At 43.7% G+C, this 116,934-nt stretch overlaps 3 protein-coding genes across 12 annotated transcripts; 2 read left to right on the plus strand and 1 right to left on the minus strand.

Moving 5' to 3' along the window:
* The first annotated feature begins 3,109 nt into the window (after window positions 1-3,109).
* lrch1 (leucine-rich repeats and calponin homology (CH) domain containing 1) lies at window positions 3,110-60,208 on the plus strand. 7 transcript variants are annotated; one of them, XR_008572536.1, is made up of 20 exons: window positions 3,110-3,469; window positions 19,005-19,149; window positions 19,235-19,361; window positions 27,986-28,091; window positions 28,795-28,931; window positions 28,996-29,126; window positions 34,649-34,736; window positions 35,202-35,307; window positions 36,229-36,341; window positions 39,133-39,200; window positions 40,861-40,953; window positions 41,086-41,163; window positions 43,177-43,213; window positions 45,088-45,157; window positions 45,629-45,742; window positions 47,041-47,150; window positions 47,213-47,350; window positions 47,452-47,529; window positions 50,078-54,687; window positions 54,963-55,046. XR_008572536.1 is itself a non-coding variant. In XM_054788335.1 (20 exons), the coding sequence occupies exons 1-20, from the start codon at window positions 3,241-3,243 to the stop codon at window positions 55,009-55,011; spliced, it is 2,091 nt and encodes a 696-aa protein (XP_054644310.1). In that variant the 5' UTR covers window positions 3,110-3,240; the 3' UTR covers window positions 55,012-60,208. The 7 variants fall into 7 exon arrangements, 3 of the variants coding, with proteins under 3 accessions (XP_054644310.1, XP_054644311.1, XP_054644312.1); XR_008572537.1 differs by having other exon boundaries at window positions 40,867-40,953; XM_054788335.1 differs by having other exon boundaries at window positions 54,614-54,687; window positions 54,963-60,208.
* Window positions 60,015-63,847, minus strand: esd (esterase D/formylglutathione hydrolase). Of its 4 annotated transcripts, none has more exons than XM_054788339.1 (9): window positions 63,743-63,847; window positions 63,220-63,287; window positions 63,063-63,151; window positions 62,888-62,986; window positions 61,172-61,296; window positions 60,990-61,109; window positions 60,781-60,879; window positions 60,529-60,696; window positions 60,015-60,459 (listed from the first exon to the last, which is right to left on the minus strand). In XM_054788339.1, exons 2-9 carry the CDS (start codon window positions 63,285-63,287, stop codon window positions 60,379-60,381), a joined length of 849 nt encoding a protein of 282 aa, XP_054644314.1. In that variant the 5' UTR covers window positions 63,743-63,847; the 3' UTR covers window positions 60,015-60,378. The 4 variants fall into 4 exon arrangements, with proteins under 4 accessions (XP_054644314.1, XP_054644316.1, XP_054644313.1 ...); XM_054788341.1 differs by having other exon boundaries at window positions 63,220-63,298; window positions 63,743-63,803; XM_054788338.1 differs by having other exon boundaries at window positions 63,612-63,744.
* A 7,186-nt stretch (window positions 63,848-71,033) lies between these two features.
* Window positions 71,034-97,266, plus strand: LOC129187243 (uncharacterized). Its single transcript, XM_054786211.1, has 16 exons — window positions 71,034-71,042; window positions 71,123-71,251; window positions 71,326-71,397; window positions 71,548-71,650; window positions 75,431-75,555; window positions 75,761-75,935; window positions 76,014-76,095; window positions 76,167-76,229; window positions 76,318-76,517; window positions 76,690-76,818; window positions 76,965-77,149; window positions 77,330-77,484; window positions 77,585-77,756; window positions 79,474-79,632; window positions 95,878-95,938; window positions 96,551-97,266. Exons 1-16 carry the CDS (start codon window positions 71,034-71,036, stop codon window positions 97,264-97,266), a joined length of 2,535 nt encoding a protein of 844 aa, XP_054642186.1.
* Window positions 97,267-116,934: the final 19,668 nt, after the last annotated feature.

Raw genomic sequence — 116,934 nt, forward strand, 5'->3', positions numbered from 1 at the left:
GTGGTGGACATGCCAAATTTCCTCAGTCTTCTCAGGAAGTACAGTCTCCTTTGGGACTTCTTCAGAATTTGTTGGGTGTTGTGAGACCAGGTGAGGTCCTCGCTGATGTGTGTGCCAAGGAACTTGAAGGTTTTCACCCTCTCCACCTCAGTCTCATCAATAAACAGGGGTCTATGCGGCTCCTTTTCCCTTGTTCTTGGGTCGATGATCATCTCTTTAGTCTTATCTGTATTGAGAAGGAGATTGTTAGCACGACACCAAGCTATGAGGTCCGCCACCTCTCTTCTGTATGATGTTTCAACACCACCAGTGATCAGGCCGATGACTGTAGTGTCATCCACAAATTTAATGATGCTGGTGTTGTTCTGGGAGGCCACGCAATCGTAGGTGAAGAGCGTGTAGAGGAGTGGACTCAGCACACACCCCTGTGGGGTCCCAGTGCTCACAATTCTTGAGCTGGATGTGCGGTTGTGGACTCTGACTGACTGGGGTCTGCCTATGAGAAAGTTAAACACCCAGTTACAGAGGGAGGGAGACAGGCCAAGTGTGAGGAGCTTATCTGTGAGTTTGTGGGGGCTGACTGTATTAAAAGCAGAGCTATAGTCTATAAATAGCATTCTGACATATGTGTCCTGGCCCTGTTGGTGAGAAAGAGCTGTGTGGATGGCAGTGTTGACTGCATCATCCGTGGACCGGTTCTGGCGATATGCAAACTGTAGAGGGTCCACAGTTGCCGCCGGGATGCTCTTTTTGATGTGGGTCATGACTATTCTTTCAAAAGAATGCACTTACCACGCTCAATGTAGTGGAAGGGGGGGACCAACCTGAAATAATGGCGGCTGAGGAGCAACTTGTGAAGGGCTGTGCTTCTCGTGTTGCATTTCTCCACTTCTCCAATGAGCGATTTATGTTAATTTCACTTCTCTTTTCACTTTTGTTGTCCTTTTCTGCCTCAGAGTCTGCCTCATGCTTGGCAGACATAACGCAGGTTGAACTTTAATATTTTTATTTATATTTATTTATTTATTCTATTTTTTTTTTTCTTAATCTCTGCTATCTTGCCTTGTTTGTTTTCTTTTTAAGTAATTAAGTTTATTATGACACTTTTGCAGAGCTGCTGGAAATGTGAATTTCTCTTGGAGATAAATAAAGCATTTATCTTTTAGCCATGTCCGACTCCGTATTACACTGCAGTTCGAAACATCGTTCCCTCACTCTATTGCGTTTAAAAAAAATATATATTAATAAGTGGCCGCTGTTTTGTGGGTGACTGTGGCCTATTATTAGTCCAAAAATATAAGTTATATGCATGCCCTGCCATTGGCTGGTGACCAGTCCAAGGTGTACCCCGCCTGTCACCCGAAGTCAGCTGGGATAGGCTCCAGCATACCCCCGCGACCCTAATGAGGAGAAGCGGCATAGAAAATGGTTGGATGGATGGAAGTTATATACAGTATTCTGGTCACTAGGTGTCAGTGATGTCACATTGATGAGACATGACATTCAATTATATTACCTTCCACTGCATGGAGTGACAGCAGGACCAACATGAAAAGAAGTTCTCCTCACATTTTGTGTGGAAGCGGTAATACATACATCCATGCATGCATGCATACATACATACATACGTACGTACGTACATACATACGTACGTACGTACGTATGTATGTCCCAAAAATGTTACACACACTTTAAATAATTGTAAACTAGATGTTCAATTAATCATTAGCATTTGTTCAATTTTCAATATCATTTCAATACAATAGAAGTTCTAAACATTATTTTATTGTTTTGTCACCCCCTGCTCTCGATTGACATCTGTTCTGGTCCAGACACTGCTGACAAGGCAGACCAATGGAATCGCACATATCACAAATTAATTCCCTTGGTATTTGTGTGCATTGACACTTTTTTTAAAGAATGAATTTACATTCTTTAAAGTTTAGTCTGGCTGCCATCATTCATTTCAATAAGTTTAATAATAATTCAATAATCTGGAGAGAGAAAAGAATTGAGTTATCAGCTGCTAAAGAGTATATCCATATACAGTATATACTGTAAATATGTAGCTCACATCATCTGTTTAACTGGTGTAGGCGGTTTGACCGAAAGTGGGCAGCATCATAAGGTGCTGACTTAGGCATTTTTTAAATGACTTTAGCAAGTCTAGAAAAAGGTGGCGACATGCGAATGACGTTTCATTTCATTTTAAGTAATGAATGAGTGTTGTGTAGTAGTTTGTGCAGCTACCTGTGTGAATGCAAACGTGCAACCAACAGCCAAACTGGAAGCAAGCATCCCATAAAGTGCAAGCACCCGCAGACTCCACAACGAGGCCTTCTCCATGCAAGTGTCCCACTGAAAGGAACAGAGTACTCGCTTGAGCTCACCCCCTGAAGTCATGATAGTTTGCAGCCCCAGTAGTCATGTCTCTGCAGGACAGAGATAAAGGTCATATACACACGATACCATGGATAACTTCTATTTCCACTTGCCTGTACTGTTGATACAGCTTTTATAGTGGCCTCGGTTAACCCTGGACAGATTAATTCACAACGTTGCACGAACATTCTAAAAACAACTCACAGTGGGTGGATCTTTGAACATTAAAAACTAATGCAGGATTTCTGCTGCATCAGCACAGATTCTCGGTGGTCCGGTCATGACGAGTTAGTAGTTCAAACCTTCTGTGCAGCTGAGTGACGTGCTTTGTTTTGACTGCAGAGCAAAGTGGACTGACTGGAAATGTATCAGGTGGAAATCTGCTGATGAAGCTACCGCACGCACGCGGACAACATGTGGTGCTAATTACATCCGCTAGATGTCGTCGTTGGCCAGATTTTCTGAGCTCTGCTGTTCCGTGCGCAGCCGCAATGGGAACAAACCGGACCTTCAAAATAAAAAAGGCATCATTTCAATCATTTCATGTTTATGATAATACATGTTTTTCCAACTTTAAAAACATTCAAACCTATAATCTTTGTGATAAATTTTCCTATCATCTGCCCCGATATGTCATAATCACAACTAAATATAAGGCCTCCAACAACTAAAGTCGATGCAGTTCCTGTCATTTTACTTACAAAAAGCGATGGCCGGAAGTGTCGCTGTCGTTGCACGTTATGCATGTTTTTGATGCCGCTAAGCAGCGAGCTTGGAGCAGAAAGCTGACGGCGCGGACGACGTGGTCTGGCGGACTAAACACACCCACCTACACCGGAGCACCGAGGGCAAAGCACCATGGCGACGCAAGCACCGGAGCCGGCCCGCTCGTCGCCCCTCGCTTCCCAACTCGGATCTCCTCCGTCCGGCCAGAGCCTCAGCAACGGCCCCGCTCCGCCCAACCGGGGCTTGGAGCGGGCACTGGAGGAGGCGGCGGTCAGCGGCGCGCTCAACCTCAGCGCCCGAAAACTGAAGGAGTTCCCCCGGACAGCAGCCAACCACGACCTGAGCGACACGGTGGGGGCAGGTAGGAAGACTGGGACAGAATGGAGGTGCCGGGCAATAAAGAGTGTTTGGAGTGGGCTTCGAACCTGTGGTGGTCCGTCGTTACGATCGCTGATAATGTAAAGTCAACTTGTGTCGGTGTGGGTGTCATGGAATGTTGGAATTCCCCATCGCTTCCTGGACTCCAAACAGCAATACCCGGGGAGTCAGTTGGACTCAAAACACAAAAGAGGAGTCAGTTAGACTTAAAAAAAAAAAACAATAACAACAACAACAACAACAAAGGAGTCAGTCAGACGTGCTGTCAACCCGAGTGCTATGTGATGTATTAAAGGGTGCGGCGACTGTTGGAATGTTTTCGTGCGATTTGTACTAAACACCTTTGACACTTGAACCCACGCACGAATGGTTGTTAGTGTGAGCGCGATCATCATATATGGTACAACACACTCACTGTTGGGTACTATATTGGTTTTTAAGGTCACATTGGGTACACTAAAGGAACTAAATGCAAAACATGAAACTGCAATCTGCAGGTAGGTAATTCTTTAATGAGTAAAAATCTCAAAATAAAAAGTAAACCTATAGTTTACACAAAAACTGAAGAATGTGGGATGACACTGATACATTTTGTGCATTAAAGATGGTAAAACCAGTCCAATGTAGGTCAGTGTACTCTAGTATCAGCTATATAAAGTTTGCGTATAGTTCAGGGGTCCACAACCACCTGGCTGGAGTCTTATGCAGGTCTGTGGACGTGGCCTAACTGGGCTGGCGAAAACTTTTTGGAGTAATGTGTTTTATCATTACTCTGAAAAGTTTTCACCTCCAAAAATGATTTTGTAAAAACAACATTAAATTGTATGTTTGGTAGCACTGATGTCGGATGTGTGTCTTGGGTGCTAATTAGCATATTTGCTTGGCACACAACCTCAAGATAATTAGTTCTAGCACTCTTCTGGTGCACACACACACACACACACCAAACAATGATATTTCAAATCTCTCTGAAAAAACTCCAGGCTCTTACAAATGCTGACTCTGTATTCATTTTGTGCATTTACCTTGATGTTGTGAACCTGCTAGTTGGCAGAACGGTGTTTGAGAGCCGGCCCAAAAAGGTTGGTGACCACTGCGCTAGCATGTAGTCGCTAACATCCCATCTACTTTGTAGCCCAGTCCAACCTGAAGCTTCTAGTCTATAGCCTCTACCATCTGGATGTTGCCTCTTACTTCTAGTCCACTGGTGGAGCATCACAAGTCCCTGGCCTCTAGTCTCTGGTTTCTAGTCTCCAGCATGCACTGCTTTTAGGGTGCATTGTCATTTTTGGCCCGGTTAAACCTGACTCTTGTCCGTTTGCTCTGCTTGTACGGTTCATTTTGTCAAGTGTGAACGCAGTCCAGCACTGACAGGACCGGATCAACCATGGGACCTAGACCGCCTGAGAGATGGGTCTCGGTCCGCCTTCAATGGGCTCTAGTCCTGAGTGAGGCAAGGGTGAACAATGACCGCAACAACGGACCATAAGATGTCGCAAAATATTACTAATGTCCTCTTTGTTACATCTCATCTGGTAAAAAATCTGCCATAGAAAAGAAGTTCATACGAGTTTATGTGAGCCAGAAAACGTCATGTTGTTTTGGGTGCACAAGGTTGTCGGACACGTCGTCCAATGGAGGTGCGTCTCTATGCATATGCTCAACTAAGAACATTACTTGATCTACTGGCAAAACTACTAGCCAAACCACTAGTGGTGTCACGATTCATCCACTACATCGATGCATCAACTACATTGGTCTGTGTTCAGAAAGTTTCCATTCTTTAAAAGGTTTAAATGGTAATCAATCGATTGAATTGATACTAGGAAATAAAGCATTGGATTTAATCACGGCAGGCTTTATATGGATGTGTTTTGTTAGCACTTTAATGATAAAGACATTAAACATTCCTCGATTCAGCCTGCCTGTCTGTGACGTCAATGTCTTGCAGGTATGTGGCGGTCATGGGAGTTGTGGTGGATGTGTGAAATAGTTAATTTGCTTCGTCTTTTTTGGTCAGTTGATTCACTTCATTTACTACTGGATCATATTTAACTCATCTCTCCTTATTTTAAACTTCTTTTAAGTGACATTTATGGGGACAATATGCAAAGTAAGGACATTGCGTACGGCTCTAGACAGTAGCTTCAAAACACATATGTGCGCTGGAAAGCGTCTGTCATTTATGTACTCTTACTAGTTGCTGCACATTCTTTCAAATCGCTGCTCTGATCAGGAGGATTATCAGCACAATAAAAGCCCCTGCTGCCGTCGCCGTGTACAGGTGAGAAGGTTTCAGCACCTAATTGAAGAAACCATACAACATTCATTTGTTGAGGAAATTGCACAATGTCCCTCACCTTTGGGTGCAAAGTGCAGGTTTGGATTGCACGATTTAAAGTCAATGATTAAACATGGCAAGCTATACCACCCTCTGTTCATCCTGATTTTGTATTGCATTTTTAATTTTTGAACGCACTGATAATTTATTCTTAATTATGTCAGCATTATTAATCATTTATACCTGATTTCCTTACAAAAAAACAACGGGAATCTAGAAAACGTCACCTGCACTCTCCAGTATTTATTACGCAGTCACACTAGTTGAATTTTTGGCTAAAAAGTTACCGAATAGATTTAAAGTTACTGAATCATTTTGAATCGTATCGTTCTAAATGAACCAATATCATCCTTGAATCGTATTGGCAACCACGAGTCGTGATGTGAATCAAATGGTTATTAAAAGGAATGGTTACACCCCCACAGACCACAGTAAAGTGACAAATATGGGCTAAGCTCACACTGCAGGGTATGATGCCCAATTCTTTTTTTTGTTGTGACTCTGATCTTGTAAATGTGAACATGATGCGTAAAACTTGACGTCATACACATTGCCGTGTATTTATGGATGCAAACATACAGTGACATAGCCCTAGTTTGTACAGTTTTTGATGTGTTTGCGGCAGTTTGAAAGATTTTGTACGACGGGAGTCAACATTTTCTAAACCAAATGATTCCAAGTCAGAGAAGAAAAGAAGGAAGGGGGCAAGACTTTTGGCTACGGCTGTTCATGGACAACTGGCTGCGATGTCTGTTTGGAGGAGGGGGGTGTGGGAGTGGTGGGTGATGTGAGACTTTTTAAAATCATTTTCGGATGACAAGACGAATGTTTGCCTACATCGGTGGGTACTTCTATTGTGGTCTCGCACGGCAAAACACGGCTTTGGATGACGCGTAGGTCGGATATAGGTGACCTGATCTTTGAGACTGCAGTAGGTGTTATATTTACATACCAGTGAGGCCTGAGTCGCATTGGAACGAATCTGAATTGTACTGTTCACACTGATGAGGAAAAAAATCAGATACAGGTTGCATATGAGCAAAAAATTGGAATTGACCTGCAGTGTGAAAGTAGCCTAGATCCTTGTCTGTAACTTCTTGTTCCAGTCTGTAGGCTTTAATCCTTAGCTTCTCCTCCATTCTCTGTTGTCTTGAACCTCAAGCTGCTATTCTTTGGTCCCAAGCTGTCAACAACACAACCCTGATCAGATGTTTTCAGGTCATGCTGTATGTGTGTTGGAATACACTAAATGACAGCACAGTAACACGATACTGTATGTTGTCTGCTTTCACCAGCACTCGTAGAACTTTTTAGAATGTCTGTTGTGTTGTTTTCTGTGCTGTGAAACAGAAAGCAATGTAGTGCATGTGTGTGTTCCGAGCTCAACAATACACGTCATTTCTGCAGTGTTTGGCAGCTTGTACTACATGTCTATGCAGTGTTCCCTCGTTTATCGCGGGGGATAGGTTCCCAAAATAGTAGTAGTCTACTTCATTTTTGTACAATGATTCTATATGTTTTAAGGCTGTAAAACCCCCCACCATTCACTTTATACACTTTTCTCAGACAGGTGTTAACATTTTGTCACATTTCTCACTTAAAAAAAGTTCATACCTTCATTTGAATTTGAATGCTGAACCTACAAGGTTGGACGCAAGAAATGATGAAGTGACTCATGCGTATTTCACTCTTCTCACCGGGCCTCTTTGTCGTCCTGGCGCCGTTCTGCTGTACTGTAGCGTTTTTGTATCCTTGTTAAAACATGTTGTATTTTCCTCCTTTCGTAATGGCTCCCTGCAGCCACAACTACTTCTTCCTCTGCTGCCACTTGGATGCGACCGCAGGTGCCTTTGACGGTGCAGAAAGTTTGGTCGACATTGTGGGTGTTGTCGGGGGTAAAACTTGCAAACACAAACGCAAATACAGCACTTCAGGGTCACACTGCTAGCGACGGAACATTTATGGTAATTTGGAAGCTGAACACATTTTGTACTGAGGCACTGAGGAGATTGATTGACAATGCTCTACAGTCCCTTAGCCAATCAGGACGCAGAACACAATGCGTGGGTTCTCTCTTAGCCAGTCAGGATGCAGACACAACACGTGGGTTCTCCCTTAACCAATCAAGACACAGAACACAATACACATTCATACACTGCGCTATTAAAAAAAAACATTTAAAAAGCCCTAAAAAATTCCGCAAACAACGAGTCCGCAAAAGGTGAACGGCGATGTGGTGAGGGAACACTGCATACTAGAAAGTAGGAAATGAGTGTTGCTTACCTTGTTGCAACATCTGGGCATACAACACACACTTTGTTTGGCTGGCAGTCAAAAGAAACATTCCCAAACAGATCAAATCTCTTTCACCGTCCGGGAATGATTTTTATTTTTTTTTTGTATGCTTCAAACGTTGTCACACAGAACCATTAGCTACAGTTTGGACTGCTTCATCCAAACATTCAAACTAAGTCGTAAGCATCTGACTTTCTCTTAAACGCGTCAGGAAGCAAACAGACTAGCAGTGACGCTGCAGGCAGGACCAGACCTGCTAACAAACTACAACAGTCCACTCCAATAAGCATACTGTGTACACTATGTACTTACAGTACTTCCTTAGTGTGCAGATTTTGGCAGTGTAGTGCTGATTCAAATTGATTATTCAAGTTGTTGCTTCTTCTCGCTCTCCTTTTTATGGGGAAATTGCAACCACTTGACAGAGCATCATTGTCAACATTTAGCTCGCCCAATAAAATATACGCCAGCATTTTTTCCCCCAACTTCTTGATTGCACAATATTTGAAAATGTATTTGATATTCCTTGTTTTTGGCATTGCATGTACCCCCTGCTTCAAATGAGGTGGCGACGATGCCATCACTTTTTGTTTGGTAGTCCCTCCCCTTCTGCTACATAGCCAAGATGGGGACTATTGAGGGCAGTATACTGACAGTGTGCTGCAATTTGTCATACTTTTCAGGCTGAATGCACTCGTGCACTCAAAAGTGGAAGTACAGAAATGCTCGATTTGAGATGCTGTACAGTGTGCAGAGCCAGTAAAACAGGGTAAGCTAATGTTAGCATGGGTGTTTGTTTTTGCCGTATACTTTCCAAAGCCACACCATCAGGAAATGGGAAGACCTGGGTTCGAATCTGTGTGGAGTTTGCATGTTCTCCCCGTGTGTGTGGGGGGGTTTTCTGAGTACTCCGGTTTCCTCCCACATTCCAAAAACATGCATGTTAGCTTCATTGGAGACTCTAAATCAGGGGGCACCAACGTTTTTTCTTGCAAGAGCTACTTTTAGAAAATGAAAATTGCCACGAGCTACTCATTTTTGTAGAAATGATTTTCATACCTTCTTTCAACCCAAACAGATCAAATATGCTTGTTTTACCAGAACATTCACCAAATGCTGGTATCCACAACTCACATTTTATGTTTCACAATACTTTTCTTTCTAGTGTTCTCACATTATTAACTGAAAACCTGAATGAAAAGCAGGCCTGCGGGCACCTCATGTGGTCGTGGGGGCAACCTGGTGCCCGCGGGCACTGTGTTGGTCACCCCTGCTCTAAATTGTCCATAGGTATGAATGTTAGCATGAATGATTGTTTGTCTATACTCTATGTGCCCTGCCATTGGCTGGCGACCAGTGCAGGGTGAACCCTGCCTCTCACCTGAAGTCAGCTGGGATGGGCTCCAGCATACCTACGGCCCTGGCGAGGATAAGCAGCAAAACATAGACTCTCAAAAGCTACATCACCAAGGTTGTATCAGCGTAGCCAGTGTAGGCATCATGGAGAATGGAGCCCTGTCAAGCCAAGCATGCAGTGGAAATGGGGTGAGTGTGCAAACGTGTGTAGATGTTGACGTTCTCATTGAAACGCGCCCTATGAGGACTTGCCATGTTTCCTTCCCTTGTTTCCTTATCTCCCCTCTAACACACACAGCTCCCAACACACCTGAAGGTAATGATACAGTAGCCGCAGCAGAATTGCTGAACTCCTCATTCCTTGTTTCCTGTTTGGGATTGTTCTGGCTCCAATCCCGATGACACGGTTGGATGCTTGTGGGTTGTAAAGTGAGTTAATTCCATTCAGAAGTTATCATGTTGTTTCTGCTTGGCGGCGCCGTGCAGCGCAAGCGTCTTTTCATGGGGAGGGGAGACCAGGCTAGCTAGCTGTGAAGCTAACTTGAAGAGACAGGAAGTGACCACACCCAAGCTCATTGTTTCCAAGAGACTGCGGCTAGAATCATTTTCTCTCATGGAGCCCAAGAACATGTACACCCTCCAACCACTGATCCAGCAGCGAAGTACAGCACAACACTGAAGGCAATAAGGCAAACTTGTAATGAGAGTCAACACTGTCCTCCACAGTGTTCTCAGTTCATGGGTTCATGAGGAGAGTGACACACCGTCTGATTAGAGAGGATCTCATCTGTCCAGTGGTTAAGGATGGTTTAGGTGCGGGGTACAGTCTGACAGACTCTATTGTCAAACTATGACGACGTCAGTCTTCGGAAAAAGGTTTTTGGTAGACACCTAGCAAGTCTTTTGTTTGTGACCATCTTGAGGACATATTCAAATTTAGCAACTTGAGTCATTTGCTATTATTTTTCCATCATTAGTTTTCCATCATTATTTTCTATGGGAAAACTTGACAAAGGCTGACAAAGGCTGACAAAGGCACCACTGTATTTGTTAGGGAGTAAATGCATGACTAGGCCTGTCACGATAATCGATAGATGGATTAATCTAACGATTAAAAAAAAACAACAAAAAAACAGGTCGCTAATTATGACGCCCTCGATAAATTGACATGTGCTTGTACGCTCGTCTGTCTGACACACTGGCTGGATGACAAGTGGGTTCACTCTGCATACGTATGTGCGCATTGGTTTCACAGTGGAATGAACGGAGAGAGTGAGGTGGGGTTACTAGCAACTAGCTACTGTATGCTCGCTACTATCTATTACTTTTGGTTTTAATCCAAGTGGGAAATCAGTACGCCTTTGTACCGTACTGAAAAATCCGAGTACGAACACTCATACCATGCACCCCGAGTACAGACGTCATTTTTCAGCTCTCGTATTGGATGCCATCAGATTGCGTGTGGAAGAAAACATGGACATGGAGCTTTCCAAAGATGAATAAAATGTGTCGAGTTTAGATTGAAAGACAACCTCCATGTGTGAAGAAGACGTCTTCTGAGACGGCGGCCGTTCCAATTCTGACAGACGCCAAATCCCTTTCAATAAATAAACAGGAGCAGTCTCTCATCTCACACCCCCCCCCCCCACCCCCATTCCTCCAAATGTAGGCCACAATCAGCCCGACGCACATGCACACACAGTCGTCCCTCTCCACAGCGCACCAGTTCAGGCTTATCCTAATACACCACGAAGCTCACAGCAGCATGCGTAAATAAGCGTGATCATTTGTTCACACGCATGATACTGGCTTTAAGTCCAACTAGACCAAACATGCTTTTAAGTCATCATTAAACGTTTGACACAATTACGTCTTTGAAAGTTGCTCGTTTTTTTTCTGTTTAAAATGGACACATGCACGCGCAGCTGCCTCTCAGCGTAACCTTAAGTGTGCGTGTTTTGGACAAATGTCAACGTGTCATGTTGGCAATTTTAGATTGGAGAAAGCCGTAAAGAGGCCAGCTGAGGTTTAGTGCCACCTAGTGGACAGTCGCTGCTGCAGTCTGTATTTCTATGTTGTCCACGCTTATTTAGTGGAACGGCTGTTACAATGAGCGCCATTAGCAACACACCTCTGTGCACGGTGGATTGCCAGGATGGGGGATCTATTTGTTGAGCCATCGCCTACAGCACCCCCACCCCCACTGACCCACATTTTGCTCAGCCGTCAGCATCATCAGCGTGTTTGTGTATGTGCTTTATGCACGTGTCTTTAGACAACGCCTGGTGGGTTCCCAGGCTAAGCCGTCTTGATCCTGTTCATTCCCCCCTCACTCCTTTCAAGTACGTCGTCCCTCAGATCCTCACCATCACCTTTTTGTGCTTCCTTCCAATGCCTTGGAGTCTAGCGTATCTGCGTCAGGTGACCTTGAGAAGTCAAGCTGTCAGTTTTGTTTACTCGCGGCTCGTTTGTACAAAATGAAAACGAAAGCCAAGCGGCGGTGCAAGTGGACTGATCTCTCTGGGTGTTCTCTTCACGCCCCACTTTCTCTTCTGGGTCGAGGGAAAGCGGGACGAGTGAGGAGGAGAGATGACTCCAAAGGGTCCTGCTCTGTATGCCGTATAAATATCAAAGGCGGAAAAAAACCACACAGATTGCTTGTCCAAAAAGGGACCTTAACCACCCGCGCAGGAGGCTGCTGATCACTGGATGTGGGTGGACGAGCACTGGAAGTGCTCAGCTCGCTGTTACGTAACAGCCTTCACGACTCTCCTTGTGGAACACAGTGAGGAAGCACGACACGCCAAGCAAGAATCATTTATTCATGATTGACTTTGCTGGCTGTAAATGCTGATGTCGCATTGTGTGTGTGTGTGTGTTTGTGTGTGTGTGTGTGTGTGTGTGTGCGCTCCCTGAAGAGAGATCAACTTGTCATCACTCAACTGTCGTGTAACTGCACACGCCGTCCTCCACTGCCTGCCTGCCTGCAGCAACGGGAGGACGTTTGGAGGCAAATAAATCTACTGGAGGATGAGGAGGGTTACTTTTAGACCGCGTGCTTGTGCACTTTATTTGCTCAAGTGTGAACACTGTCATGTGTGCGGATTGAGACCGCTTGAATGGTCTTGGACCCCTTAGGCTGTTCACATTTGTCACTTTTGTTTTGGTTAAACCCTATTGTGGTATGATTGCTGTGCTGCTGCCATTCCAATTAGGGTACACCAAACAAGTAAATGAAGCCTGCTAGCAGAGGAGGGGGTGTCCTGATAACACATTGATATTGGCAAAACATATTTAAAAAAAACAAAAACAAGTACAGTAATCCCTTGCATAGAAAACCTGTTTACAACCTTCTTAATATGGTTTTAACATTATTAGAGCCCTCTAGACATGAAATAACACCCCTGTAGTCACCTTTACACTTGTATCACCAATGATACAGTCATGGAATAAATGATTAGTCCACCCTTGTTTCTTCAGTGTCTTGTTCATGTGAATGCCTGATACAACTAAAGGTACCTGTGTTTGGACAAATATAACAATAACAACAAAAATAGCTGATTAGAGTTCCATTGTTTGGCAGTACAATGCTTTAGCTATTCATGTAAGAACTTAAGCGATGTTGGTTATCATCAAGAAAAGCATGGAAGTTGCTAGATATCAGCTCTTATTATGAGCTATATTTGTTATCATCATATTTGTCCAAACAAATGTACCTTTAGTTGTAGCAGGCGTTGAAACGGATCAGTAAACTGAAGAAACAAGGCTGCTTTCATCATTTTATCCGTGGAAAGTCGCGAAAGTGACATGATGGGAATGAAATGCTGTCATTGTGAGGAAAGGATCGTTTGTGTGGGAGAGTACCGCTCAAACGTGGCAGACTCTCATTGCAAACATCAATCCGCCTCTTCCCGAACTAAACATGTCGAAATGGTGACCTGAAACACTGGCCAAAGTTGGAAAATCCTCTTCTATGGAGCGTGAATGGAAGCTGAGTTATCGTAGTTTAAGCAGAGCATGCCAGTGCAGTTTGTGTGTGCGTGACTCAGGCTGTGTTGTGTTTTAACGCTTTAATGCAAGCGAGTGTTTTACAATGCCTGCTGACGTGCAGGTTCTGAGTGAAAAAAGACGTGAGGCACCTTTATTCTTGCACCCAGCTCATCTTGACCGTCAAGAGGCCAAGCTCGACCCGTGTCTGAATTACTGGACAAAATTGGCCAATTATGTATTGCATCATTCAAGGATTTAATGAATAGACATTTTATTCACTAACCCCAAAAGCACACACTCTATCCTGGTAAAATAAGTGGAAAAAGTAAAAAGAAACTGAATTCTAAAAACATAAAGCAGAAAAACAGAATTTGGAAAAAAAATAACGGAATTCAGGAAAAAATCAAATGGATTTCATAGGGCCTTACGCACGTCACATACGCATACAATGCAGAGACTCTCATGTCTGATTGGACCTACTCTTAATGTAACACACTGAACAAGCAGCAGTTGGCAGGCAGGTCAGGTGACCCCAGGATTGGATAAGTATGTCAGGGTGAAAGCGTGTGTAGACAGACATCCCTTTTCCTCTGCAGTTTAGTTCAGAGCTGGAGTTGAACCGGTGTTGGCTGTGAACACCAGAATCGTCCTGGAGAAACTCTGAAGATATTTGCTGGCTGCATCACATCCTCTCATCAGTGATGTGAGTTGTTCTGCTCCTGTGGCCTTCAAACGTTACCGCACGTTCTAAAAATACAGCCAGAGATGTCTCATGCCAGCGTGTGCGACCACAGATGCAGCGCAGTGTTGTGACACTATCTTACTCAACCCCTGAGTCTCCTGAGTCCCTATTTTCTATCACACTTTTCTCCCCTCGACTTCCTCGCCTGTTTCAGTATCTTTTTTGTTTCCACTACTAGATGCTGCAATGTTGTCATAATGGTGGCAACAATCGACAATCAAAACATGGTTCTTCAGTGCCGGCCAGCCTCTTGAAGTGTTTTCTGATTTTGTGCTGCTCTCAGTAAAGTCTGTTATTACAGGGAGGAGTCTGGCCTCTTCCTGCACAAGCGGAGGATGCAGCTGCAACACACATACATGCATAGAAGTACAGGGATTGTACCCACCCTGTCCTGGACAAACATAATAGTTTAAACGTGGCCCTCCCAGACAACATGTGCAGTTGTATGTCGCTGTTGTTTACCGGCCTTCTTGAAAAACTAACCTGCTAACATGTACGCATTTTTTCCAACTCAGCATGCATTTTGATCCTTGAATACAGTTTTGAGTTGTGTCTCTGAAGCCTGGGTTACACTCATCTGTCGAGGTGGCAACATACATTGGCCCGCTCCTCCTGCTGAAAACCGTAACATTTCTTCAAGGTTGGCAGATGGGAATACGTTTCACTTAAAGCCAAGGAAAAAGCAAAAACCATGATGATGCTGTGTGCCCTGACATCATGCCTGATGGCGGTTCAAACTCTGAAGCTTTGTTTGACCATAGAGGTGTATTTTTTCAGCTGAAACATAAAATGTTTGAAAAGTTTTAAATGTAAAATGTTTTTTCTGCTGGCTTGACTTCCACTAAGGTTTAGGGGGTGAAGAATGATCTGCTGACCGCGTCTGTGAGGTCCAAGGCCATGTATCCACAGTGACCCAGCTCATAACAGTTGTGACATCATTTCTTGTTTGTTGTCCTGCATACAGGACGTCCTGTCGAACATTTGTTTGTGTGCGAGATGCGTGATGACTCGTCATTCAAGGGAAAATGATGACAGTGTCTGTATTTGTGTCATCACATCTCTATCCAGCCATCCTTGTTCTACTGTTCAGGGAAGCTGGAGCCTATCCCAGCTGACTTTGGACGAAAGGTGAACTACACCCCGGACTAGTCACTAGTCAAGCACAGGACACATATTGAAACAGACAACCATTTGCACTCACATTCATGCCGGTACTGAGTGGGGACTGAACCCACACTGCCTGCAACTGAATTCAGGCTAGTCTAGACCACTAGACCACAGTTACATCTGGCCTGGCCTTCTTTTCGTCCAGCACAAAAACAAAAGCACTATCAGTCGATGGCTAATGTTGTATTAGTAGCCTTTTGTCCCTACAAGAAAGTGATTATTTATAACTCAGAGATGATATGCAGTTTGGATGTTACCTTCACTGGCAACGTGGAACCACACACGCCTGTCATCTTGCAAGTTTAAGCACACACACGGTCTGCCAGTAATAGCAGCATATTGAGCTGTTTGCTTGGAGGATAAAATGGGGCCTGACTGACTCTTTGTTCCTCATGCGCACTGTTTAAAATATCACTTCCTGTGACCTTGCGACCCGTGATGCAGTGCTGCTGATATGGCTGTGATTGCTGCCAAGACTGTGTTGAAACTTTGAGTCTTCACGTTCAATTTGGTCTGCACAGAACAGCCTTTCTGGAACCGAGCCTGGCCCAAAACCAGAGCACCAGAACTGTTGGTTAGGTTCCAAAGTGACTCAGTTGTTGGGGGTTCATGCCATGGTTACTGCTTGACACTTACCTGATTCAATGTCAGTGCACTCAGTCTTATGCGTCTCACTTCACGCATGAAGCCTTTTGAGTGCATAAATGCTTTCACACGTGTGGCAGAATGCCGTGCATTGTCAGTACTCAGATGTTGCACTCAATACGGCCAAAATGATAAGTGCACAGTGATGGACGCGTACCACCCTCAATAGTCGGCATTTTGGCCACGTAGTGAAGGACTAACTGGAGTAGATCAATATTTCAATCATCATTTCTGGCAAGAGTGCAGTATAGACCCGCCACAATAATCACAAAAAAAAATAAATTAACCGCATGATAAATAAAAACAAACTCCCATTTTGCCAGCCTCAATATATTGACATGTGCATGTGTGTTTGCGTTCCTTCTTTCTCTCAACTAAACAAGCTGGATATATGTGCACGTGCGTGTGTATATACAGTATGTCACAAAAGTGAGTACACCCCTCACATTTCTGCAAATATTTTATTATATCTTTTCATGGGACACTACTGAAGAAATGAAACTTTGCTGCAATGTAAAGTAGTCAGTGTACAGCTTGTATAACAGTGTAAATTTACTGTTCCCTTCAAAATAACTCAATACACAGACCTTAATGTCTAAACTGCAGGCAACAAAAGTGAATACACCCCTAAGTGAAAATGTCCAAATTGGGCCCAATTAGCCATTTTCTTTCCCCAGTGTCATGTGACCCATTAGTATTACAAGGTCTCAGGTGTGAATGGGGAGCAGGTGTGTTAAATTTGGTTTTATCACTCTCACACTCTCTCATACTGGTCACTGGAAGTTTAACATGGCACCTCATGGCAAAGAACTCTCTGAGGATCTGAAAAAAAGAATTGTTGCGCTACACGAAGATGGCTTAGGCTATAAGAAGATTGCCAACACTCTGAAACTGAGCAGCAGCACGGTGGCCAAGACCATACAGCGGTTTAACATCACAGGTTCCACTCAGAACAGGCCTCGCCATGGTCGACCAAAGAAGTTGAGTGCACGTGCCCAGCGTCATATCCAGAGGTTGTCTTTGGAAAATAGACGCCTGAGTGCTGCCAGCATTGCTGCAGAGGTTGAAGGGATGGGTGGTCAACCTGTCAGTGCTCAGACCATACGTCGCACTCTGCATCAAATTGGTCTGCATGGCTGTCATCCCAGAAAGAAGCCTCTTCTAAAGATGATGCATAAGAAAGCCCGCAAACAGTTTGCTGAAGATAAGCAGACTAAAGACATGGATTACTGGAACCATGTCCTGTGGTCTGATGAGACCAAGATAAACTTATTTGGTTCAGATGGTGTCAAGCGTGTGTGGCGGAAACCAGGTGAGGAGTACAAAGACGAGTGTGTTTTACCTACAGTCAAACATGGTGGTGGGAGTGTCATGGTCTGGGGCTGCATGAGTGCTGCCGGCACTGGGGAGCTACAGTTCATTGAGGGAACCATGAATGCCAACATGTACTGTGACATCCTGAAGCAGAGCATGATCCCCTCCCTTCGGAAACTGGGCCGCAGGGCAGTATTCCAACATGACAACGACCCCAAACACACCTCCAAGACAACCACTGCTTTGCTAAAGAAGTTAAGGGTGAATGTGATGGACTGGCCAAGCATGTCTCCGGACCTAAATCCTATTGAGCATCTGTGGGGCATCCTCAAACTGAAGGTGAAGGAGCACAAGGTCTCTAACATCCACCAGCTCCGTGATGTCGTCATGGAGGAGTGGAAGAGGATTCCAATGGCAACCTGTGAAGCTCTGGTGAACTCCATGCCCAAGAGGGTTAAGGCAGTGCTGGAAAATAATGGCCACACAAAATATTGACACTTTTGGCCCAATTTGGACATTTTCACTTGGGGTGTATTCACTTTTGTTGCCTGCAGTTTAGACATTAAGGTCTGTGTATTGAGTTATTTTGAGGGGACAGTAAATTTACACTGTTATACAAGCTGTACACTGACTACTTTACATTGTAGCAAAGTTTCATTTCTTCAGTGTTGTCCCATGAAAAGATATAATAAAATATTTGCAGAAATGTGAAGGGTGTACTCACTTTTGTGACATACTGTATAATATATATCTCCATCTTCTATGCCGCTTATCCTCACTATCCAGCGTATGCTGGAGCCTATCCCAGCTGACTTTGGCCAGGGTACACCCTGGACTGGCACATATAGACAAACAAGCATTCACACTCACATTCATACCTATGGACAATTTAGAGTCGCCAATTAACCTAACCTGCATGTTTTTGTACCTTTTATTGGATTAGGGAGCTGACTAATCTGGGAGCTGACTCCCAGAGGTTTGTTCCAAAAGCCAAACAATATTGTTGGTCATGCTGTGGAATAAAAAAGAACATTCAGCAATACTTTGCTTGCATTATTTTTAAAGGTGAAAAAAAAAGGGTTGGTTCGGGATCGGATCGGCTTGGCTCGGCAAGATTAAAGAAAAATCGGATCGGGACATCCCTAATTTACATGAATGAAAAGATGATCTCAAAATTATGTTGTCATCTATCATTCCTCGACAATAATTTGTAGGACCGTTATCATCCAGCAACATACTGTATGTTATCGTGAGGCCGAGCGCAGACACAGTACGCTGTCACATGTCTCACACTAGTGCACAGTGTACAAAGTATACTCATTTAAGTGACACGGCCGTAGTCATGCTAATGTGGAGGATAAATCATCAACAGCGAGTGAGAGTCACGTGTGACAGAGCTTTTATTTTGGAGGCGGTGTTGTACCGAAAGGAAAAGGATGTTTTTGTAGCCTGCAGAGGAAATGAACTCCTGCTCTGTGAGCGAAACATGTGATGTGAGCTCTGCAAACACACACACACACACACACACACACACACACACACTCACACACCACACTTTATGTGAGAATTTTGTTGTGCTTCATCAGTGGAAGACTGCTCCTTCTTTATTCTTCCTCGTCTTTAAACATTAAACCTCTGTTTGTTAATGGCTGGTTGTTGTGTGTGCAGACTTGTCTAAGAACCGTCTGTCTGACGTCCCCTCGGAGGTCTGCCATCTGGTCGCCTTGGAGATGCTAAACCTGTATCACAACTGCATCAGGACCATCCCCGACAGCATTATCGGCCTGCAGTCCCTCACCTACTTAAACCTCAGGTACGCACAATTCCAGTGTTACAGAGTCACGACCACCTTTGTATAATTGTACGCTACAAAGACAGACGCTTCTTTTTGTCATCAGTCGGAACCAGCTGGGCTCTCTGCCGGCCTGCCTGTGCACGTTGCCACTGAGGGTCCTCAACGCCAGCAACAACAAGCTAGTGAGCCTCCCTGAGAGCGTGGGACAACTGCGCCGCCTCATGGAGCTGGTGAGCACGAGCACACGCTACTCATGGATATGATAGGACATAGACCTGATTTCAGGGTCCATAGTAACTGATTGGGGTGTAACGGTACATGTATTTGTAATCACAGTTTTTGTGGTTTGGCACAGAGGTGTACCAGTTTCCCACTCTACACATTAAATGAGGGACAGGAGGTGTGCCCTGCGTCAAGCGTCTACTCGGTAGACAAATAGAGCGCAGCCCAGCCTTTTGTTAATGGGAGTCATGGCTAGAGATAGTGCCAAGGAAAAGCCAGAACTTGAAAATCCTCTTCTGTTGTTAAAGTCTCCTGTTTCCACTGAAATACGTGAACGGACAAAGACAAGTGGATAAGGTTAAAGCAGTATGTTGAGTGGGGCTACAAATTGGAACTATTAAATCCTGCACTTGTACCAATAAAAAATTTAAAATTTTGCTAAAAAATAAAATAATTCACACTGTTCAAACTGTTGCTGTTTTACTGAAAAGGAACCTTGTAAATAGGGATGGGGCAAAGCCGATCCAGCATCCAGCGTTGTTCACGTATCAAAAATGTTCGATACCACTCTGAGATTGTCAATCCGGCCATGTCTGTGCATTAATCAATCAATCAATCAATCAATCAAAGTTTATTTATATAGCGCTTTACAATAGCCCACGAGCTCCCAAAGTGCTTTACAATAAGGCAAAACATAAGAACACAGCATAAAACATAAACACAAAGTAAACACAGAATAAAAACTCTATAAGAAAATGCTTCAGTGCTGCAGAGTGCTAAAAGCCTTTAAAAGTACATCAAATGGGAGTCAACAAGAACTAAAAATGCATAAAATACAAGACCGCCCTAGTCGGTGTTGAACGCCTGTCTAAAAAAATGAGTTTTCAATTTCGATTTAAAAAGGCCGACTTCAGTAGTGGTGCGAATATCAGTGGGCAGTTTGTTCCACAGTCTGGGAGCAGCGACAGAGAAACAGCGTTCGCCCCACTGTTTGTATTTTGCCCGTGGGACTTCTAGCAGAAGCTGTCCCGAGGAACGCAGGGCCCTGCCGTGATTGCGGATAGTTAAAAGCTCCGACAAGTACGACGGAGCAAGGCCGTTAATGGCATTAAAAACAAATACTAAAATTTTAAAATCGATTCTAAAACGAACTGGAAGCCAGTGGAGTGATGACAGCACCGGGGTGATGTGCTCACGTCTGGGCGTGTTTGTTAAAAACCGGGCAGCAGCGTTCTGGACCAACTGCAGACGCGAAATTGAGGTCTGACAGAGGCCAACGTAAAGTGCGTTGCAGTAGTCCAGTCTTGTGCTCATGAAAGCATGGATCGCTTTCTCAAGATCCTGCTGACCTAAAAAAGGCTTCACTTTAGCCAGAAGACGCAGCTGAAATAAGCTGGTCCTAATGACAGAGCTAATCTGTTTGTCGAATTTGAGTCCACTATCGAATATGACCCCAAGATTTTTGACATCAGGTTTAAAAAAGGGGGCCAGAGAGACGAAATTCGCTGCAACAGTGTGCAATGTTGGTGACATACCAAATAAAATACACTCTGTTTTGCTGTCATTTAAATGTAAAAAGTTCTGATCCAGCCACTGCTTTACGTCAGTAATACAATTGAGCAGCCGAGTGGGAGCAGTATTGTGAGTGGGTCTAATAGGCAGATATATCTGCAGGTCATCAGCATAGAGATGAAAAGACAAATTGTGTCTTTCCAAAATTGAACCCAGGGGTAATAAATACAAAGAAAACAGAACAGGGCCAAGGATGGATCCCTGTGGCACCCCGCACTAGAGGGACGCATGGGAGGAGCAGAGGTCACCGATCATAACGGAGAAGCTCCTATTAGCCAGGTATGACCTAAACCACTGGAGAGCAATGCCTTGGATACCGACACAGCGCTCCAGGCGGGATACAAGGACTGCATGGTCAACTGTATCAAAGGCCGCTGTGAGGTCCAGCAGCACCAACACAGCGGGATTCCCAGCATCAACAGACAGGGCAATGTCATTGTGCACCTTTAATAGCGCCGACTCAGTGCTATGTCGGGATCTAAAACCGGACTGGAATTTATCAAGAACAGAGTTCATCTCTAGGAAAGTTTGTAACTGAGTAAAAACAACTTTTTCTAAAACCTTGGAAAGAAAGGGCAAGTGTGAGACAGGCCTAAAATTGGACAGCACAGAGGGGTCGAGATGAGGTTTTTTTAGGAGGGGTCTAACCACAGCATGTTTGAAGGCAGCTGGGACAGATCCTAAGTTAAGACAGGTGTTTATAAAAACAAGCAAACTTGACCCAACAGAATGAAAAACCTCTTTTAAAAACTTGGCTGGGATGACATCTAGGGGACAGTTAGTGGGTTTCATGCCACTAACCACCTTGGTAAGAGACACCAGAGAAATGGTCTCAAACCGCTCAAAGACGGCAGTCTGTGCAGGAGGACCATGTACATCCTCAGAAGACATCCCTGAGCTGCTGATGTTCTTCCTGATAGATGCCACTTTGTCAGAGAACAATGAGACAAACTCTTCACATGTTGTAGTGGTGGCATCAGACAGAATAGTGGGGCGTGGGTTAATAGTCAATGGTTTTAAATAAGAGTCTTGGTTGGTGAGAGCTGTTGGTTATAATGGAGGACAGATATTTGGACTTGGCCTCCTTCAGGGCTCTCTGATAGGTGGCCAATCTGTCCCTCAACCAACCCAGGGAAACATGCAATCTGTCTTTTTTCCACCGCCGTTCAGCCTGTCTACATTGTTGTCTGAGCAGCCGGGTGTGGTCATTCAACCAGGGATCAGACTTGGTTTTAGTGCTTTTTTGCCGAAAAGGGGCAACAGAGTCCAGAATCTCAGTACATGTAGAATGGAAGGTGGAGAGTAGGCTGTCTGGCCGTCTGATTAATGTTGTGTGCTGATATGACTCCTCAGGCGCCTGCTGGCTACTCGGCTAGCTGGCTGCAAAACTGTATGGTTTTAATGGTTCATGGTTTTAATTCATCCTGAACATGCATATGAGTCAAACAGTAGCACATCACATAGTACAATTCACAATTTTGCATGTCCAAAAAGGAGTAGGAAGAAGCAAAGCTTATTTAATCCTACCCCTATACATTTATTCAATTTAGTTCATCTTCTCGTCTCTTATAACCCTGAGAAATGTATTTTCTTTCACCCTATTCTGTTGCAATCGGTTGATGCTTTGAATTTATGAACAATATCAATGATTACCTTTTGTGTAACGTTAGTGAGGAACATGGAGTTGGGATTCCTGCCTATAATCTCATTCCTTTCCTCTACTGGGGGTCATTTGGGATGCTTGTTTCCAGTTCCGCTCCAATATTTACAAAGTAGTTGTTGAACTTTTCAACTACCTGATTCATGTTGTCATATTTGTCATTTCCGTCTATGAAATAAAGAGGGTAGTCTGCTTCCTTAACACCGTTCTGTATAATACTGTTTAGAATGCCCCATGTTTGTTAACTTATTTTTGTATGTTTTATATATTTTTTCTGCTTCTTTAGTGTTTTGAATGATAAATCTGCTATATAGTGTATTTTTCTTCTTCCGGGCATTTAGTAGTCCCTTGGTCATCCACAGCTGATTTCTCTTCCTTTGCTGATTAGATGCTTCTCTCAGTGGACAATGTCTGTTATAGCACTTCATATAAACATTAAGAAAGTTTTTATACGCCTCGTTCACATCATTCTCACTATATACGCACTCCCATCTTTGTTTTTCCAAATCTTTCCTAAAAGCGCTGATACTTTCCTCTGGATGTGATCTTCTGAATGTCCTGATATCGTCCTTCTTTCTCTTTTAATAGTTTTCATTATAAATAGTAAACACCGGAAGATGGTCAGTAATGTCATTAATTAGCAGTCCACTCGTCATGTTGTTATGGAAACCATTGGTGAATATGTTATCAATTATCAAGTGTTTCCTCAACGGAGGCATGTCTCAATGACAAGAGCAGTAGGGATGGGCATTATGGCCTAAAACCCGTATTGCCATATATATTGCAGCCTCTTGCGATGACGATGAATGTCACAATATGTTCTTTGGCATATCATGATAGAATCATTTCCAAACAGGATACAGATCACAAAGGCTCCTCATTTTGCTGCCGATGTAGGCTCTAATGTATTACGTAATTTCCTGTTTGTTTGCATGTGATTGAAGCAACTTCGCTGGAGGACTTCATCCACACAGCCGCGCCGTCAGAGAAGCGGAAAAAATGGAACGTTTGATGAATACACAGTTCAGACTTTCATCCTGGGAGTTTGCCCAACCAGTCTACATGTGCTTTGTGGACTTGGAGGTTGCATTTGATCGTGTTCCTCAAGTAGTCCTGTGGGGAATACTCTGGGAGTATGGGGTACCGGACCACCTTGCTGGGACTGGGAATGATAAAAAATATGTTTGCTGTATAGCAAAATCAAAAACAGATTTATTGCAAAATGGCGACTACTGTACCAGCAGCTGTCATACAAGACTTCAGTATATTAAGAATAACCCCAAAAAATAGGCCGCCCTTATTCACAAATAATACAAAAATACAAGTAAATAGGCCACAAGAAATCAACATGCCTCTGCAACATTTTTGACATATGCTCGGACATATTGGCACCCGGATGGCTCCCATTCACTCCTCTGCTTTGTAGCACATGACACGCTAGCTTCCAGTCACCAGTAATGAGGTGCGCTGGTATGCTGACGTAACAGCGCCTTTTCCGTGTTGGTTGGAAAATGAGTTATCACCTGTTGGATGGTTCTCTGGTCAGCAGCAACTTCAGCTGGCTTGGCTGCTTTTCCTCCTCGTTGGACTGAAAACGTGCTGTGTGGTCTTTCATGTTTGTTGTGTTCCCAAACACTGTGACAACGCTTGCATATTGTCTGGCTCGTGTCCAGCTCATTCTTACCTTCAACGACGTGAAAGCCAAAGTGCTTCCAGACGCTCGCTTTAAATCCAGCAAGTTGGGTCGGCGTTTACTCTCAGCCGTTCTGTTAGCGTCTTAGGTGCTCCACCATAAACTGTCCTGGTGGCACTTCCTCTTTCCGTCTTTTTGTTCTGTTTTTTTTGTTCCATCAGCATCAATTATTGACATTTATGAATCGTTAATCATCGTTAATGTCCGCATCACGATGCATCCCACCCCTATTAGTCATGCAGTTTGCTCCCTATATAACCAGCGTCAAAGCTTGGTCGGCCCGCCAGGGCTGACCTTTGCCACTGCTTCTGTTGATCACTTTGTAGGCACAGCCAGGACATTGAGGGGATCCGGTATGGTGGCTGCAGGACTGGGTCTGCTTTTTGCAGATGATGTGGTCCTGCTGGCTTCATCGGGCTGTGATCTTCAGCTCTCACTTCGCAGCCGAGTGTGAAGCGGTCAAGTCTGAGTTTCCCCAGAAAGGGTGGAGTTCTGTCTCCAGGTCAGGTTTGAGATCCTACCCCAAGTGGGGGAGTTTAAGTACCTCAGGGTCTTGTTCACGTGTGAGGGAAGGATGGAACGCAGATTGGTGCGACGTCTGCAGTGATGCAAACACTGCGTTGGTTTGTTTTGGTGAAATGGGAACTTCTAAGCTCTCAATTTATTAGTCAATCTACGTTCCTACCCTCACCTATGGTCATGAGCTTTGGGAAGTTACCTAAAGGACAAAATTGCGTTTACGAGCGGCCGAAATGAGTTTCCTCCGTAGTGTTGCTGGTGAGAACATGAGAAGCACTGTCATCCAGCAGAAACCTGGAGTGGAACTGCTGTTCCTCCATACTGACAGGACGCCCCCACTGGGGAGGTGCTCAGAGAACATCTGACCAGTAGGCGGCCTTGGGGAAAACCCAAGTTTGGCACTTCCTCATCCTCATGAGGCGAGGATCAGTAACTTTGAGGAGCGGGCACGCTCATTCTTCACCTGCGTTGGCTGCAGCGCTACATTGACAACTTGCTCTCAGTTTTGCAGGACATGGCTGGGTTGCATCATCAGCATGCAGTACCGCGATAGGGCGATCTCTATCATACAGTCATACAGAAACATACAGTTTCTCTTGTACAGTGTTCCCTCGTTTATCACGGGGGGATGGCTTCCCAAAAATAGCCCACAATAAGTGAAATCCGCAAAGTAGCCAATTTAATTGTTTTAAGGCTGTAAAACCCCTCACCATACACTTTTCTCAGACAGGCATTGACATTTTCTCACCTTTCTCTTTTTTTTAAACACTCTCAAATTTTGTTTGAAATGTAATTATAAACCTACTAGGTTGGACACAAATTATTAAGTGACTCTGACTGTGCCTCTTCGTCCTGGTGCCGTTTTGCTGTAGCATTTTTGTATCCTTGTTAAAACATATTTCTCCCGTCGTCGTATTTTCCTCCTCCTCATCCTCCTCCTTGAACTCAAGATTCATTTATTTCGTAATGGCGCCCTACAGCCGGTTAGCTGCTGCTGCTTGTTCTTCTTCTATTCTTCTTCTATTGTTTATCGGCAGTTAGCAAGCAGCTCACACAGTTAGCTAGTTTGCTAGCCATGACAACCACAACGGGAAACGGCACAAAGGAGATTGCTTGACAATGGTTTACTACCAATCAGGACGGAGAAGACAATGTGCAGTGCTGACAGACGAGAGAGAGAGACACAGCAACCTCATGCTAAAGCATAGAACTACAACACTCAATCTCCCACAATGCAGTTCTTCTTAAAGAGCCAGGCTCGGCCTGTCACAGTGTTCATACGCTGTTAAAAAAAAACAAAAAACACTAAAATTGAACGAAAAGAAATTTGCGAAACAGCGAGCCCGCGAAAGGTGAACTTTGTATATTGCGATGTATATTGTTTATATCACTCACTCCTAAGGCGGAGTACTGAGACGCCGTTGTGCGTTCATTCAGGCAATGCATTCCACAGTTTGCAGCCCGTTCGCAGGCAAGCATTGTGCTGCTCAATGCTTGCCTGCTAACTGGCTTTTCATCTTTTCATCACAACATGTCCACTGTGTGGGAACATTTTAACAGGAGAAAGACTGCAAAGCAAGATGGCAACGTACAATGTTTGCAAAACCTTTGTACCAAGAGGCGGAAGCTCTGACGTGATCTACAATACAAACAAATTTAATCAAGCTTTTGAAACAAAAATGCCTCCTCAAAAAAAATTAGACCTCACAAAACGCTGGGCATTATATTTGTCTCCTGCACATACATTCACGTGTAGGCGATGAAACACTCGCGGTAATGCCGCGATGAGGCACCGCGGCTATCTTGTTTCCATGTGTGTTCCACAGTGGAAGACGATGCGAGCGTCTTCATCGCATGCACGTGGATGCAAAGGCAACAGTGTGCAGGGATCCAGCGGGAGACAAATGTAACACAGAGCATTTTGTGAGGATTTTTTTTCAGGAGGCATTTTTGTGACGCAATTGTATTACTATTTTGAACGCATATTGTTTTGAGAAGCCAAACTCTTCGCTTAAACGTCCTCAGCAACTAAATGGAACTACGTTCTTCATCACCGAATTCTGGGGTTTGGCACCGTACGCCTGCGCAGTGTGAAGGGAAGTGGGAAGCAACATTACACTTGCACACACCCTGAATGCCATGGGCGATTTTTTTGTTTTATTTGTTCTTTTTTGTTTTTGTTTTTTTGATTGGTGTTGATGGGCCTGTCATGATAACAAATTTTGCTGGTCGATAATTGTGCTATAAATTATCGACAATAATGGATCATTTCGACCTTTTTTTTTTTTTTAGACCGTATTATCATGAAGTTTATCATTTAATGATTGCTGTGTCATGTTGCGTTTGAGCCGCTAGATGGCATTCGGCTTGGAAAATCTCTTTTGTGCTTTCATTCTTATTAGTGTTTGCTTGATAACTGCTAGCTAGCCCCCTCCTGCATGTACTGTGAAAAAGACTCTGAATAGCTGACAAGAGGCTCACTCTTTCCCTTAGTTTGACCATACAACCAATGCTCTCAGCCTGTGTGCTACAGCAAGACCGGTAAATGGAACAGGCACACGTACATGTCGTGCATGTCAATTTATCGTGGCGTCAAAATGATCTACCCCGTTTTTTTCCATCGTTCAATTAATCGTTTTATCGTTTATGGTGACAGGCCTAAGTGTTGAAAGGCATCGATCACATCCCTAGTTTCAGCAACATTCAAATTCAAGATCCAGGTAAAAAAAAAATCTGGTTAACTGGATCAGTGCGTCCCTACTTGTAAGACAGCCGTGTCCAAAGTGTGGCATAGGGCTCATTTTTGTCCCTCAACATTTTCTAAAAATGAAACGAATTAGTAATGAGATAGATGATTAGATGTTACCCTAATTAGCTTTGCATATGGTGACGTACGTACATCGGGTTGGTTTTAGCATTTTTAATGTACAAAACGTATTATGAAATGTATTATTTTTGTTTGACTATTGTATTTATTGGAGAATCACCTGCTAGCAGTTAGCCATTTGTTTATGTTCCTACACAAAAACGAAGCACTTTTATTCTTTTCCCGTGCCGTCACACCCCAGGGTTGGCAATGAGGCGCACGCTCTTGTACTGCTTGTCACAGCAGCACGCGGATATCAAACGTGTAAACAAAGCCAACAAGTCAAGCACGAAGCATTAAAAAGTCGTGTCTTCCCCCGCAGGACATCAGCTGTAACGAAATCACTACTCTTCCTCGACACTTCGGCCGTCTGCGAACGCTACGAGAGCTCAACGTACGGCGGAATCTCCTCTGTGTCCTTCCAGAAGGTGGGTATGATGCAGGACTCAGCGTTGTTGTTGTCTTTTCTGGAAGTGACCTCAGCTTAAACATGAGCAGAGCCGGGCTAGCTGGGCCAAGAGACTAAACTCCAGCTCAGACTGATTACACGTGAAAGGGATCTTCTCCAACTCCTTCGTCACCGTCCAGGATGAACTTTGTCCTAGGGCTACATCTGCTTCTGGTTGTTCTGTTTGAAGCTAATTTTCCACATCATGCCGAGAAGGAAAGAGTCAGCGACAGTCAAGAACACTTGAAAAACAGCGAGTTCTTCCGTGGCCCGGTTATCAACTAATCATGCGTGTGTTCCGGATGCTTCATCCAACTTCAAGGCTTGTTTGGATTTATGCTTTTATTTTTCCTAACTTGGAGCATGCTGGTCGCTTCCCATGAGGACCACCGCTGGCTGATGAGCGCCGTCTGGGCTTGTCGTGGCGAGGTCGACCAGCAGACTGGACGGCAGCCTGGTGAAGGGAGGGATGTTTTTTTTTAATGGCAGTCTGTCTCTGAGATAAGACCACCATGACCACCGTAGCGTATTATTTGACTTGGAAATGCTGGCCATTGTAAAAGTAAAACCAGCATAAACAGGAAATCTGCTCCCTTGCATCCAGAAGAAATCCTGGATCCTTGATTCAATTCAATACTTCCTGGCAAAAAGGCTAACAGCCCATCTTGTGTTCCTCCGTGCAGACCTGGCTGACCTTCCTCTGGTCAAGTTTGACTTTTCCTGCAACAAGGTGTCTACTATCCCCGTGTGCTACAGGAAGATGAGGCAACTGCAGGCCCTCCGGCTGGAGAACAACCCGTTGCAGAGCCCGCCGGCGCAGGTACCGCCACGCACATTCTCACCGCGTCCTCAGCTGCCTCCATGTGCACGTGTGTTCTCCTCAGATCTGTTTAAAGGGCAAAGTGCACATCTTCAAGTATCTTAGCATGGAGGCGTGTCGCAGTGAAAAGATGGCCGACGCTCTCTACCTGCCCGTCATGGAGCGCCTCAGCCTGTCACGTCCCGTCGTCGGAAGGTTAGTTACGCAAGCAGATGTTTTTCAAAATAAAATACTGGTAAAGTAAATACAGACAAGACCGTCTCCCATAGAGAGGTAGAAGAGGAGGAAGGGAGGAGAGAGTGCTCCATGCGCTCTCTGGGCTCAGAGTGAGCCAAGCTCGCTGAGGATGTAGCGCTCTGGAATGTACGCCCACAACATGTGGGCAGGGAAAAGGTTGTGAGAGCTCACACGCCAAGTCTGTCTCTCACTGTCGGTGCCCGGATGTTGCAATCAAAACGCCGAAACTGGTGAAATGTGCAACAGTGTACATTTACCACGCTTGTTACTGAAACAGCCGTCTAGGGTACGTAGCGGAAAGGGAGGGACTAACTGGAGTGGTTGCAATTCACAATTTAAAAGGAGAGAAGAAGAACAAAGGAAGGTGATAAATATTGCAATCGTCATTTCATGGATTTGGGACAGCGCTACACTGTTTAGCGTCATGCACTCAGGAACTAAGTATATGGCGCACACGGAACAGTCGTCCATCATCACATTGCCATTCCAATTTCACGGATTCATTTTGTCACGTTTTAAAAAACAAAAACACTACTACTTGGTTGAATACAGCCTTTTATTAGTCACAATACGCCTATTTAAGCAAATGTTACGTATGTTTTGCCTTTTCAAGCATAAAAATGGCAAAATGAAATAAAATATAAATATAAGGCAATCAGAAGATGCATGCAAAAATGTGATGCCATGTAGTGTTCAACACTGGTCACTAGGTGTCAGTAATGTGACTTTAATCTTCGGTGGGACACACAAGAACCAGACTTGATGGTGGGAACAACAGGTCTTTATTGCAGTTTTGAATGATCTCACAACAGAGCACAATAATAATAACAGAAACAACAATCTAAAACTCAACTCTGAACCTCCGACGTCACTTCCTATCCTCCACACCTCCGAAACCCATGTATTGCAACACACACGGACAGTTACTGGCGCCTGGTGAGCAGTATGGAATACTACATATCATGTCTTTGAACATGTCTTCTGATATTTGTATTTTTCTTCATTTAGCCATTGTTAGGCTTGGTAATGCATCATTTATGCAAAGAATATGTCAGATTTCCTTAAATGTGCATATTTTTTGATTTTGCAGTCCAACAGGGAACAGCAATAATTGAATTAATTTATTTTGAGTTTCTGAGTTTATTTTGAAGAACTATGATAGAGTGAAGCCATGAAATGTAAGCCGCAGTGGTGAGGGACAACAATATACAGTCAAACTTGTCTATAGCGGCCACTAGAGGGAGTCCGCAAAAGTGGACTATAGACAGGTTGGCGTCCAGTTTGAATGTTGACCAGGAGAGGAAATAAAATTTAAAAAAAAGTAAAAAATAATAATAATGTTGACCAGTAGAGGGCACTGCGGATAAATGTTGTACAGCACTACTAGGTTTGTTATTATCATGGTTCATGGTTCATGGTTTTAATTCATCCTGATCATGCATATGAGTCAAACAGTAGCACATCACATAGTACAATTCACAATTTTGCATGTCCAAAAAGGAGTAGGAAGAAGCAGAGCTTATTTAAGTAGTAGTAGTACTTTATTAATCCCACAGCAGGGAAATTCATCTGTTACAGCAGCAAGCAAGATACACAAGTATGTACACAAGTAAAGAATGCATAGTCATAGACAATGCATGCAATGAATAGACATAGTGAATACAAAATGGTTCAGGTGTTGTAAAGCCTGATAGCGGTCGATATGAAGGACCTGCGGAACCTCTCCTTCTTACACCGTGGGTGGAACAGTCTGCTGCTGAAGCTGCTGCCCAGGGAAACAACAGTGTCATGTAGCGGGTGAGAGGTGTTGTCCATGATGGATGTCAGCTTAGCCAACATCCTTCTCTCCCCCACTTCCTCCACGGAGTCCAAAGGACCGTCCAGGACAGAGCTCGCTCTCCTGATCAGCCTATTGATCCTGCTCCTGTCCCTGTCTGTGCTGCCCCCTCTCCAGCAGCCCACAGCGTAGAAGATGACTGAGGACACCACAGAGTCATAGAAGGTTCGTAAAAGAGTCCTGCACACACCAAAGGACCTCAGTCTCCTCAGCAGGTGGAGGCGACTCTGGCCCTTCTTGTAGAGGGCGTGGGTGTTGACGGACCAGTCCAGCTTGTTGTTAAGGTGAACACCCAGGAATTTGTAGCTGTCTACCAACTCTATGTCCGCTCCCTGGATGTTCACCGGTGTGAAGTGGGATGTTTTCCTCTGGAAGTTAATGATCATCTCCTTTGTCTTGCTGGTGTTGAGTTGCAGCTGGTTAAGCTCACTCCAGCTGACAAAGTCCCTGATGACCGTCCTGGAAAGGGGAGAGCACCGTACCCTGAGGGGCACCTGTGCTGCAGAGTACCATGTCAGACACACAGTGACGGAGCCTCACATACTGTGGTCTGTTGGTGAGGTAGTCTATAATCCATGTAGTCAGTTGTTGGTCTACTCCCACACTCTCCATCTTCACTCTGAGTAGTGACGGCTGGATGGTGTTAAAGGCACTGGAGAAGTCAAAAAACATGACCCTCACAGCGCTCCCGCTGTCCTCCAGGTGTAGCAGTGATCTGTGCAGCAGGTAGATCACTGCGTCGTCTACTCCGATCCTAGGCCGGTAAGCAAACTGCAGGGGGTCCAGCTGAGTGCCCACCAGGGGTCGCAGGTGCTGCAGGATAATCCTCTCCATGGTCTTCATCAGGTGAGAGGTCAAGGCAACAGGCCTGAAGTGGTTAGGCTCCTTGGGACGTGGTGTCTTTGGTATCGGGACCACACAGGAGGTCTTCCACAGGGCCGGGACTTTCTCCAGGCTCAGGTTAAGATTGAACAAGTGCCTTAACACTCCACAGAGCTGGTCAGCACAGTCCTTGATGATTCTTGAGCTGATGCCGTCCGGTCCCGGGGCCTTCCTTGCCTTGATCTTCTTTAGTTGACTTCTCACCTGATCATCAGTTATGGAGAGAGGGGTAGAGGATGGCTGGGATGTGGATGTAAGGGTGAAGAGTGGTGAGTGGGTAGGGGATGGAGGGGGGGCAGACTCAAATCTGTTGAAAAACAGATTGAGCTCATCTGCCCAGATTTTGTCCCCACTGGCTTGGTCTCTCCCCACTCCTTTGCCATGGCCTGTGATGGTCTGCAGGCCTCTCCAGACTTCCCTGGCATTATTCTCCTCCAGCCGCTTCTCCAGTTTCCTCCTGTAGCAGTCCTTCCCCTTCCTGATCTTATGCCGGAGTTCCCTCTGGACTCTGCGCAGCTCCTCCTTGTCCCCCGAGTTGAAGACCCTCTTCTTCTTGTTCAGCAGGGCCTTGATCTCAGAGGTCATCCAGGGTTTGTTGTTGGGAAAACACTGCACCACCTTGGAGGGCACAGTGTTCTCCACACAGAAGTTGATATAGTCTGTGATGCAGTGCGTCATGCTGTCAATGTCACTGCCATGGGGACTACAGAGCGCTTCCCAGTCTGTTGTCTGGAAGCAGTCGCTGAGCCTAGCACTGCTCTCCTCAGACCACTGCTTCACAGGCCTCTTCACAGGGGGTTGTCTATTCACTACTGGAGTGTAGTCTGTGACGAGATGGACGAGGTTGTGATCAGAACGACCCAGCGGGGGGAGGGGGGATGAGGTGTATGCATCCTTGATGTTTGCATACAAGAGGTCCAACGTTTTATTGTCTCTAGTGTGGCATTTGACATACTGGGTGAAGGTGGGAAGAGCAGAGGACAGGGAAGCATGATTGAAGTCACCGGTTTTTACTTAATCCTACCCCTCATCAGTTTCACATCAGTTGCAATACATTTATTCACCTCTTGTTCTTCCAAGTGTACTTTGTAGGTCTACATGACAATGTAGTGCAATCATAGCCAAGGTTTTTACTTACTAAAAGGAAGCTAGAGGCTTAATAATAACTGATAGAATATATCCACCACCCACAGAACAAAGCTGTGCTAGTAATGTCTTACGCTTGTTTTTAATATTTTACTTTTTATACGGCAGAGTGTCATTACAGCTTTAGTTCATCAGGAAGTGACGGGAAGTGGCGGTGGGCGTCCCGAGCAGGAGAGCTAGGCTCAGTGCTAGCTGTGAGTTTGGAGAGAGTTGGGAAGTGTGTTTATGTTGGCGTGGATGTAAAGTCCTGCAGTGTTCTCCGCTGTTAATAAAGCCATTAAAGTGCATCGGCGACGTGAGTCTCTCCTTCCCCACAACAAGCGGCATTACAGTATTGACCAGTGCACACCAGGAAATAAACGGTGTCATTTCTTACAGGCATTGGCTGGACAGCTATGTAGTGGGGCTTGTTTAACCTTTGCCTTGTGGGCAAGCAGGAAGGAGAGACGATGCTGAGAGATGTGTGTGTGTTCTGAGCTGCTGTCTGGTTTCCGCGTTCAATAAATAAAGTTGGCAGAAGCAACAGGAGAAGTTTCCTTCTTTGCTTCGGAGCTGAATAACACTGACAAGTTAACAGACTAGTAGCGAACGGAAAAGAAGACGGCTTTGTTTGTGTCGAATACAGAAGATGAGGACTTTGATGGATTTGTGGATGAGGATTGATGAAAAATAACGTGAGTACATTCTAAAATACTTCAATTAAGTACAACCCAACTCAGTTTTGCTCCCGCTGCCGCATGCATGCTAGCGTATGTTTTTTTTATTGTAGCGTCGCTGGGAGCACGTCCTGTTCCCAGCCTACTTTGCGGTAATGTTTTGGTGCAAATGCTCTTAAAGTTACATGTTTGACCAGGAAATAGCAAGCTCAAAAGAAGACGGCTTTTTTATGTGGAACAACTGACAGTTTGTGTGGATCTTGTGAATGATTGTGACTGAGCTAGGACTCAGTAATTAAAGTCTACACACGACGGCTTCATTGATTGAAAAAAAAAAAACTTTTTCGTGCATGAAGCTTCTACTTGAGTTGGTAATTTGGCCGCTATATGCGGTCAGATATTGACCAAGGGAGACAAAATGGGTGGCCGCTGGCCGCGTTGGACAGATGACTGCTATACACAGGGTCTATAACATGTACATTTGCTGCGGGGGATTTTTTTCAGTGGCCGCTATAGGCAGGTGGCCGTTCTATAAAGGTGGCCGCTAAGACAGGTTTGACTGTATTTCAGTCACTTTATTTTTAATCTGAAGAAATGAATTTGAAAAACTGGATTCAACTCCCCTGCTGAAAACCTTTACAGACACTTTTTCTTCATGTCGGTTTTGAGTTTGTGGATAAAAACCTGTTCTTCAAATGAACATTCAACTTGTTGCTGTTTAGTGTTATTTTGCACTATGTCAGATGTCATGTTTTTTCATGAAATGACTTGAAAAACGTTCGCCATTCAGGTCGGCGCTTGTCATTAAGGGGTGATGGGGGTGATGTAATATCTCTGAAAGTGTCAATCAACAAATAGGATTGTCTTGTAAATGATCAGTTTACAGATTAGAGCGAGTGTGAGAAAGATAGATGTGTGTGTGTGTGTGTGTGTGTGTGTGTATGTGTGTGCGCGCGCAGTGTCGAGGACATGGACCAGCAGAGGAAGCAGGACAGCGACTCGGGAGTCGGCAGTGACATCGGAGACAAGAGGCTGTCGGCGACGGAGGTGATGCTTTGTCTCACTTGTTTTTATTTCTTTGTTTACTTGTGGTTGATGTTTGTGAGCTAGCATGCAACTGTCACAACTCCATCTTTGTCATTGCTAAATGGGCTTAACCGTCTGTGGAGTTCTGCATGCCCCTTGGTCATTTAACGGAGCGCGCCCCGTGATCAACCCTGGCAATAATAAGCAGCATGTGTTTTGCCTGCATGACACGTTTATCAAACTAAACTGGGTCGTGTTGTTCCTCATGTTTTGACCCTTTGGTGTTGCTAAGTAAGGCATTCAAATATTACAAAGTGCTCTCAGTGTGGTACAGTGAAGTCATGGCTATGATAATGTTGCTGTTGCATGCGTGATGTAGTGAGAGGCTCACAAATGATGTCCCGAGGGTTCTTGATGCTACATTGAAAAGGCCCACAGGTCAAACTGGGGTCATAGCGTCTCTGTTTTATTGTTTGTCTGTTGCAGCCATCAGACGAAGACAGCTTGAGTCTCAACGTCCCCATGAGTCACATCACGGAGGAGGACGGGCTCAATAAAGACGACTCCAGCGAACACATCAGCTCTTTGACAGGTACACACACACACACACATATAGCCTCAGTGTGTGTATCATAGACAACGCAGCCCCCCCAGACGCACCACTTAAATAGACTTCAATCAGCATTAACCAGGTCAGAGCAGTTGGGAGAGGTGCGTGCACTAAAACAAAGGTTGCCTCTGAGATGCCGCTGCACGCGGCGGCCAGTTGGCAACTGTAAGCCCTGCTTCGTGAACATTCAGGCATAAATAAAATCACATTATTAGTCACCAAAGTTCACCCTGCGTGCCCCATGGAAAACAAACCAAAGATTAAAAAGCATGAGGTCAATATGTGGTTCTGTGTTTAGTGTTTCCCACAGGACTGCAGTCTATTTTTGGTGGCGGGCTGCGTCTGATCGTCTTAATTTGCATAATTGGCTATGATGCATATGCATGTGTTTGTATTGGACGTAGGAAGAGAGCGGAACATTGGGAGAGAGACAAAAAGAGCCTCCAACAGTCTGCCAATAATACCAGAAAACCTCACTAGATTTGTCGCTAGTTGCTTTTTTTGAAAGCGTGTCTTGAGGAGACTGAAGACAAGTGACTAAATTGGCCACACTCATCCTTCCTGCTACATCTTCTTGTTCTCTGGCAGACCAAATGCGCATGAGATGTGTCACAACACAGTGCATAGCTCCGCCTACTTTAAGAAGGTACTGTAAACAACACGTAACATCCCAGGGAGGCCCAACATGTAGCGCCAGATGTAATGAAATGAATAAATGGGAAACCATCGCTCTTCCTTTCCTCACTGCCACCACTCACCGATAGCCAAAGAAAAGGAAAACACGCTTTCTGTGTTAATCCTGTATCTTTTCTGAAAGTATCATGTGACATCGAATGTGAGCCTCAGTGTCAAGATGTCTTTCTGTACCCGACTGATGCCTCCCGCTTGTTCCTGTCATTGCAGATCCAAACTCTGAGCCGATCCGCCTGATTGAGGAGAACCCCACGGAGGTGTTGAAGGAGCAGCTGGCCTACAGAGACTCGTCGCTCGGCGCTCGCTTCATCAGCTACATCAAGGCGAGTCTCCTCTTCCGATAATGTTGCTCTGAGGTCTTGTTACATAAAGATGTCAAGCACTCCTGTAATGCATAAATGCCAGTTAATGGTTTTTGCGGCACTCAGCGCTGCATGCTTAAATCACCGTGGAAACTCTTCCTTTACCAAATAAGGACAAGAGCACAACAGCCTGTCGTGCTTGTAAAGTTCTTCTGGCTGCTGGAAGTAGTTCTTCTCTGCTTATGAGAGGAAGACAGCGGATTAGACTCGATGGTTAAAAATATTGGGACACGGCTCTCAGTCGATCAGATGCTGGACTCAAGTCCTCGGCAGACCTGCCAACGTGTACTCATTTTTCATTGTCCGCAAGTATTTTGACACGTAATTATGCGTGCAGGCTTTGCTGCTCTCCTGGTACGTATTCTGTTGCACTTTCAGTTTGGGGTGCCACAGCAATCTGTGTTCTGTTTTGGTCAATGTCTCAAAACATGTTGCAACCCATCACTGGATCTGCTGCCTGTGCTGTCATTCATCCATTAGTTCCAGCTGCAATAACACTCTTGTTAATCACCATTGTTCGCTCTCAGTGGGAAGCTAACAAGCTAAATAGGGGACAAGATCTGCGGCTGCTCACAGAGTTGATGTCATGGTGTCCAAAGTGCGACTTTTTTTTTGGGGGGGGGAGTACATTGTTGAAACACACACAAAAAAAAAGGAAAAATGGGAAAATAGAGAAAAAAGCACAATGTAACTAAGTAAATAAGATATGCACACTGGAAGGGGCGTTGCAAAGGAGTACTGTAAGTCTCAATAGTGAGACCTCTACACTATTGAGATATTATCACTGTCCCTTTCGTAGGAGCAGATCCTTTCACATGCTCAAAGATACCATCTTTATCCTTGATGAAGGTTGCGGCGTTCGAGCGGCTTGAACCGGGCGTGCAGCCAGTGTTGATTCCTCTCCACGGAGCGTTTTACGATGTCTTTTCTTTGACAAACGCCATCGCCATCAGAAGAGTCTGCCTCGGGCTTGGGCGACATGATGAAGGTTCAAAGAACTGAAGCTGACATATTCTTGTCACTGCACTTCTTGTAAATGGCCCAGTACTTTTGTCCATACAATGCTGAGGGCAGCAGGCTAGGTAGAGACACAAAGGAGCTGAACATGGAAACTAAATGGTCCTGTTGTGGTCGCAAGTACCAAAATGCATCGCACGTGTTCCAGTCATCACATGAGAGCCACAAGCAGAAGAAGCATAAATATTTTTACACACAGTCATGTCAAGAAGGAAGCACACGTTGAGACACTCTTTGCACGGGTGAAATGTAGCCTGCCAGACACAGATTAGGGCAGGTTTTGTGTGCGAAAGACTTCCATTTCCAGACAATACCATTTGATGCTTGTGGGGGGGAAACTGGGACACGCCGTCTCAGTGACAAATAATGCGTCCAACTGGGAGACACCAATGTTTGCACCACCGTAGAATGTGTAACAGGCATCATCACTGTTCACAGGCGGCCATTTATGATGTATGTGTTAGTAAATCACTAAACAGTGTGAGTGCATTGCCATGGTGATGGATCGCACCACCTGCTGGTACAGCGATACAGTGAAGTCCTCACTTGGGACAGTGTTTTCCTTAAAGGTCCAGTCTGGACCTGTAATATATACTTATATGGCTCTATATTTAATAATGAACTGTTTTAAAAAAATAAATTTAATCAAATCAGTAAAAAAAAAAAAAAATAAATAAGTAAAATAATAATAATATAAATAAAAACATATGACATTAATAAATTAATTAAATTAAGAACATTTTTAAAACAAAGAAGTATTTATACAATGCATTGCTTTTATATACTGTACATTATATGAATAATTGTGCATGTTGTATGAATATTTTCATGACTATTATAGTAATATTATAGTTCGTGTCTAGTCCAGGGGTCACCAAGGTTTGTCCTTGTGAGAGCTACTTTTACAAAATGAAAATGGCCAAGAGCTACTCATTTTTGTAACATTTCTTTTCAGAGCTTATTTTAAAGCCAAACAAAGTGAATATTCTTGTTTTACCAGAACATGAACAAAATGCTGGTGTCCACAACTCACATGTTGTATTTCACAATGCATTTCTTTCTACTCTTCTTTCATTATTAACTGGACACCTGAATGAAAAGCAGGCTTGCGGGCACCTCATGTGGTCGTGGGGGCTACCTGGTGCCCGTGGGCACCACGTTGGTGACCCCTGGTCTAGACGTTAGAGCTACCCTGTGCCACATCTGACTTTCCACCAATGCAGGATAAAAACACAATTGCAATATACACAACCAGTCAAACGTTTAAGGAAAAACCTACATTTTTAAGTGTTAAGATGGTCTGTTGGTCTGTCTCTGTTCCGTTGTTAATTCCTTTTTTTCTTGCCATTACTGTAGCAACATGTCCAGTCCAGTGCGGCTCAACTAATGTTCAGGAGGGTACAGTACCACAGTGTGTTCCCAACACTGTTTTTAGGCCTACAATATTTAGTCTATATTGTGATTTTTTTCATTAACATACCTGCATTAGTCACCGAAAATTAAAGAAGTTCAAAATGCTTTGTTCCTTAGCATTAGTAATAAAGTCATATTTTACATTTTGTATCCTCAGGGATGCGTTGCTGTGTCCCAGTTTTCGTGGCACAGAGGGACAAGCTCAGAAAGGCAGACGCCTCTTTGTTAACACCAGTGAAGTCATACAGGCCTCAAACACACGACCAATGGCGTAGCGAGTAGCGAGTCAGTAGCTGGCTCTGAGGCGTATTTTTGTTTTCAGGGGAGGACGGCGGTGGACTTTGACGAGCCGCTCAGGATAGTCGAGGACTCGCACTGGACAGAGCAGCGGTGAGAAAACGATTTATCCTCCCATGTCAATGAAAGTGGGATGTGTTGTATTTATCATTTAATTTTTTAATGCTGTCCATTCAGCGTCCCAGGGTCTTAAATACAACTTTATTTTCCAAGGCCTTAAAAATCCTTAAATTATCTGGCGGAGGCCGCGGCTCTCACGAAGTCTGCCATGATTAGTAGTGGATTAGTACACAGACATGCGCTTTCGATCCTGCTGTTGTTGACAGAAGTAGCATTCATTGCTATGGACGCTGTGATATCAGTGTGCCCGAGAAAGAAGTTCAGGTAATGCTTAAAATGACCTCAATGGAGCAAAATATTGCATTACATCTTGTCATGAATGTGTCTGTTACTGCATGGTCACAGCAGGTATATAAAATGTTGCTGGAGTTTTTTAGAGGGCTTTATGGTTGAAATACTGTAGGCGTGTCCCTTTTTACACTACAGACCACAGAAAGACCCCAATATTTATGGATCTCACAAAAACCTTCGATACAATTAATCACGACATCTTAATAACAAAATTAGAAAGGTACGGAATTAGAGGATTAGTTTTGAATTGGGTTAAAAGCTACCTAGCAAACAGGAAGCAATTTGTAAAGCTAGGAGAATACACATCTGAGAGTTTAAATACTATATGTGTGGAGTACCCCAGGTGTCCATATTGGGACCAAAACTGTTCAATTTTTATATCAATGACATAAAGTGACAAAGTGACAAAACACTTAAGGTTGGTATTATTTGTGGATGATACCACTGCCTTTTGTTCGGGGGTAGGCACACAAGAACTAATTAGAAAAGGCACGGATGAAACGGCCATATTAAAAAGATGGTTTGATAAAAACAGATTATCTTTGAACATAAGTAAAACTAAAATGATGCTATTTGGTAATAGCAGAAAGGACACGTACAACCAAATACAAATAGATGGAGTGGACATTGAAAGGGTGAACAAAAATACATTTCCGGGGATTATATAATCTGTAAAAGTCACATCAAAAACATACAACAAAAGGCGGCGAGAAATGCTTCAATATTGAATAAAGCAAAATTTGTTCTTAATCAAAAATCCCTCCACACTCTTTACTGTTGTCTGGTATCACTATATCTAACTTATTGTGTGGAGATAAATTCAAAAAACAATACAAGCAGTTGAACTTGTTTTGTTATGTGTGTCTCTATTTATTATTATTTATTTATTATTATACCAATTATTCTATTAATTTTGAAAAAATCTTGATATTGACATCATGTTGTTCCATCACCTTATCATTATTCTATGTAGTAAAACAATCACATACGGAATACAGGAAGGTAATATGTACTGTACAAGATGTGTAAGGGATACTTTGCTCCTTCCTGCTCCTTTTGGACATGTGGGACTGTGAACTGAATGATGTGATGTATTCCATTGTAACTTCCATGCATGTTCAAATCCAATTAAGCCATAACCATTGTTAGCTACCTCGTGCTAGCTGTTTTCTCTCCTTAGAGTGTACAGAAAAGGGAAGAACGTGTGTTAATGTTTCACAGAAGGATTGTACCTGTATGTGATGGGCAACATTCTAAAAAAGTGCAGTTTTCCTTTAAATATGTACTTAAGGATTGTGCAGATACCCTGACATCCTACCCCACATGACTTGTGGCTTTGTAGTTACAGGCCAAAGGTCGCAAGCGACGGTGAGCTCCACATTGACATGATCAACCAGCTGAAAGAGGCTGTGGAGCTGCTGCAGGATCCCAGCAGGTCACAACGCAACTGTGGCTTAGACTTAGCGTGTGGTTGCTGCTTCAAACTGCTTTCTTGTTAATGTTTGCCTGCTTATTTTATTCACGAATAATCCAAATCACAATGTGTTCCTGCTCGTGCGTGTTTTAGAATGAGCTCGGAGCAAGAGGACCTGTGTGGGGTCCAACTGTACCCCGTGGAGATGGTCACGGTGGAAGAGTCGGTCAAGTAAGTCTGACAATCCTGCTCAAGAAGTGTAACACAAGTACCGTAAAGCACCGTGTATAAACCACACTTTTTTTCCACTGGTAGGAAGCAAAAAATGGGGTTCTGTTTATACACGATGACAGGTCTGTGACCAGACGCAGAAATTGACCAGAAGTCCATTTTAGAATAGGCGTCTGTGGGTCAGACAGTTGCTTTGACTTTAGCGCCCTCTGCTTTACAGTTGCTGAAAATGCTTGTGTATGCAACTAACTTATCTGACGGCTGTCTGTATTTCCACAGTGAAACCATCTCGATATACACTGAAGCTAACCTAAGCTTCCAATGTCAAATACAAGTTTATTCAAATTCACACTGAAGCAATGCAATAAAATAATAATAGAGAAAAGGAGAAGCAGTGAAAGATAAGATATCAAAACATCTCTGAAAATTGCAAATTTCTTTATTTTGATTTATTATTATTATTATTATTATTGTTATTATTATTATTATTATTATTAATCTGTGCTTAGCCATAATATTAAAGATCTAGATGCCGAAGTTCAGATTACTCCTTTCTTCTTCTTTGTGAAATTGCTTAGTACCTTTACGCATGTTGATTTGAGATGAAAGAGTTGGCAAGCATTTATCAACTAAACATTTTTTTTTCCCCGCCGTGAGCCTGAAAATGGGGGTGCGGTTAATACACGGGTGCGGTTTATACACGGTGCTTTACGGTATGCACAAAGGCTTCTAGTCGTGTTTCCACTCTTTTGTTTGGATATTTTGTGTGTTTACAAAAGTAATTGAGGTCATTATTGAACCTGTAATTAACCCAATCAGTGCTTTGTAGTGCATCCATACAGTAGATCCCCGCTATTCGTGACAATGGCAAAGTACCACAAATAATGGGCTCACCCATGCCTATTTTACATACCTTCAACCAGTCATTCTCAACGGTGGGTCGCAGATGTTAAAAAATCACAAAATACATTCAAATCTGTAATACACAACTGATGTCTGAGTTACTTTTGCACAGTTCTAAGTGAAATATCTTGACTTTGTGGTCTTATTTAGTCCAATTGGATATTTAATTTGATGCATTATTCCATTCATTTAGTTTCATTTAATGTTCGAGTTCTGAACGACGTGTATTAAGAGCATCGTTATTGTCACAACAGTCCTTCTAAACTCTGAGGACTAATTACATCTTGGCTGACATGTCATGTGGAAGTCGGGAACAGTACCTTTTCAAAAAGGGTGTGTTCCAACTATGGGGGACTCACACTCCTCAGCCTGCATGGGAAAGTCTATTGTATGTGCTGGAGAGAAGAGTACCACCGTGGTTTTTGTCTTGGTGGTGGAACACTGGACCAGCTCTACACCTTCGCGAGGGTACTGGAGGGTACATGGGGGTTTTCCCAACCAGTCCACATGTGCTTCGTGTTGGCGCACTACTGAATGCGAAGGTGTGCTTGTACAACGGTGCTTCCCATTTCTCATGAGCGTTGGTCTCCACCAAGGCTGCCCTTTGTCACCGATTCTGTTCATCATTTTTATTGACAGAATTTGCCAGGGTAGCCAGTTTGGGAGTGAAGCTTTGTCTCGGGTGGGGGAGTTAGGGGAAGGCTGGAGTGTGAGATAAACAGGTGAATCGGCGCAGCGTCAGCAGTTGCACTACAACCGTACCGGACCGTCGTGGTGAAGAGAGAGCTGAGACGGAATGCAAAGCTCTCCATTTTCCGAGAGAGAACTGGTGTTTTTTTTTTTTTTTCTCACAAATAAAAAAAATAAAAAATGTAAATGTACAGTATATTTTTACCACGAAATCTGGAGAGTCAATGCTGTACCACGAACAGGTGGGGATCTACTCTACTATTAGTTGGCCTTTTCACTGTGCATGAGAAAATCCAGAAGATGCCCAGTGGGATATTTTGTTATATTCTTGTCCACCCCCATGTGTATTTTTTAGTACATTATAGTGAGTTGATGGTAAGCTTCTTGGGCATGTCTTAACTGGACTGTCTTTCCCCTCAGTGGACAAGACAGTGACGACGGCGCCTCAACACCAAAGGTACGTACACGGTGGATGCAGAGCAGCAAAGGTGATGGCAAACCGGCAGAGACTAAATGACTTTTCTGGAAGACGAACTACTGCAAATGGGAAACTGACTTGCTGGAGGTTCACGCGTAACACATTTTCCCAAATAGTCGGGGTTATTTGTTCAAGTGGACGGAGCCCCCAATGCTGTATTGAAATCTAGTTATCTTTCAAGTCTTAAGAGTGTGTGACTGTGAGCCCATGAAGTTCCACCTCAATGGTTTGCTGCCTTCTGCAGCAGCAGCACACGGAGGGAGGTGGCTATGAGTTCCAGAAGAAGAGACAGATGATTCTAGAGAAGGCCCGCTTTGAGACCCAGCTTGCATGCCGGGAGTATGAATTGCACATGCAGGTAAACCTGGCGGCAAGGAGGTGCGTCCTTTCAGGCTCGGCCTCCATCACGTCTGCCAGTAAACCTGACGCCGGTTTACTCGTGTGTCCGTGTGCTGTGCTTTGTCTGTGAACACAGAACTGCCTTTTTTTTTTTTTTAGTACTAGAATGCTTAGAGCTCTGTTGTTGTCATGGCAACATGGATGGCCTACTAAGGAGGACCAGTCTGGACATGCAGTGTGTGGTGTTGTGTTAGCAGCAGTGCTAACATTGCTCTTTGATCAGACAATGTTGATCTGAAGACGTGATTATCACAGGCAGGTCAGCGCATACATCGGCTTTTTTATCCTCATTTTCAAGGTGTTGGTGTTTACCTCATGGTTTCATAACGCTTGCTAAGGTCATCCCTTCATTGTCTGAGCTCATGGAGGTTCATTTGTTTCTTTACTACCAGAGCTCGCTACCAGAGCACCCAATTTATGTACTGTTTTTTGTTTTTTTCATTTGAATTTTGTGAACTGCATCTTTTGTTACATCAAATTATGCTGGGGGGGGGGGGGGGGGCAGAATGTGTGTGTTTTAAAAATAAAATAAAAACAAACTTAAAATATTGTGTTTTAGGATTCAGTTTATAAAAAAAATGTTTTATAAAAATTCAGTTCAGAAAAATTTAACTTCTAAAACATTTCGTCAATAAGAATTCACTTCATAAAACTTCAGAAAAAAAAACTTTTGATAAAAATCCAGTTATAAAAATTAATGATGGAATTCATTTCATAAAAATTGAGTTTATAGAAATTTACCTTCATAAAAAATTGTTTATAGAAATGCTAAGAAATGAGTTCATTAAAAATGTACTACAAAAAAATTTGCTTCAAAAAAAATTCTGTTTATAAAATATTTAAGTTCATAAGTTCATAAGTTTATAAAAATTCATTTCGTTCGTTTCAAAAAATTGGGTTAATAAAAAAAATCAGTTTAGAATTAATAATTTTATTTAGAAATTTATTTTATAAATTTATAAAAAATGAATTCAAGAAAAATATTTTAATGAAAAAATTACTTTATAAAAATTGTGTGTAAAACAATTCAGTTCATAATTAATTCAGTTCATAAAAATTGACTTCACAAAAATGCAGTGCATGAAAAATTCTGTTACTAAAAAATCTATGAAAATTCACTGAATTTCAAAACACACACACACACACACATTACAAATTTTTATGCAATGAAATTGTCAGCATAATTTGATGTCAACAAAAAAATCAGTTCACAATTCAAGTGCCAAACATTCAGATACATAAATTCAGTTGAACTGAACTGAATTTGGTTGCAAAGAAGCGAATGAACCTTTGTATAGCTTCTGTTGTCCACTATTGATTGTCCTGAGACAGATAGGAGCATAGCACAGCTGTGCCTTAAGAGAGTGTGTATTGTCTGTGTAGTGTGTGTGTGTGTGTGTGTGTGTGTGTTGTCAGCTTGCATGATAGCTCCTCTTTCATTTGTGTTGCCGCAGCGATGTGACCGCTCTCCTGGTGGAATATCTGCTGTTTCCAGCCCGCCGTTTGGACTGAAACCTCGTTCAGGTGAGTTGAGATGATTGCCGTGTGGTTGGACACACCCCCATCAGTAAACAACTAGACATCAGGACCCAGAGAGTGACACCCCCCATCCCTGCCGTGCAAGCTAACGTGCTAACTGCTAACATCAGAATGTTAAAAGTAGCTTTGCTTGTCTGCTGAGTCTGTGGCGCCATGGCAACCATCTGGCCTTTTGTTTGCTTAGCATGTGAAGTGGCGCTAATGAAGCTAACATGACGCAGACATGAAGGTGATTGTGAACTAATCATTTTTATTGTGTGTGTGTGCTGTCTTGTCACGTGCCATATCCCATTTTGACATTTTTTTTGTTTATTACGGTTCTTGCAATGATCCGCCGCATGACCTTTACCCCCGATGCACGCCAACCACAACCCCTCTCCTCTTGACCTCCCTGTCTGTAACAACCATCCTCTTGTGATGTTTCTTGGACGACCTTCCTCCACCTCCTGGATGTAGCCCCGCCCTCGCTGCCTTGCTCGCCCCCTCCCTCTCCCTTCCTTCTCTCACAGGCCCCGTCCCTCCTCAGAGCTTTATGCCGTAGCCGTGATGACGGAGGCGTACTGGACCGCGGTAGGTCCCGGACCAACAGAGCACCAGAGGGCTCTATTTGAATTTTGGGTTTGGAGTTTCAGCTTGTGTTGTTTTGTGTTTTTGTTGGTCTTTCCAGGACGTCGGGAAACATTTGAGCTCATTTCTAGCGTAGAAAAGGTTCATGCACAAATACACATCATCTTCTCTTTTCACCTCCACTTTTTTCAAAGCGCGTTGGAGCGTGATAAGACATTGACTAATGGGTTGTAATGGGTCCTGGCCCCCCGGAGGCGCGACACCACTGGGAAGAGACACTCTAGTATCGTCATCATCTCTGCTCCTGACCTCATTATCCACCAATCGTCTGCGTGCGTCTGCGTGTATTTTGTGGACCAGTGACTCTACTCATCTTGTTTGGTGATGATGATGATGATGCTTGTGTCATTTGTAAAGCAGGTTGACAGTCAGCAGTTCCAAAAACGTTGAGATAATTGCTTAGCGTCCCTTCAGGGTCATCTCACACGCAAGCGTTCTTGGTCCGTGGAAGGAAAATAAGGCCACGTCACTGAAAACTAGCTGCAGGTTCATGTTAGCACCCTGGCTCCTTGGCTTGTAAAGGGTGAGCTCAAAGCAAGCATGGTCAGGGAGACTAAATGTAGTTTTCACTGTGATGCTGATGAGTTCATCAAGTCATTGATATCAGGTGTCCTTGTTGTAGCATCCGATGCTCTCTCATCTCACCCCTCCATCCCGCTGGGCTCCCTCTTGCCCTTTCCTGCCTGGAAAAGATGTGAAACAAGAACGCACTTGATGCTGTGTTTTATTGTGCACTCTAAGCAGTCCAAATGGTGCGCGGTGACGGACGCTTACCAAACTCAAAAGTTGCCCATATCGACTATGTAGTGAACGGGGAGGGACTGCCATACAGAATCAACGGCGGAATCACTGCTTCATTGGAAGCAGAGCGTACACTCAAGTGAAAAAAATCAATTCTTAATTGCAAAATTGTGAAGAGGAGAACAAATCTGTCAGATGTTTTGTTGGGCGATCCGAATGTCGGTGCGCCGTCGATTAAAAACCAGAGAAGAAGAAGAAGAAGAAACATCTTGACCTTCATTTCTGGTAATGGATTTGGGACAGCACTGCACTGTCAAAGTGTGCGCACTCAGGAGCGAAGAAAGCTGTGGACACCGTATAGTTCCTGATGTGCACTGGTGGACGTATTCCATTTGAGACACACCATGAGTCCCCCCCCACGCATCAAGTCACAATCAGAGCTGCCAATCTCATCACTTTCTCTCCTAACTCCTCCCGTTCTTCTCCTCGTCCCCCTGCAGTGTTCCTGCGGAGCCACAAAAGTCTGGAGTCCGTGGACCCTCAGTTCACCATGAGGAGAAAGATGGAGCAGCTCCGAGAGGAACTGGAGCTGATGGAGCAGCTGAGAGACGTGAGACATCAGCAATCTCCCGGTGCAAGACTGTTCTTGACCTCTTCGTGCTCCCCCAACAGAGCATCGAGAGTCGTCTGAAGGTCGTCCTTCCCGATGACTTGGGCTCCTCGCTGATGGACGGCGTCGTGCTCTGCCACCTGGCCAATCACATCCGCCCGCGTTCTGTGGCCAGCATCCACGTTCCCTCACCTGCGGTGGTACGCCTCACACTGCTCCGACCTCTGATCCCTGAGAGGATTGCTTGCTGTGTCAGAACACAACGTGTCCTTCGAACCCTTCAGTGATGTTTCTCTTGCAGCCGAAACTCAGCATGGCCAAGTGTCGGAGGAACGTGGAGAACTTCCTGGACGCCTGCAGGAAGATCGGCGTCCCTGAGGTAAGACGCTGCCTCATCATGACCGCCGCCTCTCTGAACTGGGCGCGTTCTCAAGTTTGGATTCAATGAGGACGGCTCACTCGTTGAGTCCAACTGACACGTTACTTTTGGACCATAAGCCTGGGTTATGCTTTGTCTGTCGCCAAAACGCAAGGAGCAATGTTGACCAATCAGTGAGCAGCCATAGCTTAGTTTTTCACAAGCAAACAGTAGTACTTAAAGAGAGTTATTGTATTATTGGAGCTAATTGATGTCACTTGTATTTATCATTCATGATTCAGTTGGCCTCTACAGTGGCCCACTTTGACCTTTGAACCTGAAAAGTGCCCAGTTCAGCCTTGTAAACTGTGTGAGCTCCTCAGCTGCCCTGCAAAACCACACCGGACTAAAAACACCGGACGAGCACAGTTTTTAGCAGGACAGCTGACGGCAGCGTCAAAAGCACGACGCAGGCCAGGAGGAAGGCTGACGGCTTTATGCCACGCGGACCGCCAAGACGCTTTAAGAACGAAGCCGCTCACTCAGCCTTCCTCGCCATGAGGCCTCGCTGTTGTGTCGTGGCTGCTTCCTCCATCTGAGCGGCGGCTTCCTGTTCTGTGTTTGTGCTGATGTTTTGTTGTTGTAGTCAGTCTTCTGCAGAAAAAAGTTGGACTTCATTTGAGTAGAAAAAGTATGGAAGGAGGATTTAAAAAAAAAAATAACATGAATATTTCTGATGGTTGGTATGTAATGAGCGAAACCTACAAATGTAGTCATAATTAAACAATGAACTGATATTTTTATAACAGTGAACGTAACTCCATGACATTCTAAGGCATAGGAAGGCCCATAGGAAGTCATTTGAATTAATCAGTTCCAGGGTCAAACTGTGTCCATCATTAAACCTTTACTAAAAGAAAACTGCACTTTTTGGGGGGATTTTGCCCATCGTCCACATGAACACATATTTCTTTCCCTTTTCTGTTCGTTCTAACAAGAGAAAATGAGTTAGTATTAGCCATCTAACATTGTACATCATGGGGGGTACCTATTTCGACTATGAAACCCTCTAAAAAACCCTTTTATCGTTTTCTATTCATGCAATGATCGTGCATTAACAATTACACTGATGATAACATGGAACACTTCCAGTATGGTGGCGTATTGTGATCATTTCAAACATTACCCAAAGGTCTTTCCTTGGCGTGTTGATTTCACATAGCCCATGAAGCTAACGCCACTTCTGTCACACAAACAAGAATGCACAGGCGACAGTGGACACAAATGTAACGCCAAGAGATGTGTGAGGTCTGATGTTTTTTTGAGGAGGCATTTTTGTGATGTGAATTTTTCACTCTTTACAACGCATATTGTCTTGAGAAGCCAAACTCTTCACTTAAATGGCTCCAGCAACTAAACAGAACTACATTCCTAGTCAAGGATCTCTGACCAGAACCAGACCAAATGGGGGGGGGTGAGTCACTGTTGATGGACTACACTGCTGATGGGGGTGTCTTACAACTTCATGTCAAAACATCCCAACTATCCCTTTAAGAAACAAATAGGAAAGACATGTCGTTTAATTATTGCAGTCGCTCCTCTCTTTCAATGGCACTGGCTGCCTTGCACAGTAGAATTACTCAGAACGACTCCTAATAAAACTGGAACTGGAACTGGAGTCCAGGAAATTGCAGTAAAACAGCAGATTAGCGGTGATGGGACAGGCAAACGGGTCGGAGCACGAATGACCAGTGTGAGCGCAGCCTTGCTGCTTTGAACGTGAGTCCACTTCTGTCACGTAAGTTCCCATCTGCGTTCTTCAGCATCTCCTCATCTTGATGTGCCTTGTTGACACCCGCACTTACTTTGGAGGGACGCGTTGCAAACAAGCCAAAGATGCTCTTGCGAGCTACGCTGTGCTCTGATGATAGTTTGAACCCCTGGAGTTTTGTACGACTTTCAAGGTGTATGTTTTCCTAAACGGATGTTAGAATTCAGAATCGTGTGACCTCTGGAGCGTTGGACAAAAACACGCAGGCTACCTTAGCGTGGCTAGAGATGTCTTCAAACGTCTGTCCTTGTTCTGTGCTGGCCGGCCTGTTGATGACCTTTGACCGCTTCCTGACCCCCCCACACACACACACACACACACGCACCCCCACACTGTAGTCTGTCTTGCTAACTGCTCCCGCTGCTGCCTGCTATCTGGCTGCAAGCTGCCCCATGCTAACACGCTGCTAGCTTGCCGCGCCGCTTCTCCCACCAGCCACCTCGCTCTTCGCCGGCTGCCTACTGGGAGGCCAGATGAGAGGCCGCCTCTCCGTCCTCCCCGTAAGCATCCCTGCTCGTCGCCATGGTTACCCCGCCTGCCCCACTGATCCTTCACCCCGTGGCCATTTCTAACTTCCTGCCTCTTCTTTCTCTTTTCACTGTTCGGCTGGATCCTCGTCCATCTTATCACTCCATCATCCCTCCTTCCTTTTCATTCATGGCCTCTCCTTCCTTCATTTATTCCTTCCTTCCTTCCTTCCTTCCTTCATCACCGCCGTCCTCCTCATGGGGGCGCCAGTCTTCACTCTGCTCCCCCTATGACATCACCCAGCGCCGCCTGACTCCGATGTGTACCACCGTTGCGACCCTGGTGGGCTTGGACGCCATCGCGGCAGACGGAAAACAGGAGGAGGGGATCGTGACTCGGGGTCCCGCCCTGCCACCAGAGGCCCGCTCATTGGTCTCTGTGACCACTCAGACCCCGCCCCCGACCTGGCAGCCGTGGGACCTGATTGGCTCCAGCCTGGTTCACGTCCTGTGTCTATTGCTGCTGTTGGCCGTCTACGTTTGGAGTGAGCTGACATAACCGTGACCACAGCTGCCCAACGGCCCCTCCCTTTTTCTACACAGGCTCCTCCTCCTTGTTTTGGCTCATGTGATTGGTTGAAAAGGAACTAGACCAGCTACACGGTTACTTCCTTATTTTTGGGGATCAAACGTGCTTTAAAAACACGCAAGGTCCTTGCTTGCAAACTTTCCACATATTTCTCAGCATATTTTGCTTGGAAAACGTTAAGAGGAGAGTTTTTGCACAAGCTGCCTCGGTCACTCTTTGAGGAGGTGGAGACTTGAAAGCGCCTCGACGTGTGCACCGTTACAACGATCATCCTGTTCCACGTTCCTCCTTACAACGAAATAGGAACCATCATGCACAAAGTGTCATTTTTTTTAAGGTTCCAAGCTAGCCTTGAGCTTCTTTCTAGGATTTTTGTTATGTTTGAGGATGTAATTATTTTAGTACTTTAAGTAACTAGCTCCAGTAACATTGTAACAAATGACATTTATTTTTGTTCCGTGTTAGCATCAGATGTTAGCTCGGATGTAATCGTCACATTTCTGCCGCTGTGCTGTGACTTAAACAGCAGGTTGGGAATTCAATGTTTTGGTCTTTTTACAAATCATTTCCTTTTCAACTTTTGGCCCGCAAAATGAAGACTCTTACCACCATGTCTTAACAACACAACAGTTGGTGTGCTGGCTAACTCGCTAGCATCAAGAAGAAATCCAACCCAATATGGCCGCCAGGCGAGCATGCTGATGGGTCAAAAGCCTTATTTAAAGCGTATTCCCTCATCTTTTACCCTTTCTCTTGTCCTTGAAAATTTAGCTTTTAATTGAAGAAGTAAGAATCTGGTCTTAAGTGCTTTAAGCTGATTTACAATACGACTCTTCGCTTCACGAATGTATTAAGTTTGATGTCAAAGTAGAATGTGAGTAGTTAGCGTTTTAAGCTGTTTTAGTTCAAGTATTTTCTGGAGACGGCGCTATTAAAGACTAAAGACGTTCAGGGACATTCTGCTGTGTAGAGTTTTAAAAGCTATGAAGACCAGCATTAACACACAATAAGAGTGAGGCTGTGTCTCAGTGCATTTTCTGGTCTTACACTTAGGCTACGTTCCCACTGAAGGCTATGATGCCCAATTCAGACTTTTGTTCAGATGCGACTTTTTCATGCGGTCGTTCACATTACCAAAAAAAGCGACTTGTTAACGTGAAAGCAAAGCGTCCAGGAAGTGATGTGCATGCGCAAAAGCAAGACGTCACACGCATTTCTGTGCGTTTATGCAGGTAATGAACGCGTTTATGGAAATTTCAAGGATTTTGTGCAACGGGAGAAAATATTTTCTTAACCAAATGATTCCACGTAGGAGATTAAGAAGAAAGAGGGCAAGAATAAGGATCTCGCGTTCAATCCTTCCCTCACTCGTGAACAGGACCCCGAGGTACTTGATCTGCTCTACCTGGGGCAAGAGATGGCACTCCACCCTCTTCCGGGCAAGAACCATGGACTCGGACTTGGAGGTGCTGAATCTCATCCCGGCTGCTTCACACTCGGTTGCGAACCGATTCAGTGAGAGTTGAAGGTCACGGTGGGTTGGGCATCTGGTCAGGATACCTCCCGGACGCCCCCCAGGGGAGCTGTTCAGGGCATGTCCGACCGGCAAAAGGCATCGGGGAAGACCCAGGCCACCATGGAGAGACTACATCTCCCAACTGGCCTGGGAACACTTCAGGATACGCTGGCAGGAGCTGGACGAAGTGGCCGGGGAGAGGGAGGTCTGGGCTTCCCTGCTTAGGGTGCTGCGACCTGACCTTGGATAAGCGGTAGAAGATGGATGGATGGAGGGCAAGAATTTTGGCGATGGCAGTTTGTGTCGAACTTGCTGCGACGTCTGTTCAGAGGAGCGTGTGGCTGGCAGGAGCCGCTTCACTGACACAAAAAAATCATTTTCGACTGACAAGAAGAACTTTTGCCTACATCGGTGAATACCTTTATCCAAGTCTCGCACGGTAAACCACGCCTTTGGATAACATACAGTATAGGTCGGATATACGCAAATTGACTGCATTATCTGCATACGAGCTACATACTGAGCCGCATTTGAAAAAATCAGTACATCAACAATCATGTACAGGTCACATATGCACAAAAAAAGTGAAATTGACCTGCAGTGTGGACATAGTGCTCAGTCTTTTAATGCAGTCATCATTTCCGGTGAGTGTGCAAAGACAATAACAAGTCTATGTTAACTTGTGGAGGAACATTTTCTTCTCTCTGGAGTTTGATCATAAAAACGTGTTTCCACGCTAGGGCCGTTTTCTGGAAAACTGGGAATATTTGTGACCCGCCACTCGGAAAAGATTGTTTGAAAGCCACTTACTTGTTGGAGTTGATTCTCAAATCAATGTATTGCATTTTAGACTTTTGGAACCAGGGAACACCCAACAGACGTTTGCACTTCAACTCGTCAGAGGTCAGAAATGTCCAACTTCCCATTTGTCTTGAACACCTTGTCACCAATATGTCTTGTTTTTTATCTTCTTGGAATACGAAGTGTGCCAGTGAGTTCCAGGATGGTTGTCACAAATCCAAACTGCATGTTTTCCCCCTTTTAAGTCATCTAATGCAGCCATTCCCAAGCAAATTGCAGGGCGTATGTGGAAACATTACATTTCCAAGATGACAAGTAAATATTCTCAGTCATGTCATATTAGGCCAGACTATAAAATAGAAGAACTAGTTTCCCCTAGGAGACAATAACCTGTGGCACAGCTATGCCAAAATCATAGCAGTTGTGTTACATTCTACTTTTGGAGATGAATGAGGGAGTACTCATGGTATGCCAAAAAGGCTCTGGGGGTACACAAGACAAAACGTTCGGAGACACTAGTTGAATGCACTTGCCCCGCCTTGTCATCCACGCACTCCTGGAAGGATTCTTCAGGTTGTCCCTTTGACCCCTTGAGCTTGATTAAGGGGAAAAACACAGAGCCAGGTCGGCTGAGTAGGGAGGTTGCACCAGCATGCCGATGTTCTTCAGCTCTTCTCATGCACTGAACAAAGCGAACACAGGATCTCCTTGTAGTTATGCTGGTTGACCGTGTGGCCTTGTGGCAAGAACTCGTTGACTCAAGACTCAACAGTGCTGGAACTTTTCCGACAGGCATCGTATATAATTGCTTAGTCAATTTTGATCTGCGTTGCATTGAGCTTTAGCATGTTGAATAAACAGAAGGTGAAGGCTAAAGGCTAAAATGGCCCCCATACACTCCTCATCAAAATGTTAAGACCAGTTGAAAACAATTGCAGTTGGATTTTAGGGAGGTTCTAAGTAGAGCTTCACAAGCAAAAAGAAGAAATGGGAGTGAGGCAAAAAATGTTTTGAGTAAGCAATTTATTGCAAACAGCCATTAAACTAAAACAGCCTGTTCGTAAGCTGATAAAAAGTTTAGGATCACAGCTAAAAAAAAAAAACATTCTTGCGCCATTCTTGTTAATCATCTAAAAATTGGTTTGTGGATGATGCTTGTTTTCAGGAGGCTAGTGCTCCAGGTGGTAAAGAGGGCATCCACTGTCTGGAACTGATGTCCATTTTTATAAACTTCCCTTGCCATCCATCCCCAAATGCTCTCAATTGGATTTAGATCAGGGGAACACACAGGATGGTCCAAAAGACTGAGGTTATTCCTCTGGAAGATGTCCTTTGTCAGGCGGGCATTGTGAACTGCAGCGTTTGAGGGCCATGAGTTGTGAGGGATGCACCCTGCAACATCTCCACATAGCCAGCTGCTGTTTGACGCCCCTGCACAACCTGAAGTTCGATTGTTCCGTTGAAGGAAAAGGCATCCCAGTTCATGATGTGCCATGTGGGAAAACATCTCAGGTGGGATCTCCTTGTCATGCCAGTAACGTTGGAAGCCATCAGGACCATCATCAAACCTCATCAAAGACTAAAAGTTTCTTCTCCCTTTCAATGTCCCATGCTCTTGTGCAAAATCCAAGCAGGAAATTTTGTGGTGTTGAAAGAGAGGAGGCCTTTGAAGACATCCTACCCTGGTAGATACCGTATGATGGTTATTAGACTGCACTCTGCACCAGTAACGACCTTCATTAGGGCCGAGGATGGTCCCATGTCTTCACGGACAGACAATTGGATCCTCCTGCTCAGGGCCGGTGACATTGTTTTGGGGGTCTGCCACTTGATTTTTTTATTCCATAACCCTGAGGGTTTTTAAATATGTTTCTTAAGCAGTTTCTGTCTTCCAACGTCAGCAGCCGTGCTCATGCAGCTCCACAATCCCACCGGCAAGATGTTGGCGTTTAAAGGCTGTGGTCTTCAACTTTTGGTGAGCTGATGAACGGCCTGTTTCACATTCATGCTTGTTTGCAATAAATTGCTTACTCAAAAAATGTTTTGGCTCCCATTTGTTTCTTTTTGTATTTTGAACCTCTGCTTAGAACCTCCTTAAGATCCAACGATTTCAATTTGTCAATTCTTGCAATTTTTCAACAGGAGTGTGTAATGAAAGTTGTGAGTGGACACCAGACAACAATGATACATGACAAGAAGGAAAGTAATGAATATCAACCTCTGCTTTGTCTCCCCTCCTGTGTGGGGCAGGACAAGCTATGTCTTCCTCACCACATCCTGGAGGAGAAAGGCCTGGTGAAGGTGAGCGTCATGGTCCAAGCGCTGGTGGACGAGGTGCCCCCCAAGCAAGGCCTGCAGACGTGAGCTGGGCGAAGCCGCTTTTGACGGACACGTACACGCCACACGCTCGCATACACCCGCCGAGACTTGGAAATGTGTGGAAATGGCACGCAAATTTTGTGTTTTTTTATTTTTATTTTTATCCCCCTCTTTCGGAAACGGAGACTCTAACTTTCTCTCATTGGAGGAAGGGGGTGGAGCATAACAAACCAAGCTCCTCGCCCCCTCACTTGTCCAGGTAACAAGAAGAAATGTTGAATCGTAAATCGCATTTCTTTCGCCGGCTCGGTGTCAAAAGTGGTAACAACCGCTCCGTGTCGTTGGCATTTTCATTTTGCACATTTTACGGATTTGCTGAATTGAACGCAGATCAGATCTAAAGGACGTAACTGCTGTTGTTGGCATAAAAACTTCAATCTAGAAACACTGTGAGAAGTCTTTTGCATTATGGGACTGAATTATAATTGATCACCCAAGTAGTGTTTTAGCTAGTGGGCGTCGCCCGGCCAGTGTCTAGCGCTTTTTACAAAAGAAACATTTTTGTATGCTGTTGGGCCAACGTGCTACCACTTTAGCTGCATTTGTATTTCAAGGCAGATCTATTTATTACCACAGGTCGGCGCTGAAGAGGCTTTCCGGTTCTGTGCATTCAAGATGAAATATCCCAAAAGTATTTTTCTCTGGTAATATATTTTTGTGATCATGGTGTGTTTTATAAAATTGTCGTTTCTGTGGAGTCCCAAAAGTGTGTGTTCCCAAAAGTAAAGTCGTTTTTTTCGGATGCTTAATTGGCTTCTTGCGCCACCAGTGAACTTGTAACACCAGACCGAAGGACGTACAGTAAACGCTTATAATGTCCGCTCTTGTCTTCATACGTCCGCGTTTTTTATGATGTGCCAAATCACAGCGTGACCCCATTCGGATGGTTTGTGGAGAAAATACGCAGTGGATCCTGTGGCAACAACACAAAGTGGATCCTCTGGCACACATTCCTTCCAGCAGTCATCTGGGGCTGTGCACTTTTAAGTATGTAAAGCAGGGGTGTCCAATGTGCAGCCCAGGGGCCATGTGTGGTCTGCGGCACATTCTACAAATGCAATTCAACAAGAAAACTTTGGGGGGAAAAAAAGAGCAAAAATTTAAAAATGGCCAGGTCAAAATATTAACAGAAAAAAATTGTCATCTAACAAGAAAAAATCGTATTATGAGAATAATCATTATTATGAGGAAAAGTAGGATCACATTAGGAGCATAAAGCTGAAATAATAAAGAAAAAGTTGTAATATTATGAGAAACAAAACAAAAATAAAGTTTTAATTTTTGGAAAATTAAGTTTGGGGAAAAGTTACAATATTACCAGAATAAAGTCATAATGACAAAAAGAACATTTGTAAGAGGGAAGTTGAAATAGTTGGAGAAAAAAAAAAAAAAACAGCCGAAATGCAAAAAAAAACATTTGTCGTTTTACAAGAATAAAGTCCAAATATTAAGAGAAGGAGTCGTAATTTAATGAGAAAAAAGCACTAACTTGTAATATTACAGAGGAAAATAATCATTTTAGGAGCATTTCACATGTCCCAAAGCATTTTTCTTGAAGTAAATGCAACTTTTTAACATGTCTGCGTAGGATGGTTTACAAAATATTAAAGAGGCCCTTGCATCTTTTTCTTTTTTTTTTTTTTTTTAGTATATGGCCCTCAGTGGAAGAGGTTTGGACACCCCCGAGCTAAAGGAACATCATTATGGCGGCCTCTGCTGGTCAGGAAGACAAATCGCAGCATTAGCAAATTTGAACTGTTTGCTCTTTGCTCAAGCAGCCAGCCTGAAAGTTGAGGGTTTTTTTTTTCATTGTTGATTTTTACTGTATGATACCAAAAATACAATTAGTGTGAGAGCAAACGGTGTGTAGCAGTGTTACCCTATTTTACCTTCTAGCTCTTTGTACCCATATGGAGCCATAACACTTGAAATAAGCCCAATATAGCTTTGAGTTTGAGCAAACGACATATTGGACGCATTTTGGAGCGGTTGTCATGTGACGGTCACGTGACTACTGGGTTATAGCTCGTTTTCCAAAAGCTATTTAAAAATATTTACTTGTAATACTTTAATGAAGTGTTAAGCGTAACAATTCAACTGTTCCGGAAAATGTCAGACATTTGCTATGAAAAGACTGATGTGGCATATTTGTCAGAATAGCAACGAAGCACAAAATAGCGTCGAGTTGGTTTCAAATAAGGAATGCATTTTCACCCAATGTAAGATATGTAACACTACACACGTTTGACATAATGAGTATTTTTTTTTCAAACAAAACATCGGAAATGTCCTTTGTGTGTGTCGTTGTCTTTTAAGCACAAACAAGTATTGTAAGAGACATCCAGTAAATTATGGCGGCCTCTGCTGGTCAAGACGACAAATCGCAGCATTAGATTTGTTTTTGCTCTTCACTTAAAGTAAAACTATTTCTTAGGAAATTTAGCCCATCATCCACAATCCTTGTGTTACATAATCCTATAAAAACAGCTAAAAAGAGGCAGGTGAGCACGCCTGTAAGGGGAAGCACCTATTCCGCCAAAGCCTCCTGAAAAACCGTCAACACTCCATTTACATATAATGTGACGTGCATGTTAACCAAGCTACAGCAACATTGTTATTAACATTATTATGCCGAAGAACGACTTTACTAGTGTAGTGACACTTAGCCACACCACACCGGCTAGCTACTAGCCAGCTAGCGACAGCTGCACCACACACTGGCTAAGAGCACCGCGCTCACAACGCCTCAGGCCATGACCGAAAGGTAACGCTACATATTGGAGCTACCGCCACTGCTGCTGTGTTTTTGGGTTTGAATTTTGGAAAAGGTAACGCTGGGTGTAGAAACAAACAAAAGAAACATTAGACCCTTGTATTAAATTAAAAAAAAAAGTTTGTTTCTACCTTTTTGCGTTCTTTAGTAATCATTATTAGAACATAGGTACGTTTCAGGAAAATCCCAACTAAAAAGGGAGAAAAGCAGCTTTTTGTGAAAAGATACATTTCAAGCATAACTTTCACTCTGACACTAATATTTTTTGCTTTTGTGACAGCTGAAATATGTAAACAACTATACCACAACATAAACAACACAGGGTTTTACATCAAAATTATTTACAAATGAAACACGATGAACTATTTGCAATTTTTACATTTGGACCAAAGCTGTGTGTGCACAGGTGCGTGCGCGCGTGTTCCTTCGTTAAACTTCCCCTACAATGCGTAACCTTCTGCACGCTACACTCCTCCATGTTCTTCCACTTCCTCTTTGCTGTCGAGTGTTTTTACAGGCAAATGATCCACGCCGAGCTCTCATCAAATGCACTTCTGCCACCTTGTGGCAGTTTTCATGGCTTCAAACGTCTCTAAAAGTGGCATCAGCTCTGTAGCCTGCATAGGTGTGTCCCATTACGTGCATTAATTACTTATCTCTTTTTAGTTGCTTTTATATCTTTACAACACACAGACAAGAGAATGATGTGTGTTCATGTCTTACATAAGGCATGTGGATAACGGCCAAAAAGCCCCAAAAACGTGTGATTTTCCTTTAACGTGGTTGTTTAGTGAGAGCAAACAGTGCGGTGTGCTGCTACATTTTCCTGCCTGCCTTTTGAAAAAGATAAAATATGTGCGATGAACAATAAGCAGTTTGGTATCCAAAGCTAAGTAAGTCAAGAGACGGCTATTTAAAAAAAAAGTGTGCTCATGTTGCTCGTGTGCTCATATGGCTCCTTGTTTTCAATTCTTCTTATTCCTAGAAAAAAATAACATCACAAAATTTGGAGTTGAATATTTTTTGTTGGACAGCAACGTGGTGATTTTCTCTTTTTATATGCGTTGTCACATGGCGCCTGTTGACGTCTGCTTGTATGTAGAAAGGCGTTTCCCCAACACTTGCGTCCTGTAATGCCACTTTTCAGCTGCATGGGCGACGTTGAGGAAACAGACGTGAGGTAGTTGCGTGTTGTGTGTCTGCACTTACACTTTGGTTGCGTCTCAAATGGAGTACTGTCGTCAGTACACTTGAGTAACTCAGTACACAGTCTTCCCTCACTACATCGCCGTTCACCTTTCACGGATTTGCTGTTTTGTATACTTGTGAGAGTTGAAGACAGTGCAGCTCCACATCTCAGTATGTGTTTACGTGCCCGCATGAGCGTATTAGGAACCCACAAGTAGACAATAGCTGGTTAAATATAGAGCCACAACAGTCCTTGTTGGCTAAGGGACAAAACCCCGCCCATTGTGTTCTGTTCCCCGATTGGCTGTAGACCATTGTCAATCAATCTCCTTCGTGCCGTTACCTGTTGTGGTGAGCTGCTTGCTAACCTGCAATAAACAGTAGAAGAAGCAGCTAAGCGGCTAAATGAATCTTGGGTTCCAAGAGTAGGACGAGGAGGAGGACGACGGCAGCATCAATGTTTTAACAAGGATACAAAAAAAGTGCCAGGAGAAGGCACAGTCAGAGCAGTGAAATATAATATAATAATCCTCTTATAGCGGGCTAGTTTGGGAACCAACCCCGCAACAAGGGAACACTACTTAGTTGATGAATTTAAAAAGTATGGAAGTGTGTCAACTAAGACACAGCCATACTGTGTACCGTGTGTTCTGAGAGCATAGCGGCAGCCACACCAAGACGTCAACGTGTGTGCCCGGATGTTCCACGGGCAAAACGGTGCGTGCGCAGCGATGGACACTCGCACCCTCATCGTCACCATCTTATGGGTTACATTTTATGATCATTTCTGGCACGTGCGTAAAGACTTGATTTGTGCACCCAGGAGCACCGTTGGTACTTACTGGGGCATACTGACGGAAATACACCATTGGAGTCGCAGCCCCCCTTTTATCTCCAGCAATAAACACTAACACAATCTGCACTTTAAATGAGCATTCATTTCTTTGATGCTACTCAACTCATGTGGTGTACATGGTGGATTTATTTGGATTTGTGTAAATATGATGGCCACAAGTGTTTTGTTTTTTTTGTACTTGGGAGCAAATGTATTTGAATGAAGGATGTTGTGTGTTGAAGCATGAAAAGACCCTTTAAGGTCGCCTTAACTGCTGTGGCGCTTGTCCAAAAGAAATGCAAGTAAAAGAATGCTTTAGCACGTCTGCTTCTTGTCACTTTTGTCCACACAAAAATTAACCGGCGAAGCATCAACTTTTATTCTGGAAAAAGAAAAAATCAAGGTCACAGGATTGTGTGCAGCGGTGTCGTTTACACATGCTCCGCCCTAAATGGGCAGCTGAATGAGAGTGGGCGGTGCCAGCTGGCGGCTCAAGCATTGAGGAACTTGGCGTGATGCTTGATGTGGTCGCTGATGAAGGAGTAGATGAAGAAGTAGCTGTGGTCGTAGCCCTGCGGGGGCAAACAAACTGCTGGGGGCCATTCAGTGGCATAGGGGACGTCATCTGTATTTGGACTGACCTTCTGCAGCCTGAAGACGACGGGGATCTTCTTCTCGGAGCAGGCGGCAATCAGGTTATCGGGCAGCAGTTGGCCCGCTGATCCGAACTGGTCGTCGCGGCCCTGATCAATAAGGATGTCCAGCTGAGGGCCCGAGTACGCCGCTGCCAGGACGGTGGCGTCATATGCCTGAAGGAGGCCACGGGATGGAGCTTGTTGTACAAGGGCGTCACTTTTTAAGTTGGACACCGCTAACGAGGACAGGCCTCTTACCTCCCATGTGGCGCGGTCAGGACCTAGGTACCTGGCAAAGGCTTTCTGCCCCCAGGGGCACTGCATGGGGTTGCAGATGGGGGCAAAGGCCGACACCGCCTGCAGAAGACAGAAGACAGAAGACTGTTTCCACCAAGTGCTCCAGTTCAGACGATTCACTGTGGGCCCAACGAAGAGCTGTGGTGATTTCGGCACTCTACAGTACTTACCTTGTATTTCCCAGGGTTCTTCAGGGCACAGATGAGTGCCCCGTGGCCGCCCATGGAGTGACCGCTGATGGACATCCTGTCCGGGTCGGTTGGGAAGTTTGCATTGATCAGCTTGGGCAGCTGAGAGCAGAATCAAAAAGATTAAAAAAAAAGTTTCCACAGCCAAAACAGGTCCTGGGTACCTCCTGGGTGACGTAGGAGTACATGCGGTAGTTGCTCTTCCAGGGTTCCTGGGTGGCATCCACGTAGAAACCGGCTCCGGTGCCGAAATCCCAGCTCTCGTCCTCGCCTTCAATGTTGCAGCCGCCTGCAGCAGGAGACCAAGACGTCATATCAGCTTTTTCTGCTTGCATTGCACGCTGCCTCGTGGATACTTTGTAAAGCAACACAAGCACAGATATGCTAAGGCATGATGTACATACTGTATATACGAAGAAAAAACTGCATCTCATCTTTGTGGTACTGGTGAAAAAGTGTATTAGTATCAACTTTTCCTATGTTTGCTGTTTTCTTTTTTTGTTTTCCAAATATTTCAACTCCTAAAATAATCCTCATACATTTACTTTCCATAATGTTATGACTTCATTTCCATATAACTTTTTACCCCCCCAACCTAATTTTCCAAAAATTGCAATTTTATTTTGTTTTTGTTTCTCATCATTTTGACCAACGTTTCCTGGAACATTTCAACTGTAAGCTACAAAAATGACATTTGTTCCCTCATATTACAAGTTTATTCTCCTAACAATGTGACTTTCTCTGATTAGAATATGACTTTTTTTCTCTTTTGACTTTATTCTCGGAAAATTACAATTTCAATTCTGACTTTCCTCCCATATTTGGACTGTTCTTGTAACATTTTTTCTGCAACCTAATTTACCCAAAATGACAGTTCTGACTTAAAAAAATTATTTTTCTTTAAAATTTCTACTAAATGATATTTCCTCATAACATTACGCCGTTATTTTCATGAAATTGACTTTTTTTCCCTCTTAATATTTTGACATTCTTGTAAAATTACTGCAGTTTTCCCCATTTGAGCAGTTTTTTTATGTTTGCTTCGTAAATTATATTTTTAGAACATGCCGCAAGCCACAATTGGCTCCCCTGGCCACACTTGAGCCTCTCAGTGGGCGTTCACAGTGAGGTGACCAACTTGGTCATGGAAGGTGAGCGATTTGGGATGGCCTGTTAGACATGGCCTGTTAGACATCTTGTCTAACAGGCCATCCCAAATTGAACGTTTCTTCCTTTTTTTTGCAGGATGTTTCAATACGGTCCTTCACAGCCTCCTGGAATATTTTTTTGCAGTGAAATGCAAGCATTTCCTTCCATTTCCTCAACGTGTTAACGTCACATGTCTTTTCAAGTGTGCCTGAAGTTACAGGCATTGTTTAACATGTTAACATTCTTACAAGTGTAAAAAGAAGTTCAAACACTGTTCCCTAAAGTCTGGACACATAAAATACATACATTATACAATAAAAAAAAATTTCATTCATAACAAATAAATACAAGGAAAAAAAAATCTGGAAAAAAATTAAAATGTTCATGTTCTGCGGCAGTCATCACACTTGCTATTAAAAAAAAAAAATTTAAATGAAAAAGCCGAAGAAGCCAAGTAAATCCTTTACGTGCACACTGGGCTGAAGTCACAACTTTACGCTAGGGAAGATTTCTTTTCCAGAAAATTCCGGTTGAACTCCAAATTGCAGCATTTTTGGGGTGTTTGACTTTCAAGGTCATGCTAACATGTAGCCACCTGGCATTGAAATTCAGTCAGTCCTACTCAGCAAGGACCTACGTGACTTTGGGAAGTGCGTGGTCTGTGTAGGCTGTCCCTGAATTGGGACACGGCTTTTGTGTGCTCGTGTGTGTGTGTGTGTGTGTGTTCGTACGTGGGCTGGTGTCTGGAGCAACGATGATGATGCCGTTCTCCGCCGCCGCCAGCTGACTTCCTGCCTTGGTGATGAAGTTCTGCTCGGTGCAGGTCAAGCCTGCAGGGACGCAACAAACAGTCAATCAAGACACCTGTGGGTATAATTCAATCGTGACTGAGGGAAGCACTGCCACCTGAGAGCCAGTACATGACAGGACATTTGTGCGTGTCAGCTTTGGGGGGCAGGAAGACAGCAAACTTCATCTTGCACTTGAGCTCGGCGCTGGGGGGGGGGAGAAGCATCCCATCAGCATGCGAGATCCACCCTCATATCAGAGACACTGGCATCACCTGTCATGTTCAAAGACCTTCTGGAAGCCTCCTGCACACTTGTTGTAGGACACCTGGGTGACAGCCATCTGAAGAGCAACTACACGTCATCAGTTACATGTAACAGATTACTTCACACTTAATTACTCCAGTGTAACTCCATGCACCTGCAGACTACACCAAACCAAACCAAGAAAAGCTATTTTTAATTACGCAAAATCGCGGACCACTTAAATAAGATCAAATAAAGTAACTTCCTAGCTCAAATATCAAAGTTGTGTGCGTGCCGAATGACGGAGGTACGTGATTCACGGAGGTTGTTACCGCTAAGTATCTTCAGGCCACATCAGCTATTACTTTATAACAACAAAAACATTTACAATGACCACATTTCAGGCCAGAGTGTCGCTTACTTGGGTGAACGTGCCAGTTAGCACGTCTCGACCTAAAAGGACTAGCACGGCTTCCTGCTGGGAATTTACGTCACTCGGTGATTTGTGGTCAAGCACATCAACACATTCTGCTTTAGCTCCACGGAACATACCTCCACAAAGCGTAGTGTTTTTCTTATTTGCGTGTTTTAACCACAGAGCGCTAACGTCCGCGCCGCGGGTGGGAGAGTCCACAGTTCATTTGCGTCTGCCTAACGTAATGACGTCAGGACAGCCTCCTCTTACGTCGCTACGTCCGCCGCGTATATGCAGAGCACTGTCGCCAGATGGCAGTAGACTGATGCAGAACACGTTCAACACAACTGAAAGGAAAACTGCACTTTTTTTGCCCATCATCCGCTTTCTCTTTCGCGTCCTAAAGACAAAACACAGACAAAAAGCTGATTCATGCACGTCATGGAACAAACCTATTCCGCATAGAAAGCCCACTTAAAACACCTCCAAAAATCTCCAACATGTAGTAACAGTCACATTCATGGTAACATTTAATACAGTATTTTGCCTTATTTAGGTCATTTTAAGTATTGTAACGTGTTTCCTGGGTGCATTGGTCTCACAAAGCAACATAGAAACGAAAGCTACACCTAGCGCTAACTTTTCTAAACTCAACAAAACAAAAACGCAGCAGCTGTGACGGCAGCTCCAATATGTAGCGTTACCTTTCGGTAGTGGCCTGAAGCACTGTGAGCGAGCGTACAGTGAATCTGCAGCTGCTAGCCGGTGTGTGACAAAGTGTCACTACGCCAGTAACGTAGTTCTTTGGTATAGCAAGGCATAACAACATGCTAATAACAATAATAAAAACAATGTTGCTGTAGCTTGGCTACAGCGACATTATCCAAATGTGCTGGGAGCCATTGCTCGACATGCTAACACCATGAACATGAGTGAAGCAGAGCGTGGGTGCTGGGCATACAGCGTCCAACACAGCTTTCAGATCTCACTTTGAAACCTCATAATCTGACTCGTTGGCATCATTGAACACGAGAACACAGCATTGTGACAACATTGATAGGTCAGAAAAGAGGAAACGCATAATAGGTTCCCTTTAAATGATTTCAGAGTTAGCCTACACACGCACGCAGCACTTCTGTTTTGAATTTTGTTGTAACAGGTAACATTTAAAAAAAAGATTAAAATGTTTAAAGTTTACGTATAATCTCTGTAATGTTTTACGGCTCCAGGCTTTTTGACATGCTCCTCCTGCTGGTCTTTGCAGCTGCAGTCGCTTTGCTTGCAGGCAAGAACACCCACTTCATGACGTGTCTCACGTACAGTGGAACCTTGGTTAGCGTCGTTAATCGGTTCCAGGAGGTGCGACTCAAACTGAAACGTATGCTAACCGAATCAATTGCTCCCTTAAGAAATAATGTAAACCCAATTAATCCGATTCAGAAAGCCGAAAAAGTTAATACGAAACACGTTTTTCTTGTTTTATATGCAGAAACCAATTTCAAATACAGTCAAACCTGTCTTAGCAGCCACCTTTATAGAACGGCCACCTGCCTATAGCAGCCACTGAAAAATCCCCCCACAGCAAATGTACATGTTATAGACCCTGTGTATAGCAGTCACCTGTCCAACGCGACCAGCGGCCACCCATTTTGTCTCCCTTGGTCAATATCTGACCGCATATAGCGGCCAAATTACCAACTCAAGTAGAAGCTTCATGCACGAAAAAGTTTAGTTTTTCAATCAATGAAGCCGTCGTGTGTAGACTTGAATTACTGAGTCCTAGCTCAGTCACAATCATTCACAAGATCCACACAAACTGTCAGTTGTTCCACATGAAAAAGCCGTCTTCTTTTGAGCTTGCTATTTCCTGGTCAAACATGTAACTTTAAGAGCATTTGCACCAAAACATTACCGCAAAGTATGCTGGGAACAGGACGTGCTCCCAGCGACGCTACAATAAAAAAAACATACGCTAGCATGCATGCGGCAGCGGGAGCAAAACTGAGTTGGGTTGTACTTAATTGAAGTATTTTAGAATGTACTCACGTTATTTTTGATGAATCCTCATCCACAAATCCATCAAAGTCCTCATCTTCTGTATTCGACACAAACAAAGCCGTCTTCTTTTCCGTTCGCTACTAGTCTGTTAACTTGTCAGTGTTATTCAGCTCCGAAGCAAAGAAGGAAACTTCTCCTGTTGCTTCTGCCAACTTTATTTATTGAACGCGGCCACCAGACAGCAGCTCAGAACACACACACATCTCTCAGCATCGTCTCTCCTTCCTGCTTGCCCACAAGGCAAAGGTTAAACAAGCCCCACTACATAGCTGTCCAGCCAATGCCTGTAACAAGTGACACCCGTTTATTTCCTGGTGTGAGACAATGTGCACAATGTGTGTCAATACTGTAATGCCGCTTGTTGTGGGGAAGGAGAGACTCACGTCGCCGATGCACTTTAATGGCTTTATTAACAGCGGAGAACACTGCAGGACTTTACATCCACGCCAACATAAACACACTTCCCAACTCTCTCCAAACTCACAGCTAGCACTGAGCCTAGCTCTCCTGCTCGGGACGCCCACCGTCACTTCCCGTCACTTCCTGATGAACTAAAGCTGTAATGACACTCTGCCGTATAAAAAGTAAAATATTAAAAACAAGCGTAAGACATTACTAGCACAGCTTTGTTCTGTGGGTGGTGGATATATTCTATCAGTTATTATTAAGCCTCTAGCTTCCTTTTAGTAAGTAAAAACCTTGGCTATGATTGCACTACATTGTCATGTAGACCTACAAAGTACACTTGGAAGAACAAGAGGTGAATAAATGTATTGCAACTGATGTGAAACTGATGAGGGGTAGGATTAAATAAGCTTTGCTTCTTCCTACTCCTTTTTGGACATGCAAAATTGTGAATTGTACTATGTGATGTGCTACTGTTTGACTCATATGCATGTTCAGGATTAAAACCATGAACCATGATAATAACAAGCCTAGTAGTGCTGTACAACTTTCATCCGCAGTCCGCAGTGCCCTCTACTGGTCAACATTATTATTATTATTATTATTCCCTTTTTTTTCTTTTTTTTCCTCTACTGGTCAACATTCAAACTGGACGCTAACCTGTCTATAGAGGCCACCTGTCTATAGTGGCCACTTTTGCAGACTCCCTCTAGTGGCTGCTATAGACAAGTTTGACTGTACATATGAAGGATGAATGAACATTTGAGGTTACTTTTACCTTCATTGAAGACGCGTCTCTTGACGTGATTGTTCCCAAAAACACGTTGTGGCAGCAAGATTAACATGGACACCACCTTCCTGTTTTGCCATGAGTTATTTCTTGAATTCAGTCGTGGTTCTACCCTCAAGTCTCTGCTTTTTTAAATTTTATTTTATCACGGCTGCAAAATAATCCAAAATGGCCAGCATATTGAAACTGAAAAAAGAAAGTGAGAAACACGACTGAATTCAAGTGGCAAAACAAGAAGGTGGTGTCTGTGTTAATCTCGCTGCCACACTTGTGATTTTGGGAACACAAACGTCAACTTTCTTTGGCTCAATTTCGGGTTACATTGCAGCAGTGATCAAAAGGAAAGCGGAAACTTGAGGGGAGAAACGGTATCAAATTCACGAAATGACTCAAAACACAAAACACAAAGGTGGTGTCCATATTGATCTCGCTGCCACATCTTTATTTCTATTTCAATTTGTGTCAAAGTAACCTTAAAAGTCAATTTATCCCTTTTGTCCATCTTCCTTGGCATAAAACTATAACAATGTGTTTTATGTTAACATTGGGAGATTAAAAAGTGACGAGATTTCTCATTTGGAAAAAAGCTGTATCGTGAGACCAGGGCAGCCAAAAGCTGAAATCAGACTTTGAACGATGTCATCACTACTATGAATGATAATGCAGTAACATGGAAGTGGCAGGGTGCGAGGCATTATTGCAAGCGCACAATCTGGCAATTTAACCTACCGTGGAGTTAATAGGCTGTTTGCTACTTGTTGATGTCCAAGCAGAAGCTGCAGTAATTCTACCTTTGATCAACTTTACTGAAAGATTTGTCAGATCAACCCACGTAGATGTTCGGACATGTCCGCACCCTTAGAGTGCTTTTATTGATGTCTCAAGCACCGGTTCCATTTCGCAACACACCTCATACATACATCGAGATTCGTGTTGACAATTGAGCAACACGGTGACTATATCTACAGAGTAAGCGGGCACATTGAAGTGTTTCTTGCGTCATGCATTCATCCAATAATTAAATACAAGCCATCAACAAAGGCGAAGCATCCACCGAGCAGGTACGCCCCACCTCCGTGATGCCGTGCAATATGCGTCTGAAAGCTGTAAAAAAAAAAAAAAACCTCCATAATGCAACCCAGCCCATGACCAACATCGCCGAGGAGGCACAGCTCGGACACACTCGCCTTCCTGGCAAAGCATGCATGGGTGTCCAAAGTGTGGCGCAGGGGCCATCTGTGGAACGTGGCTTGTTAAGAAATAAAATAAATAAAAATCCAGTAAAAGTGATAAAATAGAGCAAAAAGTTATAATGTAACTAGAAAATGCTAAAATGTTGGCAGTGCTCACTAATAAAAGCACAAAGATTTGGCTTTAAATATATATAGTATATATATTGTGTTGTTATGTTATGTGTAACAATCAAAGGACAGTTGGACAGACAAAAACAAGTAGACAAGAGAACAACAGTGAGCTGTATTATTATTGCTATTATAACATAACAGTGGTTTATTTGGTCTCAAAAACGTCGACAATAATGACTTTAGCGTCAATTCAAAAGAGACCTGCATTGTTTTTTGACTCGGTTTAATAAAAAAGCTTGTTTGTCCAGTCATATTTTTCATTGTACTTTTCTTAAAATGTGGCCCCAGTCTCGTTACACCGTTTTGTCTTGTGAGTTAGGTGTCTTGTGACCCCCCCTAGTTAAAATATTTGAGACTTGTGGCGTAATTGTGGTAGTTAGCAAAGACTACAGGCTCAACCGCTGATGACATCTTAGACGGAGCTAACTTCTGGTTCCTGTTCCCATGCATTAGCAAGCTGCTAACAAGGATGTTTAGTGCTAAAACTACATTAAGAACACAGTTAAAGTCATGCAGTGTATTAATAACACGCTAACTTGAAAATGTACGTAAACGGACGCGTACATTGTTGACATTAACACGCTAACCGGGGTGTACGCCAACCAATGTTCCACTGTACCTTACAAAAAAGTACCTCAAAGTCTAAAAGTAGACCTCTGGAAGTTTTTCCTTGCCTTCATCACCAAAGTGGGGTTCAGCTGATGTTTGATGATACTAATACCGTAGTATTAGTATTATAGTGCTTCCTATCATTTGTTTTTGTAGAACCTGTAGGCTCTATTGTCACTAAAAACACTCATGTTCATTTCTTCCCGTGTGTCTGCGTACAGGGGCATTGGCTGTGTTCAATAAAATACGAAACATCACCTTCTATCCTATTTACTTCTACGGACAACTTTACAACACCATTTATGTAAGTAAAATGATCACTCACTCCCACTTCTTCACTTATTCTGGAACCCAAAGCGTTGACCCTGGTCCTGGAAATGATGTCATCAGGGCTTGTCTGAAATCCCCCCCGTTCCCTGCCTACAGCTACACATTCAAGTTCCATTCCGTTGTAAGTTGAGTTTTAGTGTAAGTCCGAACTTATGCCTAAATTATGCCTCAACAACTCACACTGTACACAGGACACATGAAGGACATGTCCCTAGGAAATAATATAAATCCAATTCATATACTGTAAATCTAGTTCATCTGTTCCAGACACCCAGGAACAAAAACATGTTTTACAGAGAATTGTACATGCAGAAAACAATACAAAATACATATAAAAGATAAATGAACATTTAACATGACTTTTACCTTTATTGAAGACTAGCAAACACAGAGATTAGAGGAGGGAGGAGGCAAGAAGGGGGGGGCGGAAGAGCCACGTGGACGCCGTTTCGCTCCAGTCAGTGGCGACTGCTCATTGATGACAAGGGAAGCTGAACTTTTGTAAATGTGATAAAATAATTGCTAAAATATGCATGGCTAAACTTAAAGGAAAACTGCACTTTTTTAAGAATGTTGCCCATCATCCACGATCCTTATGTGAAACATGAGCACGTGTTCATTTCCCTTTTCTGTGCATTCTAACAAGAGAAAACCAGTTAGCATGAGACAGCTAACATTGCACGTCATGGGAGGTACCTATTTCGACTATGAAGCCCTCTAAAAAAACCTCTAACAAGGTTTTATGGGTTTATATCCATGCTGTGATCATGCATTAGCAAGTACATTGATGATAACATGTAAGCTTACAGTATCTTGCTATATTTTGATTATTTAAAACATCACTGAAAATTCTTTCCTATGCGCATTGAATTGACATTTAGCCCACAGGAGCTAACGCGACTTCCATTAACAACAGCAGCGACACTTCCGATGTGCGCTCTCACTGGGATGGCTGTGTCTTCCAGCACAATACTTGTGCTCCAGTCCTCAGGTAAAAAATGCTGATAACAAACGAGCATCTTGTTGAGTTTTCGTAGCAAAATTGAGAGCCAGTAGTATCCACTGTTCCGTCTGTCCTCTTGCAGTGACTGGAGGAGTTGTGAGTGATGCTGAGACGAGCGAGGCGCCGTGTTGGTCCGCCAGATAAACATAGTTTTTTGTGTTAGCTACTACAATAACAATATCGCTGTAGCTAGGTTAATATACACGTCACTTATGGAAATGGAACACTGTTGTCATTTTTTGAGGGTTTTTTTCTTCGGGCTTTAGCGTCAAAATAGCTACGTCCCATTTCATGTATTGTTGCAGTAACTTGTTTTCTTTCGTTAGAACACACAGAAAGGGAAATAAATATGTGTTCATGTTTCACATAAGGATTGTGAATGATGGCAAAAAAGTGTGGTTTTCCTTTAAATGTGTAGACATAAAACTGTATTAAAAGTGTCTCTTCTGAAGTGATCTCTCTTCCCACGGCAGCAGCACAAACGCTGCCCATGGTAAGCTCTCGCTTCAGCACATGGAAGCTCACAGCAATAAAGTAAGACCCTGATTGGACAAACAGCAAAAGACGTCACTTCCTTGAGAAGCCGAACTTCACTGGGGGTCTATGGAGCAGGGGTGGTTCTTGATTTTGACTGACGGCAGCCAGAGAAGTCAGCGAAGTTTTTTTCTTCCGGCTTTCCCGGTGACGCAGTCATAGCAGACCAGAAGTCGACGCGTGCGCATAGCTAGTTCTCTCTTTATCTTTGCATAGTATTAATGATTTATGGGAGTGCGTCATTACCACAAAACATCGTAAAACAAGGACCACCTGTATTATGTGTGCGCTGTTTGCCTGGTTGGCTGGTTGGTGCCAACAGGTAAATATCAAGGATGGCACAGGTGCGGTTTGCTTTAAAGGGCCACATGACTCCACCGACAACAACGACTGTCTTGTCATACGTCATCAACACGCCAATAAGGGGTTGACAAGAACTCACGAGCAAACACTGCGCCTCAACTCAAGCTTTCACCTGAACCTGACACAACTCCAAGGGACAGCCTACTGTTTTGTAGCAGTGAAGCTACGAAATAACAGCAAGACCAACCTTGTGAGTACAGCCCACCCACACCTCTTGTAGCACCGTTCCAAGCTCACTCAGATTCATCTGTGTTTTATTTTCAGATTAATATCAATTTCTGGTATTTTGAGAAGCAGCAGGCTGTACGTTTTTTCATGCCAGAAACACTAAACCAGGTGATCATCACTGCTGTTTCCTTGTGCAAATTTAACTAAATTGTCCTCAATGTGTGATAGGACTCCTAAATTGTTGTGCATGTGAGTGGGAACGTGAGGGATAGGCTCCACCCTAACGTGTCATTGATACACCGCGTCTTTCCTGTGTAGGGCAAGAGTGTCACTGTACTGGTTGATGGCCAAGAAGTGGGCCACTGGAATCTCACAGGACAGAAGTATGTCCACAAGGACCTGAGCAGCTGCAGACATTCAGGTGAGCTGTTTAATGGATTAAAATGGATTCCCATTAGTTGATATCACAATAGCAACTAATCTTCCTGGGGTCCATCACACAAAGCACACAAAGCACACAAACATACAGTATATACAGAACACACATACAAAAGACACCCAAAACCAAAAATAATATACAGTGGGGCAAAAAAGTATTTAGTCAGCCACCAATTGCGCACGTTCTCCCACTTAAAAGATGATTGAGGTCTGCAATTTTCATCATAGTTATACCTCAACTATGAGAGACAAAATGGGAAAAAAAAATCCAGAAAATCACATTGTCTGATTTTTAAAAAAATTATTTGCAAATGATGGTGGAAAATAAGTATTTGGCAAATAAGAAAAGTTAATGTCAATACTTTGTTGACATTATGTCACGGAAATAATGTATTTAATGTACATACGTACGTATGACGTATGTCTCCGTTTTGGCATGTCCACCACAATCCTGAGTTGCTTCTACAGATGCACTATCGAAAGTGTCCTTACCGCCTCCATCACTGTTTGGTACGGTAACTGTACAACACGTGATAGGAAGGCACTCCAGCGGGTGATCAAGACCTCACAGAACATTGTTGGGGCAGCCCTCCCCTCACTGCAAGACATTTATAAAACTAGAGTCCTACGAAGAACACACAACCTCATCAAGGACAGCACACATCCACAACACTCATTATTCACACTCCTACCGTCAGGCAGACGCTACAGGAGTTTGAAGTCCAGGACCACAAGGCTGGCAAACAGCTTTTACCCACAGGCCATCAGGCTCCTCAACGAAGCACTCGCACACGCCGCACGCACACACTCATAGCACTTTATTTATTTATTTATTTATTTATTTATTGATTTGTTTGTATTATTTGCTTGTATTAATGTCTCTTCTGTTGTTGTTGCTTAATTTATTGGTATATATGTTTATGTGTTTATGTTTCTTATGTTCTTATTCTTTCATTTGTTTTATTTCTTTTCTTGGGAGAATGAACAGAATAAGATTTTCATTGCATGGTATAACTGCTGTTTTACTATGCACATGACAATAAAACTCTCTTGTATCTTGTATCTTGTATCTTGTATCTTGTTATCTTCCCTTTGTTGGCAATGACAGAGGTCAAACGTTTTCACTAAGTCTTCACAAGGTTTTCACACACTGTTGCTGGTATTTTGGTCCATTCCTCCATGCGGATCTCCTCTAGAGCAGCGATGTGTTGCGGCTGTCGCTGGGCAACACGGACTTTCAACTCCCTCCAAAGATTGTCTATGGGGTTGAGATGTGGAGACTGGCTAGGCCACTCCAGGACCTTCAAATGGTTACGAAGCCACTCCTTGGTTGCCCGGGCGGTGTGTTGGGGATCATTATCATGCTGAAAGACCAGCCACGTTTCATCTTCAATGCCCTTGCTGATGGAATGAGGTTTTCACTCAAAATCACACGATACATGGCCCCATTCATTCTTTCCTTCACCCGGATCAGTCGTCCTGGTCCCTCTGCAGAAAAACAGTCCCAAAGTATGATGTTTCCTCCCCCATGCTTCACAGTAGGTATGGTGTTCTTAGGATTCACTCAGCATTGTTTTTCCCCCAAACACAACAAGTTGAGTTTCTACCAAAAAGTTCTATTTTGGTTTCATCTGACCATATCACATTCTCCCAATCCTCTTCTGGATCATCCAAATACTCTCTAGCAAACTTCAGACGAGTCTGGACATGTGCTGGCTTAAGCAGGGGGACACGTCTGCACTGCAGGATTTCAGTCCCTGGCAGCGTAGTGTGTTACAGATGGTAGCCTTTTTACTTTGGTCCCAGCTCCCTGTAGGTCATTCACTAGATCCCACCGTGTGGTTCTGGGATTTTTGCTCACCGTTCTCGTGATCATTTCTACCCCACGGGGTGAGATCTGAGCCCCAGATTGAGGGAGATTATCCGTGGTCTTGTATGTCTTCCATTTTCTAATAATTGCACAGTTGATTTCTTCACACCAAGCTGCTTACCTATTGCAGATTCAGTCTTCCCAGCCTGGTGCTGGTCTACACTTTTGTTTCTGGTGTCCTTTGACAGCTCTTTGATTTTGGCCATACTGGAGTTTAGAGTCTGACTGTTTCAGGTTGTGGACAGGTCTCTTTTATACTGATAATGAGTTCAAATATGTGCCATTAATACACGTAACGAGTGGAGGACAGAGGAGCCTCTTAAAAAAGAAGTTACAGGTCTGTGAGAGCCAGAAATCGTGCTTGTGTGTAGGTGACCAAATACTTATTTTCCACCATCATTTGCAAATAAATTCTTTAAAAATCAGACAATGTGATTTTCTGGATTTTTTTTTCTCATTTTGTCTCTCATAGTTGAGGTACACCTACGATGAAAATTGGAGACCTCACTCATCTTTTAAGTTGGAGAACGTGCGCAATTGGTGGCTGACTAAATACTCTTTTGCCCCACTGTACATGAAAAACAATACCAATAAAACAGTACAGCACATCAAATCGCAACATCTTACATGAAAACAGCTTACAGTGGTGTGAAAAAGTGTTTGCTCCCTTCCTGATTTCTTTTTTTTCTTCTTTTTTTGCATGTTTGTCACACTGTTGTAACTGCTAATGTTTTCCTTGATCTACCTGTTCCATGTATGTTACTTACTACACCAGTCGTTTCTTTCTTCTTCAGGAAATTCCAAATGGTTGTACTAGTTATGACTAACGTTTGTGCAATGGTCCTGATTGATTTTCCATCTTCTCTCAGATTCACTATTGCTTGTTTTTCCACTCTGGTTTTCATGTCGTTTTCACCTCTAAATGCAGTCTACACAGGCAAAACCTATGCTACCCAATCTGAAACTGAGCGTAGACATTCAGTGCTATTTAATGATTGAATAAGTAATGCAAGAGGACACGCCTGGGCAATAAAACACACCTGACAGTCACATGTTCCAATACTGGTGCTCAGAAAAGGGGTGGGTTAAAACAAAAAGTGCTGTCTTCTCAGGTGTGGCATCCGATCCAGACGTAAATACCTGGGAATAAAAGCAGAAAAGTTGCTCTCGGGTCTTGTATTTGTCTTTTGAGGTCAAACCCAAATCAGTCTACAACAGAAATAAAGAAATTAACTTCACTGTGCCAATACTTCTGGAAGCCACTGTAGAACCAACTAGAAGTTAGTTGTTTCTTCATGGACAAATACCACAAACTTCATTGAAATGAAAGGTACAGGCTTCGTTATTAGGATACCGTCAAAAGCTGATGTTACTGAAAACAATAATCTTCTGGCTCCATTTTACCTGGTCATGTTCAGTCAATCATTGCTCCTTGCCCGCAAAACTAGACTTCAATGCAGAGGAAATCATTTTATTTATGTCTTTCAATATTTGGAAAACACTTGAATGTGCCCAAAAATAAAACACAAGTCATTCTTATCTCTCTGTGTCACTGCCAAAATGAATGATGATCAATTAATCATTTGTCTTTTGCAGGTGTCTTATATTAACCTGGCACCGTGGCTTGTGACGTCCAAGGCACCTACATAAACTGCAGCGAAAGAGCAGTCCTTGAAGCCATTCCTCAACAAAATGACCTGTAAATATCAGACTTCTTTTCGACTGTAGTTCACTTTTAATATTCTGAGAGACAAACAGTCATAATTAAATGGTCATTGTTTCTCGTTAGGTGTGTGAATGGTGCAATATGCACTGTGACCGCTTCCACCATCGTTGATCACCATGGGAACACGACGTTAGTAGAGGATCGATGTGCCTACAGTTTGCTGTCAGAGTCAGGGGTCCAGGTGGTGGGTGTCGTTCAGGAACGCCGTCGTAAAGATGTGATGTTTTTGGACCGCGTCATCATCCATCATCCAGACGTTGACATCCACCTGGGACAAGGTGGGAGGGTTGAGGTGAGCTCCAGCGTTTTAGTTGATGTGCTCTAAAAAGGCTGTTTATCACACTTACTGACATAGTGGTCACCTGCTGAATGGAACAGGAAAGAGGAAATGCAGCTGCTTGAGGACAAACAAAGTCTCCAAACTCAAGACAGGAAGTGAATGGTGTGTTGATCACATGATCATTGTTTGCTCCATTTGTCTCTTTGTTATAATGCAGGCCAACAACGCACAGCTGAAGCTCAGCAATTCACCTGAGGCGCATCACGGTGTGGACTTCATGAAGGATGAAACTGGAGTGACCGCCAACATGACTCACTCCAACTACTCCACCTTGGTCTTCTTTGATGGATACACAGTTCACATCCACACCACACATTCATGGATGCTCAAAGGTTTTGCCGACTCTTGATGATAAACCAACAGCTGTCACATGCACACTGACAATCTCTCCTCTGACTATCCGTGATCAGTCGATAAGGGGCTGCAGGGTTTATGCGGAAACTTCAGCCAGTCTTCGATTGACACAAAAGACTTGGAGTTCAGTTCTTCTAGGTAAGAACATGTCTTTACAGAGAACAGACCTGGGAAACACTCTAGAACAACTGCTATTTGTCTCCCGCTAGTTGTGAGGTACAGTTCAATGACACTGTTGACAGCAGCATCAACTGCCCCACAGTCAATGAACGGTGAGCAGAGACACAACTGAAACCCTCGTCTTGAGGGGGTGTTCCTCCAGTCGTCACTCTAGCTTGATCCTTCCATCTAACACAACAGCTGTGAACTTCTGAGAGGATGGCACTTCAGTGACTGCCAGGCTGACATCAATCCAGAGCCATACATCATCTCCTGCAACAGCACTCTGTGCCAATACCCCGATGTGGATGGTCTTAGGTGCCAGTTTCTAGAGGCCTACACTAAAGCCTGCAGCCTGAAGAACCACACTGTGGCCGACTGGAGAACAATGGCGAACTGCTGTAAGACCATCTGTCGATCAACTTAATGCAAGTACTCCAAATGAAGTCACCCTTGAGTAGTCACTACTATGGCCTGACTATGAAAGTACACTACATATGGAGATGAAATATGAGGTAGAACTTGTTAGAACTTCATCAATAAATGACTGACATTAACAAATCGTTCCACTGGCCACTCAGGCCTTCTGTAATGACACCCTCTGTGTGGATCATGAGTTCTGTGCTGAGGGCCTCAGTGGTGACATCAGATGCTTCTGTAGAGACATTTTTGTTTCTGACTACAGATCCAACAACTCTTTGGGTAAGAACAGCTAGTCAGCATGATCACATAATGACCACCCTGTGGAACCAAAACAAGTCCTGCCCTAAATGTATTGGTTTCCAGTCTTATGACATATTGTGACATATTGAATAAAGTTCCATGTTTCATTTCCTTGGTTTGTTCAGGCCAACCGGTGGTCTGCAGTCCAAATTCTGCTTCAATGACTCTGCTTGGTTGTCTCCTGGAGGAAATAGATGTTGACTATTCTGACTTACACCTCAATGAGGACTCCTGCAGAGGTGACAGAGACATGAACCACATGGTGACCTTCCGTTTCAACCAGAGCAACGTCTGTGGGGTGGAGGTCATGGTGTGTATCCCTGCTCTTGTAGCTGACCTTCAGTCATATCACATCTTCACACTCGTTGGTGATGCTACAAGATGATGCTCAGGATGAAGCCACCTTCTTAGTTTCCTGTAATGTTGCTGATTTACAAGGCAGTTAGTGTCCTCACAAAGAAACACAGTTTGAATCTCTGTGACCTGGCAGGCCAACAACAGCCACGTGGTTTATAAGAACAACTTCACCATAGAAGGGGGCACCACTGATGTTATTGATAGGTTCAACCAGTTTGACACTTTGGACTTCTCCTGCTTCAGCGGTCAACCTGACATTCAGAGCATGGCCTTCAAGATCAGAGCCAAGTGAGTCCTTCAACAGCCTTGAGGCCATGACAAGACATTCCGGAGTCTGTGATAGGATTTGATTGTCATCCTTATGTTCTTGTATGCGTGTCCTCTGCAGCTCTGTGGTCCAGCAGATGATATCTGGATCTTGGAATTACAGTGTCAAAATGACAGCCTACACTGATGCTGACCACAGACATGCTGTCACGTCAGATACTGAAATCCAGATGAACCAGACCGTCTTTGTGGAGCTGAAGGTGTACGACCTGCTTGACAACCTGGTCAACTTGGTGACTGACTCCTGCTGGGCAACCAGCAGATCATCTCCCACTGAGGCTCTGAGATACAATATGATCACTGATGGGTGAGACAGGATGGCCCAAACTACTCCTGAAAGTGAAGCGTCTGTGTAGGCTCTCAGTCGTACAGGAGTTGTCCATCGACAACTTGTTGAAAGACATGACTTTACTTTCAGGAGGAAAAGGCTTCTTGAGACGTCATTATTGGAAATTTGCCTTAACACTACATATTTTCAGTTTAGAGGGAAATTTTACAGACAAATTCATGGTTGTGCTATGGGCTCATCAGTCTCACCCCTAGTGGCGAATCTGTACATGGAAGAGATGGAGAAACAGGCTCTCACATCCTTCTCAGGGACAAAACCATTATTATTCACACTCCTACCGTCAGGCAGACGCTACAGGAGTTTGAAGTCCAGGACCACAAGGCTGGCAAACAGCTTTTACCCACAGGCCATCAGGCTCCTCAACGAAGCACTCGCACACGCCGCACGCAACACACGCACACACTCATAGCACTTTATTTATTTATTTGTATTAATGTCTCTTCTGTTGTTGTTGCTTAATTTATTGGTATATATGTTTATGTGTTTATGTTTCTTATGTTCTTATTCTTTCATTTGTTTTCTTTCTTTTCTTGGGAGAATGAACAGAATAAGATTTTCATTGCATGGTATTACTGCTGTTTTACTATGCACATGACAATAAAACTCTTGAATCTTGAATCTTGAATCTTGAAAACCAAGGCACTGGTTTAGATACGTGGATGACACCTTTGTCATAATCAAAAAACAGGAAATTCAGTCTTTCACAGATCACATCAATGCGGTGGACACCAATATCAAATTTACTCGTGAGGACGCTAAAGAGAAGCAACTAGCCTTCTTAGACTGCAAGGTAATTATAGGAGAGGACAGACAGCTACTTCCAGAGGTCTTTAGAAAGGCCACACACACTGACCAATACCTGCTTTTTGAATCAAACCATCCACTACAACATAAACTAAGGGTTATTAGGACCCTCCAACATAGAGCGGAACAAATACCAACTAGTGCTGAGGGAAGGAAAAAGGAGACACAACATGTCCAGAGAACACTCTCAACCTGTGGGTACCCACGGTGGGCTTTTAACAAATGTCAAAAGAAGAGAGTAGGGAAAGAAACCCAAAAGCCCACAGAAGCAAAAAGGAGAGGAGTGGTAGTCCCTTATGTAGCGAGGGTCTCCGAAAAACTCCAGAGGATCTTATGGCAACACAAAATTCTTACCTATTTCAAACCAGTAAATACCCTGAGACAAAAATTTGTGCATCCCTAGAGACAAGGCTCCAAACCAAAAACAGAGCAATGTGGTCTATTCCATCCACTGTAAAGATGAGGAATGCAAAGAGCACTACATTGGGGAAACTAAGCAAATGCTCCAAAAAAGGCTGTATCAACACCACAGGGACAAGATCTGCTCATCTGTTGATGGACTAGATCAGGAGTTTGCACTAGATACACCAACATGCTTCGAGTTGTCAGAACCTCTCTTATCTCCCAACAATCACCATTAATAGGAGTTCACATTCTTGTGACTCTGCACACGATAAAGGAAAATGAATGAATAAACAAGTCTTATGTGTCTCTGGTATCTCTATTCAAGGTGTCTTTACATCAACACATTCTCAACTGCAGCAAAAGTCATGAGTTGCTCTTCTGTTTGTGAGCAGATGTTCAATGATGATCATCTGGTGAAGGTGCAAGTCAATGGAGAGGGAACATCCAGCTACTTCTCCTTCAATATGTTCCACTTCTCTGGTCGAGGTCATGGGATTTACCTGCACTGCAAACTCCATCTGTGTGCCAAGCAGAATGTCACCTGCGGCCCGGTACAACAAAATTCCGCACCAATTCTCATTGGTTGAAAATGTATTAATCAGCATGTAACATTTATCAAGCAAAGGCTAAAATAGCAACCTTTGTTTTGTGAACATCATGTTGGCTTTGTCTTGAACTTTGTCTCAGAGTTGTGGTGGCCCTGCTAAGAGAAGAACACACAGGTCCTCCAGATCTGAATATGTTCATGACAGCCACACCCTCATCAGCATGTCCTGGACCAATTAGGTAAGACACGCCTTTGCCGCTGACATGTGACCAACGAGGTCTGATTGCGTAATAGTTCTGCTTGTTTTCTCAGGTTGTTTGCATGGTGACTTGGACCGACTTACACGGTGTGCCAGATGTTGCTTGATGAAGAAGCTTCATGTTTGAATCTGTGTAGTTTTGACTGGAACTTGTCAGACCAGGGTAGAGTTCTTAAAGGTTTTTCCCTCAGATGAACATCAGCTGGATCACACTCCTCAGCCTCTCCTAGAAAGTTTATTCCAGACTGCTGGTGAGAAAAGTGTGACTATTAGCCGAACCTCTTTGTCAAGTTTGGTAGAAATCCCCCAGCCACACGGCACTTTTCAGACAAATGATACAGTAAATGTAATTGTATGTTAAGGAATTAGCAAGTTAATCGCATGCAAGTGTGTCAGGTTAGGTGTGATTGTCCGCTGGGCTCCTCCTCTCTTTGAAAGTACCTGTAAATGTATAAAAACAAATGTAACAACGTAAATGTCATTGCTTTCAAATGCTTGGTGATTTACAAAATGTTGGGACACATATAGTTTTAATGCTTAAAAATGGGGAAAAATGAAAATGACACTGCAAAAACTAAGACTGAATCCCAATTCTTCCCCTTACCCCTCATCTTAATCCTTACCCCTAGGGTTTGCACATTCACGAGAATCAAGTGGTGTCTCAATTCTCCTTAAAGCGAGGGGTTAGGTGTAAGTGCTAAGGATTACATACCCCTTGATAACGAGTGTGACCACACTTGAAACTAAGGGGTAGGCGGAGCTACAAAACCCGCTGGAAAGACGGAAGCGTAGAGGCCGAAAGAAACACAAAAATGTAAGTAATTACGCATGATTATTGAGTTTCACAGTAACGTCACTCATGGTTTATTCTAAATTCAATCATTTGCTACTCCATGTAAATATTCGCCATGTTTTGACTTGTTGGTTTTCGCGAGGTATACCTGTAACTAGCCGGCTAACACCGATATCTGACACTACAATCTACGGCATTTAATAAATGATTAGACAATGGTTAAATAGCGACCACATTAGCCTGTTCATTGTAAGTTGTATTTTAAAATAAATTGCTCGCTAGTGAGGGGAATCTACACTACTGAACTGGCCGAGAGAGTGCCAATGTTTATGACTGACTAACGTGCCCCCTTTCTAGGCCACGACGGATGGATATCCGCCGCTGTATATAACTTGCTTCATGCGTGCTTGAAAGAAGTAACCAACATAACTAACATGCCAGCATGAAGAGATGGAAGCTGCTTGGAGGCCGAGTGGTTAGTATGTTAACACCACAATCAGGCAGTTAGGTTCAAATCCTCATCAAATCCTCATCGGAATTCAAGAGTCTTATTGTCATCCATCCATTTTCTATACCGCTTCTCCTCATTAGGGTCGCGGGGGCATGCTGGAGCCTATCCCAGCTGACTTCGGGCAACAGGCGGGGTACACCCTGGACTGGTCGCCAGCCAATCGCAGGGCACATATAGACAAACAATCATTCACACTCACATTCATACCTATGGACAACTTAGAGTCACCAATTAAACTCACATGCATGTTTTTGGAATGTGGGAGGAAGCCGGAGTACCCGGAGAAAACCCACGCACGGGGAGAACATGCAAATCTCCACACTGAAATGCCCAGGGGAGAATCGAACCCAGGTCTTCCCGATCTCCAAGCTGTTACTGTGTTAGCCAACCTGCTAACCACTAGACCACCGTGCGGCACTCTTATTGTCATATGCATAGTAAAACAGCAGTTATACTATGCAATGAAATTCTTATTCTGTTCATTCTCCCAAGAAAAGACAGAAAACACAAGAAAGAATAAGAACATCAGAAACATAAATACCAATAAATTAAGTAACAACAAAAGAAGAGACATTAATACAAATAAATAATACAAATAAATAAGTAAATAAATAAATAATAAAGTGCTATGAGTGTGTGCGTGTGTTGCGTGCGGCGTGTGTGAGTGCTTCGTTGAGAAGCCTGATGGCATGTGGGTAAAAGCTGTTTGCCAGCCTTGTGGTCCTGGACTTCAAACTCCTGTAGCGTCTGCCTGACGGTAGGAGTGTGAATAATGAGTGTTGTGGATGTGTGCTGTCCTTGATGAGGTTGTGTGTTCTGCGTAGGACTCTGTCTTGCAGTGAGGGGAGGGCTGCCCCAACAATGTTCTGTGAGGTCTTGATCACCCGCTGGAGTGCCTTCCTATCACGTGTTGTACAGTTACCGTACCAAACAGTGATGGAGGCGCTAAGGACACTTTCCATAGTGCATCTGTAGAAGCAACTAAGGATTTTGGTGGACATGCCAAATTTCGTCAGTCTTCTCAGGAAGTACAGTCTCCTTTGGGACTTCTTCAGAATTTGTTGGGTGTTGTGAGACCAGGTGAGGTCCTCGCTGATGTGTGCCAAGGAACTTGAAGGTTTTCACCCTCCACCTCAGTCTCATCAATAAACAGGGGTCTATGCGGATCCTTTTCCCTTGTTCTTGGGTCGATGATCATCTCTTTAGTCTTATCTGTATTTAGAAGGAGATTGTTATCATGACACCAAGCTATGAGGTCCGCCACCTCTCTTCTGTATGATGTTTCAACACCACCAGTGATCAGTCCAATGACTGTAGTGTCATCCGCAAATTTAATGATGCTGGTGTTGTTCTGGGAGGCCACGCAATCGTAGTTGAAGAGCGTGTAGAGGAGCGGACTCAGCACACACCACTGTGGGGTCCCAGTGCTCACAATTCTTGAGCTGGATGTGTGATTGTGGACACTGACTGACTGGGGCCTGCCTGTTAGAAAGTTAAACACCCAGTTACAGAGGGAGGGTGACAGGCCAAGTGTGAGGAGCTTATTTGTGAGTTTGTGGGGGCTGACTGTATTAAAAGCAGAGCTATAGTCTATAAATAGCATTCTGACGTATGTGTCCTGGCCCTGTAGGTGAGAAAGGGCTGTGTGGATGGCAGTGTTGACTACATCATCCGTGACCGGTTCTGGCGGTATGCAAACTGTAGAGGGTCCGCAGTGGTCCGGATGCTATTTTTGATGTGGGTCATGACTATTCTTTCAAAGCACTTCATTACAATAGGAGTGAGTGCTATAGGGCGATAGTCATTCAAGCAGGTCACGTTGCTCTTCTTGGGTACGGGCACTATGGTAGTGGACTTAAAGCAGGTCGGTACAGATGCTTGTGCAAGCGACAGGTTAAATATGTCAGCAAGCACATCAGCTAGCTCTGATGAGCAAACCCGAAGTGCACGTCCTGAGATGTTGTCTGGGCCTGCTGCTTTTCGTGGGTTTGTTTTGTTTAGAACCCTGCGCACATCAGCTGATGTCACCATGAGAGGTGAGTCCTGTGTGCTCCCCAAGTCCAGCCACCCTCTCTGCTCATCAGGAGTTTGGGTGTCAAAGCGGGCATAGAACTCATTCAGCTCATCTGGAAGTGTGGTTTGGCTGGATGTGGCTACGCTACTCCGCTGTCGATAGTCTGTGATGTGCTGGAGCCCCGCCCACATGTGCCGAGGGTCTGAGGTGGAACACATCTGTGCGGAACTCGCCCGCTCCCTGTTTTGTACTTGCTTCTTTCCATATGCATGATAGGTTAATTGGACACTCTAGAAATGTAGGAAATTACAATAAAACTCCTACATCTCCAATATGTATAAGTATTTTGCTTAAATTTACTCTCAAAAAAGCACATTTTATCTCAATTTAAGAGTCTTATAAGAGCATTTGGCTTACTTCTTACCTTGTAATAAGAACATTTTACTTAAATCTAGCTATGTGATTAAGAACAACTTGCTTATTTTAGGGCTCATATTCTTAAAAGTCACAAGAAAAATATTCTAGTTATACGAATTCTAGCCAGTCAAATTTTACTTACCTCATTGGCAGAACTTCTTGCTTGATATAAGAAAAGTTGTCTCATTTTAAGATAATTTGGGCTTCTTTCAAGTATGGCTGTTTTTGCAGTGTAGCAATAGTTAACAGATGGAAAGACCCCACCTGAATGACAGATTAGGGGAAAGAGTCAACTTTTGACCCAGCAACAGTACACCATTTGAACAAGGGATTTGAGGTCCAAGAACTTCCATAATAGTGCTTTGTGCCACCAAATGGTGTTGCTCAATCGGACTGGTAGAAACCACCTCCTCACAACAGCTGCTCAACTTCGAGACAGAGAGACGCCAAGGTCACGAGGGCTCCCACGACCCAGGACAGTGGCACCGACGGTCTGCAGCTGATCTTCCTCAACATCACCAACAGACAATTTTGCCCGTTCCTACCAGAATCGCGGTGCTGCCAAACATTTGGTATCTGCTAACCAGTAGATTCCAGTAGATCAAAATAAAATTTGATATTACAATAGAACATTGTCTGTGTGCCTGCAATTATACAAATAGGAATCATACCAATATTGTCTCCTACTACTAAATGAGCGCCATGCTTGCAGTGGTATGTGGTTTGCTTCATTTTCGTCAGAATGTCCTTGGAGTACAGCCTTTGTTGACAATGTAACCCAGATCACAAGCATCAACCAGTCGCTGGCACATGACTTCAATCAGTATTGTGATTCGCTGTTGCTGCGGCCAGGTGCAGGCAATCAGTGGCTCCTGTTGTAGCCTGCGGCAGACTCAAGCGGCATAAGAGAGAATAAGAGAGAGAATAAGAGAGAAAGCAGGAAAAAATGGGAAAATCAATCAAAAGTCAAAATATGAAGAGAAGAGTTGTAATCTAGCAAGGAAAAAAGCCATAATTTCATAGTAGGAGGAAAAATGTCATTTTAGTAGCATGAAGTTGAAATATTAAAGAAAAAAGGTTTTATTGTCAAAAACAATGAACAATGAAAGTTGTCATTTTTGGAAACTTAGTTTGGGGGAAAATGTATAACATGGGAATAATATTAAATAATAAGAGAAAAAATTTACAAGAAGAAAATTGAATTGTTTGAAAAAAAAATCAACAGCAGAAATGTTACTGAGTAAAGTCAAAATATTAAGCGAAAAAAAAATGTTTTCTAATGAGAAAAATTTTTATGAGAATAAACTTGTAACATGAGGAAAAATATCATTTTAGTAACAACGTTCAAATAAAGAAGAAATACATTGTTTTAAAAGATAAAAATATTACGGGAATAAAGTTATAATTGCAAGAACATTTACAAGAGGAAAGCCGAAATGAAATAGTTGGAAAATTTAAAAAAACACTGGAAATGGAAAAAACAGCTATAATTTTACGGGAATAAAAAACATGCATTTTAGGCTAATTGGAAACTCTATCCCCTCCGTGAATCACCACCTTACCGTGGTGGAGGGGTTTGTGTGCCCGAGTGATCCTAGGAGCTATGTTGTCTGGGGCTATATGCCCCTGGTAGGGTCTCCCAAGGCAAACAGGTCCTGGGTGACGGGCCAGACCAAGGGTGATTCAGAAGACCCGTATGAATAAACACACGAGGAGAGACCGCACCTCGCCCGGAAGTGGGATACCGGGGCCTCAACCTGGAGCCAGGCCTGGGGGAGGGGCTCGCAGGCGAGCGTCTGGTGGTCGGGCTTTCACCCGTGGGACCCGGCCGGGCTCAGCCCAAAGAAGCCACACGGGATCTCCCCCCCGTAGACCCACCACCTGTGGGGCAAGCATAAGGGTCCGGTGCATTGCGTTTTGGGTGGCGGTCGAGGGCGGGCACCTAGGCGACCTAGTCTTCGGCGGCCAAATCTGGTTCTTGGGACATGGAACGTCACTTCTCTGGCGGGGAAGGAGCCCGAACTTGTGAGAGAGGTTGAGACATTCCGACTAGATATAGTCGGACTCACCTCGACCCACAGTTTGGGTTCTGGATCCAAACTCCTCGAGAGGGGCTGGACCTTGTTCTACTCTGGAGTTGCTGCAGGGGAGAGGCGGCGAGCTGGTGTGGGCTTATTAATAGCCCCCTGGCTCGGTGCCTCTGTGTTGGAGTCATCCCCGGTAAACGAGAGGGTCATTTCCCTACGCCTTCGGGTTGGGGAAAGGGTCCTGACTGTCGTTTGTGCGTACGCGCCAAACGGCAGTTCAGAGTACCCAGCCTTCCTGGAGTCCATCAGAGGGGTGCTGGAGAGCACCCCAACTGGTGACTCTGTCGTTTTGCTGGGAGACTTCAACGCCCATGTGGGCAATGACAGTGTGACCTCGAGGGGCGTGATTGGGAGGAACGGCCTCCCCGATCTGAATCCGTGCGGTGTGATGTTGTTGGACTTCTGTGCAAACCACAGTTTGTCCATCACAAACACCATGTTCCAGCATAAGGATGTCCATAAGTGCACATGGCACCAGGACACCCTAGGCTGCAGGTCTATGATCGACTTTGTAGTCGTATCATCAGACCTGTGTCCGCATGTTTTGGACACACGGGTAAAGAGAGGGGCTGAGCTGTCAACTGATCACCACCTGGTGATGAGTTGGATTAGATGGCGGGGGAGGATGTCGGACAGACCCGGGAGACCCAAAGGTGTAGTGAGGGTGTGCTGGGAACGTTTGGCAGAGTCTCCTGTTCGTCGAGTCTTCAGCTCTCACCTCCGGCAGAGCTTCTCCTGCATCCCGGGGGAGGACGAGGATATCGAGTCCGAATGTGCTCTATTCCGTGCCTCCATTGCTGAGGCAGCCGATCGGAGCTGCGGCCGCAAGTTGGTCGGTGCCAGTCGTGGCGGCAAGCCCCGAACCCGATGGTGGACACCAGAGGTCAGGGCTGCCGTCAAGCTGAAGAAGGAGTCCTATCGAGCATGGATAGCTTGTGGGACTCCTGAAGCAGCTGACGGGTACCGGCAGGCCAAGCGGCACGCGGCTTCGGCGGTGGTCGCGGCAAAAACTCAGGTGTGGGAGGAGTTCGGTGAGGCCATGGAACACGACTTTCGGTCGGCCTCGAAGAGGTTCTAGCAAACCGTCCGGCGCCTCAGAAAGGGGAAGCGGTGCCCGGTCCACACTGTTTACAGTGGGGACGGGAGCCTGCTGACCTCGACCGAGGATATAGTTGGGCGGTGGAAGGAATACTTTGAGGCCCTTCTCAATCCCACTGACATACCTTCCATAGAGGAAGCAGAGACTGAGGATATGAACGTGGATAGTTCCATCACCGTGGCTGAGGTATCTGGGGTAGTCAAAATGCTCCCCAGTGGCAAAACTCCGGGGGTGGACGAGTTTCGCCCTGAATTCCTCAAGGTTCTGGATGTTGTGGGACTGTCTTGGCTGACACGTCTCTTCAACATTGCGTGAAAGTCGGGAACAGTACCTCTGGATTGGCAGACTGGGGTGGTGGTCCCCCTTTTCAAGAAGGGTGACCGGAGGGTGTGTTCCAACTATAGGGGGATCACACTCCTCAGCCTCCCTGGGAAAGTCTATTCCAGGGTGCTGGAGAGAAGGGTACGACCGTTAATCGAACCTCGGCTACAGCAGGTGCAATGTGGTTTTCGTCCTGGTCGCGGAACACTGGACCAGCTCTACACCCTTGCAAGGGTCCTGGAGGGTACTTGGGAGTTTGCCCAACCGGTCTACATGTGCTTTGTGGACCTGGAAAAGGCATTCGACCGTGTCCCTCGCGGTGTCCTGTGGGGGGTGCTCCGGGAGTATGGGATTGGTGGCGCGCTACTACGTGCCATTCAGTCCTTGTACATCCGGAGCAGGAGCCTGGTTTGCATTGCCAGTAGTAAGTCAAGCCTGTTTCCGGTGAACCTCCGCCAAGGCTGCCCTTTGTCACCGATTCTGTTCATAATTTTCATGGACAGAATTTCTAGGCGCAGCCAAGGTGTCAAGGGAGTCCAGTTCGGGGGCATTAGGATCTCATCTCTGCTATTCGCAGACGATGTAGTCCTGATGGCCTCATCGGGCTCTGACCTGCAGCGTTTACTGGGACGGTTTGCATCTGAGTGTGAAGCTTCTGGGATGAGACTCAGCACCTCCAAATCCGAGGCCATGGTTCTCAGTCGGAAAAGGGTGGATTGCTCCCTCCGGGTTGGGAATGAGGTCCTGCCCCAGGTGGAGGAGTTCAAGTATCTTGGGGTCTTGTTCACGAGTGAGGGAAGGTTGGAGCGTGAGGTCGATAGGCGGATCGGCGCAGCGTCTGCAGTAATGTGGTCGCTGTACCGGACCGTCGTGGTGAAGAGAGAGCTGAGCCGGAAGGCAAAGCTCTCAATTTACTGTTCAATCTATGTTCCCACCCTCACCTATGGTCATGAGCTTTGGGTCATGACCGAAAGAACAAGATCGCGGATACAAGCGGCTGAAATGATTTTTCTTCGTAGGGTAGCGGGACTCACCCTAAGAGACAGGGTGAGGAGCTCAGTTATCCGGGAGGAGCTTAGAGTAGAGCCGCTGCTCCTTCACATCGAGAGGAGTCAGCTGAGGTGGCTCGGGCATCTAGTCCGGATGCCTCCCGGACGCCTCCCTGGTGAGGTGTTTCGGGCATGCCCAGCCGGGAGAAGGCCCCGGGGAAGACCTAGGACACGCTGGAGGGATTATGTCTCACAGCTGGCCTGGGAACACCTTGGTGTCCTCCCGGTGGAGCTGGAGGAGGTGGTCGGGCTTCCCTACTGAGACTGCTGCCCCCGCGACCCGGACCCGGATAAGCGGAGGAAAATGGAATGGAATGGAATGGAATGGAAACTCTATATCTCATTGTCCATAGGTGTGAATGGTTGTTTGTCTACACGTGCCCTGTGATTGGTGACCAGTCCTGGGTGTAGCCCGCCTCTCACATGTGACCTTGAATAGGATCAGTGGTAGACCATGGATGAATGAGAAGAGCTTTAGAGTTGCCAGACTATAAATCAGTCAACTGTCTTGGACGATGACAAACTAAAGTACATTGCATATAGTAGTAGATGCATGCTACTTAAGATAGCCCAATTGTATCATATTGCTCAGCAAAGTCATAGTATTTCTCAGTGGTTCAGGAATTTTCTTTCTTATATTTTGTAAACATCAACTGATTGTATTGTTTCTTAAAAAATACTGATATGCTCAAGTTTTTTAGTGTTGTGCAAGAGTATAGGTGTTTTAAGTTTAATTTTTCCCTAAGGTCATATTTATCTTCACCTGATCAGAAAAGTAAATAGTGTTTTTGGGTAACAGATTATTTTTTGCTTTATGTATAATTTTAGCTCTTTGAAGGTTTACCAGGCCAACAAATTTTAATATTTGTGATTTTAGGAATAAAGGCTTTGTATGTTCTCTGTAAGCAGCATTATGGATGATCCTAACTGATGTTTTTTGTTGTACAATTAGTGAAGTCTGCTTTTATAGTTGATACCCATGTCTCTGCACAATAAGTTAGATATGGTAAGACAAGAGAATGGCGTGATTTTTGGAAAAGTACGCATTTTGCTTTATTCAATATTGAGATTTCTTGCCACTTTATACTGTATATTTTTAATGTGGGATTTCCAACTCATTTTGTCATCCATTATAACACCTAAAAATGTATTTCCATTCACTCTGTCAATGTCCACGCTATCAATTTGTATTTGTGTGTAAGTATCCTTTTCTGCTATCACCAAATAGCATTATTTTAGTTTGCCTCAGGTTTAGGGATAATCTGTTTTTATCAAACCAGCATTTTAGTACGGTTATTTGATCTGTGATTTTTTTTAGTAGCTCTTGTGTGCCCTCTCCAGAACAGAATGCAGTCATGTCATATGCAAATAATACTAGCTTTAGGTCTTTAGCGGCTTTACAGATATCATTTATGTATAAGCTGAACAGTTTTGGGTCCAGTACTGAACCCTGGGGTACGCCACATGATATATTTAAGCTTGCAGATGTATATTCTCCGATAACATATTGCTTCCTGTTTGCTAAGCAGCTTTTTAAATCCATAAATAGTGCAGCTGTACACTCTCTACGGTCAATAGCGTTGGTCATTTTCTCAGTTATTTCAATGAGTGCCATGGAAGTTGAAATGTTAGCTCTGTGTCCCGTATTGGCTGTCCGTGATTAATTCATTCTTATTTATCATTTTTTCTAGCCTGTTGTTGAATAGCTTTTTGATGATTTTAGAAAATTGTGGCAATAAAGAAACTGGTGGGTAATTAGTGAATTGATGTTTAGCTCCAGTTTTGAAAATTGGTACTACTTTAGCCATTTTCATTTTATTTGGAAACGTAGCAATCTGAAATGATAAGTTACTAATGTGTTTTTTGTCACACCAGTGAGGAACGTGGAGTTTGGATTCCTGTCTATACTTCCATCTCCTCCTTGTGTTGACAAGTAATTTGGGAACGTTTCTTACGGAACATTTCAACCACCTCGTTCATATGATCATTTTTGTCATTTGCATGTATAAAATATGGAGGGTAATCTGCTTTCTTGGTTCCATTCCTGATAATACTGTTTAAGATGCCCCATGTTGCTGTAATGTTATTTTCATTGTTGTCTAATACGTTACTAATTCTCCCTTACATAGTCTTAAAATATATGATAACTTGTTTTTGTACGTCTTATACTTACAGTATTTTCTGCTTCTTTAGTTTTTAGAATTATAAATCTCCTATATAATGTGTTTTTTCTTCTTACAAGCATTGGAGACACTTTGTCATCCACAGTTGAATTCTCGTCTTTTGTTTGTTAGACGATTCTCTCAAAGGACAGTGCACATCATAGAGCTTCATATAAATATCTACAAAGTGCTCGTATGCTTCATTTACATCTTTTTTTACAATAGACACATTCCCAATGTTGTTCTTCCAGATCTTACTTAAAAACGTGTTCATGTCTTTGAATTGTCTTTTTTGTTTTCCACCGTTCTCCTCCTGTATGTTTCATTGTAAATTGAAAACACTGGAAGATGATCACTGATGTCAGTTATTACGAGGCCACTAGTTGTGTTGTTATCAAAACCATTAGTGAAAATGTTATCAATTAGCGTGGCACAATGATCTGTTATTCTGCTTGGTCTGGTTATTTCAGAATATATACTGTATTTTCACGACCATGAGGCATTTTGTCCAAAATGGGCGGGGCTCCTTATAATGCAGCGCGCCTCATGTGTGTTCTGAGTTCCAAAATCTGTAAGTGTTGCTGTGTGACTTTTATGAGCGCTCCGCTCGACTGACTGGGAGTGTCTCCTGCCGACACTCTGCTTGTATAGAGGAAAGGAAAGGTGGACGTGACTGAGGAGGCTAAAGGCACGCCCCAGTAGTTATATAAGTATATTTTATGAAACTGCGCCATCTATCCAGACAAAAACATCCAGCCCAACTACATCACCAACATGGACGACGTGCCGCTCACTTTCCACATCCCGGTGAACCACACTGTAGAGAAGGGGACCAGCACGGTAGATACACACAACGTTGCACGAGAAGTCGGTTTTTACTGTTGTACTTGGTTGCCATGGTAATGGACAGAAACTGCTACCTGTGGTGATTTTTAAGACGAAGATGCTGCCTAAAGAAAAGTTTCCAGTCGGACGAATCAAAGGGGCTGGAAGGACGAGGAGAAAATGGCTGAGTGGCTGAGTGGCTGAGTGACGTGTATGGAAAGAGATCGCATGTTTTTTTCCCACACGTCAGCACAGCCGCTGTGAAAAACCAAATGCAGCAAATGAACTCGGAGCTTGACATCATTCTGGGAGGCTTGACGAAGGAACACCAACCGCTGGACATCGGTGTTAAGCACGGCGTTTAAAGTGAAGTTGCGAGCGGCGTGGGAGCGATGGATGACAGCTAGCGAACACAGCTTCAAAAACGGCAGCACTATTACACCCTGTCTGTACAAAATAACCTTAAAGAGGCGTATGATAGTCAAGTTGTTTTAACTACAACAAAACATGCTGGGAAATGCATCATCTGCCCATTCCACAGCTGCAATTACGTATGGGTTACACAGCTGATGGATTGTGATGATTTTGTGTTGATTTAAAATACTGTAGCTTTTGCCTGGACATTGAGAGAATGACGAAGAGGTGGTCGAACAACAATCGCTTTATTGAAACCAACAACTACGCCAAAACACCCATAGTTGGATATCCACGGACTATCAGAAAGTAGACATTTACTGTAGATCAGAAATGAATGGACACGAAAAAATGCACAAAAAATGTCCATCCACAGAAGGGAAGTTTAAAAAAATGCACGTCCACATGAAAACATATTCATCAGCTATCATGCGCATTTGATCCCAACCTGAAAACGTAACCACAGGGAGGCATTATATTAGTATGTTCCAATCCTGGCACTGCGTGTGCTGGACGCCGAGATAAAAGGTGTGCAGGGTGCTTACTTTTCAAGTCGTCAGTGCTAATGGGACATTTTCTCAAAATCTGACCATATTAACTACTATATTTTCAACCTGGATTATTGGGGCATGTTCTGTCATGTTCACAACTTCAAATGAGCATCTCTGTGTGTGTGTGTGTGTGTGTGTGTGTGTGTGTGTGCACTGATGATGCATATGAGTGTGCTTTATTCACCAGTTATGTTGTTTAAAAGGACAAGAAGGTTTGAAGCTTTTCCATATTTCAATATGCAGAAATATACACGTGTTGAAAATTTCAGGATACACAATAAGAAAGATGCAAAGTTGCGAGGTGGGGTAGGGGATAGTGACCAGTTCGGCTCACAACCTAAAGTAGGCTTGGTGTGGTGTCTTGTGTGCTGCAATACTGCCCTCTCCTGTGTTTCTGTTGCAGTACACGCTCTACACCATCATGATGAGCAGACAAGCAACACCTGGGACTAATGGGCAACGGCATTACTTAAGAAGCAAGCACACCTTCCGCCATTGCCGATCGTTGCCCTTCGCTTCCCGACTCAGGCTCCTGTTGCTCAGCAGTTACCCTCTGTCTGCTAGTCTTTCTGCCTGCCTGTATTCCTTATTACCTGCCCGGCCACTCCGGCAGCGTTAGCGATTTTCTGTGCTTTCCTGCTTTGAGTATTCAGCAGTGTTTTTGTTTATTGCCCTACCCTTTTGGTAGCTCTTTCTGTTTCTACCCTTTTTCCCGTGTAGTATCCGGGTCTCCTTTTGTTGCTACTTCCTTAGTTGTCTTTTTGCATATTTGTTGTGCTTTTGCTTGTGTTATAGTTTTACCCTTGTTGATTTGGAAATTAAACACCTGTCGAAATCACACGTCGCCTCCCACATCTTGGGATCCAACCCGCGGACCGCTCCGTTCCTCACACTTGGAGTTTTGGCCCCCTGTGCAATTGAGTTTGACACCCCTGAGATAGAGGATAGAGGGACTGAAACTAGAGAGGGATTAGTCTGGTGATGATCAAGACTCTTCTGCCTTGTATGTAGTAAACAAACTGCTCGTATTGTTTGTGAATGTGCTCATCTCTGTACGTTGTTTGAGTTCCTTAGTCAATCCATTCCATCATTTCATTCCACATACAGAAATGCTGTGGGTTTGTTCTTGAATATAAATGTTTTAAGTTTAATTTTCCCCCTAAGATCATACAGTATTTCTCCCCTCTGATAGAGAAATACCGTATGACGTTTTGGGGTAAGAAATTATTATTAACTTTATGCATTGTTTTAGCGGTTTGCATTGCAGGGATGCAGAACAAAGCGAAAGCTTTCCAAGTCATAATGGCTGTATATAATGAGATCCAATATTGATGTAACATTACTTTAAACAAGACTACTGCAACTGGTAACAGTTCCTGCGACAGACGCATGTTCTGGCGAGTAACGTATGCTGTACCTGAAGATGATGTGAACTGATAAATAGATTAAGTGAAGATAAGAGTATCATGGAAGATTCCCCCACCTTTTGGACTTCATTATCAACTCCACACCAACAACACAACTTAAAACTCAAAAATTGTTCAGGGTATGGATAGTTTGGGGCTAAACTGGGGATGATATTGGCTTAAAAATGAGATATTGTTTCATACTGGTATAATTTTTTCTGCCAAAAATGACATAGTATACACAGCTGCAAGCTTGCTAGCTCAGTGTGTCCACGATCTGGAATTATATACAAGTTTCCCCTTTGGATTTTATGCAATTTGCAATGAAAGCACCGGTTATACTAGGGGTGAGTGAATAGTTTAACTTTTCACTTGGATCTTTAACACTTGTACTCATGCTTTATGTTCAGGTGCATTCATACCATTTGCATAGATTGTATTAGTCCAGAGTTTCATACGATATATATATATATATATATCTACATATACACACGTATATATTCAACATGACCGGCTGCTAATAGAAAAATATATTTGGCATGTAATGAAACATATATGAGATAAGATGTATGAGAGACACTTTTCTTTTCTATCTTCAGAGCTTCCGCTGTAATTGTAAAATGCTCATACAGACACGTCATACATTTGCTGTTGATATGCCAAAACTCTCATGACGCTGTTTATTGAGCAAAGAGAGGTATAGAATCCACTTTGTGTCAAAAAGGTATTTACATGTCTTGATTGATTTATGGCCCCCTGTCATAAAAGTTTATGCTATGGCAATAAAACAATAAAAGTTTATGCTATGGCAATAAAACAATAAAACAATAAAACATCAAAGCGTTTTCACACCTATGTGTTAGGGATCAAGGTATCAGGAAGCAATAAAAGTATATGGCATACCAATAAAACAATAAAAGTTTATGGCATACCAATAAACCAATAAACCAATAAAACAATAAAACATCAAAGTGTTTTCACACCTATGTGTGCCCCCCCCCCCAGCCTTATCTGGGTGTGTCTCAGCATGTTTGACTGGGGCCCCAATACCGCCCCCTCCGGCCTGTCTGTGTGTCTCAAACATGTAGTTTTCCCATTGAAACTGCTAAAACAGTCAAAACATTGCATCCTTAGCTCACATGTCCCCATTCAAACCATATAAACAGGCCAATTGCAAAGACAGTCAAGACACTGCAAACTCTTTTTTACCATAGTCCCACTGAAACAATACAAATAATACTGCTAAAACAGTCAAAACATTGCATCCTTAGCTCACACGTCCCCATTCAAACCATTTAAATCAGCCAATTGCAAAGACAGTCAAAACACTGCAAACTCTTTTTTTTCACCATAGTCCCATTGAAACAATAGAAATAATACTACTAAAACAGTCAAAACATTACAACCTTAGATACCAGTCTTTCTACTATAGCTATTTTGTTAAAAATTATATTTTAATGTCATGATTACCTGTCAGCCGTCCATCCACCAGCCTTGTTTCTTCAATAGCAAAGTACAAATGACACATCTAGGCCACTCCCTCCTGCATCTAGACCACTCCCCCCAACCAGCTGATACAATTACTGTTGAAAAATCACAGCTATCAGCTTGACCCCTTGGCGTTAAAACAGACTTTATACATGAAAGCAAATAAAGGTGATATACCACAGAGTCAGGAAGCTGTAAAAAAAAAACAAAAAAACAAACAAACAAAAAAGAAAAAAAAATGGAAACCTTGGGACAACTGTCTTATCACCCCCATGACAAAGTCAGAAAACTTGGCAATTGTGGATCGTTACAATAGTCTAGCCTGACACACCGGGGGTCCGCAGACTGTTTGATCCCCATGTCTTTACCCTGTGTATGTGGGTGTGTGTGTGGCTGCGTGGGTGTGTGTGTGTGTTTTACTCTGACCAGGGACAATGTAGCATGTATGGACATGCCCTATTTTCTAAAAAAATAAAAAAAAAAGAAAAGAAGTCTAACGTCAACAAAACATCAGAGGGTGGGGGGCGTGTGGGATCGGACACGGTAAATAAAACACAACTCCGGTGTTCGCACACCACACAAGATACAGCCCGTCGTAAAGCTGCGATTGAAAATTTGGATCATGGACAAATCAACACCTAAAGGAATAATCAGTGAAACACCGGTCTCTATTTACCATAGGGACTGTGATGACATCACAAAACCGCCACACAAAACAGTCATGTAGTTACAGCGAGTGCAAAAGCCTCCAAAAGGACCTCTGGAGGAGCGATGGTCTCTAGAAAGCTATGGACATGCTGGGTGTTTTGGCTACAGATTTAACTACGGCTTGGGTGAGCTATGTTTTTTTCAGATGAACAATGATGACATCACCCCTCTCCCGGACCTGGCCACACTGAACTCCAATGACTGGGGTGTGCTCTGTTCCATTATCCCACTAATTATACAAAAATCTAACAATTCTGGAGAAAGACAATGGGATTTGAATGCTGTATGGATGTCCCGGACCTCTGCAAATGGCTGGTGGTTTTTTAGGGTCAGGGTGCGGGGGAGGGAACAAAACACGGGTCAAGAGGAGACTGATGCAGACTTCATTTTAGAGGCTTACAATTCAGATTGTGGAATTTTCTTTCAAATTTTCAAACTACCTTTGAAGGCCTGGATTGAAATAATTTCACCTCAGACAGAGCGTCTGTCAAGTCTATATCACAGGGCCCGTCTGTGGGATAATTTGGTTGTCAAGACTTTGTCTTTTCATGAAGGGTGAGTGGGTTTAACACCTCTGGCTGCACTCTTGTATAAATGGCTGGACCCCGCTCTGAACTACCTCACCACTAGCAGCCAAGCAACCAGACTCCAAAACCTGCCACAGAGATGTCTGATTTTGGGAGATTCGATGAGCCAATTTTCATTACCTCAAGCCCAGAGGTATCTGATTTTGAGGACGAGGACGTGGGGGGCCAGTCCTGAGACAGCTCCAATTTCACCATCTGATTTTGAGGATTGTGCCTCACCTGAATCACCAGCTAGCCTTCCAGCATCGACCCACAACACCACGCCACAGCAAGCCAAGGAAGAGGAGCCTCAGGATTTTGCTTTGTCACTCTCACCATCCTGGTTTGAGGATTGGGCCTCACCTGAATCACCAGCTAGCCTCCCAGTATCGACCCACAACACCATGCCGCTGCAGGGTAAGGTGGAGAAGTCTCAAGATTGGGACTCACCACTCTCACCATCCTGGTCTGAGGACTGGGCCTCACCTGAATCACCAGCTAGCCTACAAGCTTCAGCCTTTGGGGGAGAAGAGGTGGGGGAAGTCCCATGTTTTGACACGCCCCCAATTTTCCGCTTTCCTGAGGCAGACGTCTTATTCGTCTGTAAAGCAGCAGTCCGTCACATCTTCATTGAGGTGCTGCAGGTGTATGTGAAGAAGGCATGTTACGGCTGCCGAGACAACCACCTCGATGAGCTTCAACACATGTGTCTTTACATCAGCGATGATTTTTGGATCACAGAACACTTTTACCCATTGCTAGGCAGGCTCAACACACCAAGATTTCTTCCAGCGATTTACCACGCGCTTGCATTATTTGGTGCAGAGGCTGATGTCGCCACAGTGAGAACTCTAACAGAGGTCTTCTTAGCTGAGCTTCAGCTGGAGAGAGACATCACAACCATCGGCCTCTTTGGGCGAGAGGCCTACAATATCCTGCAGACTGTGTACGGGTTTTATCAAGCCTAGATGGGGGGGTTACTTCACAACTCTCCACAGGCAGTTTGAACGCCGCTACATAGCACAGCAGTGGATGGACATTTTGGACAAAACGATCAGATCCACAGCGAGCGGAGATGCCGCCGTTGACAGATTGGAAAAAATCATGCAAAAAGCCCGTTCTCTTGCTGTATCAGAGTTACCATGGAATTTGTTGGTCTTAAAACTGGTTCACATGTCTGAAGCTAGTTTGTCTGACACAATGAAAAATATACTAAAACATTGGACGAATGAATTTAATGTGGGTCGTTTGATTACAGTCTATGCCTTGTTTGTGGATGCTGTAAGATATTGTTTACAAAACAACCGCCAGGTAAACATATATTTCGAATTAATGTCACTGCTTGCCTTTCTTGATGTAAATGTTGATCAGTCAGTTTTATATCAAGGTTTAATGCTCATTAAGTAAATAAAATATACATTTGAATGTGGTACTGTGTTTTTTTTTTTTTTGCCTCCCCCCGATCGTGTGTGTGTGTGTGCGCATGTGTGTGTGTGTGTGTGTGTGTTTGGGGGGGGGGGGGGGGGTGAGCACACAGGGTCTTTCCCCACATTATCAATAAATAAAATAAGCCATCAGATCAAAATCACACCATACCACCATGAGTGACCGGCGTATGCGCAACATTTTTTATGATCCAGCACACCCGGCTGGATTTAGCGGTGTGGGGCGATTACATCAAGCCCTGCAAAATGAAGCAGTTTGTAAAGTAAAACGTAGTAAGGTTAAAGACTTTTTATCCAAGCAAGACGCATACACATTGCATAAACCAGCCAGAGTTAATTTCCCCAGGAATAAAGTTTTTGTATCAAGACCTTTAAATCAATTTCAGGCAGATCTTTGCGATATGCGAGCACTCTCTGATCATAATGACGGGAATAAATATTTATTAACCGTCATAGATGTGTTTTCAAAACGTGCCTATGTGCGTGTGTTGAGAGACAAGACTGCAGCAGAAGTAGTGAGAGCTTTTCAATCCATCTTTTTAGAAAGCCAAATACCTAAAAAGCTGCAAACGGATGCCGGTAAAGAATTTTTCAATCAAAAATTTGAAAATTTGATGAAAAAGCATGCTATTGTTCATTTCGCTACAGCCAGTGATCTGAAAGCATCGGTTATTGAACGATACAATAGAACTCTTAAGACCAGGATGTGGAAATATTTTGAAGCTAAAAACACACGACGATACGTTGATATCCTCCAGGATTTAGTGAATAGTTACAACAACACGTATCACAGTAGTATAAAAATGAAACCCAATCAGGTTAATTTAGAAAATACCCTCCAGGTTTTTCAAAATCTGTATGGAACTTTCCCCCTTAGGTATGAAAAAAAGTTAAAAATGAATTACAAAACAGGGGACCTTGTAAGAATCTCTAAATTAAGAGGGGTGTTTGATAAGAAATATGAGCAGAGTTTTACCAATGAACTGTTTACAGTAGCTGAATGCATCGCAAAAAACCCACCCGTGTACAAACTTGTGGATTACGACGGGGATCCGATTGAAGGATCGTTTTATGAACCAGAGCTACAAAAAGTTAAAATATCAAAAGATAAGGCTTTTCACGTCGAAAAAATTCTTAAAAGACGTACATTTAGAGGTCAGAAGCAATGCCTGATACGTTGGAGGGGTTGGCCTGAAAAGTTTGACTCCTGGGTCCCACACAGCGAGGTGGTAGATATATAAAGCCTATCAAATAGAATCCTCCTCAGAAGTACTCATGGAATCTGACACGGAAGAAGGTTTTAATGTGACATTACCGTCAAACGCTAGCTACAATGTGTTCCCAGGAAATACAACGGCAACCTACAGAGTAAATTTAGCGCAACATATTCAACTTGACGGGGCCTGGCGTGTGGCTCTTAGCGAGATATCATACCCGCGTACATGGGTCAATGTCCCCGATGGTCAAACAGGGTTCAATCTTGTGGACATGTGGCAACATGGCGCCCCGGATCCCAAGACAGCTGTGAACATGTCTGAGGCAGTTGATGAGAGCAAATTTAAAATCCAAAAATGAAGCCTGGATAGCAGATGTTATAACTCAGTGGAGTTTATAAAGAAGGAGATAAATGCTGTAATTAAAAAAAGAGCTCCAGAAATCGGTCTAAATTACAACCCCCTCAAACACACGTTTAATTGGAAGGGGAGTGGTCGTTATCGCGTGCGTTTTTTTCCACCTCTGGCCTATATACTCGGCCTGAATCCAGGACAGTGGCTTACGTGTGGCCCATTCGTGATTGACTCACCTCACGCAGCAAATATAAACGCGGGTTTTTATAATTTATTCATTTATACCGACATTACCTCGCATCAGATAGTCGGTGACGCGTTTGCTCCGCTTTTACGGACAGTTCCGATTCAAGGGGAGTACGGAGAGGTTGTATTTCGCTCTTTTAACCCCGCTTATTATCCACCTGTCTGTAGAAGACATATTGAAAACATCGGTGTTGAAATTAAGACAGACCAGAACCAACCGGTCAAGTTTCGACACGGAAAAATGATTGTGACGTTGCATTTCAAGCCTTCCAAATAAAAATGGTGCTGGTAGAACCCCGACCTGATATGTACAGATTCGTCCATTATTATGAAAACCAGGCAGGGGGCTCAATTGAGGGCTTTCACGGAGCGCCTGTGCAATATGGTCGTGGATTGGGGTCAATTTTTGCAAAATTATTTCGTTTTGTTGTGCCACTTGTTAAAAAAGGCATCGGTCTAGCGCAACCCCACTTAAAAACGGCTGCCAAAAACATTGCATCCGACGTGGCGGGGCGTGTGATGGAGAAAATGCGACGAAAGGAGGAGGGGCAAGGTGGTTCAGGCCTGATGGTTTTAGCTCGGAGAGCTACAAAGAGGCCTATCGGATTACGTGTTAACGGACATAAAAAGCACAGATGCGCTCCAAAAAATAAATCAGTCTCGCGAGGAAGACGTCGAAGAAGCAACTCCGACATTTTCTCTTAACAACCACAGTTCATAGGATATCACCCCAAAGATGGCCCTATTACACCACAAATCACAGGAATACGCTTTGAGTGAGTTGGATCTGTTTTCACCCCCCATGACCCAATTATCCATAGAACAAAGCCAGTACATTGAGGTCTTACCCCTGTCTGCCCACACTAACGACGGACAAATTGAATTCTTTATCCCCCGTGATGGAAGTAAATATTTGGATCTGTCAGACACGCTGCTTCATCTGAGGATCCAAGTAAGCAACGGGGATGGGAGTCGCCTGGAGCCTAACGCACGTGTGGGCATCATCAATTACCCCATCAATACAATTTTCTCACAAGTGGACGTGACCCTCGGTGACAGGTTGATCTCACAATCAAGCGCCACCCACTCCTACAGGGCCATTATAGAGACTCTCTTAATTTTTTCAGAGGATTCACTAAAAAGCCAATTTACCGCTGGGATGTTTTATAAAGACGCTCGAGGGTTTATGGACTCCACAGCTATCACAGGAGACGATGTTCATGAGGGTTTGGTTCAGAGAGCCCAAATGCTTGTTGGTTCTAGAGAGTGTGACATTTTGGGAAGTTTACACACTGATATTTTCTTCAGCGAAAGGCTTCTCTTAAACAAAATGGATCTTAGACTCAAACTCATCCGGGCTAGCGACAGCTTCTGTTTAATGAGTCAGCCTGATGCAAATTTCCGCCTGAAAATACTTGGTGCTTCTCTATTTGTGAAAAAAGTAACAGTCTCACCTGCCGTTAGCTTAGGACACGCAGCTGCTCTGGCTAAAGAGAACACTCTTTACCCACTATCAAGAATTAATGTAAAAACATATTCTATCCCCCAGCATTCCCGCATATGTAATCAAGATCATCTTTTTCTTGGTAATACACCCAAATATGTAGTTTTGGGCCTTGTGAATCATGATGCTTTTGTCGGCAGAAGAGATCTTAACCCCTTCAACTTTGCCCATCATGATGTGGAATATTTAGCTCTGTGTCAAGACGGGCGGCAGATACCCTCCAAAGCCTTTCAACCTCAATTTAATAGCGGCAACGCAATCCGTGAATTTCATAATCTGTTTACCTCTACAGGTAGACATTTAAAAGATATACCGCTCTGTATTGATCACGAAGATTTTAAACAGGGCTATGCCCTATTTGTTTTTAATCTGAACTCCAGCGAGGATTCTGGTGCTCTATCAACAGTATCCACCGGCACAGTGAGGCTGGAAATGCGATTTAGAGTCCCCCTCCCCCACACCACTACCCTGATTGTGTACGCGTGTTACAACTCGATTCTGGAAATTAATTCAAAGCGGCAGGTTTTGGTGGATTATTACTAAGACCATGAATGGAAAAGAGCTTGAAACCCTTATGAAACGTCTACAGGGAGATTTATTTCAGGGTGTTTATGCCTCAGATGAATTACAAACTCTACGCCCCAAGCCCCCCTGCTATTACATTGTCAACACACACCCACGTAACCTACCTGGAGAGCACTGACTTGTCCAGACCCTGGAAAAGGACGGCTATGGGAGCTTCTTTGACTCGTTTGGATTCCCCCCAGACTTTAGGATTTTTTCTTTTTCCAAAGTCATATGTCAGGTGTTTGAGCAGATCGGTCATATGTGACCCTTTTATTGCTCTTCCTTTAAAGACAAATTCACTCCTAGGGGTCCAACCTCTTTTATCGATGGATAGTTTTCTCAACACATATTCAGCATTTCTACGTTGACGTGTGGGGAAGGCTTCCAAATGTCTGACCTCCCACCATCACCCCCATCCCCCACCCCATCCGCCACCTCTCTGGCTGCCACTGTATCTGTGGCTAACTGCTGTTTCTGAAGAGGCTCTGCGGGGGGTTCTTGAGGTAGGGTTAATGTCAGTGAATGACGCTCATTCTGATCTTCTTTAAGGAACCCCAAGTAGCGTTGTAACAAAGTCTCATACTTTTTAACCTTGTCATACTGGTTCAATGTCTGATCTTCTAACACAGCCCTCATCTTTAAATCCAAATCATGCTCGGCATCCTGTCGGATGGACGGTTCGGGTCTACTTAGTCGTTCCAGCTGTTGCGGCGAGATGAGAAACATCTTCTGCGTTGTCCTCAGAGACATCGTCTTGTGATTAATCTCTTTTCAATAGGCCCCCCAAAAGACTACCTAATGCAGGGGCCACTGCTGCGAGCAGGGGGAGAATAAAGCCCCCTCTCTGAGTCAAAGCGCCTCTTTTTCTTTTCAGACTAGCTTTTTTATTTGCTAGTAAACGTATGTATTTTTTTTGTTTTTTTAATTTTTTGTATTGAGAAGGAGATAACGGGATGTGTCCTTTCAAAAGATTTAGGGCAATCTCGCAGAAAGCCTTCACCAAGTCTGGAGAGCTGTGGGCCAATATATCCTTTCGCTTTCTCGGTGCTGCGTGAAACAATACTCTGAGCAGCGCTGCGTTCCTTTTTAAGAGCTTTGACATGGCATCAACCTTTAGGTATGTAGACGATCGGCCAGTGCTGTGGGAGTACACCAGTCCTCAGTCTATATTGTTCTGGGCATGTGCGGGTCAGATCCACTAATAAATACCCGTGGGGCTCTTTGGTGGCATCATCAAAACTCTCTAAAAAATATTTCTTCCGCATGGGGAAAATCTGATGAGCTAAAACACTTGTCTGAAGCTTATTGCGAGGATTTTTAAACAACACCATATAATTGCTGTTTAAACTGATAGTTCGGCTGTATTTACCCTGGTGGAAAACATTCTGAGTCATCAAAATGACGCTCATATTCCTATGATGTCTATACTGCGTGAATATTTTTACAACCTCTGGGTGATCGGAGGCTTGGAAGATCAGGTCGTCGAGGATGATAAGATGTGTCTGGTTGCGTGGAAAGAGGTTTTCATCATCAAATGAGTCAGGCAGGCCTTCCACAAATTTCAGTCTTTTATTTGTTTTTTGCATGTCATCATACAAGGGTTGATAAGAGGTATAAATCCACACAATGTTTTGAGGCACACATCTCATTACATGTTCACAGTTTTCCAAAATACTTTTTACAAAAAATGTTTTTCCACATCCGCTGGGTCCTGAAATCAGACATGAAAACGGTAGCTCTAATCTAGGGTCAAAATCTACTTGCCCCGTATCCATTTTTGGGCTAGTAGCCAAACGGGAGAGTTGTACCGTCAGGCAGGAGGCGTCTTTTGTCGTACACCACCCTGAACTTCTTCATAAATGTTGTGTTTTTCAAATGAAATGTCTTTTTATCATGTATGATACTATGCTGAGGTGTTTCAAGCGTGCTGGCATGGGCGCGGTCTGACTGAATGTAGCCCTCCACCAGTGTTTTGACACCGTCAAAATTGACACGTTCACAGCACTCTTGTGTTTGCGTGATACCTTTCACCTTCAAGACAGTTTTTCCGCTGTCTCGGGTTTGGTAGGCGTAACTTTTAGGACCGGCTGCTACAAATTCCTGAATGCTGTCACCATTCAATTCATCCGTCAAATCACCCAAGTAATCCCCCAACTCGAGAGGTGTTTCCCCCTCTTTAACAATGTAAATGAGGCTGTCAGTGTCAGTGTAAAGAACACGTGTCTGCAGTTTCTCCAAGTATCTGTACATTAACAGTCTGGCGTACGCAGTTGTGAAGCAAGCGTAAAAGATGTTGGAAGATTTTCCTGGGGGGGCTGTGTAGTGTTGATTGTATTTATACTGTATCATTGACATGTCATCGTTGAGGAAAGAGAAGTACTTGATCTCGTATTTACCAGAGAACAGCAGTTTGAAAAATTCATCTGGGTCTCTGAAGAGCCGGGTTTGAACTAAATTATCCCTCTGGCCTAGTTTCCCCCAAAGAGAATTCAGAAAGAGTTTAGACATTTGTCTCTTTGCCACGTTTGATTTGATTTTGGTGGGGTCTAATCAAATACCCTGGTGGATCTGATAGTCGCGGATGTACTTCTCTCTGCCCTCATCATCAACAACATCAGGCGGGTATCCTGAAGCCTCCTGCTTCCCCCTCAAAAAAGTGTGCATATAATCCACAAAGATGGTGTTGCTCGCTCTTTCAAAATGCCACACCTCCATAATCTTGGCTACCCTGTAACCTAACTCGAGAGCTTTGTTAAATTCCACCGTGACCCACACCCCCGTCAGCAACCTCTCATCATCATTATGCACACACGCCCCCTCCTGGTTGTTTATTTCGGCGCATGTACGACAAAGCAGGAACACCAGTTTACCCCTGGATGTTTTATGTGGTAAAACTGGAAAAAAAAGGCCTCTCGGAGGGATGACTGCCGCTTTAATAAGCCCGTAATAGGCTTGAGGTTCATCAAAGTCTTTGTGGATAATAATCGGATGACCTAACGGGTAAGCAAAGTTGCTGTTTACATAAGGATACAGAGAGGTGACATCAACGTACAGCACGCGCTCATTTTGTGCAGCTGTGTACCTTAAAGTAAACGCGCTTGTTCTACCTCCAAAAAAAGCCTGACGTGGTGAAAGCGGCTCTGGGGCGTTGTAGTGAAGCAGGAACTCTCTCATCCGCGGATGTGACTTTTTCATGTTATTCCATTCATGTTCCGTCATTACTGTAAGTTGCACACCGTGTTTGGTCTTTAATGCGTCTAATTTCTTGTGGGTTTTGTCACGCAGCACCTGAAAGGGATGCCCCGTTAATGAACAAATCTCAGATGGCTGAAAGCAGTCAGAGCATCCGTGAAAAAAACACCCCAAAAACTCCCACACATACTTTACACCGCCCGATTCGGCATAACCATCCACAAAGTACACGCCAATCTTTTTTTCACCAGTGTTCAATGCATGTCTGATGAATATGTTTTCGGTGTGGGACACCCACTCCAAGTATTGAATGCCGGCTTGAGAGTATGATTTGTGTTGGCGTGCGTAATTGTCGGGGGGCGGTATAGCAATCGTGTTAGGTTTTAAAAACCTGGTCCTGAACACTTTCATGCTAGCCGAGGCTATGGTGACGCAGCTCATCGGGTCTACAGCCGTCTCGCTAAGAAATTCATCTCTGAATCTAACACAACCCTGGGCCAAAATATCAACATCATTTTTGCAATACAGCAAGGCCTCCTTCTCAAAATTAAATGTACCCTTGCATTCTTTTGCGTACCAAGTGAGAAACACCTTCTCAGCAGGGGTCATGCGCTCTACCCCATAAGCGCTGGGGGGTGGGTAGGGGCCGACATAATTCAGATGCTCTTTGGAGCTGAACCCGTGTGGAAAATAACCTTTAGTTTGATTTTCAAACCCTAAGGCTTTGGGCATAGCACTGAGACGAGTGGTTAGGAACTATAGTCGATGTACCTTAGCTTGTAATCTTGGTCTGTAAAAGAGAGAACTTTACTCCCTGTCATGATTGTGGTGGGTGTGAGATTCATCTTCACCATTTCATTGAGGATCAAATAACTGTCAAACCCCCTAGCATTGTGAGCTATTAAAGTCGATCCTCTAAACTTATTTCTCCTGAAATGGTGGATACATTTTTTAACACAATCCAGACCGTACCAGCTCTGCACCTCTCCACACAGTGTTTTTGTACACACCAGGAATGGCACGTGTTTATTGTCTTCATCTACATAGGTTTCAAAATCGTAGAATATTAAGTTATCGCAGGGTTTTTCCACCGTTAAGGGTTGCATGAAGCATAAGTGAGGCTGGTCTTCATCACCACGAAGAAGTTGTACACCACAAGTCTGACACCTCCGAGTGAGGCATATATGCTTTTTCGCAGCCGTGCTGCTATAGCACGTCATATTGCATTCAGGACATTTTTTCCACAAGTCACACGTGCTAACGTGGGTCTGTTTTTTGGTGGCGTATCTGCGTTCCTTATGTCTGTCAAAACAAGATTGCGTGCGGCATATTTTGTGACAGTCAGGACAGTAAATCCCAACCGTCTTTTGCTGCGTGCACTTGGTGGCGGTACAGATAGAACAATGCCATTGGCAGCGGTGGGTGTGGGGGCTGTCATGACCTTTGAAGCAGAAATGACAGAAATACTTGTGTCCAACAAAGCCCGCAGTTGATTTTATACCGTAGTAGTGATTTTGCGCCAAATACAGAAACAGAGCGTCAGCAGATTTGGGGAAATTTGTCTCAAAATGACAAAGAGGTCTAAAGCCCTCTTGTCTATACAACACAACGATTTTACGATTCAGAAGTGTCTCAAATTTATAAATATCATTAAAACCCATGGGTGTCTGATCACTCAGCCCTACACATTGCTGTAGGTACCTCCCCCGCTGCTTGGCTGATTCTAACGTCTGCTCGCTATCTAGCATGAGAGCTAGTAGGGTTGCAAAGCATAATTGATCGTCTCTATTGTATAGAATGTACAGATGTCGTTTTTTCTTTTTAATTATTTCACAATCAAGCGTTTTCTCAAGCTTGCGTTTGACCCCGCCTCTATGGTCGCGCATCACCTGCATGACAAGCTCTAGACCGGCATCAGCTATCACTTCTAAATTGGATTGTACCAGGCGATCCAGCACATTTTGAAATGCTGATTCGGATTCGCCAGTCTCTTGAACAGACACGTGTTGTCTCAGACCCTCCCCCACCAACTCCAGCTGCACCATGTCTCCAGGTGCTGACGCGGTTATACTGTAGCTCTATCAGTTAAATCGTTCACATTTTCCATAACACCGGTGTAAAAGGTTGCAAAATCAGGCACGTGTTCAGGTTGGGGTATATTTAACAAGCGTCTTATTTCCACATTGTTAAAACAGTCCCGGTGCACTATTTCTGGGTCTGCTAAATTTCCCCCCCCCAAACCGTAGTTAAATCTGTAGCCAAAACACCCAGCATGTCCATAGGTTTCTAGAGACCATCGCTCCTCCAGAGGTCCTTTTGGAGGCTTTTGCACTCGCTGTAACTACATGACTGTTTTGCGTGGCGGTTTTGTGATGTCATCACAGTCCCTATGGTAAATAGAGACCGGTGTTTCACTGATTATTCCTTTAGGTGTTGATTTGTCCATGATCCAAATTTTCAATCGCAGCTTTACGACGGGTTGTATCTTGTGTGGTGTGCGAACACCGGAGTTGTGTTTTATTTACCATGTCCGATCCCACTCGCCCCCCCACCCTCTGACGTTTTGATGACGTTAGACTTTTTTTCTTTTTTTTTCTTTTTTTAGAAAATAGGGCATGTCCGTACATTCTACATTGTCCCTGGTCAGAGTAAAACACACCCACACACCCACGCACCCACACACCCACCCACATACACAGGGTAAAGACATGGGGATCAAACAGTCTGCGGACCCCCGGTGTGTCAGGCTAGACTATTGTAACGATCCACAATTGCCAAGTTTTCTGACTTTGTCATGGGGGTGATAAGACAGTTGTCCCAAGGTTTCCTGTTTTTTTTCTTTTTTGTTTGTTTTTTTTTTTTTTTTCTTACAGCTTCCTGACTCTGTGGTATATCACCTTTATTTGCTTTCATGTATAAAGTCTGTTTTAACCCCAAGGGGTCAAGCTGATAGCTGTGATATTTCAACAGTAATTGTATCAGCTGGTTGGGGGGAGTGGTCTAGATGCAGGAGGGAGTGGCCTAGATGTGTCATTTGTACTTTGCTATTGAAGAAACAAGGCTGGTGGATGGACGGCTGACAGGTAATCATGACATTAAAATATAATTTTTAACAAAATAGCTATAGTAGAAAGACTGGTATCTAAGGTTGTAATGTTTTGACTGTTTTAGTAGTATTATTTCTATTGTTTCAATGGGACTGTGGTAAAAAAAAAGAGTTTGCAGTGTTTTGACTGTCTTTGCATTTGGCTGATTTAAATGGTTTGAATGGGGACGTGTGAGCTAAGGATGCAATGTTTTGACTGTTTTAGCAGTATTATTTGTATTGTTTCAATGGGACTATGGTAAAAAAAAGAGTTTGCAGTGTTTTGACTATTTTAGCAGTATTAGTTATATTGTTTCAATGGGAATGTGGTAAAAAAGAGTTTGCAGTGTTTTGACTGTTTTAGCAGTATTATTTGTATTGTTTCAATGGGAAAACTACATGTTTGAGACACACAGACAGGCCGGAGAGGGGCGGTATTGGGGCCCCAGTCACACATGCTGAGACACACCCAGATAAGGCCGGAGGATGTCTTGGGGGTGGTGGGGGTGGAGGGGGGGTCGTTAGGAAAGGAGGGGTATGGGAATGGGGGCTTCCCCCCACACGCAGCCGGAAGAAAACACAGTCACGTGGGAATGATTTTATGATTGTTTGTTTGTTTTATGACTTCCGCATGTCCGCTTGCTGATGCTTTGACCCCTGACACATAGGTGTGAAAACGTATTGTTTTATTGTTTTATTGTTTTATTGTTTTATTGGTATGCCATAAACTTGTATTGTTTTATTGGTATGCCATAAACTTTTATTGCTTCCTGATGCTTTGATCCCTAACACATAGGTGTGAAAACGCTTTGATGTGTTATTGTTTTATTGTTTTATTGCCATATCATAAACTTTTATTGTTTTATAGCCATATCATAAACTTTTATGACAGGGGACCATAAATCAATCAATACATGTCATAAATACCTCTTTGACACAAAGTGGATTCTATACCTCTCTCTGAGCAATCATGCTACCTGTGGCTTGTCCTAACTTTCCAGAACAAGTGTCAAACCCCCTCCTCATGCATTTCCTAAAACACCAGAGGGACTAGCTGTCTCGTTTTCCATGTGTCACACACAATTTGCTGTTGGTCAAAGTACTCTACTTCACCTCCACGTTTACAATTTCAGATACACAACACACATGTTAATACCAAACGGGACCCCTGGGGGGTCACAACTTATTGCTAGGGAAACAAATGCCACAAGATGGCGCCCTCCATGGCAGACGTCTCTGTTTCACTCTCTCGTTTTTTTCTATTTATTGTTATTTTATTGTTCATATTGAACATTCAACGCACTCACGCTGTACATTACAACAGAGAGACACTTTTACACATTGGCAGTGTTCATCATGAACTTTCATTCAGCCTCTCCGACTTTGCCTTTCTTCTACGTCAGGAAGACGCAGCAGCCTGCGGGTCTGGTGAGCTGAATATCCGGCAAGCAAAGCATCCTAGGTGGAAACGAGGCAAGAGGGGCGGCCTGCATGCTAGGCTAAAAGCTACAGCGACTAGGCCACCGCTACCAAGCCTGCTGCTAGCCAACGTCCGATCTCTTGAAAACAAGATGGATGAACTAAGAGCAAGGATTACAAATCAGCGTTGTGGTTGCTGGTCTTCCCGGGGGGGAGGGCTCTCTGGGCTGGCTCTAGGGGCACTGATCTTTGTGCTGCCTGCCCCTGTGGGCCTGGTGGCCTTCTGGCGGCGGGGGCTCGGCCTGGCTATTTGGGGCGGGGCTCTCTGGGAGTTGGAAGGCAGCCCCTTTCCTTTCATGCATTCTCAGTGACAATTACACGCCCACACATTCTTGCACCTTTATATATATGAAGTCTTCCCCACATACAGAGATACCTGTACATATGCACACTCACAGTACATACGTACTTCCCCACATTACTCACTGAGTTAACCAGGGTGTTATTATGTTGATGCTTTTATTACAGCGACTGTGGGGGAGAGCAGACTGTATGCGTGTTAGGTGGGTTCGCTGGAGCACCTCATCCACACCAGAACTCCGGTCAGAGAGTGAGTCCGCACACAACAGAACTATATGGACTTTATTTATCTACAGTCCAATTTCCATCCAACAGATTAAACTGTATTGAGTCTGATGTCTCAAGGAGTCTGGTTTCTGTAATGAATAAACATTAACATGGAAATGTAAGTCGCCAGCATAGAGGAGTCAGAATGCTGTTTATAGACTATAGCTCTGCTTTTAATACAGTCAGCCCCCACAAACTCACAGATAAGCTCCTCACACTTGGCCTGTCTCCCTCCCTCTGTAACTGGGTGTTTAACTTTCTAACAGGCAGGCCCCAGTCAGTCAGAGTCCACAATCGCACATCCAGCTCAAGAATTGTGAGCACTGGGACCCCACAGGGGTGTGTGCTGAGTCCGCTCCTCTACACGCTCTTCACCTACGATTGCGTGGCCTCCCAGAACAACACCAGCATCATTAAATTTGCGGATGACGCTACAGTCATCGGACTGATCACTGGTGGTGTTGAAACATCATACAGAAGAGAGGTGGCGGACCTCATAGCTTGGTGTCGTGATAACAATCTCCTTCTCAATACAGATAAGACTAAAGAGATGATCATCGACCCAAGAACAAGGGAAAAGGAGCCGCATAGACCCCTGTTTATTGATGACACTGAGGTGGAGAGGGTGAAAACCTTCAAGTTCCTTGGCACACACATCAGCGAGGACCTCACCTGGTCTCACAACACCCAACAAATTCTGAAGAAGTCCCAAAGGAGACTGTACTTCCTGAGAAGACTGAGGAAATTTGGCATGTCCACCACAATCCTGAGTTGCTTCTACAGATGCACTATCGAAAGTGTCCTTACCGCCTCCATCACTGTTTGGTACGGTAACTGTACAACACGTGATAGGAAGGCACTCCAGCGGGTGATCAAGACCTCACAGAACATTGTTGGGGCAGCCCTCCCCTCACTGCAAGACATTTATAAAACTAGAGTCCTACGAAGAACACACAACCTCATCAAGGACAGCACACATCCACAACACTCATTATTCACACTCCTACCGTCAGGCAGATGCTACAGGAGTTTGAAGTCCAGGACCACAAGGCTGGCGAACAGCTTTTACCCACAGGCCATCAGGCTTCTCAACCAAGCACTCACACACGCCGCACGCAACACACACTCATAGCACTTTATTTATTTATTTATTTATTTATTGGTATTAATGTCTCTTCTGTTGTTGTTGCTTAATTTATTGGTATTTATGTTTCTTATGCTCTTATTCTTTCTTGTGTTTTCTTTCTTTTCTTGGGAGAATGAACAGAATAAGAATTTCATTGCATTGTAGAACTGCTGTTTTGCTATGCATATAACAATAAAACTCTTGAATCTTGAATCTTAAATGTTGAAATGCGGCCCCCACATGATTCCCAAATGGGAAATAAAATGATCACCATCACATATGTTTATACCTAACGGACCCCCAGGACGCCATCACCCTTATGCCCCTTACAGTCAGCTGTAGGAAAACATGATTTCACCGGATATGTGCGGAAAAAAGAGGACCACCCCAAGTAATCAATCACATTATGACAGTTTTTCACCTAATATTTTGACTTACTAAACTTTTATGACGTTATCACATTTTGACAAGATGTGGGAGAGAAAGGACTACCCACTTTTAGTCAAAATGTAATCACGTCATATGAATTTAATCGTTAAAAATAATAGCTGGAAACTAACTGTCAAAAAGTGACTAATGATGTTTATATATGTAAGGGGCCGTTTTGCTCATATACGGTGATGTCATTTTGGGTTTGGTGTGGATGTGTGCGGGGTGAGCTGATGGTCTGGTATTTGTGGCATTTATGTTGTGTATATGTTGTGAATGGTAATGTAAATAGCACTGACTGTGTGTGCTTATATGTGTGCGTGTGGTTGTGGGGGGGCTACCTGCTGCCCTCGGGTCCCACATTGGTGACCCTCTGCTCTAGACCATCACATAGGAGCTAGTTGAGAGGAGGGAGGGATTTTTGGGTTGATGTCTGTGTAGAGGGAGCAACAGAGGGGGCAGGCTGAGGTGCGGAGTAATGCAAGCGAGGGCTGTGTTGTGTGTGTGTGTGTGTGTGTGTGTGTGCGCTGGTGTGTGCGTGTGTGTGTGTGTGTGTGTGTGTGTGTGTGTGTGTGTGTGTGTGTGTCTCACTGTGTCTGTGTGTGTACATGTGTGGAGGGAGCGAGCAGCGGAGGGGTGCAGATGGGGGGGTGTTTGGTTGGGGTATGTGTGTGTGTGTGCGCGTGTCTCACTGTGTCTGTGTGTGTACGTGTGTGTGTGTGTGTGTGTGTGGTAGCAATTTCTGAAAAGGACTGTGTAGATTTATGATGGTATAACCTGATGACTTTTCTACACAGTTCTTTTCAGAAATTGGTAGTGTTTCATCCTGGGACTAATAGCCAAATGCTAATGTTTTTCCATCTGCAAGGACTCGTCTTTTATCATAGACAACTGCAAAGTTGATTACGCGTTGCTTATTAGTGAGTTCAAAGGCTTTCATATTGCGTGTAATTTTATTGTAATGTACAGAGATTTCACGCCGATTGTCCGGCTCTCTGAGATATCCCTCTACCAGATCTGTGAGGCTGTCAGAGTTAAATTTTTTACAGTTTTCATAATTTTGTGTAATCCCTTTTGCACGTAAAGTCACCTTACCCTGTTGTGTAAGATAAGCATACGATTTGGGACCCGCAGCGCTCCAGTTGCATATGTAGTCTCCATGATCTAATTCTGATGTCAAATCTCCGAGATAATAACCGAGTGGAGGGTTATATCGATCAGAGGGGGTGCTTGTGTAAACGATAGAATCAGTGTCACAGTACAGAACACGATCTTGGAGCAAATCTAATTGCTTATAAAGTTCAAGTCGTGCATAAGAAGTTGTGAACGCCGCTAGAAAAATATTTGCGTCGCCTGGGGGTAAGACACACCTAGAATTATAGCGCAAGTGCAATATCATCATTGATGAAGTGAAACTGTGAAATGTCGTACTTGCTAGAAAAGAGAAATTCAAAAAAGCGTTGCGGTGTGCTCACCAGGCTGGTTGAGAGCTGGTTTGATCTTTGTGCTAGTTTTCCCCAGAGAGAATTTAGCAGGAGTTTGGCAATCTGTCTTTTTGCGGGGTTGTAGACAATTTTCTCCGGATCAAGATCGATACCTTGCTTCTCTTTATAGTCACGGATGTAACCCTGTTTAGTCTGAAGAGTTTCATCTCCGGCAGGGTACCCCGACGCCTCTTGCTTCTGTTTAAGGAAAGTGTAGATATAGTCTTTAAACAGCACATCTGATTTCTCTTCAAAGTTCCATATTTCATAAATTTCAGCCAAAATATACCCCTTTCGCAGTGCCTCAATTACTTCTATCGTTACCCACACCCCTTGGAGGGCCCGTTCTTCATCATTGTGTGTACAGTCAGTAGTTTGATTGTTCATGAGTGCACATAATCGACATAGTGTGAAAATTAATTTCCCTTTGTCGTTTCTTATAGGCAGTACAGGGAAAAACAGTTGACGTGGAGGGTAAACTTTAGCATGTATTAATCCAAAGTCATTTTCAACGCTGTCAAAATCCTTTTGAATTATTTTTGATTGCCCTAACGGGTAGTGAAACTGTGCGTTTACAAAGGGGTACAAGGATGTGAAATCAACGTAATTTATACACTCAACGGGTCTGACAACATGGCGGAGACGGATAGCGGCCGTATGACCTCCATATAAGGCTGCTCTGGGATCTAAAGGTTGGTTCTTTAAACCTCTCTAAGAAAGATTTAACATTTGGATCCGTTTTTTTCTGTACACTCTATTCATGTTCCCACTTGACCACCACAGATTGCACCTTGTAGTCGTTCTGTAATCGATCCAGCCTTTTCATAGTGTCAGAGTACAGCTCGCTAAAACAAGTCTTTGACAATGGAGAAACATCGCTTCCCATAAAACAGTTTGGACATCCATGAAAAAAACAACCTAGAAATTCAAAGACAACTTTCTCTCCATTTAACTCTCCATATCCATCAACTGAATAACGCCCAAATTTAACTTCACCTCCGTTCAAAGCATGTCTTATTGAAATCCCCCGTGAGAAGGCCTCATACTCAAGCCACTGTATAGACGCATGTGAGAAAGCCTTGCTGTTTGTTTTGTAATTGTTAGGACAGGGAATCGCGATTGTATTGGGTTTTAAAAATTTAGTTTGAAAGACATTCAAAGCTGCTGAAGCAATGGTCACACTGTCAAAAGGATCACACTTGGTTGTTTTTATGAATTCATTACGGAAATTGCTTGCACCCTCGGCTAAGATTTCAACATCATTTTCACAGTAAGATACTAACTCTGCATCATAGTCGAATTCTTGATCTTTGACAGTCTGATACCAGTTAAGGAAATCCTCTCTTTGTTTTGGACTCATTTTGTCAGGAGAATACATCTTGGCCGGTGGGTAGCTTCCTCTGTAGCCATTTTTTGAAAGATCGGTAAATTTGTGTGGGAAGTAACCTTTCTCAAGCTGAGTTTTACAGCCCAAGGCTTTCGGAAATTCTCTAAGTATAGTAAGAATAAATGAGAACGAGTCAATAAATTGAAGTTGAAAGTCATTATCCAGGATCAGGATTATTTTACTCCCTTGGGCTATCACAGATGGTGACAATCCTTGAGTCACATAAGCATTCAAGATGATATGATGATCAAAACCTTTGCCAAAATGGGAAATGAAAGTTGTCTGTTTATGTTTTTTCTGCCGGAAATGGAGAAGAAATTTAAAGCGCATAAATGTCCCTTCCAGACACGGCGCTCACCATCAAGCGACTGAGCCACTACAAGAACCGGAAGATGAGTTCCACTGGATTGACTGGTTTCAAAATCAAAAAATCCAATCTTTTTTTCAATTTTTTTTTCCAGATTTGATTGGTTTTGTACGCATGTAACAAACATGTTTATCTTCGCCGCTTTCAAACACAGAGTGATTAGCTGATGTTTGCGCTAACACATTCTTCCGAGATGACAATGTTGTTTTTGGTTGTTTACAAATTGTGCACAGCTTGACAGCACAAGTATGCTCTTTAGGATCTCTGATAGATATGTAGTACACCGATTTACATCTCGGACATTTTTTATTGGTCAGACACAGACACAGACACAGAGGCACAGAGACGCAGTAAGATGCAATTACATGATTTGAAACGTACCTTCAATTGGTGAAGATGAAGCTCTCCTGTTAGTAGAAAAAACAAATTCGGTTTTCAAGCTAAACTCCATAGGTAACTTACATAAAATAAATAAATTATATAAAATAAATAAATTACATGCAGCTTCCCATTGTGTCGATCAGTCGTCTCATCTTGAAGCTTTTCTGTCTTCACGTTGATCGCTGATTTCAGTCTGTGTCCGTTATGCCAACCTAGCATGCCAACGCATGTTTTTTATACAGTGGCCTGGCCCATATGATCTGGTTCTTGTGAGAAAACGGCGCGAAGGTTCAGATGACAGTATCATGTACATCCCAGACATGTTTAAACAACAAGACGCATGCTTTTTTTAAACAATTCGCCACGAAGGTTCACGACGGGAGGATCATATACTTTATTTCAACAACGTATTTAAACAAAGTTTATGTTTAAACAACAAGCTCAGCTCAGACTTTTGCTACGTGTGAGAAGATCTCTGGAACTTTAACAGAGTTGAATGAGACATTTGAGATTTTATGCATCTGAAGCAGTGGACAACTAACTTTTTTTGAATTTTTATGAATTAGCAGGATGCTAATAGAAAAATATATTTGATATTGTAATGAAACATGAGAATGCTTGTACAGACATGTCATACACCTATGCTTTTACCATACGGTTTATTGAACAATCATGCTAGCTGTCACTTGATTAAGCAACAATGCCCAGCAATTCATTTCTTAAAACAGCAGAGGGAGTAGTTGAGTCCTTTTCCATATAACAATTTGGGCCGGGTATTTCACATACTTCACATACATGTTTAAACTTACTCACAATTTAATGCCATGAGAAATATACACTACATAAATGCTACAAATACCAGACAATAAGGAGATATAATTTCAGAACACATGTTTAAACATTTTCATAATTTAATACCACGAGAAATATACACATCATAAATGCTACAAATACCAGACCATCAGCTCACCCCGCACACATCCACACCAAACCCAAAATGACATCACCGTATATGAGCAAAACGGCCCCTTACATATATAAACATCATTAGTCACTTTTTGACAGTTAGTTTCCAGCTATTATTTTTAACGATTAAATTCATATGACGTCATTACATTTTGACTAAAAGTGGGTAGTCCTTTCTCTGTGGGCACTCCATTCTCTGGCATATAAAACCACATTTACCATCTTAGTTATCCAAATTTCAGGCAGAACAGGGCGTAAACCTAAGATGAGGATGCCGCGAGCCTAACCTCTCTGTGTTTTTCAGCATGTGGCTAATTATATAATATTGCAGAAACATTTATGATACACCGTGACTTACTACAGCCTGTGTAATGGCTTAAATGTAAGTGTGCCATCATTTTTCTTCGTAATTGGACAATAAAATACACAGAAATGTCATACACAGAGGCACAGCAATACTCTTGTTATCGTGAAGGGGTGTGGACGCGCGTGAGCTGTCAGGTGCTTGCCACTGCCGTCTTTCTATAAAGAGGAAAAGCGAGATGAATGGTAAATGTTTTTTTTGGAGCGCAGCAGTACAGTATCAGCTGGAAATCAACAAGTCAAATGCATTAGAGATATTTTCATGCTCTGCTGAAGGAATCAATAAATTTGACTGCCAAGATGGACGATTTTATACCCAGACTCACTAGGAGGTGATCAGACTTTTACAACAGTATCAGTAAGTATCAGAACTTACAGTATCAGCACGGAGAAGGATAAGATGCTTCGCTAAGTTTTAATGCTTATGTTTTGTTGTTGGAACCAGAAATGACTGTTATGGATGTAAAATGAGACAGGCAG

The sequence above is a fragment of the Dunckerocampus dactyliophorus genome, chromosome 9 (genome assembly GCF_027744805.1).
Source record: "Dunckerocampus dactyliophorus isolate RoL2022-P2 chromosome 9, RoL_Ddac_1.1, whole genome shotgun sequence".
In the NCBI taxonomy this organism is placed as follows: Eukaryota; Metazoa; Chordata; class Actinopteri; order Syngnathiformes; family Syngnathidae; genus Dunckerocampus; species Dunckerocampus dactyliophorus.

Excerpts from the sequence above, each read along its gene's own strand:
- LOC129187243 (XM_054786211.1), top strand. Across the intron at positions 75,936-76,013 it reads ACATTCATGGATGCTCAAAG|TCGATAAGGGGCTGCAGGGT; the intron begins GTTTTGCCGACT and ends ATCCGTGATCAG. Across the intron at positions 95,939-96,550 it reads ACTGAACTCCAATGACTGGG|CTAGCCTTCCAGCATCGACC; the intron begins GTGTGCTCTGTT and ends CTGAATCACCAG.
- esd (XM_054788338.1), bottom strand. The coding sequence starts at position 63,740 with ATGTTCCGTGGAGCTAAAGCAGAATGTGTTGATGTGCTTGACCACAAA. Across the intron at positions 63,288-63,611 it reads TAACTGGCACGTTCACCCAA|ATGGCTGTCACCCAGGTGTC; the intron begins GTAAGCGACACT and ends GTTGCTCTTCAG. Across the intron at positions 63,152-63,219 it reads AAGGTCTTTGAACATGACAG|CGCCGAGCTCAAGTGCAAGA; the intron begins GTGATGCCAGTG and ends CCCCCCCCCCAG.
- lrch1 (XM_054788335.1), top strand. The coding sequence starts at position 3,241 with ATGGCGACGCAAGCACCGGAGCCGGCCCGCTCGTCGCCCCTCGCTTCC. Across the intron at positions 41,164-43,176 it reads ACGGTGGAAGAGTCGGTCAA|TGGACAAGACAGTGACGACG; the intron begins GTAAGTCTGACA and ends CTTTCCCCTCAG. Across the intron at positions 45,158-45,628 it reads TGGACTGAAACCTCGTTCAG|CCCCGCCCTCGCTGCCTTGC; the intron begins GTGAGTTGAGAT and ends TCCTGGATGTAG.